Source organism: Anolis carolinensis, chromosome 1 (assembly GCF_035594765.1).
Source record: "Anolis carolinensis isolate JA03-04 chromosome 1, rAnoCar3.1.pri, whole genome shotgun sequence".
Taxonomy (NCBI): Eukaryota; Metazoa; Chordata; class Lepidosauria; order Squamata; family Dactyloidae; genus Anolis; species Anolis carolinensis.
The window spans coordinates 87,986,555-88,099,499 of record NC_085841.1 but is presented as its reverse complement, the minus strand read 5'-3'; the positions used below and the strand labels follow the sequence as shown (position 1 = coordinate 88,099,499).

The 112,945-nt window shown below is 39.6% G+C and overlaps 1 protein-coding gene and 1 long non-coding RNA gene across 4 annotated transcripts; one reads left to right on the top strand and one right to left on the bottom strand.

Annotated features, from left to right (window-relative positions):
• Positions 1 to 1,854: 1,854 nt before the first annotated feature.
• Positions 1,855 to 70,333, top strand: tmem200a (transmembrane protein 200A). Of its 3 annotated transcripts, XM_008118103.3 has the most exons (4): positions 1,855 to 2,356; positions 48,690 to 48,753; positions 51,890 to 51,948; positions 66,422 to 70,333. In XM_008118103.3, the coding sequence occupies exon 4, from the start codon at positions 66,438 to 66,440 to the stop codon at positions 67,911 to 67,913; it is 1,476 nt and encodes a 491-aa protein (XP_008116310.2). In that variant the 5' UTR covers positions 1,855 to 2,356; positions 48,690 to 48,753; positions 51,890 to 51,948; positions 66,422 to 66,437; the 3' UTR covers positions 67,914 to 70,333. The 3 variants fall into 3 exon arrangements, with proteins under 3 accessions (XP_008116310.2, XP_062834831.1, XP_008116308.2); XM_062978761.1 differs by lacking the exon at positions 48,690 to 48,753; XM_008118101.3 differs by lacking the exons at positions 48,690 to 48,753; positions 51,890 to 51,948 and having other exon boundaries at positions 1,856 to 2,356.
• Positions 70,334 to 75,839: 5,506 nt separating this feature from the next.
• Positions 75,840 to 99,054, bottom strand: LOC134298446 (uncharacterized). The gene is made up of 3 exons (XR_010005544.1): positions 98,963 to 99,054; positions 94,729 to 95,936; positions 75,840 to 79,925 (listed from the first exon to the last, which is right to left on the bottom strand). It is a non-coding gene; the product is annotated as an uncharacterized LOC134298446 (long non-coding RNA).
• Between the last annotated feature and the right edge of the window lie 13,891 nt (positions 99,055 to 112,945).

Below are 112,945 nucleotides of genomic sequence, written 5' to 3'. Positions count from 1 at the left end.
GGAAGAAAGGGAAGCCTCGGTGCACCATGGATGAAATTATTCAAACAGTTAAGGACAGACCAGAAGGAAAAGGAAAAGGACAGAAACAGTCATATCCTTCATGTCTTAACTCAGATTGTGAGCCTGGGGGCTGGGAATTGTCAACAATGTGTAAGATTGTGTTGCTGTGAGCTTTCTGGGCTGTATGGCCATGTTCCAAAAGCATTCTCTCCTGATGATTCTCATGCATCTATGGCAGCAGGCATCCTCAGAGGTTGTGAAGTCTGTTGGAAACTAGCCAAGTGGGGTTTCTATATCTGTGGAAAGTCCAGGGTGGGAGAAAGAACTCTTGTCGTGGCAGCTGTGGATGTTTCAACTGGCCACCTTGATAAGCATTGAATTTCCTTTCAGCTTCAAGGTCTGGCAGCTTCCTGCCTGGGGAAATCCTTTGTTGGGAGATGTTAGCTGGCTCTGATTGATTCATGTCTGGGTTTCCTCTGTTTTCTGAGTAGTGTTCTTTATTTACTGCTCTGATTTTAGAGTTTTTTAAATACGGGTAGTCAGATTTTGATCATTTTCACGGTTTCCTCCTTTCTGTTGAAATTGTTCACATGCATGTGGATTCCAGCCTCTGATGATGCCTGCCATAGATGTAGGTGAAACGCCAGGAAAGAATGCTTCTGGAACATGGCCATACCGCCCGGAAAACTCACAGCAACCCAGTGATTCCGACCATGAAAGCCTTCAACAACACAATGTGTAAGATGTTCTGGGAGCCTCTGTGGTTGACAGTATGGGGGGGGGGGGGGGTAAATATTTTCAACAAACAAACTTTGCGCCCCTTGAGACCCAGTGGGGCGTTTTCGGCGGCCTCTGCAGGGGCGAGGTGGGGTGGGTGTCCTCATTCCCATCGTGGCCCCTTGGGGAGGGCTGCTCTTCCTTTACAAAGCGGTGAAGAACCCAGCGGTTCCCTTTTCCCCTTCGGTGGTGATTCCTACCTCCACACATTTACCTGAGGCGGGTTTGAAAGGACCTGGAGCTGCTCAAAGGGAAAGTTCTCCTTGAAACGTATGAATCAGAGAAGCTGGCCGGGTGCAGCGCCCAGGGCTGTAGGCAATGACGGGGGGGGGGGGGGGGTTAGGGGTTCAAACCACCCTGGTTTACTCAAGAACTTTATTGTTGAGTTTTATATTGCTTGTTGCCTGGGCTTGGCCCCATGTAAGCCGCCCTGGGGTATAAAATAAAATTATATTATTATTATTATTATTATAACTTTAACTGGTTAACCAAATCTCCATGAGTGTCCACTGAAGTTTATCTGTCTTGAGTGTCCACTGAAGTTTATCGAGGGAGCCTGATTTCTAAATTATTTTGCGTTATGGAACTACTTTTCATAATTCGCTTTAAAAAGTTTCAACCCCCTCCCTCGAATTTTTTTTCTGGCTATGGTCCTGGCAGCGCCCCTCGCCTTCTTCAGGAAACCACTGCGTCTCAAGAGGCGCTTCCACGTCACTGGAGATCCCTGAGAGAGAGAGAGGGAGAGGCGCGCCTTTCCTTCTCCGAAGCCTGAGGGAAGGAGGGGCGGGGGGAAGCTTGGCGAGTGAGAAGACTTCTGTGGGTGACACCGTCTGTATTTTAGGAGGTTCTGACCTTCTTGGGTCACTTTAACCTGCCTGGGAAATGTCTCTGCCTCGAGGACACTTTGGGCAAGTTAGACCACGCACGAAGGAAACGGGTCGCGGCTGAGCGTGGAAGGCGGCCAAAAAGGGCGGGCTGCCTTTCACTCCCCCTGTGCGACCCCCCCCCCCCCTCGGCCAATGGTCTTGTAATGGTTCCGCCCTCGGCCAATGGTCTTGTAACCAAGCGGGAGGGTACATATTTCTCACAAGGGTTGGGGGAGCTCTGAAGGCTGCTCTCCGGGATCCCCGGGCAAACTTTCCCGGGAGCGAGCGTGTCGGAGGCGCCTCCCTGAAGGCAGTGGCGAGGAGGGGCCCGTGTCCCCGCCCCTGGGGAGGGGGCGGGCGGAGAGGGAGAGGCTCCCCCGCCCCAATGGCACCGCTGTCTTGGAGAAGAGCCCGCTGGGGGCGGCAACATCTGGCGGAGGGGGCGGCGCGGCAGGACTTCGGCTGAAGCCAGGAAGCCCGACCCTCTTCCCCACCTTCCCTCTTTCCTTCCTTCCCCGTGGTTCTGCCCAGGCGCTGTGGCTGGGCTTCTGCCTCCTCCCTTCCTCCCTTCTTCCCCCTCATGGCTCTTTCTCCTGCCAGAGCCCCGCTCCGAAGGAGGAGGGCGAAGGAGAAACGCGGCTGAGCGAGAGCAGAGAGCGAGAGGGAGACGCTCCAGAGGCGGAGGAGGAGGAGGAGGGCATCACCTGCTCCAGGTAATTCGGAGAGAGAGAGAGAGAGAGAAGCCCACTTGCACTAGCCTTTCTTTGTCGTCGCCTCCCCCCCCCCCCCCCCCCCTTTCCCTCAAGGAAATAAATGCATGTTGCCTTCCTTCACCGCCGCGCTCTTTGGGAATCCCAGCAGCTGAGAAACGCAACTCTTTGTTCTTCAGTGTCTATATAGGGAGGCATAGCACATACTAGGACTTGTCACGAAAAGGGTCACGAAAAGGATCGTTGCCATGGGTTTCAGTTAGAAAAAGGCTGTCTTTCCCCCAAATCAGGCACCCCTTGCCCCCCCCCCCCCAAAAAGAGGACCCCTGGCCTCTCTGCGGCTGCTACACCCTCTTTTGTTCCATTCTTCAGCCTTCCTGCTTCAGACATGGAAATGGGGATGGTTGTGGCTATTTTGAAAGGAACTCCGCTCTGTCTATTTAGGTTTTACACTAGCTTACACACACAGAGAGAGAGAACAGTTGCTTTGCTGAATGTTTGTAGGGAAGAGCAGACAGATGGAAACTATCAAAGGGGAGAGGATACTCCCCCCCCCCCTTATCACAGGATTTGTGAGGAAAGCCAGTCATTAAATCACATTGGAATTACAGCCCGAGATTGTTAATTAATCCAACAGATGGCTGTGAGGAGAGTGGCATGCTCAGGTAACCTCTCAACGAAGAGTTCAGTAGTCTGTAATTAACATTTACAACGTCTGGCCACTTTATGCAGAATTCGGTCCATATGGTGAGTCAAAAGTGTGGAGTTTTTCCTGTTCAAGCATGGAGGGCGGGGGTTGTTTATTGACTTGCACCCCTACTGTGTTCATGTAAAATAATGATTTGTGTGTGTGTTTATGGAGGTTATAAATAAACTTTGTTGTGTGCCTTCAAGGCATTTCAGACTTGTGGTTGACACTAAGATGAAGTTTCCTGGCAAGATTTGTTTAACCCAAGGGAGTTTACCTTTGCCATCTTCTAAAGATGAACTTGTATCAGGTCTCCCAGTGGGTTTTCATGGCTGAGTTGGGATTTGACCCCTTTCTCCAGAGTTGTACCCAAACCATTACACCTTGCTAACTTTCTAAACATAACCTACCTGTTGTGAAATGGATTCTCAAGTGCCACTAAAGGTAGTAAAATTCTGGTGAAAATGAAGTTCTTGAAAGTTCTGCAAGTAAACAGAAGTGATGCAGGATTTGATCCACGTCCTTCAGTGTATCTCTTTCTGCACTTTTGCCTTTCTTTGAAAACCCCACAACCAAATATAGTAAAAAAAATGCAAGTCAGAAGCGACTTAAGAACATATTGCAAGTCACTTCTGCTGTGAGAGAATTAGCTGTCTACAGAGACATTGCCCAGGGGGTGCCTGGATATGTTACCATCCTGCTGGGAGGCTTCTCTCATGTCTCTGCAAACTAAAGCTGACAGATGAGAGCTCACCCTGTCTGGTAGATTTGAACTGGCAACCTTCAGGTCAGCAATCCAACCTTCAGGTCAGCAGTTCAGCTGGCACGAGGGTTTAACCCATTGTACCACCACAGCTCCTAATATAGCAATGAATTTATATGTTTTTGTCATGTAGGCTACAATATTGCACATGGGGAAACTGCTTTAGCTTCACAGTTAATGGCCATAGTCCATGTGTAGGGTTGCATTCTGGGACAGAAAAATGGAATTGATCCTCTTCAATAAACCTGTTTATCAAAAGTAATGTCATATTCTGTTACTTCAATAATGCAAGGTCGCTCGACGCAATGTACATAACACAAATTCAGATTCCCCAAAGGTGTATTGAAGGCTGAATGAAGGGAAGAGATTTCACCTTTTTTGCATTTTAACATTTGGCTAAGTCATTGCTATTCAAGAACATTCAAAGGGGAATATATTCTCATTAAATAGAAATATGAATAATTGAATCATTTGCAGTGGTGCCTCATCCTTGTCCTAAAATGGAGCACTTTTAACATCCACATTGTATTGCCAGTAACATTGCTTTGTTTCAGCAAAAAACAAAAAACCTGCTAAGAGGCAGTTGGGGTAATTTAGTGCTTGGTTAACGATTACTCTTTTATCCTGAACAGAAAGCTGTATTCATATGGAGAGAAGCTCAAGTAGAGATATTTAATAATTTGGAGGAGAAATCGTATGTATTTTGTATTGTGTTGGCATAGAAACATATTTTACACATTACACCTTTTTCAGCATCAGTGTGATTCAGAGGCAACTCTGAGAGAGGAGGGAAGAAGGGAAAATAACACTGTCACAAGAATCCATTCCTCTCACTTGGAAAGTCTAGACCAAATAAGGAATCCACTCATCTGCCCCTTGGAGTTATGAAGTGTGTCCAAAGTGTGCCTTTTCAAGTTTCAAGAGTACATGAATGTGGAGAGCTCTTCACACTAGAAAACCTGTTGCTACCAACAGTTTTTACTTTAAGCACATGTCTGTTTCAGCTTTGGCTAAAGGTGATGGGGTCCAATACAAGTGGAAAGCACCAAGTCAGACAAGATGAAGATTTTAAATTATGAGACACTTATATGTTGCCTCATTCATTTATTTAAGTACACTCTTATGTTTATTTCACAAATGTTCCCTTATAAGGCTAATGCAGGAGGAGGACCTGAATGTTAGAGAATACTTCACAAATTTATCTCATGTTGATTTTTCTTTTGGAAAATTCTTGCACAGTACTCCATAAAATGAAGTGTTTGGAAAAGGCACTTTTTGAATTCTGTTTTCCAGAAAGCTCCATTCACATGATCAGTTATAAGGTCCAAAAATAGCTCTACAGAGGTCACAGAGATATATGATGAATGCCTCCAGACGGGTACATGTGGTATGGGGAAGAATCCAACTTTTACATTAGAGCAGGAAATTATACCACTATTAAGGGCACATGACATAAAGAAAATATATCCATCAGGGACATTAAGAAGAACTGCTAATCTCGTCCACATTGAGAAACAGTGTCTTGGCAGACTGAAACACCTTAATAGGATGTTTGCCATGCATTTTGTTTTCATTTCATATCTTCTTTTAATAAATGTCATTGTGCGCAGAAAACAGTCTGGTTTGTGCAGAAAAATTGTAGCATCTACTGTTTAGTTTATACACGGACAGTAGTATAAAACTTTGAGGTTTTGCACAAACAGTTCAAGAAAGATTACTCAAAGTTTAAAAATTGTGTAACAATTCTGGTAATCTCACTCAGTGAGAAGGAAACTGTTCAATGTATTTGTTCTGACACATGAGGTCAAAATATTTTGAATCTGCATGTTTCACTTTTATGGATTATTTGCAAATTAGATTAAAACTGTATCTCTTGAAATCTCTAGGTCCTCTAGTAGAACTCTTAAGATCAACTTCCTTAAAACTTTTCTCAGCTGAAAAAAGTGTGTGTTTTTATTTGTGATTTGTCCACACACACACACACACACAAAAAGTGTAGAGGACTGATTGTATATACATTCTGCTTTCAGGACAGTTCCTCCTCTGGGATACTGAACTCCGTATTATAAATGTATAGGAAACTGCCTTACACTGAGTTAGATCACTTGCCCATTTAGCTAATTACTGTCAACATTGAGTGGAAGTGTCCTAGGATTTCATCGAGAAAAATATGTCCTAGATGATAGAGACTTTCTGCATTTATACTCTTTGCAAGGAAATGTATAAAGTGACATTATATGCTGACCGGTTCTTGCTGGTAATTGACATCGCTTTGTTTTACATTATATAAGACTTTTATTTAATATTCTTGGCATGTACGTGCATGGATGTGAGTACACACTCAGTGTGCGAAACATCGAAAAAGTAATCTTAAACTTGTTTTTATGCAGGTGGCAATCTCTCACCACTGACTATGATTTAGTGGTGGCTATAATACCTGGATAGGAACTCCAGACAGCTGTGAAGGCCATTCTTCTTGTGGATTGTATTATCCAATGATCTCTTGTCATTTTGATAGGAAGAGATCACCTAAAATATTGCCACAATCCTTTTGGAGTTTAAAGATGTTAGCACATTCAATGCCCATCCCAAAAGATACTCTTAAGGAAGCACTCTAAAGTTATTGTGCTAAACCTTGTTTAAAGCTTTTTCAGTGAGAAGGGGGAAGTGTTTCAGGATTCATAAGATACTAGCCTTGCTAGGGGGAAAGAGAGATAACTCCATGATTTTTGGATGCCCAAGGATTTTCTGATGATGATTTGTAACTTGGCTTGAAAAAATATTCCAAGTTGACACTAATCCCAGCAGCAAAAGAGGCGGAGGAAAAGGCAAAGATCATGTCATTTTGAAGTGCTGGAGAATCCAGTGCACAAAGGAAAAGTAATCCCGAGATTTGTAACCTTGTCTTTAAACATGGTCATTGGTGACTTTCAAAGCAGCATCCCTTTAATGTTGATACAAAGAAGCCACTGGCAGAAAATTGGCACATTTTCCAGGGGAGGAGGAGAAAGATGTGTTTAATCTTTAACAATAGTGCAAGTCATAGTTGTGGGACAACTTGCTCCTCAAGAACCCTTCTGTGTGAATCTTACTGATAAACTTGAATGGTGGTTGTTTTAAATCTAAGACCTTCTTGGGCATCTTTGCATAAATACAACTTTATCCTGTTCTTTCATCGCTCACTATGAAATGCTTTATGCAGGAAGGATTCCCAGACTTCAAGCATCGCACAAAAGACATGACTACATAAATGTATTGCAAAATTTCCAGTCTCTCATAAGAAGTAACATAAAATTGCAGAGTGTTTTGACCATTAATAAAGTTCTATGATTATTTAGAGGAGACTTGTCTTTCTTTGATGGTCAGCATTTTGAAAAAAAAACCCATATTTGAACAAATGCTTTTCTCACATGGTTCAGAGAAGTTGGGAAGCGGTAACTTTAATATCCTTTAATTATGGCATAATTTGTATCTTAATTAATTTTAGCAGAGATAATATTACATGATAAGAAAGTGTGATAATTTTTCAATGTGTTTCACGTGGCCCAGAACTTTTCAATTAAACTTTGCGGCTTCCTTAAACAAATTAATTTGAAATGATCGGAGTGGTAAAATAGCAACCACCCTATAAACTAATTAAATTTGTCACAAGTTAATGAGTTTCCAGAAAGAACTGCCGTCTGTTTGCACTTGTTGAAGAACTTTCATAAAAGAAGATTACTTTCCTTTGGAAAATCTATAATTTAAAGGCACAATTTCGTTATTAAGCCTACAGCTGGATATTGGACCTGGTCTCTTTAGTTTACATTGTTTCATGAAAAGATTGTAGCCAAGGAACAGTGGACTAGAACTCTAAGGAACTGGTTCAAATCCCTGCTCGACCATGGAAACCTGTTTTGTGACCTTGGGGAAATCTCTCTCTCTCAGCCTCAGGTGAGGGTAAAGGAAAAAGCCCCCTTAGCAAGAAAACCCTAGCCTTAGAGTTGTCATCAGTCAGACATGATTTGTAGGTACATAGCAACAACAATTTTATCTATGCAGAAAAATGAATATGACAAATGGTCTGGCAGTCATGCCCTGTGAAAAATGACTTAGGAAACTAGGGGCATTTATCTAGGTAAAGATATAATTGAGTGGTGATCTAATAGCCATATTTGAATATGTGAAGTGATGTTCAGTAGAAGATGAAGAAAGCTTGTTTTCTGCTGTGCCAGAGACTAAAACACAAACCAATGAATTTGAATGACAAAATTCCACCTAAACATAATACAAAACTTTGTAACTCAAAGAACAACTTCAATGGTGAAATAGCGTTTCTAAGAGGGTGGTAGACTCTCCTTCTTTGGAGATCTTTAAGCAGGTTGGATGACCATCTTTCAGTAGTACTTTAGTCGTTAGTTATATTTTTAGTCATGTATATTGTTCTCATTTTCAACTCTGTGGTTCTATGATTCCAGTGACCATTCTGATACATGGAACAATCTAAGACATATATATGACCTTTATAGAAACCTGTTGTTTCTATAGCCCTGTTCTACCATGTTGGCATAATAACACTGAATTTTTCTTCCACCAGTCATTTTAAACTTTAATTATTATAAGTGCATATTAAATGTGTTACACTTCTGTTAATTTGTTTTGTTGTTGTGTGCCTTTAAGTCATTCCCAATTTCTGATGACCCTAAGGTAAAGTGAACACAAGGTTTTCTTGTCAGGATCGGTTAAGAGAGGATTTGCTTTTGGCTTCCTCTGAGGCTAAGAGCAATTGATTTGTCTCCATGACTGAGAAGTAATTTGAATCCTGGTTTCCGGAGTTGCTATCTAACTTTCAAACAACTACACCACACTTGCTCTTGTTGAATTGATTACTTTTCTATATTCTATAAAAAAACAAATTATGATTTGGAGTGTGGTGTGGTTTCCAGGCTGTATGTCCTTTTTCTAACAGCATTTTCTCCTGACGTTTCGCCTGCATTCGTGGTTGGCATCTTCAGAGGAAGATGCCAGCAACAGATGCAGGCAAAACATCAGGAGGAAATGCTGCTAGAACACGGCCATACAATCCAGAAGCCACACAACACTCCAGTAATTCCAGTCATGAAAGCCTTCAACAATAAATTATGATTTCCTGTTTTTCCCTTTGGTTCTTCTCTTTTGCTTTTGTTATCTCTTAACATTTCCTTGTCAAAAAAACACACAGCAAGAGAAGTTTCATCTGTTTAATTTTTGCATTTCACATGGCTTTTTAAAGCACAAAGTTGTATGAAGAAAGACATAGAAATGCTGCTGAAATTATGTCTGTGGGGGAAGCTAGTAGGTGGGATATAAGTGGAAAATTAAATGTTTGGTGACCATTTAAAGAACCCGAGCTCTTAAATAATCCTACAGGTCTATAGGGCTAAATTGTTAGAATTAACTTCTGTTTCTTATTTTCTTGATGGATTGGTTTTTAACAAGCAATCTAATATACTATCAAAATTATGTATGTTTAAAGAAGATGAAAGAAAAGAAAGAAAAAAGCAAACCAGGAAGACAAAAAGGAAAACAAACATACAACTGAAACACAGATGGGGTCACACTCCCTCTGAAGACACAAGTCTGCCATTTGGGGGTCCTCCTGGTCTCAGAGCTGAACCTGGAGACCTAGGTATCAGTTTAAACTTGTGCACCAACTGTGCCTGTACCTTGAGAAGCCAGATCTGGCCACAGTGCCTTAGTTACATCCCGCCTGGATTACTCTAACACGCTCTATGTGGGGCTGCCTCTGAAGAGTGCTCAAAAGCTTCAGCTGGTTCAAAGAGCTACAGCTAGGTTGCTCACTGGGACTGGCTGCAGGGAGTGGACAACTCCCTTGTTGAAGCAGCTCCACTGGCTGCCAGTCTGTTACTGGGCACAATTCAAAGTGCTTGTTATGACCTTTAAGGCCCTAGACAGTTCAGGTCCAGGCTATTTGACTGATCTGTACAAACCTGCCCAGGCACTGAGATCTTCAGGAGAGGCCCTTCTCTCAGTCTCACCTACATCTCAAGCTCGGTTGGTGGGAATGAGAGAACAGGCTTTCTCAGTGGACTCCCTTCTTCCCAGGGAAGCCAGAATGGCCCCCTCCCTTTTGTCCTTCCAGCGACAGGCTAAAATCTTTTTATTCAGACAGGCTCTTCAAGAAGAGGGAAGATGACAGTGTCTAAGATCTAGTCAGGAGGTGCTGTGGTTTTTAACAGTTTAGCTAGATTTTACCTGAATTTTTTATTGCTGCTTGTGTTTAATTCTATTTTAACGTTTGCATTTTTATATATTTTAAATTATATATTATTTATTTTATGTCAAGCCGCTTGTATAAATAAATATATTTACTTTCTGAGTCTCCTTCAGGGTAGAGAAAGGCGGGATGGAAATGTTGTAAATAAATAAATAATATTAGTAATAATAGATAACTTCTGACTTTTGGCAGAAGTTGACCATATAGTCACCCCAGAGGACCTAGAGATTTCTCAAAAAAGCATTTTAATCAAATCTGCAAAAATCAAACCTGCAAATTTAGAGGGATGACTATAAAACCCTTTTCAAAATATTTGGTTTTATTGCTGCAATTCTATCTACAACTGATAAATTTAGCTTTCTACATTATTCAAAGTCCTTTAATTTCTTCCCAGACTTTTTCAGACTTATTTTGAAATAATAAACTGTTGTTTTTCAGAATTGTAACTTCAAAATATTTAATCTCCTTTTTTCCACTTTACATTCTTTCTTTTAAAATAAAGTGGATACATTAGAAAGCTGCAATTTGAAATTATGAGTCAGCTATATTCACACTTTTACTGCCAGTAACTTATACTTAACATAAGTTGAAAATAACTCCTAGCAAGTAAGGAATGAAAACTGTCCTTTAAAATTTAAAGCAACGATGATACAAGCTTGGTATTTATGTTTGGTTCTACAGCACCCTAAGATTTTGTAAATGATTAAAATCTGAAGGAACTTTTTTGCCCTAAACACCAATAGGTATAAGCAAAACTGATACTCACATATTTGCGTCTGTAGTTGTTTAAACATATCTACCTACTGAAATAGCACTGATGTACCTGTGAAATAAATAAAACATCATAAAATGCAAAGCTAATGTTACTTTGTGACAAATTCCATTAAAATTAACAGAATATAATTGTAAAAATGAATTTAAGGATTAGATGTGAGTCCTAAACCTTAGTTTTCTGTTAGCAGTAAAATCTATTTATAGTGATTCATAATTTATTCAAGAAACAGGTGTCAATTATTTTTGAAAACTATGATGGCCAGCTCTGGGAAATGGCAAAATTTTAAATCAACTTGAAACTGTGATTAAAGTCCTGGCTTGTTCTAAAGCTAGTCATTGCCAATGGTTACTCCTTTCTTACATAGTCAACCCATGCTGTGGAACTCCTTGCCACAGGCGGTTTGGTTGGCCCCTTGATGTTGGATAGCAAAACCTTTTGACTCTTAACTCAAGTTTAGTTATATTTTAAATGTATTTCAGACTGATTTAACTGTGTATCTTTAATCACATAATCACAGAGTTAGAAGGGGCCCCATAGGCCTTAGAGTCCAACTCTCATATCCTTTGCTACAGTCAGCAAGTGATTTCAGAGTTAGTAGATTGCAAAGAAAAGAGTTGTAGAATAGAAATGCCATGCCAGGCCATTTACAGAATATCCAGCAAGATGAAGAAAGGAACAACCATCCCTTGATTCCTCAATTCTGATTAACTATCGACCAATCTCAAACCTTCCCTTTTGGGGCAAGGTTCTGGGGCGGGTGGTTGCTTCTCAGCTCCAGGGATTCTTGGATGAAACCAATTATCTGGACCCATTTCAGCTAGGCCTGGTCACGTTGCCGAGACGGCTTTGGTTGCCTTGGTAGATGACCTCCGCAGGGAACTTGACAAGGGGAGTGTGTCCTTGTTGGTTCTCCTGGACAGCTCAGCGGCTTTCAATACCATTAATCATGGTATCCCTCTGGGGTGACTCTCTGGAATGGGGGAGGTTCACCCAGTTGGTGAAGCTGGGGGACACCTGCTTGGACCCCTGGCCTTTTACCTGTGGAGTCATCTACATCTAACATCTACAGGAAACAGCTGGGAGAGGTCATCCTGAGTTTTGGAGTTCGGTGCCATCTTTATGCAGATGACACGCAACTCTACTACTCCTTTCCACCTATCTCCAATGAAGCCCCTCAGATCCTGGACCAGTGCCTGGCTGCTGTGATAGGTTGAATGAGGACCTACAAGCTGAAGCTTAATCCTGACAAGACAGAGGTCCTCCATGTCAGTCGCTCGGCCGATCAGGGGATAGGGTGGCAACCTGTGCTTGATGGGGGTCACACTCCCCCTGAAAACACAGGTCTGCAGTCTGGGAGTCCTCCTGGACTTGTTGCTGACACTTGATACTCAGGTATTGGCGGTGGCCGAGAGGGCGTTCGCACAGTTAAAACTGGTGAGCCAACTGCGACTGTGCCTCAAGAAATCTGACTTGACTATGGTGATCCACGCCTTAATTACCTCAAGGTAATGCACTCTACATGTGGCTGCCCTTGAAGACGGCCCGGAAACTGCAGCTGGTACAAGGTCGGTGGCTAGGTTACTAACTGGAGCAACTTACAGGGAGCGGTCGACCCCCCCCCTCCCTGTTTAAGCAGCTCCACTGACTGGTGATAACTTTCTGATCCCAATTCAAGGTGCAGATCATTACCTATAGAGCTCTAAACAGTTCAGGGACCTGCCTATCTTTGTGACCCTATGAACCTGCACGATCACTAAGATCTTCTGCGGAGGCCCTACTCTCGCTTCCACCTTCATCCCAGGTACGATTGGTAGGGATGAGAGAGAGGGCCTTCTCAGCCATGGCCCCCCAACTCTGAAACTCCCTCCCCAGGGAGATTAGGCTAGCACCCTCCCTGTCCACTTTCTGGAAAGAATTAAAGACAAGGATGTTCCGTTGTGCCTTTGAATAGACAGCCCTTCAGATAATCAGCCCCAAATGGGACCAAAAAAAATCTATCCTTTAACTTTATCATTGCCCTTATCTGCTACCATATGATTATGCACTTTATCAGCCTATCCTTTATTGCTGCAAGTAGTCCACACGCCCACGAATGCAACAGAGACTGCAATTGGTTGCTGGTTGATGCTTTTATTGTTGTTGTGATATTATTGTTTTATTCTGTTTACATGGTGAATTGCATTTGCAATTGCATTTTTATGTAATTACTTTTTAACTGTGTTGTCGGGCTTTGCCCCATGTAAGCCGCCCCGAGTCCCTCCAGGGAGATGGAGGTGGGATACAAAAATAAAGTTATTATTATATTATTATAACAGCAAGGTTTTCTGCCAGCTCCAAAGTTGTTACACCATTAGACTGAGCTCTACAAAACTCCTCCTTGTCTTTTCTTTACTCTTCAAAAGAAGGAGGCCCCTTGGCCTCTGTTATGTCCTACTGGAGAGAGGTCTTCTCCATCTCATCTAATTGGCAGGTCTATATGGCTCTCCCATGCTGTGCTGTATATATTGTGGTGACATCAAGGATGGAAAAAAACATGTTTTCTTTTACAGGCTAGTGGCTCACAGCAACCATACTTAAAAAAAAAGTGTTCAGTAGGTTTGAGAAATAGAAGCTAGTGGATTACTTTAAAAAATGCAAGTCTAACAGCAACTAAGTGTTTTTGGTCTCTGGAACTATATTTATGTGTGATTGTTTTTTAAAGCTAATTATTCATGACCAGGTATGATATGGATTAATAAACAAGTTAACAATGATGAACCACCCTGTATTTCATCACATCACTTCTGTTAAAGGCATATGTAACAGAACAAATTACATAAAACAACCACATACACATTGCTTCCTTTTAGGGAAGGTAATAATCATAATATTGTTGTTTGCTTGTTTGAACTTTGAACACAGATATTGTAACCCAAAGCTCAAATTCAAAACTTGATTCAACTTAAGGGCTTGGGACTGGTTGTAATTTCAAATAGAAAATAAAAAAATACAGCACCTAGTGACTTTCTCTTTCTCTAATGCTATAATTGGGAAAGAATATTGGGAGGTTGAGATTTGTAGACAGACTTGTGACTTTATCAAACGGATAAAATTGCCCATCATACAATGGCCCCTCTTCACTTTTGCCACTGAGCCCACCGGCTTCCATCCCATGACATAGATCTACTTCCAGCAGGGCCCCATGGTAAAAGTGAGAAGGGACCACCATACGCCGCCATGGCATAGGCAACAGTGGGGGGGGGGAGGTGGTGGTGGGCACTTACCCCCGTGGGATGGGGTAAGGGGCAAGTCAGGTGATGCAGGGCGTGGGACAACAGGTTCCCATACCCCATGTCAGGCCCTGCCAGATTCGCCACTTTGCACACCAAATCCAAAATTTAACATAATTAGGTCCGTAATACTAGCTACTCCTGATCTTAAAATATATATATTCTTAACAACGGTCCATTTATTTTATTTTTTGATGTTTGCTTAAAAGGTTATGATGATTTAAACTAAATAAGCTAAAGTGTGAATCAGAGGATCAATCCTACCACATGAACACAACTAAGAAGAAATACTATAACACAGAGCATGTATTACAGGCCATAAAAGATATAAACATTCTAATTCAGAATATGTGGTTCATATCTTTCGGAGTTCATTTTGTGTTATTTCCACTTTGAAGGACATGTTATATATTATTCTAACAGCCTTATCTGGGCCTGTATTCTACTTCATGTAGAATACTAAGGCTTAAAGTAGGCCAGTTCTTTCACAGAATAGTTATCTGCAAATTATTTTTTACACTGTAAGGTGTAACTTCATAGACGTCCTTTAAATTTTTGGAAAACTTCTTCTGGTCTGTGAAGATAATACAGCTCCCAATGAATAGGTTTCCTTTCTGGGAAGAGGAACAGGGAGTTTTGTGTAGAGCCTGGTAATTTTACCTTTTTTGGATTTAAACTCCTGATATTGCCCAGAAGAGATTCTGACAGTTGTCATCCAAGAAAATTAACTTTTCCAAGTTCTACTCATGGGACAACCGTAGCTGTGGGCAGGGCTGTAGCCCGGGGGGGGGAGGAGTTAGGGGTTCAAACACCCCCTGAAAAAATTCTGAAAAGCTTTTTTCAGGTTTTATTTTTTTTTTAAAGAACTGGTTTACTCATGAATTTTAACTGATTAACCAAATCCCCATGAGTGTCCACTGAAGTGTATCTGTCTTGAGTGACCACTGAAGTTTATCAACGGAGCCAGGTTGCTAAACTATTTTGCGTTATGGAACTACTCTTCATGATTCGCAAAAAAAGTTTCAAATTCCCCCTCCACAAATTTTGTTCTGGCTATGGCCCTGGCTGTGGGACATATTCTTTGCAAGTGTGAAAGACTTCATGATGCCTGTTAGACTGGCATCTGTAGAGGGCTGGACCTTCTTTTATTTGGAAAACGGATTGGACAGCCTTACTCATCTGTAAAGTAAACCCATGGCTAACTGTAGAGAGGTAAAGCCTGGTGAACACTAAAGCTTGCAGTACAAAATAACACTTTAGGTGAAAATAAATCCTAAGTTGATGATTCTCCCAAAAGCTTCTCAGTGAAAATAGAGAATGCTCAGCAGCCATAGAATAGTGACTGTTGCAATGTATGGGAACAGCAAATGACAGAGAGAGCATGGGATGGAATATTGTAGAAATTGGCATGACTTACTGGTTGCCTAGAACAGTGAAGAAGAACCCAGAGGAAGCAGTAATAAGAACTATTATATTAATTCAGAAAAGGGCATGTGATAGATCAGGTTTCACCCCCTTATTCATTTATGGGGTATTCATTTGATTTAGAAACCCCTCAAGTTTTTGAATACAGCTTAATTATAGCATGTGCTCCATCAGGGTAGTCTTGCCATAAGGTAGAATGAGTCACTGACATGGGTGAGGAAGATGGCAAGGTGTTGTGAAATAGAGCATTGTGTATCTTGCACTCCTAAAATAACCTGCTGTCATCAAATACAGTCTCAAATTACCACTCTGCCAGTTTTGATGTTTCTATGGCCAGTTCAATTAGCTCCTGTACATGGATTAAGAATGTCATATTTCCTTTGCCTCAGACAGAAGAATATCTTGGTATGGTTCTGGATTTAGCTACCACATAGAAACCATGTCATTTCAGAAGTAAGTCCTATAGAGTTTTACTAAGTTATACTTTCAAGCAAAAAGGCTTAAGACTGTGTAGTTTAAACCACTCACTTGCATGGCTTTATCTGCAACAGGCATGAAGAACAAGTGGTCAGAAATAATGAGAATCTCAGTCACACAATAAATGGAAGACTACATAATTCCTATCCCTGATACAAAGCTCACTTAGTGTGGATGAGTGGATGTGTGCGTGCACACATATGCATCCATGCATATCCACACATTTAACTGAAAAATGAGGGGAGAAGGTTCTGACGGACTGAGTGTGTGTATTTTATTCTTCTCTTTACTAGCATGCAAGAAACACTTTACTTGTGCTTCTTGGGTCTTGTGCTGAAGCAGGGTTTCCCTTTCTCACCCACTCAGCATTTTACTTTATAAAAGCAGCAATTATTACTTGGCAACTCTGTGAATGCAAAGACTGTCACTCTTTAGGGAGCAGTTGAACTTTTCCTGTGTTTGATCTCATTCAAAAGAAATGAAAGAAGTACATAGAACTTGTTCATCATGTTGAGTAATGAGCAGAATAGATGCCATTCTTGTTTATTTCTGGAACCAGAGTCCTTAGGTAAAGAGAGGTACAAGTACAGAACAAGTACAGTAACTAAGGTGGACTTTTTACACCATGTTGACCAACTGAAAACAACACATACATCATTTTTTCAAAAAAAAAAAGACAAGTACTATATCCATTTCCACAGGGGATACCTGATGTTTCAGATACTATATTGAACCCTATATTTTGACAATCCTTGGGCCAGAAATGTATTATAGAATTGAACGGGAAGATGCACAAACTCTTTGGGGAGGGATGGATATTTTGTGGAGCATGGGTAAATGAAACCACAAATATCGAGTCTGCAGTAAGCCTGTGTGATCAATGAAAAAAATGTTTCAATATTCATTATGAAATTAGGGGGTAGGGGAAAAATGCTTCTAAATTGAACGGGGTCTGTATCATAACTATAATGATTTAACTACTTATTCCTTACTTTTTGTTAAGTAATTAATTGCGCCAATGGAGAAACTTAGGGGTGCCTTTCTCCCTCATTGTTAGAGCTATTTGTATGAAACTTGCTACAATTATAGAACACATTTGCCACCATTAGCCCATCAAGATTCAGAACATTTCACTCATCCATGGTTTTTGAGGGAATTTTCAAAGTTTTTACAAACAACATTTAAAAAAATCTACAAGAGCTATCTTCTTGAATAAGATAAGTTTCAGAAATATTCAATTGTCTACTGATTTCTCAGATTTTTAAAAGTTTTAACAAAAACTTTTTTTAAAAAGCCACAACACCTATCTCATTGAATGTCTCTCATATTAACCAATAGATCAATTTAGAGAGACCAAGTTTAAGTCCCTGTTTAGCAATGAAAACCCACTGATTGGATGACTTTGGGGAAATCATGTTCTTTCAGCTCAAGAGTTTTGGAAAAGCATGACCTTTTTAGAGATCATAACCTTTTGGAAAACCAGAATCTCCATAACCTTTTGGAGAAAAATTGCATTCACAACCATTTGAAAATCATAACCTTTTGTAAAAGTATGATCTTCTAGACCAGTTTGTTAGTTCTCCTGTTAATGCAGAATCATGAATAGTATTTTTAATATGTTATTTTTTGCACTGCAAGTAACAAATTACTGACATTATTTTAAAAGGTTTTTTTAAAGCAATATATACTTAGAAAGAGAAAAATTGGGAAAGTCCCCAAGTAATTGCTCCCAAACCAATATTATAGAAGATGTGAGCAAATGTTACTTATTACCCTAAAAAGTGACATTATAGCATGATACATTATTTCACACAAAAAACATTGTTAAGCCATTTCATCCCCCAAAGTAGCTAAAGATCTTACTTTTAATGCATTACTTCCAATCCCTGCCAAAAAGCTATTCATTTTCTGGTTTATAATCAAGACCAGCAATTCTCAGAGTTCCTGGGAGCTATGAAGCTGATGGAGAGGTCACTAGGGAGTCTGTGAGAGATTGCAGTTTTTAAGGAATAAAAGGAGGTGGGGTGTATAGTAATTTTTATGTAGGGGTTCCTTAAGACTGGAAAATTATTCAAAGGATTCCTTCCAGAGTAAAAAAAAGACTGAGAAATGCTGATCAATTCAAGAATAACCTCTGCCTTTTCTCCTCGCCCGTGTGAAGCTGCAGGCATGGAGTTTATTAAGCAAGGATCACTCTGCTGATAACTATTTTTACTCCCTGTCCCCACATCAAAATGCAACTGTGCTGTTTTTTTTGTTTTTGTTTTTGTTTTGTTTTTTACTGTACTGGCCGTTTGAGGGATAGATTGTCATTTTGTGAATGAAATTGGTTATTTCTAAACAAAGTCACCCTGATCAAACTTCTGATAAATTGTAGTATTTGGTGAGTGTGATGTGTTTGGCTTAATTGAGCTGGGATTGGGAATCATATTGTTCTTCAAATGTTTCTGAATTTGAATCCATTAACAGGTTAATAGCAAACACTTAAAAGCTTTCACAGATATTTAGCTCAGTTAACTATTTATAGGAGCCTCCCCCCCCCCCCCAATGGCGCAGCAGGTTAAACCACTGAGCTGCTGAACTTGCTGACCGAAAGGTCAGTGGTTTGAATCCAGGGAGTGGAGTGAGCTCCCGTTGTTAGCCCCAGCTTCTGCCAACCTAGCAGTTCGAAAACGTGCAAATCTGTGTAGATCAATAGGTACCAATCTGGTGGGAAGGTAACGGCTCTCCATGCAATCATGGCAGCAACATGACATTGAAGGTGTTTACAGACAACACCAGCTCCTCAACTTAGAAATGGAGATAAGTACCAACCCCCAGAGTCAGACATGACTGGACTTAACGTCAGGGGAAACTTTTACCTTTAACTTATAGCAAGGGTTTCACTGTTTCCCTGTGACATATCCAGGAAAGAGATTCTTAAAAACAATTCCCAAATATTTGAATAGATGGGTTTGTGCTATGTTGGTCTAAACACCATTTTTACCTGGAGTAGTGGTTGCCGAGAACCATAACCTTGGTCTTGGAGTAATTTGTTGACAGATATTCTTTTTGGTAGAGCCCCGGTGGCGAAGTGTGTTAAAGCACTGAGCTGCTGAACTTGCAGACCGAAAGGTCCCAGGTTCAAATCCCAGGAGCGGAGTGAGCGCCCGCTGTTGCTCCAGCTTCTGCCAACCTAGCAGTTCGAAAACATGCCAATGTGAGTAGATCAATAGGTACCGCTCCAGCGGGAAGGTAACGGCGCTCCATGCAGTCATGCCGGCCACATGACCTTGGAGGTGTCTACGGACAACGCTGGCTCTTCGGCTTAGAAATGGATATGAGCACCAACCCCCAGAGTCAGACATGACTGGACTTAATGTCAGGGGAAACCTTTACCTTTACTATTCTTTTTGGCAATAGGTACTGAAAGCCTTCAAAAGGTTTTAAAGACCCAACTGAGAGAGGAGGATGAGCACAAGATCATCTGCATACATCAGGATGAAAATATTTCTGTTCTTGATTACTGGTGAAGGAGAGTATCCATCTTAATAGTCTGTGATCAATATCAGAATTCTGTAGCTGTGAAATCAATTCCTCCCGAACTAGGTCCAAGATGGATGATAAAAGCCTCCTTAGATGAGCTTGCCGAACTCATCCAGAAAACTGCATTTTGGACTACAATTTGCAGAATCTGCAAACAACTTGGCCATAGTCATAGAATCATAGAGTTGGAAGGGACTGTCTTAGCCATCTAGTCCAACCTCCTGCCATACAAGAAAAGCACATTCAAAGTACCCCTGACAGATGGCCATCCAGTCTCTGTATAAAAGCTTTCAAAGAAGGAGCCTCCACTACACTCCGAGGCAGAGTGTTCCACTGCAGAACAGCTCGTATAGTCAGGGTATTCATTGAGCATTGTAGGACCTGAAGTCGTAAACAACTCCCCCAGGTCTGTGAGATCATACGTAATACTTAGGATTCTGAAGCAAATATCTTTGTGGAATTACACTATATTTTTCAGTATACCTTCATAACTAAAGTTCAGTCCTATTGGCCTGGAATTCACGTAATTAATTTTTTAAACAAACAAATGATTTTATATTGTGCCAAGGAAAGCCATACATTAGGTTGTAAACTGGAATAATTGTGAATTTTCCTTGCATTTTTAACTGGCTTACATTTCTTTGGCCTTAATTCCATTAAGTCTGGGATGTTTGTCTAGCACAAGATCAAACAGAATTTCTGTTGTGATCCATCTGACTTATAATGTTGCAAGTTATTATAACATCAGACATGGAGGTTGAGAACAAGCAGCTCTTTATGAAACAACATCAACATCAAGGTTGTTGTGTTCTTTTTTGTGTTCATTTTGTGTTCTGTTTATATTATTTGAGTTAATTAGTAATGTGGCTTGTATAAATAGCGAATACCACAGCTCAGATGAGTTCTGAACTGAAAGAAACCGAATAATTTCATGCTAATAAGGTTCCAATTAAACATTATACCAACCCCATGAGGGGCAACATCAAAGAGCCCCTGACATAGTGCTTCCTCATACCAGACTAAATGTTACAGTATTCAAATATTAGTTATTGTTTTTGCATGTCTTCAAGTTGTTTCTGACTTATTGTGACCCTACATGGAGTTTTCTTGGCAGGATTGTTCAGATGGGATGCCAGGTGCACCTCAATACCTTCTATGGTTGCAGGGACTGCATGGGTCCTTCAAGCCACTGGAGAAAGATTATAGTCTACTCCTGTCTTTGGTCAAAGAGTTTCCCCTAACCTCACTAAGGGTACACACTGACCACCTTCATTCATTAGTCAAAAGGAACAGTTTATTGCTTGGTTGTCACAAATTTATAAGTTCACATTGTAATGAACTAATGGCAAGGACAGCACATATATGGATAAAGATCAGTTTAGTTACAGTGTCATCAAAGTACAATGGTTCGGTTACACAGCAATGCAAGATGTTTCTACTCTGTCCTTGAGTGGCTATATTGTATTTGTAAAGATGGATGAGAACTGAGTTAGGCACATTCCCTCTTTTTGTACTTTATCTGAAAAAGGTAGGGATAAAAATGAGAGTTGTCCAATAAAATTGAGGCATTTTTTGTTCTAAAGCAAAAAAAGGTATTTTAAACTCTGTACCCCATAGGACACAATTCTCAGCTAAAATCTGTGTTACTTCTCAAAAGTAAAGTTAGTTAAGAACTGGATACTTATTTGTGGTATTTCAACCAGTATTGGTGAAGTTATTCTCCAAAGTGTCCTTTACCCCTTACAGAGTTACATCATCTTATAGACCGAAGTTCACCAGCCTTATTTCATGAAGTCACATGACTGTTGTTTTTTTCCTGCTGCAACAGACTAACACAGTAAATCCTCTGGAAAATGATACCAAGGAGATAGTGATCCATGTTGCTGAGATGCAGTACTTCCTATTTGCCATTGTTAGTAGGGACCTCTTCACATGGCCGTTTTTTGGCTCTGTTCTTCCATTTGTCGACGGGGCATACCGAGAGTCATTAGATTACACTGGCTTGGGCCCACCCACATTCCTCCCAAAGTGGAGGGGAATTGTCGCAAGACGCTTCCTCCTCCACGACGCAGAGGAAAGTGTTTTTCAGCTAGCTCCAGTGGAGCTACCTGCACTTTCCTCTCAGTTTCTCCATATGATGGGGGAAAGTGTGCTGGGGCAATGCATGTTGTCACTTTTTTTTGAACATTTGATGCGGACAGGGCACCAATGCACCTTGTCCCATCCTCCCCATATGATGGGGGAAGTAGGGGGCACAAGGGGTGCCACGAGACACCCCACACAGCTTCCCTTTTGATGGCAACTGCGAGTGAAATTGCACAATCCTAGGGGCCGCATGAAGAGATCCTAACTCCGAATATTAGGTGTTACATTAGACTTCCCACCTTATCACATTGAGAAATTTCCCCATCATAGGACACTTCAGCCTCTTTTCAAGCATGGAGAGACACGGAGTTCTTCACATGAATTAAACTACTTCAAGCTATCATGCATAGCCCTCCTTGGCTGAAAAGAGGCAGAAATGTTCTGAAAGGGGGGAACTCTGGCAGTCGACCTTATCACATTGAGAAATTTCCCAGTGGTAGGGCACTTCAGCTTCTTTTCAAGCACTGAGAGGCATGGAGCTTATCACATGTTCTAGGGTTGAAAAGAGGCAGAAATGTCCTGAAAGGAGGGAACTCTGAATATGAGCCAGTAATCAAGTTTAGAGCTCCTACCTCTTATCAAGCTTTACTGAAAAACAGGTGGGATGGGAACCATCAAAGTTTCCTGTCCTGTTTCATTGCCCAACCATCAGCAATCTCTTGTATGCTGGGGTTTGGGGCAGAACAATATTATCCCATGGAAATAAATGGTTTTCATCTGTAGCACTGTCTTGTATCATATGGGGATTGGATTGTCACCTTGCCGTGGTGAGGGGGCTTGCGTGTTCCGATGAACCTGTGGGCACAACCACTGGAGTGATGCATTCCCAGGAGTGGCCGCAGGGGAGGTTCCAGACCAAGCACAATCCGAAGACCCAAAGACCTCAACGGCGGATCAGGCGGAGGATAACATGGTACATGTTACAACGGCTGTGAGGGCGGAAGAAGGCTGCAACAGACTGAGAAGCCACTTTCGTTGTGTTAACCACACCACTGCTGGAACCTCACTCTGTGAAGACTGTGTGTTGACCGGCCGTGCACCGATCTCCACACATTAAAAAAAATCACGCAAAGGCGTCTTCCAACAAAAATAAAAACAAACCTACAAAAGTCCCATGGCGATGAGCGAGTGGCGACGGGGGCAGGACTGTGAAATCTGGAAGCCCCTAGTCACAGACTGGCACATGGGCGGTGGATATGGACTCAGTCGTTCTACCTCAAGGACCGAGGCAGTTGAGTAGTCCGGCAGCTGTATCCATGACTGAGCAGCCCTTTTTAGGATCCGCTCTGCTCACCCCACACGGGGAAGGGGCTAGAAAAGGTGCCCTAAACATAGTCTGCCTCTCCTACCCTGACTGGACTGCCGCGTCCAGAGGGGTCACCACTCTGCGGCCAAAAAAGAAAAATGAACTTTGGAACATGGAACGTACGGACATCGTTAGATAACACTGACAGCGAATGCCCCAAACGCAGGACTGCTATCATTGCAAGGGAGCTGGGACACTTTAAGATTGACATAGCAGCCCTTCAGGAGTCCCGGAGAGCAGGAGAGGGACAGCTGAAGGCAGAAAAGGGAGGCTACACCTTCTTCTGGAAGGGACTGCCTGAAGAAGAGCGAAGAATACACGGAGTTGGCTTTGCAATCAGAAACGACCTGGTGAAGCACCTGACTGAAGCACCCACTGGCATCAACGAACGACTTTCAACCCTCCGAATTAACCTTGCCAAAAACCAACAGGCAACCATCATATGCGCCTATGCGCCAACTCTAGATGCTGACAAAGACATCAAGGAAAATTTTTACTGTCAGCTGGACACCATCCTATTGGAGATACCTAAGGAGGACAAAATCATCCTCCTGGGGGACTTTAATGCAAGAGTCGGAAAGGACTCTGACCTGTGGCCAGGGATCATAGGAAAAGACGGGGTCGGAAACAGCAACTCGAATGGCATCTTGCTTCTCACCAAATGTGGAGAGTACAACCTTGTCATCACCAACACGCTCTTCCGCCAGAAAAACAAGCTCAAGACATCATGGAAGCACCCTCCGTCAAAGCATTGGCACCTCTTGGACTATGTTATTACACGTGCCAGAGACCGCAGCGATGTGCTTCTCACAAGAGCCATGACAGGTACTGATGACTACTGGACAGACCACAGGTTAATCCGATCCACGATGGCTATCAAGATCGTCCCCAAACGCAGACTCCAAGGAAGAAAAACAAGGCGCAAAATAAACACCCAAGCCCTTCAGGAGCCCTCCAAACGAGCCCTTCTCCAAACAACACTCAAAGATCATCTACCCACAGAGCACCCCGAAAATGTTGAGGAACATTGGAACAAACTGAAGACCTCCATCATCACAGCCTGCGAAGAAAGCATTGGATACCTAACTAAAAAACATCAAGACTGGTTTGATGATAACGACAAAGAGATCCAACAGCTGATTGATAACAAAAGGAAAGCCTTCCAAACATGGCAGAGAGACACCAACTGTGCTACCAAGAAAAAGATCTATGCCAGTGCAAAAGCTGAGGTCCAAAGAAGGACCAGAGAACTCAAGAACATCTGGTGGACAAAGAAGGCTGAAGAAATCCAACACCTTGCAGATACCCATGACGCTCAGGGATTTTTCAAAGCCACAAAGATCATTTACGGACCAAGAAACCATGGCATACAGCCCCTATGCTCATCAGATGGAACCAAAATTCTGAAGGACAAAACATCAATTGCACTACGTTGGAAAGAGCACTACCAGAACCTGCTGAATCGCAGCTCCAATGTAGCCGAAGAGACCCTCTCACAAATCCCGCAAAAACAAACCAGGGATGAGCTTGCAGCACTGCCTAGTTTGGAAGAAGTCAGCAATGCCATCAGCCAACAAAAAACAACAAAGCCAGCGGACCTGATGGGATTCCTGCTGAAATCTTTAAAGAGGGTGGGCCTGAGCTGATACAACAACTCCACCAGCTCTTTGAAAAGGTGTGGATGACCGAGAAAATCCCGGCAGACTTCAAGGATGCCACCATCATCACCCTTTTCAAGAAAGGGGACAGAACAGACTGTGGGAACTATCGTGGTATCTCCCTTCTAACCTCCGCCAGGAAAATCCTTGCAAGAATCCTTGCAAACCGCCTTCTCCCTGTCTCAGAAGACACCCTCTGTGATGACCCATGGGCAATGTAGTCCCATTCCTGGCACTGTGGTGCCAGATGAAGAGGAAAACTTGGGTTTTTCGCCGTTTCAGTCAGAATTGGAACTTTCCCAGCCAGATTTGGAAACCTTGCACCTGCAAGAGATTTGTCTTCCAGAAGTCTGTCAAACAAGCCCTGAGCCTAAATCTCCTACGTTTTCTCGCCATGATTTTTGTAAACAACAGAGAGGAGTCGATCAGGCGTCTCGCAGGAGTGCTAGGATAGCTGCTAAGCATTCAGCTGATTAAGCCTGCTTCCCATGGGAAACTTTAGGGAGTCATGCATCTGGACTCAGAAAATAGCTTTCGTTTCTGGTTCTCCAGAGAACTGCTCTTGGGCGGGAAAACGGGACCCTATTTAGGTGTTTTACCCACAAAGGGATCTTGCGGAGTCAATTCGTCAGCAACTGGAGTAGCGTGTGTGGACAGCTACTCCGCTTCCAAGCCTCCGTTCCTGTCGCCAAGCCTTCGTTCCCAGCTTTGTTTACTCCACGAATCCTGCCTTGCTTTCTAAGACTCAGCCTCGTCTTGTTTCCCGGATTTTGCCAAGAAATTACCACGGATCTTGTTCTTGTTCCTTGTTTCCTTGTTGCCTTGAATCAAGCCTCGTTTTCCCAAGAATCAAGTTACTTCCTAGCCTCGCTCAAGTTTCACGGACTAAAAGACCTTGTCATCTCCCCTCACTTTGCCTGGCAAAGTGAGTGTTTCGGTTATTGGATTACAACTTTGGACCTTAATATTTCATATTGGACATTGTTTCTTTGGACTAATTTTGACCTTTCCTGAAAGGTCTATTTCTGGACTATTTCATACACTTGCTTTTATTAACTTTATATATTCCTTCAATAAAGATATTAGTTAGATTCTGGCCTCTGTGTATGGTTATTGGTGCTCTGCAGCCTGGGTCGTGACACCCTCCCAGAATCCCAGAATGGCTTCCACCCCTCCAGAGGAACAGTGGACATGATCTTCACTGCTCGACAGCTCCAAGAAAAATGCAGGGAACAAAACCAACCTCTGTACATGGCATTCATTGACCTTGCGAAGGCATTCGACACAGTGAATCGCAGCGCTCTCTGGACCATCCTCCAAAAAATCGGGTGCCCTGACAAATTTGTGAGCATCCTGCGGCTCCTCCATGATGACATGATGGCAACAGTCTTGGACAGCAACGGCTCCCAAAGTGACCCATTTAAGGTGGAATCAGGTGACAAGCAGGGATGTGTTATTGCCCCTACCTTATTTTCCATCTTCATCGCTATGATACTTCACCTTGTTGATGGGAAGCTTCCCACCGGAGTGGAAATCATCTATCGGACAGATGGCAAGCTATTTAACCTCAGCAGACTGAGAGCCAAAACCAAGGTCACCACAACATCTGTTATAGAACTCCAATATGCTGATGACAACGTAGTCTGTGCGCATTCAGAAGAAGACCTACAAGCCACTCTAAACACCTTCGCAGAAGCATACGAGAAGCTCGACCTCTCAGTGAACATCGAGAAAACCAAAGTGCTCTTCCAACAGGCACCAGCTAATCCCTCTGCAAAGCCAGGAATACAGCTTAATGGTGTAACATTAGAAAATGTTGACCATTTCCGCTACCTTGGCAGCCATCTCTCCACAAAAGTCAACATCAACACTGAAATACAACACTGCCTGAGCTCTGCGAGTGCAGCATTTTTCCGTATGAAGCAGAGAGTGTTTGATGACCGGGACATCCATAGAGATACCAAGGTGCTTGTTTATAAAGCCATTGTCCTCCCAACCCTGCTCTACGCCTGCGAAACATGGACTGTGTACAGACGTCACACCAAACTCCTGGAGCGTTTCCATCAGCGTTGCCTCAGGAAAATCCTGCAAATCTCTTGGGAAGACAGGCGGACAAATGTCAGCGTGCTTGAGGAAGCAAAGACCACCAGCATTGAAGCGATGCTCCTATGCCATCAACTCCGCTGGACTGGCCACGTTGTCCGAATGCCCGATCACCGTCTACCAAAGCAGCTCCTCTACTCCGAACTCAAGAATGGGAAACGGAATGTTGGTGGGCAGGAAAAGAGATTTAAAGATGGGCTCAGAGCCAACCTTAAAAACTGTGGCATAGACACTGAGAACTGGGAAGCCCTGGCCCTTGAGCCAATTGGAGGTCAGCTGTAACCTGCAGTGCAGCGGAGTTCGAAGAGGCACGAACTGAGGGCTTAAGGGAGAAACGTGCCAAGAGGAAGGAGCGTCAAGCTAACCCTGACCGGGACCGCCTTCCACCTGGAAACCGATGTCCTCACTGCGGGAGAATATGCGGGTCAAGAATAGGTCTCTTCAGCCACCTAAGAACCCACCCCCAAGATACCAAGGATGGAAGACTATCGTCCTCGAACTACGAGGGATCGCCTAAGTAAGTAAGTAAGTAAGTAAGTAAGTAAGTATGGGGATTGGAGCAGAACAATTTTATCCCATAAAAAGAAGTGGTTTAAAACTGGTGTCAATCTCCTTTAATGTAAGGGGCTTTGGGCAGAGCAAGGGATCTCTTGACTTTTGGGTGGGGGTAAGTAATACTGACCATGTGATGAATGTAAGATGAATGTGTCACCAGCTCTTAGGTTTTCACATGTGAGTGTGATGCGGAGGCAGAACTCGAAACGGGACTGCTGACGATATAAGATTATTTACACACTAAAAGGATGGTCACCTGTGCTTTCCTATCTAAATGTGATGAGGTTGTTTGGGGTAATAGGCATTATGACCAGATATGATAGTAGTTAAGTTTACATTAGACTACAACAATGCAAGTTTGAAAGTGAATTAAGAAATCAAAGATCAGAAAAAATGCAGCTGACAAAACAGCAAGAAGCAGCTCTACTTACGTAAGTATCAAGTAATTTCATTCAGAGAGATCTAAGAGTTGTTCAGCTCACCTTTTATAAACGTTTCTCACTGAAATCACTGGAATGCACTTAACTGTGGCTGAACTGTTCCTATGGGATCTTCCTGACTGCTTATTTCAGGTACAGAAACTCATCTCACTTATCATAACATTTTTCCCATCTTGTGTTTTTATAGGCCATTCTTTTGGATGACACAGATTTAGTAAGCATTCTATGAACCTTTCTCCTTGTGTGAGTGTTTAATAATGCAAAATAACTACATTAGTCCAGAAAGACCACATAGTATAAAAATTAAGAAATCTTTTGCGCTCCAATACTTACTCTTTTTTAAAGTGGCAGCTGAACATATCTATATAAAGAGGAAATGGATTCTTCCCGTTTTTATTCACATTATTGTAAAATGTGTGTTCTGTGTTCATGTTTGCAAAGCTGATGATCTGATCTAACATTATATTAATAATGTGCATCAAAACCATTATTGTCTGTAAGGGAATTTTCAAACAAACAAACAGTTGGGTGACTATAATAATGGGTAATAAGGAGACAGAATGTACTACTTCATCAAATTTCCCAAGAGAATATTTAATTAAATTTTCATCAAAACTCTCTAAGAGTGTGTCTGCTGGTGAAATTGTCATAAATAACTTATTTGTACTTTTTAGCATTAATAAAGTAATACATATTATTAACACCGCTGAATATCTTTAAAATAATCCTTTAAATATTATTATTCATTAAAGAGTTAATAGACAAACACTAGGCCACTCTTAATTGGGGCACTGTTTATCACCTGCACAAAGTAATAGACAAAGTCTGGCAAATACACATCAAGCAGGGTAGGAGCCCACCAAATTTTCACAAAGCAGAATAGCTTTCCCATTGAAACTAATTGGGCAGAACGCTAAAGAATGCTCCAAGTTTCATACAGTGGCACTTATTTCACATGCTAGTAAGGTAATGCTCAAGATCTTGCAAAACGGACTCCAGCAATACATGGAGCAAGAGTTGCCAGATGTACAAGCTGGATTTAGAAAAGGCAGAGGAACGAGAGATCAAATTGCCAATATCCTCTGGATAATGGAGAAAGGTAGGGAGTTTTAAAAAAACCCATCTATTTCTGTTTTATTGACTATTCTAAAGCTTTCAACTGTGTGGAGCATTATACATTGTGGCAAGTTCTTGGTGGTATGGGGATACCAAGTCACCTTATTTGTCTCCTGAGAAATCTGTATAACGACCAAGTAGCCACAGTAAGAACAGACTATGGAACAACGGACTGGTTCAAGATTGGGAAAGGAGTATGGCAGGGCTGTATACTTTCACCCTACCTATTCAACTTGTTTGCAGAACACAACATGTGACATGCAGGGCTTGATGAATCCAAGGCTGGAGTTAAAATTGCTGGAAGAAACATTAACAACTTTAGATATACAGATGATACCACTTTGATGGCTGAAAGTGAGGAGGAGCTGAGGAGCCTTATCACCAAGGTGAAAGAAGAAAGTGCAAAAGCTGGGTTCCAGTTAAACATCAAGAAAACCAGGATTATGGCAACTAGACTGATTGATAACTAGCAAATAGAGGGAGAAAACGTGGAGGCAGTGACAGACATTATATTTTTAGTCGTGAAGCTTACTGCAGATGTAGATGCAGCCAGGAAATCAGAAGATGTTTACTTCTTGGGAGGAGAGCAATGACCAACCTTGATAAAATAGTGTAGATTAGAAACATCACACTGGCAACGAACGTCCGCATAGTTAAAACAATTGTATTCCCTATAGTAACCTATGGATGCGAGAGCTGGACCATAAGGAAGGCTGAGCAAAGGAAGATAGACACTTTTGAACTTTGGTGCTGGAGGAAAATTCTGAGAGTGCCTTGGACCACAAGAAGATCCAACCACTCCATACTCCAGAAAATAATGCCCGGCTGGTCACTGGGGGGAAAGATATTAGAGGCAAAGATGGAGCACTTTGGCCACGTCATGAGATAACAGGAAAGCTTAGAGAAGATAATGATGCTGGGGAAAATGGAAGGAAAAAGGAAGAGAAGCCGACCAAGGGCACGATGGATGGATGTTATCCTTGAAGTGACTGGCTTGACCTTGAATGAGCTGCAGGTGGTGATGGCCGACAGGAAGCTCTGGCATGGGCAGGTCCATGAGGTCACAAAGAGTCGGAAGCAACATGGTTGTTTGAGCAACTAAATTTTTTTGTTCTATACAATTTTCTACACAGAGGAACAGATAGATGGACCACACTGGAAGAAATAAATAAATAAGGACTACAAATCATCCCTGCAATAATCTGTATGCAATTTAATTTAGGCCTAATGGTTCCTACTTGTATTGCCCTAAACACAAGCCCTATTGAAACAAAAAATATGTAGGAGTTCTGTTTTTTGGTATAGATGTAGGCTCAAATTTTTTTATTTGCTAACTGTACATTATTATTAATTTATAAAACACCCGCTCTATATTAACTCATAATGAACATATCCATCTGTCTATGGGTATTTCACAAGTTACAGTAGTCATGTTGATGGCTACTGTAATCACACCATATGGTGGCTTCTACCATATGCTAAGTTGCTTGTGTTGTTTGTTAAAGCCAATTACTACATGAATTTGGCAGGCATTTTAACACACCACTAAAAGTCTTTTAAGTCCGTGAGTAGGCAACTTATGCACAGGACAGGGCCAATTTCCCACCCTCAGACACACCACAGGCTGCCATCACCTTATCCTACTGGAACCAGATGTGCCCATATACCCACTTACAGCAGGCTTGAACAAAGTGCAGCTGATAAGATGTTGCAGGAGTTTAATTCTAACCAGCCCAAGCAGACATAACCAATAGTAAGGAACACTAAGAGATGTAGCCTAATGACTGACTTATTGGAGCCCACCAAGGAGGAGGCCACATACAATGTACAGACCATGCACTGCTCACATTTGCTTCAGAAATAATTGATCAGAGACAAATTGCCTGAGCTACACAATGAACTGGCACACAAGTTGCTTTGCTCACTTCTTGTTATGACCACAAAACGAAGCTGCTACCAAGGACCAAATATGGTGTAGTGATATATGTTGAGTATCCCTTATCCTGAATTCTGAAATCAGAATGACTGAAGTAGTTGCACCTTTCCTTTCTGGTGGTTCAATGTGCACAAGCTTTGGTTCATGCACATTTTTTTTAAAGTATAAAGTTATATTCAAGTATTGTGTACATGGAACATAAATGAATTTTGTGTTTAGTCTTGAGTCCCATCTCCAAGATATTTCATTATGTACATATATGCAAATAAAGATATTCCAACATCAAAAAAAATCCCAAATTCTGAAACACTTCTGGTCCAAAGCATTTCAGATAAGCAATATTAAACCTGCATTATTTAATAGCACTCCTATACAATTAAACAAAAAAATGAGCAAAAATAGAAAAAGTCAAAGTTGCTATGATGTTGCCAACTAGTGTAGGAGAAATGGTTGGGGTTCGTGACAAAAAGACTGAGGTTTAGAAAATGTGTTGTGGCTTGTCACTGTGAGGCTGTTTCTGTGTAGATATTATTGCCACTTTTATGTATGCATGTGTGTGCAGGAGAACATCTTCAGCAAAGCATGAGAGAAGTGTAATATAGTGATACCTTGACTTAAGAGTTTAATTCACCCCATGACTAAATTCTTAACTCAAAACTCTCTATCTCAAAGTGAATTTTCCCATTGAAATGCTATTGTTTTGTTACATGTTTTAAATGAGAAAATGTACTTTATAAATAATAAATAATGTATGAATGCATATTCAAACGGAGCAATAAAAAAGGAAAATCCGCTTTAAAATGGGAGAAGCACAAAGTTAGAATCATAGAATAGTAGAGTTGGAAGAGACCTCATGGGCCATCCAGTCCAACCCCCTGCCAAGAAGCAGGAAATTGCATTCAAAGCACCCCCGACAGATCCAGCCTCTGCTTAAAAGCTTCCAAAGAAGTTGGGACAAGGAAGCTCATTTGAGGCAACAAAATGTGTGGTGTTTGCTCTTATATCAAATGAAAACAGAGCTGAGAAATAGCTCTTAACTGAAAACACTCTTAAGTTGGGACACACTTAAATAGAGGTTCCAATGTACTTCAGTATCATTGGAAATGTGCAAAAAGACCTTTCTGCAATATTGCAAGTCACACACCCTACCAGCTAAAAGAGGAACACAGCTTCTGACATGAGATTTGTCCTTAATACCCCATCCCTTCCTTACTTACAAGATCTCAAGCAGGTAATCAATAGGTGAATCCCATCTGTGGGGGAAAGCCTTGCGAGAAAGAAAGAGATAAAAGGAAAAGTGGAGATATGATAGTGAATTAAAAATGGAAGCTAGCTCAGAAGAATATATTCAGGAAATCTCAGTAGGAAGCATTTGAGCTTGGAGAGAAAATGACACATTGTGGTGACTATTGCCTCCATTATGCCAGACATAAAAGCACAAAATGCATGCTGTCTGCTTTCTGTTAGGGAAATGACAGGGATTTTGTTTCTTTTTCTCCCTTGTTCAAACAGTGCACAAGGTCCCTAAGTAGAGCACATCTCTCTTTCTGGCAAAGTGTTAGTAATGGTTATATTCTCTTAAAATGCTTAAGGCAAATTTTATGAAGCAGGACAATATGTATCCTTGATCTGATATCTTCTGGAAAATTCACCAGTTTTCTTAATGGTTGAAATACCTTTAGTAGAATTGTTATAAAAATAGCAGAAAACTTAAGAGACAGCTGTTCTGGAATGCCTTTTTAAAGAGCATATCTTATGTGTATGACAGCTGGTCAAAAACAAATAAAGCTTTAGAACTACTGTTCTTACAAACATGTTCATTTATTTGCTCAGTTACTTAGCTAATTAATAATCCTTCTATAGTGGTCAGATTTACTCATCATAGTTTAGCATGATGTGAACAAGTTGTGACCCTATCAGGCTTCCCCTACCTTCAGGTTTATAGTGTGTAGGCAGTGATAAAACATTGTAAGACATATAGTTCAGCAACATTTGGGAAGGTTACAGTCTTCCATCCCTGTTTTATGCCTTAAATGAAGATGGCCATTTAAAACAAGCATTGAAAATGAGCAGCCATCAATGTATCCTGTTGCAGGGAGTTCCTGTTGTGATGTAGTGTGTCAAATAGATAATCGCCAATTTAAGTTTTATGTGGTGGGAGGAGAGATGTCTTTATTCATAGAACAAAGATTACAAATTTTGGGATGAAAAGTCTGTCTTACCAAACTTTTGGAGTGCATCGAGACTATGCCAAAAAATGAGGATGGCATGATATTGGCTTATTTCAAATATCATGCTAAGAAAAAGTGTGGATAACTGTGGTGCTCCAAGGACCAATTTGTGGCCCCAGGAAACTTGGTGCTGCACAAGGCACAAAAAATGCCAACAAAGAAACAAACAAGCGATTAGAAATACACTTCTGGGTTTTTTAAAAATAGGGCAGCACAACCATTAAAAAACCTTGAAGGCATGATTTGAAATGACAAATAATATGGATTTGAGGCTGAAGTCCACAAAAAAAGTATTATGAGGCTGCATGATGCACTTTGTTTACCTGTGCCAATTACTGTTGTGTGCTGTGGTCAATATTAACTGTGACTTATTTCAAATCATAGTAAACTATGGTTATTATTAAGCCCTATGCCAAATCACAATTGTTGACTATGGTTAATTTTAGCAGTAGTAGGTTTCAAACCACAATTGGTTTTAAGAAAAGAAGAAGCCATAAGCTAACTCTAGTTTTTCAGGGTAGAAAAAAAAGAGATAACCCCACAATTCTGTAAAAACTGAAACAAAGACATTAAAACTCCTTCTCAAAGCAATGCTTGAAGAGAAGGGAGTATTTCGGCTCTAACTTCTTTGCAATTTGTTCTGTCTGTTTCAAATCATGCTAAACTATGGTTTAACAAATAAGCCATTGTGTACTTGGTGTTCTCAACAGCTTCTGACAGTCATTCACCAAAAGCCTCTCAGCAATTTAATCATCACACAGTATGAAACAGCATGGCATCTGGCATTTCACAGATGAAAACTGGAACATCTGAGTCCAAGTAACACCAGAGTGTCATCAAAATGGCAAAAGGTATTAATGAAGAAGAACAGACAAGCAAGTAGAGGCTGTGGCAGATTGCTTTTGCCTGATCCCATAACGAAGGGCAAGGGTCCATGTGTTTCTCTGCTTGACCCTGTATTGTGTTAACTGACTGCATACAACATTTGCACTTTGAATTCAGTTTGTAAGAATTCAAACTGGGATGTTTTAAAAGCTGCTGAAAAAGTAGAATGACAGTGGATGAATTGGGACTTTCTCTTGCCAAATCAGGATGATTGGAGGATATGGAACAGATCCTTTTATGGCCTACAACTGGCTAAATAATAGAATATGTCACTAGTAATGAAATAAGGGCTTTCATGATATGTGGATCCCTAATCTTCCTACTATTATACCATTTTGTATTCACAGGAATATGGTATATAAGTTTTTTTCCCATTTATAGGAACAGAGCTTTACTTATTAACATTAGCAACAGGTAGTACCTTACTAAATTCTTGCTCTCACTACTGGGTTTGATCCTTTACCTTAAAAAAAAAACGTACATAAATTCTGTTTACACAATCAACAATGGGGTTATTTTGACTGGTTTGGAGACTGACAAGAATGAGACAGATTCATCCAGAGTGAACAGAGAGAGTTAACAATCAACTATTCCCAACCTGGTATGCTGCAAATGTTTTGATTGACAACTCCAGTTCATCTTTATGTGGTGGTCCCATTGGCTGAGGCAGGTGGGATAGAAGTCCAAGACTTCAAGAGGGCTTCAGGTTGGAGAAAGACACTGCAAGAGCATGCACATGGTAATTTTTAAGCAGCGAATTTCTTTCATTAATAAAATAGTAAGATTTAAATGAGGTACTTTTGAGGTACTATGAAATACAAAATTGCTTTGGATTGCTTTTTGTTTTCTTTGGAAACATTTTCTTCTTAAGTGTGGTCTGGCTGTTTGTTCAGCTTTGGCAGAGACTCTGGAAAAATACAATAGTTAACTTGGATATTTTTTTCCAAGGGGACTAAAAGTTCCCTTTGTTTTTCTCTTCAGTGGAGATCAGTGTTCGCTGCAAACAAAGGACAAGTTCATTTTCAAAGGTATCTGCCTAGCATCCAAACAGAGATATCAGTTTTTTCAGGCTTGATTCTTTTGCAAATAAACTCAACATAGACTAAAAATTTAACACATTTATATGAGGTAAATAGTGAAAATATGGAAAATATGTCCTGAATGTATCAAAATAGATGAAGAGTTTTAAACCAAAAATACCCTCTTTAAATATATGAGAGTGCAACCTCCCCCCCCCACACACACACACACATCTAACAGCTCTCACTCACCTGACTCAACTCTCTAGCTGTCACCAATAGTATATAAGAGTGACATATAATGAAGCTCGTCATTCCAGTAGACATAGTGGCCAACTGCAACAATAGATTTTGTGCGTCTTGAAAGGCCAGCAGACTATTTATTGTTTGATTTAGTTTCATTGTATTTTATTAGCAAGCCAGCATTGTGTGGTGGTTTGAGTGTTGGATTATGACTCTGGAGACCAGAATCTGAATCCCTGCTCAGCCATGGAAACCCCACTGGGTGACCTTGGGCAAGTCGTACTCTTACAGCTGCTGAAAAAATCTTGCTAATAAAACCCTGTGATAAGTCAGAAAAATACTTGTTGCAATGCTAGAAATTTAGAGACTAAAGAAAAATTTCATAGGAAACACAGAAATTTTATTGGAGGGACTGTTACTTCATTTCCCCAACCCTAATTAGTATTATTTAGGTACCTTCTTACTGGAAAAAGGAGAGTACTCATTTTTGTGGGATCATTAAGACTCAATGCAAACTAGTTTCCAGGATATTTTTCCGGTAAAGGCAGGTGCAGTAAAGCAAACAGCTAATTAACCTTCACTTCACTTTAATTCACTTTAATTACTTTCCTCATGACAGCCGTAGGGTAAAGATGAAGTAAGCAGAAGGATGCTGACACTTCTCTGAAAAAGAAAAATCAGACATATAGAAGGAAGACAAACATCTTACCACCACAGTCATTACCTTAATTTACTAAGTATTCATCTGTTGGAGATGAAATAGCAGAGAACTTTCAAAACAAATCAGTTAGTTCTCATGTACCATAAACAAATGGCTTGTCATTAAGGATTGTGGGAATTGTCATCCAAAACATTAGGAGAGCACCACTTTGTTTACTCCTAGGCTAGTTACATGTTGAGCAATTAGCACAAAATCAGGGACTTTGAACTTAGAAAAATTTCAACCTGCCCCTTCCTCCAACTAGTGGATACCAATATAGAAGACAATTCTGGAAATGTGGTTAACTTTCCCATCCTCTAGTTTTTCAGGTATCCCTATGGGTGTTTTCTGCTCACCTGTGGTAATCAGGTAACTGGTGAGAACCCTTAAGTGACAGCTCTACACTAAAGGCAAATAGATGCTGTATCTACACCAGGAGTAGTCTGCTCTGGGGAATCCATACATACTGGTGAGCAAATAACCCAAAGGCATTTTGTAGTCAAAATGAAAAACTAAAATGGACAGCACATCAGCACTGGCACTGAACAAAACATGTAGAATAATCACAGGATGTCTCTGACCTATACCTGTTGATAGACTCTATAAGCTAGCTGGCACTGCCTACCCTGATGTGTGATGGGAAGTTGCTGCCAACTGTGTGAGAAATAAGGTTGAATACTGTGAAAGCCACCCACTGCATGGCTCTCAGCCTCCTCCCTCAAATTAATGGAAAGTTTCATTAGAACCACCACTCCTCTTAATGTTCCTCCAGCAACAGCAAGAATATGCCTCTGGGCAGGTAAACCAAGCAATTCTAACTGCATGGCCCCCCACAAGGGTCTGCCTCTAGGGGCAAACCAAGAATTGGCAACTTGGAAGTCCCTGAACAGACTCAGAAGTGGAGTTGGCAGATCAAAAGACAACCTGGCAAAATGGCACTACCTAAAAGAATCCTCCACTTTGTGCGACTGTGGAGCAGAACAAACAACTCAGCATCTGTATGCTTGCCTACAATGCCCAGCCTCATGCACAGAGGATGAACTGTTTAGCTACAGACAATGTGGTTGCTGTTATCCATTTATGGTCTAAAATTATTTAGCTGCTTGTGTTCCCTCTATTTTATCAGTTTTATACTTGTTTATTTATGTAATGCTTTTGACACTAAATAAATAAATAAAGCACTGGTCCCCTGCATCCAATATAAACACTCAAATAATTTTCCCCTTAGGAAATTTCTTCCAGAATTATTTTCCATTCATCGTTGTTGTTTCAAAATCAGTCATCTCTCTCCCAAAAAGTATCTCAGTTTATCTTTGTATCCAAAATATTTTGTATCCAAAATTATATTTTTCTTAATTTATGCTACCAATCCATCCCTCCTATCCCCTCAGCTCTTAGGTGTCCTTCGGAATCAAAGGGGCAGAAAATCAGAACAGAGATATTTTTAAAATGCATAGGTGTTTTCTAATCAGCAGCAACCCACCATATTGAACCATCTGGTTTCCACCCATCTCCCACCTCTATAATCCACGATACAGTTTTCCAATTGCTGGTGTATTGTTGGGGCACCATTGATAAGGCACAAATGGGGACTCAATCCATATATATTCCCTAGCACCAAGACTGCTCTTATGAATATCAGGGTCTCAAACAAATGGTGTTTCATATTTCAGAAGCAAATTTTAATTATTTAGTTTCTGTGTGTGCACTGAGTTTATTTTAAAATCAGCATAGTATGCAATCTATGTAAGTTGACACTTAACAGAAAGAAAATCTAGTTTGCTGAATCCCAGAGGACCAGAAATAGTAGTTGTTTATCTGCTTGTTTATGAACAAGCAATTAATGATCATGGGCAACTGTAGCCATATGATGGACAGAATACTTTCTGTGCAGAATGGAAAGCCCAGTGCGAGGAAAATGATGAGCAGTTATGGCTTGTTGTGCAAATCCTTCAGAGCAAAAATTGCCTCTCCATTTCCACAAGATTGCCTACAGCAAACTAGATGCTGTCTATTTTAATGAAGGATTGTCTATGACAGTCATTCCAGAAAATAAGAGACAGAAGACACTTATCCTGAAAACGATGGGTCTCAAAGGTGACTATTTCTTTACTTCTGAGTTCATAGTTCCATAAAATGATCAGGGCTTCAGAGTAGAACCACCTTTCAAGCACATTTAGTTGCAAGATGGTGTGTATGTCGAGAGAAGATAGCACCTGGGACCATTGGGGCACCTGGTCTTCTTGACACTTATCAAACTACCATCAGATGCTTCTGGGAGAGCCTATTCCTGTTACAAAGGCAGGAGGGATACTCTGACTGAGTCTAATTATTCTAACAGGCTGAAAGCACCAATCTTCTGTACAGACAGGTAGCTGCGTGTGCATGCTTTTCTTCCCTAGAAGAAGGCATATGCACAGTACATGATTTTGTACAAACTGTTCATGGTGGACAGGTCTAAAATATTAGCAATATTCTCTGTATCCCCCATTTTCCTGTTTCCATGCACGCGCACACACACAGAGAGAGAGAGAGAGAGAGAGAGAATTTCTGTACACTTCTTTCCCCCGCGTACTTTACTTTCCAAGGAAAGTTAAGGACTCAATTTAATCTTGTTTTCTTGTAGCTGATAGATTTCTAAGGTGTAAAGATTCACACTAAAACTAATGGAAAATTTCACATTCACAGGGACATTTTTAAAAAACAAAATTATGAGGGGCAACCCCATCATGTTCAACGGTACAGAGTTGATATTACAGGAAACAGTATGCAGTGTGTGGAATTGGTTTCAAAAGTATGCACTCAGCTCCAGCACATTAATTTCCTTTATGGGGGTGCTCCCCTAACACTGCTTTGGAAACATCTCTTGACACAAAACTGCGTCCTTTCTTCTGATGGGGTTAGCTGTCAAGAGCGCCAGCTTACAGTCTTTGCTCCTTGCATTCAAAATTCAATTTAAGATACTGTTGATACTTTTAAATACCAAGATTACCTCAGAGAAGTTTATACCACTGTATTTTTATATGAATTCAGAAATTAGTCTCAAACTCATTCTCAGGTATTCTAGTTTTGTCTTAGTTCTGGCACAGAAGTTCAAAGACTGGCATTCTGAAGTTTCCTCCTTCCATTTTTTAATTCTGTTCCTTTGAACTCAGATAAAAACAAAGGTTTCAGATGCTTCTAGAAGCAATTAGATTTGTTTTTATTTAAAGCTGGCTTTGATGGCCAGAAAGGGCTAGGACCATATTACTACTGTACATGGTTACTCACATTTGGGATGATGCATGCCAGGGGAGGAGGGCATGGGCCAATATCCCAATTGCATAGCAAGATATATTTTAAAATGTGGAGTTGGAACTAAACCAAGCAGAGCTTCTGATTCCATAGAACACTTGCTGTGCATCTTTTCCTTTTTCAATGCAGAGGAAATACAGAATTGGTCCTTGGTGTAGATTCGTTTAGCATTCCCTGAAAACATAGTGCCAATTGTTCTTTGACAATTGTTGCAAAAAATGTCCTACCCAAAACACAAAAGAAGCTTTGCAACTGCCCATATTATTAATGTCTTATCTGTTTTTAAAATCTGTATGATGGTAAGTAGTTTGAAAGAGAGCATTTGGTCCCTTGTTTGGTTTGCTATTGTTTCCCCATTTGGAGCAGATGTTCAGACAGAATGGATATGGTCTGTAACGAGGAAGGAGATTTCATACCAAATGATTTGCAGATGTGCTCAATTTAAATTCATCCTTGAATGTTATCACTTTGATAAGGATAAATAACTTTTAGTTGTTAGGTGTGGGCGAATTATCATGCTGTGTTAGTGTTCCCCCCACATACTTTGCTGATTACCTGTCCTGAATATATAAAAGTGTTGAAAGTAATAGTTGTGTTATGTTTTAATCACCAATATAAATAAGCCTAATTTGCATATGGCAACATTAACTGTTGCCCCTTGAAAAATATATATAAATCAGCTGACAGTTTAGAAGCATAACATGTTCTCTAATAGTTGAGTAAGGCCTGCAATTGCAATGACGATTACAAAATTCTGTCATGCGTGCAACAGAAAACTCTATTTTCCTGATGTAATGAAAGGTTGTACAAACTGAGTTTGCTATGACAGCTTTAAGAAGGCTTTTCTTGAACTATTCACCCTTTCCAGAGTTCTGTACAGCTCTATCACATATGCAGAAACATACACACTTTGTCACAGGTCTACTCAGTTCCAATAATAATAATAATAATAATAATAATAATAATAATAATAATAATAATAATAATAATGCAATTTTATTTGTTAGCTGCCTTTTCTACTGCCTCAAGGTAGGTCACAACATAGTTAAAATATATGGATAAAACAAAGGACCATTAAAAGTACACACATTAAAAAAACATAAAACAACAATCAAAACACCAATACTAATAAAATGTAAATTTAAAATTCATAATTTAAAATTGACTGGGCAGGTCTGCTGAAAGAGATAGGTCTTTAATTGTGTTTTAAATTCTGACAGCTCATTTAGCAGGTCATTCCACAGACTCAGGGCAGCTGATGAAAAGGTCCTGCGGATCACTGTTGCAATTCGGTTTCTGACTAATTGAAGTAAGTACTCCCCAGAAGACCTAAGTGCACTAAGGGGTGGACTGTATGGGATAAGGCAATCCTGCAAATAACTGGGACCCAAACCGTGTAGGACAGTGGTTCTCAACCTGTGGGTCTCCAAGTGTTTTGGCTTACAACTCCCAGAAATCCCAGCCAGTTTATCAGCTGTTAGGATTTCTGGGATTTGAAAGCCAAATCGCCCCACCGCCCCATATCAATGTGATGAGGTTGTAGCACATGCACTACCATCTGTATGTCTTCCAATTCCAGAAAGAGTCACAGCTCGATGTATCAGCCAAAGCTGGTAGTAAGCACTCTTGACCATTGCATCTACCTGGGCTGACATTTGGAGAGATTGATCCAGGAGCACTCTTGAGCTATGAACACAGTCTTTCGGGGGGGGGGGGGGGGTATTAACCCCCCTGCCCCCAGAACTGGTTGATGTACCTCCAACTCCAGGTTAAGACCTTTAATAGTAAGGAACTCTGTCTTATCTGGATCCAGTTTCAATTTTTTTCTTCTTCATTCAGCCCACTACCTCCTCCAAGCTCTTTTCTTCTGTATGGTGGCCCATGCCACATGCTCAATTGGGGTATGTGTAACAAAAGTTATTGCATTAGGTGACCCTAACCATTGTGATGCCACTGCAATTATTCACATGTGTCTGTTGTTATTAGCAGATTTGGCATACAGCATTTTTTCCAAAAAGTCCTTGGCACTCCTCTTCACAATTGTGAAGTTAATCAAATAATGATTGCAAACATAACATTTATGTAGAATCATGGAGTCGGAAGAGACCTCCAGTCCAACCCCCAGCCAAGAAACAGGAAGATGACATCCAGAGTACCCCTGACAGATGGCCATTCAGCCTCTGCTTAAAAGCATCCAAAGAAGGAGCCTCAACCGGAGCAGAGAGCTCCAGTGCCGAACAGCTCTCACAGTGAGGAAGTTCTTCCTGATGTTCAGGTGGAATCTCCTTTCCTGTAGTTTAAAGCCATTGTTCCGCATCCTAGTCTGCAGGGCAGCAGAAAACAAGCTTGCTCCCTCCTCCCTATGACTTCCCCTCACATATTTATACATGGCCATCATGTCTCCTCTCAGCCTTCTCTTCTGCAGGCTAAACATGCCCAGCTCTTTAAGCCGTTCCTCATACAGCTTGTTCTCCAGACCCTTGATCATTTTAGTTGCCCGCATCTGGACACTTTCCACCTTGTCAACATCTTCCTTCAACTGCAGTGCCCAGAATTGGACACAGTATTCCAGATGTGGTCTGACCAAGGCAGAATAGAGGGGTAGCATGACTTCCCTGGATCTAGACACTATACTCCTATTGATGCAGGTCAAAATCCCATTGACTTTTTTTGACACCGCATCACATTGTAGGCTCATTTTTAACTTGTTGTCCACGAGGACTCCAAGATCTTTTTCATACTTACTGCTGTCGAGCCAGGCGTCCCCCATTCTGTATCTTTGCATTTCATTTTCCTGCCTAAGTGGAGTATCTTGCATTTGTCTCTGTTGAACTTCACTTTGTTAGTTTTGGCCCATCTCTCTAATCTGTTCAGATCATTTTGGATTCTGTTCCTGTCTTCTGGAGTGTTAGCTATCTCTCGCAGTTTGGTGTCATCTGCAAACTTGATGATCATGCCTTCTAGCCCTTCATGTGCATGAAAATAGTACAATGTAGTACTCAGAAAGTACAATTCTCAGAAAGTACAATGAGAATGGGGAAAGAAACAAATTAATCTAAGTTAGACTCAGCACTACTTTGCAGAAAACACTCAGCCTATGTGTATGTGTCTGTCTGTGCATGTGCATCCATGGCATCATCTGTTTTTGAAACATCAATCTCTGACCTGATGGTTTGCAGGTTAAGCGATTGTACTCAAAGTTGTCCTAATATCTCCTCCCCAAACAGGAACAAATTTGAGTTGATTCATTATTTCTTTCATAGCAGATGCCAGAGCCAGTATAAATAGTTGTCTGATGTAATGTAATTAACTTATAAGTGGTGCAGCCCTGAACTATGCATGTTTACTTGGAAGACAGTCCCATTGTGTTATTATATTCAAGTATGCAGCCTTATTATTAATGTGGCAATATAACTCAATTTTAAAGGTTGTCTTGGATCTGATGCAGGCTGTTTGACTTGAAATGACTGGTAAATCCTTTCTCATTCATGGATGTGTTGAATGGAGTGGCCTTGGGGAAATTGCTCACTTTCAGCCTTGTCGCCAGCTATAAAATATGAGCAACAGTGACCAACATCATTGAGATTTTTCATGGGGATACTTTAAAACACACACATTCAGGAAATGAAGAAATATAACTCACTATAAGCCTGAACAATACCAATCAATCTAGAACTTTCTTTTTGAAATGATTGCTATACCAAGGTATTTCAGTTTTTTAACCAAAGGTACTTTTTATTAGGTTTTGGATAAGTTTATTAATGTTAACTGTATTTATCATACAATCCTTTCCTATCTGTATTCAGCCAGACAGAATAACAGCCAAATAAATTTTTGGTTGTGAATAAATGTAAACCTGCAAAGATCCCTGCGTCTGGAATTCACATTGTAATAGAGCGATGCTAAAGTAGGACTTAGCAGAGTGCCAGCCATCCTGTTTGAACAATGGTATCAGATGATGAAACCTAAGAGCATTTAACAGTTTTGACCTCTTCAGTTTTAACATTGTTGGTTTTCTTCATCCAAAGCTCCACATATCCACAAGTGTGTTACTGAGTATTTATCTTGCCTTATTCCACTATTTACTATACAAACCACAAATATGAGGCAGTGAAAAATGCAAGATTGCTTGCTTGGAATTTAGAAAGGGAAAACATTTTAAAGTGACACACACAGGACAAGGTGTTTAGCAGCCTTAAATGTATTGAAGCCCTGCTGAGAATACAGATTATTTTCTAATCATTTGGTTTATTTTAAGAGCAATCGATTTTCTGAGCAAAACAAAAGGAACATCATTGTCATTCTTTTTGTTTTATTCCTAGTGGGACTTCTTGTTCTGCAATTACTGGCTTTGCTAATTGCCCCCATCATTTTCAAAGTTTAAAACATGGCCAGGATTATACAATTTGTGCCTAAGCCTCCTACTACCGGTAGAAATCACACTAGTAGCTGTCAGGACCCAGGCTGCAGAGCACCAATAACCATACACAGAGGCCAGAATCTATCTAATATCTTTATTGTAGGAGTATATAAGGTTAATAAAAACAAGTGTAGAAAATAGTCCAGAAGTAGACCTTTCAGGAAAGGTCAAAATTAGTCCAAAGAAACAATGTCCAATATGAAATATTAAGGTCCAAAGTTGTAATCCAGTAACCGAAACACTCACTTTGCCAAGCAAAGTGAGGGGAGATGACAAGGTCCTTTAGTCCATGAAACTTAAGCAAGGCTAGGAAGTAAACTTGATTCTTGGAACACTAGGCTTAATTCAAGGCAACAAGAAACGAGGAGCAAGAACAGGATCCGTGGTAAATTCGTGGCGAGGTCCGGGAAGCAAGGCAAGGTCCGTGGAGCAAGACAAGGTCCTGGGAAGCAAGGCAAGGCTGGAAACGGGAACAAAGGGCTTGGACGCGGGAGTAGCGTAGTCCACACACAACCTACTCCCGAAGCTGACGAATTGACTCCGCAAGATTCCTACGTGGGCAAAACACCTAAATAGGGTCTCGTTTTCCCGCCAAAGAACAATTCTCTGGGGAACCAGAACCGAAAGCCATTCTCTGTGTCCAGATGCATGACTCCCTAAAGTTTCCCATGGGAAGCAGGCTTAATCAGCTGAATGCCTGGCAGCAATCCTAGCGCTCCTGCGAGACGCCTCCTGAGCGCCTTTCTGTTGTTTATAATAATCACGGCGAGAAAATGGGGGAGATTTCGGCTCAAGGCTTGTTTGGCAGACTTCTGGAAGGCAAATCTCCTGCAGGTGCAGGGGCTCCAATTCTGGCTGAAAAAGCTCCAATTCTGGCTGAAACGGTGGGAAACCTAAGTTTTCCTCTTCATCTGTCACAACATTGCTAGGAACGGGACTACATGGCCCATGAGTCATCACAGTAGCAATGAAGCATTATTAATTTTCTCCCTTCTATCTTGCTACTTTGCAGGTACTCTGTTCCTTTTCCCACTCAGAGTGATTCATTTCCATTCCTGTCTGCTCCTGTCAAGTCCTTTCTTCTGAATTTCCCTTATATAGAAACATTCCTGTTTTCTGGAGCTGAATGGGGCAGACAGTGCAGCTTTGACAAATTGACTACTGGGTTTCTTAAAAAGAAGTTTCCCCTGCGGGTGAAAAACTGAATGAAATAGTAAAATCGTATCCCCTCCTTTTAGTAAATAAACTTTTAGCAAAAAAAAGCAAAAAAAAAAAAAACAACAACAGTAACTTGTATAAACTGATACAGGAGTCATACAGAATAATATTTGAATGTATTTTGTAGGCAATTGATTAGGCCCATGGATCTTCTTATGGCCTCAATCTTGCTCTCAGATTTGGATGAAGATGGGTCATCTAAATCCACAGCAGCTGCACCATCATCTGAGGACTTATTCTTTCTCTGGAGTCTTCCTCTCCAGCAAGCCTATTCCTGTGTTTTGAAATTAAAGGGAAAGAGGATGAGCTAGCTAAATTCTCAGTTGTTTGTACCACCACTTGAGGATCTATATTGGGTTCCTAGCACTGAAATTGATAGTCAGGTGTCTCTGGAAGCCTAGCCAGGACTCTTGCAGATGTGTTCCCTACATTTGATTCACCTGAGGAGTCATGTGCCTCCCGCTCTTCTGCTTCCAGTTAGTTGTGCAGGGAACATACCAGGTGGAAGTCCACTGAAAGGAGGAGAAGCACTCTCTAGTTTTGTCTTGCTTAAGAATTCATATTCCTCAGGTGGGAGGGAAATAGAGGGCTTAGATGAGACATACTGGTTGAAAAGAGTGAATTTACCTTGAGACTTGGGTGGAGCTTGTTACTTACTTAGAACTTTTCATGTATTGTAACCAATGAAACCTTACCTCATGAGTAACTGCTATGGGGGGTTCTTGTGGTTCAATGTATGTGCTGGATGGTCAGCTGTAACCATCATACAGAGTACTGAACAGTGAGAGATCCACAAGAAGTAAAAATTAAGCCATTCTTCACATAGAGCAGTGGTTCTCAACCTATGGGTCCCCAGGTGTTTTGGCCTACAACTCCCAGAAATCACAGTCAGTTTACCAGCTGTTAGGATTTCTGGGAGTTGAAGGCCAAAACATCTGGGGACCCACAGGTTGAGAACCACTGACATGTTTAATGGACTTTGCTACCTCAAGATGTAGGGATGAATGTCAACTTGGGCATGTTTAAAATGAGATTAGATCAACAATAAGTGTAGGACTAATGGCTACTATTCATGATAGCTAAATATTCCCAAGCATAATATCAGGTATTTATGCTTAGGAATCCCGATCGGAAGGGAAGATATGGGAGGATGCTGTTGTTTTCATGTAACATATACACCTAGTTGGTAATTGTGGAAACAAAATGTTGATCGTCACGGTTTCTCTTAGGTTGTTATGATTTGGACAAGTACATATCATGTTTAATAATACCAGAAAGAATGTGAAAGCATCAGGAGGTAGAGGATGTTGCTTTGCTCCAGCACTGAACGTTTATCTTTGCTGCATTTGAAGCCTAGGAGAATTTACATTCTTCACAAAATTGTCTTCCAGACTTACAGGAGAGATGCCAGCTCTGTTTTCAAGACCAGACAAACCACATTTTCTTTAAATCATTTAAAGCTTTTAAGGCTTATAGTTTAAAGGGAAATTCTGTGTGCAATCTCATATAGAGCATGATATGTTTTGTTCAAGAAAATAATTTCCAAATGCCTCTTAAAAACATCACTCAGTATGTGTGTTGGCAATTAATATAGGAAAGAAAAATACTTACTCTAGGGAGCCTCCCTCCCCTATCATGTCACTAATTTTCTTGCCTCTTTTCAGTCTACGTGGGGATAAACTATGTAAGTGTATTTTCATTTCACTTGGCCCAGGAAGCAGACAAAGTCTGTGCCTTGTCATTATGAAGTGCCCATAAGATTCATCTTGACTTTAGTTTATTCCACAAAAGTAGAAACAGTGGGTTGGATCCAGAAAAGTATGGTTGGAAGCTTGCAGTCCTGCCTCTTCCGCTCCCTTTCAGGCCCCTCTTAAGTGGGATAATCTGTGACACATGGAGCTGAGAATTTGTCTTCATCCTGTAGACTCCCTTTTCCCATGGGAAGTGTATTTGTTTCTCTCAGTGACTGTTTTAAAGCAACCATGGGGTACTTGGTCATTCTAACATACATCAAACTGAATAAGGATAGTTAATTATACAGTAGTCTCCCTTATCCAACATAAACGGGCCGGTAGAATGTTGGATAAGTGAATATGTTGGATAATAAGGAGGCAGTGAGGAAAAGCCTATTAAACATCAAATTAGGTTATGATTTTACAAATTAAGCACCAAAACATGTTATACAACAAATTTGACAGAAAAAGTAGTTCAATATGCAGTAATGCTATATAGTAATTACTGTATTTATGAATTTAGCACCAAAATATCACGATGCATTGAAAACATTGACTACAAAAATGTGTTGGATAATCCAGAACGTTGGATAAGCGAGTGTTGGATAAGTTTGACTCTACTGTATAAATATTTAATGTTCCATGTGGATGTCATGTTATGTTATTATTGTGTTTTTTTAAAAAAAACAATGATTTTGAGCCTAAAAGGCAGAATACAAATACATAAATAATATTAAATAGTGCAAGGGCATCTTATTTCCTACTCACAGAAGATGGTTCTGTCCATTTCCCCATGGTGTTACTCCTTGTCTACCATGCCAAAGTCCACCACATTTAACAATCCTTCCAGCTTTATTGTTGGGGGTGGGAGTATTTCCAGGGTATCCAGTGGATGGCAAGAACAAGAGTAAAGAGCACAGTAATGGTCCGCTCACACTTTCTGTGAGTAGGTCTCCAGATTCAATTCAGTATCTCATGGGTCCATATGAAAGAGGGACTGTGAGCAACCCCTCAACCATTTTTGCAGCCCTTTATTCCTTCTGCTACTGCCAGACATGCTGCTACATATATATTGCTTATCCAACCATCGCTTATCCAACATTCTGTATTATCCAATGTAGTCTGCCTCCCACCCGGATCCACAGCTGTTTCTCTAGGCAGCACGCCCAACAAGAAAAGTGGAGCCACGCTCTCGAATAAGTGGCAGACTTGCTGTAAAACATGTTTTAGTGCTTTATTTGTAAATCATATCGTAATTTGACATTTAATAGGCTTTTCCTTAATCCCTCCTTATTGTCCAACATTATTTATTTATTTATTTATTTATTACAATATTTATATCCCGCCCTTCTCACCCAACAGGGGACTCAGGGCGGCTTACAATAAAACACACATATAAAAACTGTACAATACACTATAAATCAGTTAAAAAATTAACTTACATAAGACATTCATAAAACACATTATAAAATACAAATAGGCGTGTTCAAATTTAAAAGACTGGGTCTGTCAATTGAGTTCCAGCATACATCATAGTAATTAATGCTACTGATTCTTATTCGAAAGCCTGGCCCCACAACCAAGTTTTAACCTTCCTACGGGATAGGAGGGAGGGAGCCTGCCTGCTTATCCAACTTTTGCCGGCCTGTTTATGTTGGATAAGCAAAACTCTACTGTAGCTGAAATGTAGGCCCCTTCTACACTGCCATATAAAATCCAGATTATCTGCTTTGAACTAGATTGTATGGCAGTGTAGACTCATATAATCCAGTTAAAAGCATATAATGTGGATTATTGGATTTGATAATCTGGATTATATGGCAGTGTAGAACGGGCCTTGGTGGCCTGGCAGTGGGGGCAAAAGGGCAGTTCCCTTTTCAAAGTGTTCACTGTTTCAAGATCAAGGCGGCTTCTGTGAATATTGATGAGTTTGAAAAAAAGATGCATGCTTATTATATGCTTTATTTAAGAGGCTTTTGCTGATCATTTTTATTTGTTTCACTGATGCAGGTGTGGGGATCTGTGGGTTCAAAGTCTCATTGCCCATTTGCTAAAATTGCTTATTGATATGCTATTTAGTGCATTCCTGTTTTTTACTGATTACCAGACAAATTTCCCTATGACACTACTACAAAATCTTCCTTTATTTAAACTAGATTGCATGAAGAGAGACTGAATGGATATAATGAACTTAAGAGCACTGCAGCTAATTCTCATCTAGTAAGTTAAAACTCTAAACGTATTTCATTTTTGCAGCACTCTTTTTACACAGCTGAATGTGAGAGCAGATGAAAGGTTATGAGACATTTTCAAGATGATCATGGAATGACAACAGCCCCCCCCCCAGTGTCCCTACATTGATCATTTGCACTTACTCTTGATTACAGACTTCACTGGAAACCCCTGTCTTTTTTTAACTGTGTGCAGTAGCTAAAGTAGTCCCCTTCTATTATTTTGATATTCCATCAATCTCCCCCCATCTAGCAGAATAGCTCAGATCTATATCATAGAGGTAGGTCATTGCAGGTCTTTGGTAACAATATACAAATAGGTCAGTGTACAAGTAGGAGTTAAAATATGTTCCTTCAACTTGCCTGAGCCTGATGACTCATGGTATACCCTTGAATTTGATAGTACTCAAAGAAAGTTTGCCATTGCCTTTCTCTGAATACGGCCTATGGTATTTTCTGGCAGTCTTTCTTACAAGCAGTAAGCAAACCTGATCTTGCCTGGTGTCCAAGATCACACAGATCAGATACCTTTAGGTTTATTATAATTTTCACAATTGTTACTACAAGCAGCAGCAAGAACAAAGAAAGTGCAGTTATCATCTACAATTACATTAGTGCAGACCATTAAAAAGGACTTACCATTCCAGTCATACTGTTTTGGTCATTCTGTATGAAGACTATTCTGTCATAATGGGTTAACATGAGATGGGCATTTTATGATTTAATTATTTATCTGTTTATCTGAGAGATCTATGTCCAACTCTTGAATTAAATTTCCAGGATAGTTCATAAGTTTTTTGAAACAATAAAATGCATGGAAAACATACATGAAAAGCTTTAAGAGCAACATAAAGTAAACCAGTCAAGATTAACAAGTGTACATGAAATTTAAATGCCCAGATTTAACTTGCTAGTGAAATGATTTTAAAGAATGTGTCCTGGGGGGGGGGGGGGGGGTCATTGCATAATTAGGGTGATACATCCATTCTACATACATGAATGTTCACACACAGAGAGACATATCATGTCTGGGGGTCTTAGTTCCCAAAAGTCAGATGTGGACAGATGTGTGGAGATGACAATCTCTCAGTAATTCCAATAAATATCAAGACTTACTTTAGTGAAACACAAGGATAATATACAAGCTCAATTAATTGCCTTGAGTGCCTGTTTTAGACTGTTAGCAAGGAAGGGCATTATATCAGTTACTTTATTCATTTCCATTTATTCAACACAGCAAGAGTAAGGAATATTTTTCTTATGGAGTGTTTACCAATAGGAAAAGTCCACCAGGAGCAATATCTAATGATGTGGGCAAGCAGAGGAGTGTGGCGAAGATTGCAGGACTCCATGAGTTGTTCACTCTGTAACACCACTCATCAAACTTAGGCCACTGAGTGAATACAGGCCACAGCTTCCCTTGTCCAAGTCTATAGATTATATAAATGAGGGAGGTAGTAAAAGTGTTTCTCAAATCAGGCCTTCTGCATATCTCCATCTCTGTGGTACTGCGAGTGTCCCAAAATAAGAACAGCCATGCAAAGTAGGACATTATTCCAAGTGAAGCATTTTTCAAAACTTTCTGAGAGAACTTTGGGTTTTTATTTTTGAGAATTTTTAGGTTTTGTGTATCAAATGATTCTCATTGCATTTTGAGGACTGGATCTACACATGGAAAGAAATAAAGAAAGAAATAAAGGTGGTAAAACAGATTGGCTCAGCTTGGTTTGCAAACTGGATGCATCATCCCCAAGCAAGAGTAGGTCCATCCTCAGGTATTTCACAAAAAGCAGAGTTACTACCTCAACCCCTTGTGGTAATAAATGAAAGGAAATTATACATCTGGGCATCAGGTGGTACCTTGCAAACTGCCTTATTAGGCATGGGTACCACAGTGAAGCAATTGTATTAAAAAGGCTGGTGAGTTAATAAATTGTTTTCTGTGTCTCATTTGTTACAAACACAAAATAGTGTGGCTCTGTATCAGCCAGAGGCCACATTATGATTTTGATGTTAATGGTGATCTGTTAGTCAGCATGCATTTACTATAACACTTCATATTCTTTAGAAATTTATACTGTATTGTATTCATTGGTAGTATCTTTGCAGCTATTTGAATAATGGCTGCAATAGCAAATAAGTAACTATCTGTCATTGTAAAACCACAAGTATGCTATTTTCTACTTATATTACATCAGGTTAAAAAAAACCTGATTTTGGATCAAAAGGAGAGGCCACAAATACCACAATAAATGCATTAGGGAGAAATCTCATTCATGATTCTTACACTCATGCATCTTCTGGAACTATAGGAGCCCTTTATGAACATTGCATGTCTGTGCTACCAGGACCTGCTTGTGAAATCAACCACTGAAGTGGCATTTGTTCTCTCTTTCAATTCAGAGTTTACAAACATCCTCATTTCAGCACTGGATGAGATACCATGCCTTTTAACAACAACAAATTAGTCAATAGTCACCCTGCCCAAGTTTTGCTTCTGCCCCATTATCTTTTGGTGTAAGATTCATTGTATCCCTTGTGAAATTTAGCCCAGTGAAATTTATGTGGTTGCCAGATGACTTCAGTTGAAGACTTCCTGCAATGGCCAAGGAGAAATAAAAGGCCTGGGTAAACCAAAAGGACAAAGGAAAGAGCAGAGGGGAGTCATCCGAAATGCCCCAAATGCCTGGAAAGGGCCCCCCACCACTACCGCCAGCAAAGGTGTTTTGGACCTTTTTGGTGGGTCCAAAAAACAGCCCTTCCATGAAAACCTTAAGTATGCCAACAAGATAGAAAAAGTCCAAAATAAAACTTAAGATTCCAAGATAAGAACCGTCTTTCAGTACCACCATCAACACAGTTGCATCTTGGACTTCGTTGTTGGTGGTGTTCTTTCACCTAAATCACCCAATCATCAAAAGCCCTGTTCATTTCTTGTAGACTCAGGGTTGTGGCTTCCCCAATTACCATAAGTCTATCCATCTGGAATGTGATCTCCCTCTTTTCTTACTATCTTCTACCTCACCAAATATTGTCTTTTCTAGTGAGACATGTGTTCTCATAATATCTAAAGCAAATGCGACCATCCTTACTTTAGTATTTAGTGATGTATCTTTGTACTTTAGGATATTCCTTCATAGATGCCCTTCCAAGTTCTAATCTTCTGATTCATGACTGAGCCAAGGTATGGAAAATCTTGAACTATTTCAGTATCTTTAATTGTCTACTTTAAAGTTATGTAAATCATCTACAGTCATTATTTTTGTTTTTTCGGTATTCAGCTTTAAATGTACCTTTGCATTATGTCCTTGACCTTCAATAATCTCGAACTTAGAAAGCTTAAAACAGTTCAGAGATAGAGAATAAACTCAGTCAAGAAATAGGAGAAGTGATAAAGGTACAGAAGTTTGAAGATGATAATTTTATTCATTTTATATGCAATAGAAAGGAAATGCCTTGAAGAAATGTGGAAAATAAGTTAACATTGCTTTATCAAATATGTTGGCTATGAAATTTCTTATTATGACTAAAATGCATTTCTGTTGTAAAAAAACAACTCTGCTTTACACAGAAACTCTGTAAGCATCTGTGATCAAACAGAATGGATAAGATTGAAATTCCTTCAGGCAGCACCTGTCATTTATTGAGTTATTTATAGAATACTACTTTTTGCCAGAATATATCTGCTTTTGCAGTGAGGCCTAGCAGGTAATGTCCTCAGTGCTTTAAAACACTTGTGAAATGGAGTAAAGCAAGGTGAAAGAAGACACAAGAGAATTCATTTACTGTCAGTCTCCAGAAAAGTAGTAATTTAAGACCACATCAACACCTACCGGATAAATCTGTTACAGCCAGGGAGTATCCTTTCTCAAACAGCACAGAATCATCATGATGTGACCCATGGTGTCTGCAGCAAAAACCTTCTGTGCTATTATCAGCACGGATGTAGGTTAAGTGTCTTGCAGCCAATTATTAGAGGTCTTTTGTTTAAATTTCTTCAATTGGTTAGTTTTTTTCAATGTGGAAAAAGAGTCCTGAGATTTCATAAATGGTACCTAGGATGTTAGGGGATTTTTCCTATTCATTACATTTTTAATCTACCTTTCATCCAGAAATCTTTGGGCAATTATGTGTGCATGTGTGCCCACACCGTACTCCCCATGTATGAAATTTTAATCAAAACAGAACATTTGTTTTGCTTCGTGGTGTGGATTCATGTATTTTAAATAGCTGACTTGCCTTCTGTGGGTTTGGTTCTGCAAATGATCTTTTTAAGGAATTAAATACTGAGCCAAAGCTGTCCCTTACACACACACACAAAATAGAGCACAACAAGAAGAAGAAATCTCTACATCCTAGATACCATTTTGAAAGGGGAATCAGGCACAACATCTCTTGGAATACAGAATGAACATTCAGTCACTTTTTGAGGTCCTAGAGTTCACCTAAACTTCAGTTACACTACAGCACTTTAACTGTTGTAGAATTCTGGGATTTGTAGTTCAATAAGGTACTTCAATAAGGTACTTCTCTGCTAGAACCCCTCTGGTTAAGGCATTAAATCTTTTTATCAGAGAATTCCAGTGCAACATCCAATTAAATTCACCAACTACAAATCCCAGTAGCATATAATCATGAAACTTAAAGCAGTACCAGACTGCTCTAATTGTAGTGAGGATGCACTTCTAGGGTTTTTGGTCTAAATGATGAGGCTCCTAAAAGCAGGCATAGAATGTTTTCTAGTTACACCCAAAGAGAAAAGCAGATGTTTGTAAACACTGTGTCAATGACATAGCAAAGGATCTACTCCTTCATCTTACAACACATGTAATAATAGCACTTTTCTAGGGAAGTGTGAGTTGACAGGGTTTAATGTAGTTAACTTACATGACAAACATTCAGCTTATCCTGGATTGATATGGGCAAAAGTATGCTCTTTTTCATTTCTTTTAACTTGTGTAGCAGATCCTCACAGAAAGACTATCAATTCGAATTTCAATAGGTCCTGTTGTGGTTCATGTCACCCAATACTATCACTTGAAGGAAATTGTAGATTTCATTTGCAACTGAATACCATCTGAAGTTTTGTACTTTTGAAACTGAATAAGACACACTCACAGATATAAGTTACTTGGAAAAGCAAAATAATTTGCACAATGAAGATTGTTTAATGCAGTCAGGGAAAAGTGCCGTAAGACTGCAGGTATAGTGAGCTAACATATTATTCTTTATGTAAGTCTACCTTATAAGGCGACTGTATAATGGATTTTTGAAAGGGCCATCTGAGTTTTTGAAAAAGAATTTGGACATGTTAAAATTGCAGTGCAGACATACTTTAGTTAGAAAAGTAAATGCATTCCTGGCAATTACTTTAAAAAATGGTAAGGGGTAGCAATAACATGAAAATAATAGGTCGTATTATCCCTGTACTAGAAAAAGGAAGATTGTTCAATGTGTAACAATATGCACATATGAAATGAAACGAGGAGAAATAAACCTTATATAAGGAAAAATATTTTGAGACTTTAATAGACACGAAAGTTGCTTCTAAAATGCATGCTATTAACATGTTTTCCTTTGCTTGTTAACTGTCATCAAGTCAACTTCAACATTTAGCAACCCTAAGAATGACAAACCTTCAAGTCACTATGACATCAACAGTTCAGTTCAGGTCTTGCACACTCAGGCCCATTCACTGTTCCTACTGCCATCTACCTTACCAAGCATTGTTGTCTTCTGTAACGAGGCATGTCTTCTCATGTTAACCAAGGGACAACAGTCTCTTTCCTCAGCTTGGCTTCTTGAGCAAAGTTTTGGCTTGATTTGTTCTAGGACTCTTTTTTTTTTTTTACTTTTTACCTGTTTGTAGTAGCCTTAGAACTTCCAACAACAAAGAGAGAAGAATCTTGCCCTCTCCAGTGGGCTCAGGCAAAAGGAATAGCACTGCAGCCTCTCCTAGCATGAGTACTCTTCCTCTTTACTAACTTTTGCCATTTTGACCACACTCTGATGCTGCTTGGCCACACATGTCCAAGTTTTCATCTATGAAATTTTGGAGGGTATGGAGGAGGAATCCCACCTCTTCCCGGTAGGTCTCACTGACTGGCACCCCAGAGGTAATGACCTTCCTTATCCAATGCTTGTAACACCAATATTGCAACACCAATAGATATCACACTCTTGTTATTTCCACCTCTTGTTCTTTATCTCAATTTATGTTTCTATTTGCAAAGCAATACGTCATCCAAGTGTTCTTGTTAGGAGAGCTAGGATTAAGTGAAAGGTATAATCAATGAGTAAGTGTGGTGTAGTGGTTTCCACATTGGAGTACAACTCTGAAGACCAGAATTTCAATCTGTGCTCGGTCATGAAACTCACTGGTTGATCCTTGGCAACTCAATTCTCTCCACCTCGGAGGAAAGCAACGGCAAACCTGTTCTGAACAAATCTTGCCAAGAAACTCGCGATATGTTTGCCTTAAGATCACCATAGAGATACCTTGAAGGGACACCAGCAAGAGTATGAAAGGCTCCACTCTTTCTTTGCTCCATCTTCAGTGGCTGTTCTGGTAAAAATACCCCCAGCAGGCTTGATGTGCTTGCATTTTGGCTCCTTCTGTTTCCCATCTATATTGCAACACCTGTCTGTGCAGCAGCCGTTAAGTCTTCTTGAATAGCTGTTTATAGCTTGCACCTGTCTTCTTGCCTTCTTTGAAGACGAAATCAGGCATCTACCCAAAACCTACCCATTTGTGTGTTTATTACTATAAAGCTGCAGTTATTAATTTAGTTGCTTTTGCAAATGTGTTCTTAAAAGGAATTGGAAAAGGAAAATCTCAGGGGCAGGTTAAATAACAGGAAAATGGAGAGAACACTAGTACTATTATTGCCAAGTTACAGTCTGTGATTGAGCCAGTTCTCTTTTATTCTCTCACAATATTTGTATCCACATTACTGAGAAAGTTAATAATATGAACTTTATGTCCTCTGGCATGACTGCTTCTTAGGAAAACTCATTATCATTGCCCTTTGTGCCATTGTATTCTTCTGCCTTTCGTCGTCTCTTCTTTGCCGATTTGCTGAAAATGTAGCTCTTGAGTTTTGAAGCATGTCGTGAGTTTCCATTTTGAAATAAGAATAAAGAGTTCATCTCATGGCAATTTTCTTCCCAGCAAAAAAACAAACCGAACCAAAATAATCAAGTTCTATCCCACTATCCCAACTTTTCAGGTGCTTCTTCTGTGACAAAGGGAAATGTTTTGTTATAAATCTAAATGACTTCTATAAAATCATAACTGATGACAAGGGAATTTTAACTCTGGGAAATGGTTCCTCTACTACCATTGCACACAATAACTTCTTCTGATGTTTAGAGACAAACACAAACTCTTGGATGGATTAGGATGTGAAAATCTGGGTTGAAAAACTGAAGATTATGTCCCAAAATAGAAGTACAGTGGTTTAAAGAGCTTAGGGCAACCCACAGCAGAGCATGTATTTCTTATGAAATTGTGTTTCTTTGTTTTTATCTCTCTCTCTCATCTTCAGAGAGTGGCTGGATAATTTTTTTTTTTGAAATCAACATTTTATAAGTGACAAGATGTGATGAAAGCTACAGATGTAACTGAAGATTGGCTTTGATTGAATGAACAGATTTCATAGTTACTGTATATGAGTAGGAAAATCAATAACAGAGAAAAACATTATAAAGAAGGGTTAATGCATGTAGTTAATCATTAATAAGGTAAAAAACTAATTCAATTCTATTGACATTGGAAAGGGGAAATGTTAACTAGGACATTAATGTTAAATTGCCATCTAATTTTAAATTAAATGTCAGTGCCAGCACTAAAAGCCTCACCAGAATGAAGTTGAAAAATGTCATCCATTATTTTATTGTTCCACTCACCCGTTCTATCCCTTGAGAGAGCAAGAAACAGTTGTATGAATTTTCCATCCACTTGACAGCTGCTTGGTTTTCTCTATTTACCATAATAGGTACTTCTGTGTGTTCATTGGAAGAAAAAGATCTTGTCAATGTGACAGTCAGTATATTGGTAGAACTCCATTCTCAGAACAGCATACTCTAAAAACTGCATGACCAGTTACTGTGTGACAGCAGTTCTTTGTAATTATAAAACATTCATATGTTTGTGGAATTGAATGTTACTGGCACGGGATGCACACATTTCTACAAATGTGTGCAGCATTACAGATTTTGTAGATATAAATGTCTGGATTCAGTAACATGGATCTTTTATTATTTTGCAAACTGGGTAGGGCGACCAGTTACTGTGATCACTCATTTCAAAAGCTCTCAACAAACTTATTCCTTACTCTTGAATGAATGCTTTGACTCTTATGACCTAAATATTATAATTCAACTCTTAAGGGATTAAAAAAAAGCAAAAAGTAGTTATATAAAAAGAATTAGGCTTTGGTGAAGAAGCAGCTGGGAATGTAAAATTCATTGACTCTTTAGCACTGTCTCTCATTTAATTAATTAATAATTTTGGAGAGGAGCATGTCTGCATGCTCTGCCAGTGTTGAGAGGTGGCCTAAGTAAGGCAGGGGGAGGGTGATCCTCTACTTGCTTACTCATGAGTAAACTGCTTATTCCTGAATAAACCACTAAAAATAATGCTGATTTGAATGTTGGATATGGACAATGATACAGTTTCAATGCAGTGTATTACAAATGGTTGTGAAGCTAATGGGGTGAATCCAGGGCAGCACTGAATAATTTGAATTCCAGCTGGTATTTGGGGGTGATGTAGACAAAGCATTTGAAATCTCTTATTTGTGGAATCATCATAAATTGAAGTTGACAGCAATAAACAACAAGAAAACCTCTTGTCAAATTAAAATGGCAATATAACTAGAGCAACATTTTAGATTACTTCTCTTGGAATTCTTTAGCCAGCACAATCAGTTATAACCCAAGTTTTAGATATACAGTAGAATCTCACTTATCCAGCATAAACAGGCCAGCAGAACATTGGATAAGCAAAAATGTTGGATAATAAGGAGGGATTAAGAAAAAGCCTATTAAATGTCAAATTACATTATAATTTTACAATTTAAGCACCAAAACATCATGTTTTACAACAAATCGACAGAAAAAGCAGTTCAATACACAGTGACATTGTGTAGTTAGTAACTACTGTATTTACGAATTTAGCACCAAAACATCGCAATGTATTGAAAACATTGACTAAAAAAAATTGGCTACTAACAAATTGACTACAAATAAAGATAGAATTGCATAAAATGAACTTACAGTAACAACATTTTTGGAAATTAAATCCCTAAAAAGTTCAATCCTTGCTGCCTAGAGAAAAAACTGTGGATTCAGGCAGAAGGCAAAATGTGTTGGATAATCCAGAACGTTGGATAAGCGAATGTTGGATAAGTGAGACTCTACTGTACTTTAATTATGTTGCAGTTTGTAAAAAAGAACTAACTTCAAGTAACATCTTATTGGTACAATGTTACTTCCAAAATATGTGTTGAGTAACATGCGCTGATTCTCTGGAAGACAGGATTTTTTTACCTAAATATCTTGTTTGCTTTATTTTGTGACCAGTCATTGAAAGGCTTCATTTGCAACCCAGAGTGCAGTGGAACATCCCTCAAAATAAATTCTATTTAAGCAGAGAAAATGCAGGAAAACATACTGTTTTGTACTTTGATACATAGTGTGGTTCAGAAGAAAGCTACCTGAGACAATTACTTAGCGGCAAAACACAAGCTGGCTGTGGAGAGCCATTTGAAAGAGGGAAGAAAGTGGTGCCTGAAAAACTGTTGGAGTGTGATTACAACTGTTCTCTTGTTGTCTAGCACTTCGTTATGAAACATCTAGTATTAGAGAGCAACAGGTGGATCAGTTCAGTCCTCATAAGTGTCTTGGGATCACATAGTCAATTTCTCAACAACCAAACACCCACTCAATTTTTCTGCCATAGTTTTGATGGATTTTAACTGAATTTTTAATGCCGTTTGTGTTTGATTCTGTTTTAATGTTTGTATATTTGTCTATTTTAAATTGTATACTAATGCTTTTATGTCTAGCCACTTTGAGTCCCCTTTGGGAAGATAAAGCGGGATATAAATAAATATAATAATCATCATCATCATCATCTGCCTCAGGTCCCTTCTACACTTCCATATAAAATCCAGATTGTCTGCTTTGAACTGGATTATATGGCAATGTAGACTCATATAATCTAGTTCAAAGCAGATAATGTGGGTTTTATATGGGTCATATGGGGCCTGAGAGAATGTGATTCGCCCAAGGTCAGTGGATATTTGAACACTATCCTACAACATTCAAACTGCTACACCCTGGCACACTGGCTCTTTTTGTAGTGCCTATATATACTCCTAAAATTCTTGCATGGCTGATGTTATCATGACTTAATGTTATCAGGGGCCTTTATTTCATTATTTTATTTTTACATCCTGCCTTTCTCCCAGAAAGTGTTTTTGGGTGAGAAAATGTAACTAATATAATGCCGAAAAAAACACCCCTGATGCATGAGATTAAAAAAAAATTACTGCCCAAAATTCTCCTTCCACAGTGGCCGATAAGGTGGCTTTGGCAAGATCATGGCAAATACATGATCACAGTAGCATATAGCTTTTAATATGTCTGTCTTCAGGCATAGGGTGGCATAGCATAGTTTTGTTTAAAATAGGAATGAGAATTAATAGTATAACACCAAAGGTATGTGTCTATACCTGAAAATAGCAGCCCTTCTCTCTTCTCTTCTTCCTTTTTTCCTTTGGTAACATTGCATAACACAAAATAATATAATACAGTATTTTGAAAAATGGCATTCATAACCTTTTTGGAGAACACCTTTTGGGGATCATAACTTTTAAAGAAAAGCATGACTTTTCAGAAAAGAGCCAATAATAATACAACAACAACAACAACAACAACAACAACAGGAAAAACTCAGCTGCTATCAGGACCTCAAGATCAAACTTCAAAGACTCTGGCAGAAACCAGTACCAGTGGTGATCGGCACATTAGGTGCTGTGCCAAAAGATCTCAGCCGGCATTTGGAAACAATAGACATTGACAAAATTATGATCTGCCAACTGCAAAAGGCCACCCTACTGGGATCTGCGCGCATCATCTGAAAATACATCACACAGTCCTAAACACTTGGGAAGTGTTCGACTTGTGATTTTGTGATACAAAATCCAGGATATCTATCTTGTTTGCTGTGTCATACTATGTCATTGTGTCAATTGTTATTATTATTATTATTATTATTATTATTATTATTATTATTATTATTATTATCTGAAAATACATCACACAGTCCTAGACACTTGGGAAGTGTTCGACTTGTGATTTTGTGCTATGAAATCCAGCATATCTATCTTGTTTGCTGTGTCATAATAAAATAATAATAATAATAATAATAATAATAATAATAATTAATAATAATAATAATGGAACATTGAAGAAGGGGACAGAAGACCTGATTCTTGCAACCCAGGAACAAGCAATCAGAACAAATGCAATTAAGGCCAAGATCGAAAAATCAGCCAGTGACCCAAAATGCAGAGTGTGCAAGGAAGCTGACAAAACTATTGATCATATCCTCAGCTGCTGTTAGAAAATTGCACAGACAGACCACAAACAGAGGTACAACTATGTGGCCCAAATGATTCATTGGAATTTATGTCAGAAGTACCACCTGCCAGCAGTAAAGAACTGGTGGGATCACAAACCTACAAAGGTAGTGGAAAATGAGCACGCAAAGATACTGTGGGACTTTTGAATCCAGACTGACAAAGTTTTGGAACGCAACACACCAGACCTCACAGTTGTGGAAAATAAAAAAATTATTATAAAAAATATAATTATGTTAGGCAATGGTTTCAGGTGTTAGACTGAATAACCTGTTATCTCTAAACTGTTAGAAAAACAGAGATTTTGCCAGTGCATAAAAAACAACAGTGCTTCAGAAGTTTTTTTAGTGCCCAAAATATATATACTCTCCCATAAAACAACTTGTTTTATATTATGCATTCAAGAGACAAAAATGGAGTAGACTTTGATAAAGAAATAACATTTTAGGTTTACTCACAACCTTCATGTGTTCAGCATTCACAGGTACAAAAACCTATCAGTCCAGTTTCATATATGTTTGAGATAATTCTCTGTGCCAGGACATCTCTCACAGCAGAAACCGCAAGCAAGTGTGTGATCTGAGGTCTGTAGTCATTAAAAGTCTGTCTATCTGAACTAGTCAGTCCATATGTGATCATGTGATCTGCAGCCCCTTTTATAACTTCTCAAGAACCATTGAGTAAAGGAAGCTGCATACCAGAACATAATACAGGAAACAGTAAGCAACAGGATCATAGACAAACATTACTAGAGAAAGCATGAAAAAGGTTGTCATTTCCAACACAGCATCATTCCATTCCAAATTTTCCTTGCTGTACACCATCTCATTGGCAGCTGCTTGTGATACCTTACTTTCTTGTGTTTCTAACCTTTGGTGGAAGAGGGGGAAAAAACAGGCATTCAGATTTCATTGGTAGCAGATGTAACATTACCTCTAACATCTTCTTAGGGCAGAAGGGTTTAAGCTAAGTTACTACAGAGCTGCAGTCTCCATATGGCTTTGAGACATGTACGGTGGGCCCAGGGTATCTACCGGGTTTCTTTCCAGCCCACCCCTATGGATGCTGATATCCCATTATATACAATGGCATAGGAAAAGAGTGCCCCTTATATAAAATGGCAAACTCAAGCTCAGTTTGTTGGAACTTTCTTGAATAAGTTTAAGCCACGAATGGCTGAATCCGTGGATACAGACTCAATGGATATGGATTCTATATCTATAATATATCCAGAGTTTTCAGGAACACACCTCTTCCCCCACATATTGTACAACCCCACTTTACTGTGATGCTCCATAACAGTGGAAATCCCCTAATACATGGAGTACTGGGCATATCTGTGGCAGCCTTGTTTTAGCTTTATTTTTAGTCTCACAGTAAATACGCAACAGATATACCAAGTGTTGATTCTGTGCATTGCTACTAGGCTAGCAGTGCAGCAGTATACTAATTCTTATGCTACGGCTGTCATAGCAACTTGCGGCACCACTACTCCTACTGAGAGGTCTGTAGGCTCGATGTTGGAGCTTTCTCGTTGCTAAGCATCTGTGGTACTTGCTCCAGTTGGGAATAGCTGCTTCTGGCAAGTATATGAGGAGCAGCAGAGTATTCACGTCATAGAAACCTTTCCTTTTTATAAGTACACAAACATACTTTCTTCAGTGTGGGGGTGTGGGTCTCTCCCAGTATATTTTATAGTGTGTGTGCAGGAGAGGGATATAACAGGCTAGCCTATATTTTTGTATTTATGAATGTCAAGAAGAAGTAGGTTTTATAAAAGTTGCCTCAGTTAAGGAATAGGTTTAAGACTATAAAACTGTCCTCTTTTATAAATTGGAATGTTTCTATTTTTATATTTCAGCATAAAACATGAAAACATCATTTTAATGGAATCTACCAGGTCAACTCCTCACCACAATTTACTCATGACATTTTATGGCTAAAATTCCTCTATAGTTCTAAATGACTGTATTTGGGTTTAGGCTACAGTTTCTTTCTCATTACGCATTTCATCCAGAACTGGATCAAGTGGTTCATTAGCTTTTGCAGCAAATGTAGACATCAGTTGTATTTGCACTGTAGAATGAATGCAGTTTGACCCCATAATGCATAATGCTATAGAATCCTGAAAGTGGTAGTTTAGTGAGGCACCAGCACTCGTTGGAAGAAAAGGCTAAAAGTGCTTGTAGTTTTACAAGGTTTTCAGCCTTCTCTGCCAAAGAGTGTTCGTGAACTCCCAGATTTCATAACTTTGAGCCATGGCACTTAAAGTGGTGTCAACTTGTCAAGCTACATTAATTCTACAGTATAGATCAGTGGTTCCCTACCAGTGGGCCGTGAGACCTAAAATAAGGTCAGTGGCTATAGTTTATTAAGTAAGGTTTTCTGTGGGTGAGCAGATGGCGACTACTGGATGACATGTGTTCTGTATCAGAAACTAGAGATGATGTGGTCTATCCTATGTAATTTTCAGAATCAGCAACCCAAATAACCAAACCGAATCTAAAGTTGACCAAAAACTGATTCATAACCCTTTTGGTACTAATGTTGGAGAGTGGTCCCTGGTCAAAGTGGTCCATTGTCCAGGTCGTCCTTGGTCAAGTGGTCCCTGGTCAAAAAAAGGTTGGGAACCACTGGCATAGATGCAGCCATCATCACTGCCAACTCATTGCACACCCATCAATCATGTCTCTTTTTTATACTGCATCTTAGGTATAGACATCAGAAATGTTACATTTTATGGATTACAACATGCAGAATCCCCCAAATTACCTGCCCATGCTAATTTGGAGACTGTGATTCTTGTGTTCCAGAAGAGATGGTCCAACTTCTCTTTAAAATGTAGTTGTGGTGCCACTATAATCAAGGCATTTTAGCTTCTCCTTACAACTGTCCTTTTAATTAGAGAATTCCTTCTTGCTACTTCTTTTCAGGAAGCTTCTAACTTTTGGCTTCTGACATCTAATTAGCAAATGTTCCTTTTTGAATGACTTTGAGTTACTGAACTGGCCCTGTTCCTTGCTGTAGGTGAAAGATAAATTACTAGATATTGCTTTGCAACTTTTGTGCAGTTGTCTCTTAAAAATAAAAGGATAGGTGAGTGCTTTGACCCCCCACCCAAAAAAAGGACAGAAATTAAAGACAACTACCACTATTATATATTAGAGAAGAGGTGTCTGGTTTTTCTCTGGACTCTGTATTGTTTATCCTTATAGCTAAACCCCAAGAATGAAGTGTAAACTATTCTTAAGTAAGGAAGAATCATTTTAACCCTTTAACTGCACCATTCACCAGTACAATTCCTTTCAATAATGTTTTATATATCAATCTACTTCAGGCCTGAATTCAGAAATGATACAATGAAAAGCAGTGGTCTAGCATAGGGATGCAGGTGTGGGAATTTTGGAGGCCATGGAAACAGCCTTGGAAGCTGCAGTACACAGGCTGAACTTTCCCCACCCCTGATCTTGAAACACCCAAATCCTCTTGTGAGATATAGTACCTTGCAAAACAGTGGGTAAGATGGCAGTAATGGTTACCTGGAGAGGATAACATGGTTAGAATTTGCTCCAGAAATGCTATTGTTGGTGGAAGCAAACTCAGTATCCAGTATACCAAGTATGATAGTACCGGTCTTATTACTAATCAGTTGCACAAATTGCCCATTTACTTCAAATGCTGAATCACTTTTCATTGCCACTTTGTATCTATGGAAAAAAGAATGCAAAAATATTAATGTTAAATACAGTGAAATTCTGTAGTATTACCACAGTCCTATTCCTTGAAATCTTATGTGCTGTACTTAGGTAGGAGGTGAGAGATAATAAAACATACTTTAAATCAGTGGTCCCAAACTTATTGGGCTTACCGCCCCCTTTCCAGAAAAAATATTACTCAGCGCCCTGGAAATTATTTTTTTTTTAAATTTTAATAGCAATTAAACAGAAAGATATATATACCTGTGGCCATCACCACTCCCCTGGATTGCTGCAGCGCCCACCAGGGGGCAGTAGCACCCACTTTGGGAATCATTGTTTAAACAAATAGAAATACAGTAGAGTCTCACTTATCCAACATAAACGGGCCGGCAGAACATTGGATAAGCGAATATGTTGGTTAATAAAGAAGGATTAAGGAAAAGCCTATTAAACATCAAATTAGGTTATGAATTTACAAATTAAGCACCAAAACATCATGTTTAACATCAAATTTGGCAGAAAAAGCAGTGCAATACACAGCAATGTTATGTAGTAATTACTGTTTTTACAAATTCAGCACCAAAACATCACAATGTATTGAAAACGTTGACTATAAAAGCATTGACTACTAAAAGGCCGACTGTGTTGGATAATCCAGAACATTGGATAAGAGAATGTTGGATAAGTGAGACTCTACTGTAATAATTGTTTAGAAATCAAACAAAAATTACAGCAAGTCAACAGAACAGTCAAATATTTTGCTCCAGCAAGTGCAACTGTGTGTGAAGCAAGATGCTATAGGTATAACACATGTAAATCTAAGTTGCCATCTCAAACCTGTATGTGTCCATGTATGTATGAATGTGTACAGTATATGTCTAGATGGCCATCCATATCTCTTATCTACTTAAATGAGGGCTGCAAAGTTCTAAGTCAGATCTTAGTTTACACTTAGTTATTAGTTATTGCCTGCAAATATCTATTTTGTTCATGTAGAAAAAAATCTCCTGTTTTTCTGTTTATGATTTTTCCATATTAAACTTTTTTATAGGCGAAAAGCAAAGAAATGACAAACTGGTATAAATATAGACACATTTCCTTCCATCATAAGTCAGTTTTTAAATCATAATAAAGTTATCAACGATAACATCACTGGTGATGGGAAGAATAGGCACTTCACAGAGTTTTCTGACATTTCTTAAAAATAGACATGTGCACAATACAGCACCTGATAGAGTTGATAGCTGTAAAATTGATTCATCAAATTACTACAGACTGATTCCCCCACCCACCCACCCCCAGTCAGACAGACAGACAGACAGACAGACATCTCATCAATAAAATTATGGATAAGTCAGAGAGATCTGGCATGAACACTTATGAATCAGAATACATACATTTCTAGATAAAACAATGCCGTCTTTCTACAGAAACATATGTTATAGAGGGGCACTGGGTTTACGATATGACAACTGATGTATAGGACCTGGTTTGGATGCAGTGACTGAATCATAATTTGGGGTGCAGTTCCTGAATCTAGAGTTACTGAATTATAGTTTAGGGTGCAGCTGTTGAATCCATAGTTACGGAGTCATAGTTTGAGATGCCATTACTGAATTTGGATATCCCATTTCCTCCTTCACACGTTTGGAGGAAATTCTTGTGTAAAATAGTATACCAGGGTTTTGGGATCATGTTGTTCAGTTCTTATGGCCTGGTAAGCAATGAAGAAAGAACTGACTTCACATTACCTTTGAATAATTGCAATATCAAAGGATGCAGATCAAATGATACTAATTCATAGGATTCATACTTCTTGGTTCTTGCATATTGTGAGGAGCTTTGCTTGTATTTGACTTCTGTGGTTTGTACAAGCACAGTGAGGTTGATATGTATATTGTCATCAGTTGAAACTTGATTCTGAGCTAGTGATTACCATCGTCACAGCTTTCCCTTTCATGCGGTTCCATGAAGGGAAGTCAGCCTGCCATCATTTCTGTTTTATTGTGTTTTAACTGGTATGTCATTTTTCAACACTGTTTTGGATTCTTGGGAAATTTAAGAGCTTTATAAATATGTTAAATGAATAAATGAGCAAATAAGAGACAGGCTACAAATATATTTAGATAAATTCAACAGTCACAGAAATGTTGACTGGACAAATTGAGTTTACTCTCATTAGAAGTAACAATTTAATGGGCATCAAGTGCATGCAGTTGCTCTTAAATTACAATTTTTTAAAAAAAAGTAATACTGATGTTTCATAGTATGTATTTATTATAATTTTGTTCTGTCTTGTTTACAAATCTAGGTGGAAGTGAGAAATTATGATTGCAACTGGGGGAGTCATAACAGGACTGGCTGCATTGAAGCGGCAAGACTCTGCTAGATCCCAGCAGCATCTAAATCTCACAACATCACCAGCTAATGAAGAGCAGAAGCCAGTCAAGCGCCGACCTCGGGCAGATGTTGTTGTGGTTCGAGGCAAAATTCGACTTTATTCCCCATCAGGATTTTTCCTTGTTCTGGGAGTGCTTGTTTCATTCCTGGGTATTGGTATGGCCATTCTTGGATACTGGCCCCACAAGGATCTTTATGCAGAGTCTGAAGACATTTTGTCACTCAATGAGACTCAAGGCATAGGAAAAGAAAGTGGCATTATAATTCGTTTCCTTGAACAGCATTTACATTCTGATAAAATGAAAATGTTGGGACCTTTCACGATGGGCATTGGAATCTTTATCTTTATTTGTGCAAATGCGATGCTCCATGAAAACCGTGACAAAGAGACAAAGATCATACACATGAGAGACATCTATTCCACTGTCATTGATGTACATACCCTGAGGATCAATGAACAAAAGCTACTGAATGGTGCCTACGCTGGCTTAGTGGGAGATAATGAAGTCAAGCACAATGGAAGCTCTTGTGCATCGCGGCTGACTGCAAATACAATTGCACCCTTCTCAGGCTTTGCAAGCAACTTCCAAGTGGAATGCAATGTTGAAGAGGATGACATTTCTGTGAGCGATAGCAAAAATACCACCAGTCTTTTGCCACCTTTGCTGATTGAGCGCTCCAGTTCAGTCTTTGGCCTTTACCCTCACTCTGGGAAAGCAAAGGATGACAGAAGTAGCAGTTCTCTAAAATGTGAAACAAAATCCATCGTCTCATCCTCCATTAATGCTTTCACATTACCTGTAATTAAACTAAATAACTGTGTTATTGATGAGCCAAGTATAGACAACATTACAGAGGATTCTGCAAGCTCTAGAGGCAGACCTAAAAATTTGTCCATGGACTCTTTAGCTGTCCCATTAACTGATGCCAATGACAGCTACAAACCCACTGGTGGATTGATACCAAGAAACACTTTATATGGAGATTCTACATTAAATCATTTCAAATCATCTATGACTCTTGGACCCAGTGCTGGAAAGCTTTTGTCACCTGGTGCAGCCAGAAAACAGTTTGGGTCGAACACCTCTTTGCATCTTTTGTCTGCACATTCAAAATCCCTAGATTTAGATCGGGGCCCTTCCACTCTCACTGTACAAGTTGAACAAAGGAAACATCCAAGTTGGCCAAGACTGGACCGTAGCAACAGTAAAGGTTATATGAAACTAGAAAACAAAGAAGACCCGATGGACAGGCTCCTTGTGCCATCGGCCACAGTCAGGAAGGACTTTACTAATAAAGAAAAGCTTCTTATGATTTCCAGATCTCATAACAATTTGAGCTTTGAACATGATGAGTTTTTGAGTAACAATCTAAAACGGGGCACCTCTGAAACAAGGTTTTAACAATTATATGACTGCAGTTTCATGTCAGTATTTTTTTAACGACAAAAATCAGACTATTTTGACATGATTATAGCCAGATGTTCCTTGTTTCTGTTTCTTGTTTGTTTCTAGTACAAGTCTGTTTTTAAAAAAGAAAAACCAAATTGGATGAAAATTGCCTTGTGTTAGCAATGGTTATTTTTCACCTCTGCCAACTGTTTAATGTCAAGAAGCTTGTTCATCAAGATGTGGTACTGGCAGAATGCCGATGAGATGATGTTTGTGTTAGATGGTAACAGGATGGTGGATTGAGAATTGACATCCTCTTAATTTACAACTGCAATACTGTACATTATCATTGCTTGATGTATTGGGTGCTTCAGATCTATTTTTTCCCAGCCATTGCTCTTTTGTTTCTATATAAGCATGCTATCTGTCATTGCTGTGAATCAACACTATGAGCTGACTTAATAAGTATCAAAATTCAGATCCATCAGTACTGGCAACATTTGAAGAATGCTGCTTTTAGCTAAAGATGAAGATGAATGCAAGGTTTGCAGAAGAGCCAAACTTAGTACCTAGTCCAGAGTGATACTTGAAACACACCCAATGAAAACGTGGGCTGTTTTTCATTTTGAAAGGCAGATCCACTATTCTATGTTCTTCTGTTTTTAAAAGAAAACTGTTTTCAAACCACTAATTAGTTTCAAAATAAAATGTCCTTGTGGTCTGGGTGTTGCTGTTTAACCAATGTAAGTCCAAATCTATCTTGGACATGGCTCTATCTGCATGGCTCTCCACAGGGAGTATCCATCTATTCATGCAGTAGATCCTCCAGTTATTTGATTAAGAGGTACTCCCAGTAGCTTGTGTCCATTTATTTTACTTACAATGGTCATTTTAAAACTAATTGAACAATATTTAGTAAATCTGTTACCATACTAGATAGGTTTTAGGAGCAAAAAAAATATGTGCAGACTGAAAATCATTTTTGTCAACTTGCTATAATCAACCTGATATCACAGTTATGTCTAAAAGCTGATCCATCATAATGACACAAGAACAAGGGAATGCAGTAAGACAGACTTCCAAGGACAGGATTCTCAGCCTTGGATTCTCAGATGTTGTTGGACTACAGTTACCACCCTGACTATTAACCATTCTAGATGGGTGGAAGTTGTAGATTGTGATAAAACAAGATGACTATCTGATTAATAAGACCAGCGCTAGCCAACAAAACTCGCCTCTTAAATTGGCATTGTCTTTATATAGCATCTAGGTAGTCTTTTTAAAGATGACTAGTGTTATTCCTGGCATCACAAGATAGTTGGAGTGCTAATTATATGGGATATATATGAAACCCTGCCTGACAAGAATGGGATGACAGTGAATTCAAATAGGATATTTAAATAGCTGATGTGTGGAGAACAGGTGTTTCTCTGTACGGCTTAACTTCTTTCCTGGCTTGGTGTGAATTAAAATACAAATGCTGCAGTTCAGAAATCATGCCAACATTAAATATGAAACTTCTGTTGACCATATGTTCAAAGATCCTGTTTAGGTAAAGATAATAAATGTGTGCCATCCCAGTTCACATTATCTGATGCGAGGAGCCTCCTCTATCTGTGAGTTCAGAAAATAAGTATTATGATTCATGCAGACAAGCTGCATGGATAAAGGAGAATGTCTTCTTTAGAAAGCCCATCTCTACATGAGACCAACAGAAGCCAACTACATGAGACCAACTATGGAGTAGATGGGACTAGCAGATTTCTTTATTGTGTATTATCCACACTTACCAAATACCTGAACTGGGGTTAGAAATAAACATCACTCAGTACAGTGATGAACTGCACTGTAAACTGGTAAAAGGACAGCATTTTTTTCTGGCAAGTATTTTATCTCTTCCAGCTGGGTCACCATTGATGCTGAATGTTAGTGCTAAAGGAATCAGTGATGTGAATGGCTTTACCAGAAAGACTCCCTTTGTTACACTGAGGGGAATACGATCTTGATCTTGGCAACTGGTCTTTTATACTCCAGTCTGCCCATGAGGTTTGGCCAACAAAATCACAAAGTTAAATGGTCATTTTAGCAGGTGTTTCGTATTTTCACTTAGTCTAAATAACTCAGGAATTATTATTATAGCTGCTCCTGAAACAACTAGTTACTTCAAAATGTTGTGCTTCAGTTGATTGCAAAAGACAAAAGAGAGAAGTTTTTCTATTATTGTCCAGCTCCATATTCTAACAATATGCTGTTTCTGTGACAAAAGCATTACTTGCCCAGTGAATTGAGGCAGAGCGTCAACTTGTTAGAATCTCAAGCCTATATATTGTAACAGAGTTGGCTAAATATTTTGCTATAAAGCTTTTAATAACTTTCTGGTCAGTGTTCTTAATACATTTGCTATTTTTTAAGTAAAAAAAGAAAGATATGTATGTGTGTGTGTGTGTGTGTAGTAAATACCTGTTTTCTTGGTGTTTTTTATTCTGCTGTTATAATGAAAGAAGGCAAGCTCTCCTTTCCCACCAATATAGCCTCTAGTCTTTTTCATTGGCGCTTGACATTTTTTGGACAGTAACTCCCAGAATCTCCTGGCCAGTATGGCTACTGGCTTGGAATTGTGATCCAAAGATTATCTTTCCTGGTGATTTTGTGAAAGATCTATGTGGGGTGTGCTTAGAGAGCCCTGCTTCATTCTTCATGTATTCCTTGTATTCTCCACTATAATGAAGAAAGTAATCAGCCTACGTTCTGAGGAGATATTACAAGTAAAATTATATGTTGGGGTTTATCTTGTTTTGCTATTTCCTTTCTCTGATCATGCAAGAGCATTTTTGTTGCTTGTTTTTGAACCACTTCCAGCACACTTTTGAATTATGGTGCCCTGTACCTTTATTTTCTTTTTATGTCAGTCATTATTTATTTATTTATTTATTTATTTCCATCATTTCTATCCCACCTTTCTCACCCGAAGGGACTCAGGGCAGCTCACAGTCTGGCAAAATTCAATGCCAATATTCAATACAAGAAGATAAAACATAAGCAATTAAAACTATTAGATAATTTAACAAAGTACAATAAATAGATTTAAAACAATACAATATAAAATACTTGAGCCATTCATCCACAAGACCTTGTGCATGAACCTTAATCCAGACCAAGTAGAAGCCAACAGAATTCACTCATCAAACACTTGCTCACAAAGCCAAGTCTTTATTTTTTTTCCCTGAAACTCAGAAGAGATGGAGCTTGCCGGATATCACTGGGGAGGGAGTTCCACAGCCGAGGAGCCACCACTGAGAAGGCCCTGTCTCTCATCTCCACCAGCCACGCTTGTGGGGCAGGTGGGACCGAGAGCAGGGCCTCCCCTACTCAGCCATTCATCCATTCATTGATTCCATTTTTTTACTGCCCCAAGAGCAACAGCATACTGGGCAATTCACAAAATATGCTTAAAACAAAACAAAACAAACAAACAATAAAACATTACCAAAAGTAAAATGCTATAACAAGATAGTTCTTTTTTTAAAAAAAGGAAGTGGTAGAGAGGCAAGGAAAATCAAACATGTTTTAGAAATAGCATATGTTCACCATCATGTGCTCTTTCCAAGTTTGTTGACTTCTGCATAATATTGTCAAATGTTTTTGGAGTATTTCAGCAACTGAGTCAATGTGTATCAGAGAAGAATATTGTGTACATTTTGGATACCAATTGATCCTGAGAGAGGAATGCAATGAGAAAATGCATGCTCCTGCCAAGTTTTCATCATCATTTAAATAGAGAGATCAGAATGATATATTTCAAGAGACCTATGTTCTCAGCAGTCATTGTAGCATCTTTATATGAGTATGAGAGGGTCTTAGAGGGAATTGTTCCAAGGGAGGCCGCCATGGACCAAAGAGTACAAGTGGAACTGCTCTCATTCAACCTTGCATGAATTGATCATTACATTAAACTTTAATTTGGTATCGGAAGTTAAGCTGGCTAACACAGCTTAACTAATAACTATCTTATTTAGCAAATACAAAGGTTTTTTTGTTAGTTTTTAATATTAAAAAAATCAACCAACTTTATATACAAAAGTGTACAGTTTAGTTATAGGTTGTTAATGAAACCCAGCTATTGAAAGTGCAAAGTTAATAGCCCTTCAGGTCATGGACTCCCTTACTTTCCCTTGAAGCCTTCCCTATTTTTCACACGATCTGGCCATCTGTCGGGGGTGCTTTGAATGCAATTTCCTGCTTCTTGGCAGGGGGTTGGACTGGATAGCCCATGAGGTCTCTTCCAACTCTACTATTCTATGATTCTACGATAGCCTATTTCATTTCACTTATGTCACTTTATCTTTCTTTTTCCTCAGATACTGACATAGCAGAAGATCAGTGTCATGCTTTAGGCTACAAAATATTCCACCTTAGGGAAGAAGACAATGTGAAACATTAAAAAAAAAAGATTGCTCAATGTAGTATGTATGAAAATGTCTCTTATCACCAAATTTCCAAGAAAACTCTTTTCGGTGTACACGTTTTAGGGAAGGGATGTTACATAGAGTTTTAAATCAGAGATGGACAATTACTGGAATTGAGTGGGCACATTGCACAAATTGCACTGGAGATCTAGAAGGACCTCAAAATTCCCACCACTCCCTTGGTGGTATATGGGACATTTTCACCAAGTTTCACCCCTCTTTGAGGCACGTTGTTCAGCATGAAATAACCTGAATGAGGCAACATTATCCACACTATGGGGTGAGGGGGCAGTAGTGGAAAATTTAAAAAATAAGGATAAAGGAACCATAAAATGGCCTTGGTATGGCCACATGCAATTTAAAAGGCCATGGTTTCTCTGCTGCAGCCTTAAAATATGTTGCTTTGAGAAGGGGGATTGGAAGAGACATATTTGATTAGGGGTGGAATATTTTGGAGGCCATTTTTGTTGACATCTCATGGATGGTTGCCAGATCTGCCTGTACAAAGCTCTTTTAGTGCAGAAAAAAGTAGGGCTGCCAGTCTGTGTGACTCTCCACTGCTTGCCTCCCTTTCTTCTGGATCTTTGAACTACAGCCAGGTTCTTCTATGACCTCTACATGCCAGGCTGTTTTGCTCTTCTCTCCATCTTGTGCGAAGAGTACACAGGGGGATGTCTGAGATGCTAATCAGATACAGAATTATTCACTCTCAGCATTTCCAATCCAAATGACTCGGGACATGAACCAGATAATTAGCTGGGTAGTTCAAATAAATGAATAATAATGCCTCATTTACTGCAGTAAAAGGGCAGATAGCTTTCTCCTCAGGATCCAGGTTTATTTGCATGCTTTTGCTGTGTTTTCCCCTCTGTACTTAGCCCATTTGTTGCTAAATAACTCCTTTTCTTTCTATAGATTTTTGTAAAGTCAGTTTTTTTTTACTTGGGATCATAATTTCTTTGAGGTATATTCTCTTTTCTTTCTTTCTTTCTCTTTTTGCAATCACATACATATATACAAAGCTTTCTGCGTAATCATAACACCTTTGGAAAATCCTGATAATATGCTGCCTTCAGGCTCTGGCTGTGTACTAAGACAATACACCATGTTGCCATTGAGGGGTTGGAGCAGATCTTATGATATGTAAAAACAGAGGACACAGAACAAAATGCTGATCAGATGGTGCGGGGGAGGACATTTGACTTCTCTTCCCACTGCCCTTAGAACACAGTGCACATCACTAAAATAGATCTGGACATTTCCAAGTCAGCATATTGGTTACGCAGTCCACAAAGAATGGAATTCTACCTCCTTGCCATTTCATTTAGGAGGGAAATATCATCATATGAGTCAAACTGTGAGTTTCTTCACCAAGGATGTTGTCAAGTGTCAGTGGGAAACCTTCCTTTTTATATAGTGTCAATGTTGTACTAAGTGTTGTCAGAATTGCTTTAAAAATATGGCTAGGAAGCCAACTCACTGAGAGATTGAGGCCCCCATAGAAAATGCAACATCACTATCTCATCTCTAAGACTGAAGTATATATGGACATATGTAAAGAAAAGCCATATTCTATTTAAAACTAAAGCAATAATAATTTTATTGTGATGGGGCACTAGCATTCCTTGGCAGAATAGGTAAAGACTTGCATAACTACAGCTCCCATGATTTCACATCATTGAGCCATGGCAGTTAAAGTGGTGTCAAATTGCATTCATTCTATGGCAGTAGTTCCTAACCTTTGGTCCTCCAGGTGTTTTGGACTTCAGCTCTCACAATTCCTAACAGCTGGTAAACCGGCTGGGATTTCTGGGAGTTTAAGTCCAAAACACCTGGAGGAACAAAGGTTGGGAACCACTGTTTTATAGCATAGAGGCACCTCAAGAGATAATATAGGTTCATATAGATTTTGTCTGGAAATGTTTTATCTCAAAAGAGGATCATCAGCTTATATGGGCTTTTTGTAAATGGGTCAAAAGGACTGGGAAATTAATCAAGGCTCAACTACATTTCCCTCTTCATTCTAAGCTCCACAAGAAAACCAATGGGCAACAAAATGTGTTAGAGTTAATGCTATGAAAATCGATCTTATGCTTAACTTTTCTATGCTTGTAGATAAACCATATATTATTAGAAACCACAAATGCATGATCTGATTTCAGAGAAACCAATCCAGGATGAATGGAATTGCACCCCTGATGTTTCATTTGGAGAAACAGAGTGCTGAAAGACTTAACACAAAGTACCTTTATGTCAGGAGTGGACAGTGTACAGCTCTCTGATGTTGTTGGACTACAGCTTCCAGCAAACAGCATAATCAAAGGTTCAAATGCTAGGAATTATAATTCATCAACACCTGAAGGGCCAACCCTGACCATCTCTAACCCACATTCTAAATCAGTGTATTTAGCACAGTGGTTCTCAACCTGGGGTCCCCAGATGTTTTTGACCCACAACTCCCAGGAACCCCAATCAGTTTACCAACCGTTAGGATTTCTGGGAGTTGAAAGCCACAAACATCTGGGGACCCCAGGTTGAGAACCACTGTGCTAAATACAAAGTAGTCCCAGATTCAGGACTTGCTTTCCACATGCAGTTATTATCCTGGAGAACAATATATAGCTAGTTGTGAGGCCACCATAAGATATCAAGAAAAAGATTGTGCTTCAGTCTACATAATTCGTGCCACCCATCCTGTTGTTTGTATCTTACTTCACCAAAGATGACAGGATAGTATCTTGCACACAACCAGAAGGAAGCAGCTTAGCTAAGGAGGCCCGTGCAGCTCTGTGTCCTTCAGCACCTTGCCATTTTTGTATACAGTGTTCCCTCACTTATCGCAGGGGTTACATTCCAGGACCTTCCGCAATAAGTAGAAATCAGTGAAGTAGGGACGCTATTTTAATTTTAATATTTATACATTATTTTATTTACCCCATTGCTGCTGCTTCTCCTCCTCAGGGCTGCCCCCTTGCTTTATCCCTGCCATGTGGCTCTGGCTGCCTCTGCCAGGGAAGAAGGAACGCCGCTCTGCTTGGTGAGTGAGCAAGAGAGGGCGGGCGGCCGCAGCGGCAGAAGAGCCTGGAAGAGGCAGCCAGACTCCTCTTCTGCCGCCGCTCCAGCTGGCCATTCCGAGAAACATGGAGGACTCGGAAGAGGGGACAGGACTCGTGGAGGACTCCGGCCCCTCTTCCGAGTCCTCCACCTTTCCCAGCATGGCCAGCTGGAGCGGCGGCAGAAGAGGAATCATAGAATTGTAGAGTTGGAAGAGACCTCATGGGCCATCCAGTCCAACCCCCTGCAAGAAGCAGGAAAATCTCATTCAAAGCACCCCCAACAGATGGCCATCCAGCCTCTGCTTAAAAGTCTCCAAAGAAGGAGCCTCCACCACACAGTCTGACCGCCTTTTCCAGGCTCTTCTGCCGCTGCTGCCGCCCTCCCTTCCTTGCTCACTCACGGAGTAGAGCAGCATTCCTTCTTCCCTGGCAGAGGCAGCCAGAGCCACATGGCAGGGCCGAAGCTAGGAGGCAGCCCTGAGGAGGAGAAGCAGTAGTAATGGGGTAAATAAATAATTTTCCCATGAAACAGCGAGTCCACAATAAGTGAACCGCAAAGTAGCAGGGGAACACTGTATCCTCCAGTGCCAGCCCGACAGTTGTCTCACTCTGGTAGGGCCAGCACTGGTTAGTTGCCCAAGACTGGATATACTCACAGTTAGGCTACTGCATTCACATGATTGTGCATTTATTCAGTCATTCAGTTCATTCACTTTGGATGAGAAAAACTATACTGAAAACTAAATTTGTTGTGGCATGCAGAGCTACATCTGAAAAAAAATCATATTAAATGGCCCAAAAAGAGCACTTGCCATCAGGGTCCTCTTTCGCAACATGTTATTTTTTGTTACATACTTTTAATGACAACTTATGTCTTGATGTTAGAACACTTCATATCCTTTCTTTATCTTGGCTTAGAGTTGCCATGTTAAAAACCAGGTTGGGTTCCTGTATCTTTAATGGTTTTACAAGAAAGGGAGTTTCTGCAATGGTTGCTTGTCATGCAACCAGGTAACTAGCAGTGCCTCTGGAAATCCTGTCTTCTACCCAGCCATTAAAGTACAGAAGCCCTCTCCACTTTTCATTCCGGATCTAATGATCAAACACGTAACACCACAGCCAGAAAACACAGCAAATGTTAGGGAGAATATATAGTCTTTGCAATAAATCTGCTTCACCTCCACAATGGGATTTTTCAAACATATATGCCTTGACAATCACATTTGAAAATTAAATTCTTGTTCACCTTGCAGTGACCAATTACAAAATAAAGCATGCACAATTCAAAATATGTACATGAAGGTAATAATGTGCAATGATAGTCAGTTGACTTTCTTAAAATATTCTGGGCTGTCATCTAGTTTGAGTCTAAGTTGTTCTGGATGCCATAAAAAGTGAGGTGAAATGAACTGAGCAGCTGTTCTTTCAGTAGCATCTTTCCAAACAGTGTTGCTCCAGCAAATGGAAATACTTCCTTCATTCTAAGAGCCACAATAATTTATGAGGTATAAGTTTAGAGCACTGGAGGGATCATGGTAATTGTATATTGGAAGGCCTCACTTTAAAATGCATTATACTGTTTGTAATGACTCAGAATTAAAACAGTGTGGGTTGTGTTTTTCATTCATGTAATTGGCTCCCCCCAAAAAACATTTTGTTGTTTACAAATAATTGTTCTCCTAAAATGTACAGAAAAAACTTTTCTTTTTCTTGCTAGAGACCAGATATTAGATTCACGTGAACTTCCAGATGTTGTTGGACTTCCAGATGTTGTTGGACTTGACTAGAGTAGTCAGTAGGGAGGAATACTGGATGTTGTAATCCACCATCTTGAGGTATCCTTCTATGTACAGCCAGGAAAATCATCTGTATTCTACCATGACAGTAAGCGAAGCTTGAAGCTATGGCACTGTGCATACACCAATGTGACCTCAAGTACATCCAAAGGAAAATATTTTGCATTTTCCTAACATGTGCAACCACTCACTGTTAAAATATCAAATCCAGTGCTGCATTTTTGCCAGCAGCAAATAAACAGCAGATTTTGTGCCACTTTCTGGACAGTTGCACCCAAAAAGCTGAACACCGTATTTTTATGATGAATGTGCAAAAGTGTAAGGCTTTGAAAAGGCACTGGAAAATCAGTGTTAAGGGACCTGTTTTTGATTTGTAGGCAGAACTGATCATTTGTATCAGCAGGATACTACGACTCAGAGGAATTTCTCTTCCCCATCATTAACACACAACATATTCTCCCAAAGGTCCTTGGAGGAGACAGTGTGGGTTGTGCTAACCTCCCTTTGGGAATGAGGGAACATGCACTGAAAATGAAGGTCACGGAGCCACTGCAAAAAGAATCTTGGGAATTTCCAGAGGGACAAGTGAGCTGATGTTTTCCCCATTTCCTGTTTCTAGAAAAGAAATACAGGAAGAAATTTGGTTACAATGAGGTTTTGCTTACATAGCATCATGCACAACACATGTAAAAATAAGAGATCCTAATTTTCTTGGGCCAGGGTGAGCACAGTTCAGGCTATGGAACCTCAAACCATTTTCAGACCACAATGGGATCCCTTGAAACTAAAGTTCAGAGACAATTTTGCTGTTGTGCCTATGTGAACAGTTTCTTTCATTTCTAACACCAGTCTGTGCAATCACTTTTCTCATGAACAGAATTTGCTTTTAACCAAAACCAGATTTCAAATGAGGGTGAACCTGTACTCTGTGGACCACTTTTTATGTTACTAGACTCTTGGTGGACTTCCCTGATGGTGGTGGATAGACCAACAAAGCCCAGATTGCTACCAGGGACCCTTTCACATTGCACAGTGTCGATACAATATGATCTCTGTATCCACGGGATTCATTCTCAGACTTTGTATAGATACATAAAAATGCAGATACAGTAGAGTCTCACTTATCCAACATTCTGGATTATCCAACACATTTTTGTAGTCAATGTTTTCAATACATCGTGATATTTTGGTGCTAAATTCATAAATACAATAATTACTACATAGCATTACTGCGTATTGAACAACTTTTTCTGTCAAATTTGTTGTATAACATGATGTTTTGGTGCTTAATTTGTAAAATTATAACCTAATTTGATGTTTAATAGCTTTTCCTTAATCCCTCCTTATTATCCAACATATTCGCTTATCCAACGTTCTGCTGGCCCGTTTATGTTGGATAAGTGAGACTCTACTGGAATAGCAAACCCAATTGAAATTGAGGACTTCTGGCCCATATGAATTGAGGACCTAGAAAATGCCTAGAGAGGGCATTTTGTTGGGTGTGGATAAATTAATTCGAATTCTAATTGAACATCAGCCAAACCTTATCTTTTGTTGCCCTCTTCTGTTCCAAGGGCCTAGGGAATGGGAATAATTTTTGACAGTTACATCTATGTTCCCATTCCAAGTGAAGAGATGCAGTCACAAAATGGTTCCTAATTCTTTTCTAACAAGTAGGAAAATAAGATTTTCAAAAGGGAAGAGCCACCTGACTACTTGGAAAGCCATTTTCAGGAATGTGTGAGGTAATTTGTTGCTGTAGAGATACTCATGTCTGCTAACTTAACAAAATTATGTGTTCCATGTAGGGTGGCCAGATGCAAAACTATTTGCATTTCTCCTGTGCCTGTATATATCTAGTTGGAAGAGGGAATTGCAGCAAGTATTCCACATGTCCGACTATATAGTTATTCTAAATCATATCTTTTTCCCACAGTACAAAAGATGAACTTGAACCCTTTGTGACCCTGATACTAAAGAAAGAATTCAAAAGCTCAGACTCACAACAAATATGTTTCATCAGATTTTTGGACTACCTACTTATCATTTCAAGTTTGCATTGCTTCTTCATATTTCTCTTGTGGCTCTTGCCTAATCCAATATGATTATAAGAAATGAAAGCTTGGTCTAATAGAGTAGAACTCTATCCTTTCAGAAAGAAAGGCAATCCATGAAAAACAAAGAAAACTCGTCTCTAACATTCCCCCCCCCCCTCTCTTTCTCTCTCATTTTCCTTCTTTTCACTACAAAAAAATAATTGTGCCCACAAAGCAGGGTATAAATTAAATAAGCTAAATTTTTATCCTGTATCAATGGATTCAGCCATCCATGGCTTGAAATAATTTTTTTAAACCCAAAAGTAAACCTTGGACTTCATCACACAGAAAATGGGAAAGTGAGGGAAATCATTTTCTTTGTGCGTAGAATCGTCTTCTTTGTGTGGGATTCCATCTTTAAAGAAAACAGAAATCATTTACCCCATCACACAGGGTTGCCTCCTCTACCTCTAGCTCAACCATTTGTAGAGGAGACAGATGGCATCCTTATTAAGGCAGGCACCACTTTTCTGGGCTCCTCTCCTTTCCCACCCAATCGCCTTACTGTCAAGAAGACAGGTGAAATCGTTCTTAAGGCAAACAGAACTTCTCCGGGCTCCTTTTCCTCCCAATCTCCTTAGTCTCATTCAGGAGAAGACTCTACAACTTTCTGTAGTTGGTAAAAAAAAAGAGAAGGCAAAGTAAAAACGCTAGCAGTAGTACAAATTCAAAAGTCAAGATTATCACAAAGAAGAAAAGACAGGAAAAAGAAAGCAGTTATATCTTGAATCTGTGGTATTCCTAATAATTAATTAATTTTTTTTAAATTACCATGCCAGACTCATGAAGCAGGATTTTAGGAGATAAATATCAATTCTCGGCAGGAGGCTGCCTCTAGGAATGCCCAGTACTCCATGTCATTGAAGCAATTCAACACAGGCAAATTTGACGGATCCCACGTGTTTCCACACACACACACACACACACACACCTTTGACCGTTTCCACACACATTGGGAGCTCAGAAGACAATTTTAACCAGCCCCAGTTCTTTCCGTTTCTCTACAGTTCACAGACAAAGCAGCATGGGTGAGAGGTCCCCTTGCGTCATATGAACTATTTTAGACATGTGTGGACATGAGGGAGATGGATGGACTTATGTGATTATATACTTATGTATATAATTGACACACTTTGAATACACAGATGCATATAATGGGACTTGAGTATTCACAGATATTGGTATCCACAGGGTGTCCTGGAACCAAATCGTAGCAGATGCCAAGGGCCCACAATCTTCAAAAAGAATGTGAAGGTAAACAATATATCTATACTGAGTAATAATAGGGATATTGTTAGAATACAGCACAACGTATTTCAGGGTAAAACTAGATATCATCAGGAATATACATGCCTGCAATAAACACAGGATTTCCTAACAGATCATTCCAAATAAATAGTGCTATTTACCTTTTAATAACCAATAATGAAGCAAAGCACATGTTGAGGAAGACAGTAAATTGGTTGTGACAAGTAACTGGCTTCCACTATCTGGGGGAGAGCTTCATTTTATAACATGTTAAATGTATGATCAAGTTCAGTCCACTCCCCCATCCTTTTATTATTTTGGAATGTTTGGGAATCATGTTGCATAGTTTTGGGTTCCTCCTTTAGCTCTGGTTGACAAGGATGTATACTAGCCATCTTCCACACTAATACCAGTATCCAAGGTTGAATGTAATCAAGGTTGTTATTTTATTTTATTTTACTTATCTTTTAGGTGCCTCTAATTCTGTCTCTTCCATTTTTCAAATATAAACAGTAGGACCAAGAACTGTAGGATCAGTTGTTTATTAGTTTCTTAAAATGTAGCACTTGGAATCATTATTTCAAGACCAGCTTCAAGTTATATAGTGTTATTTCATAATAATTAACTCCACAACACATTTTAAATAACAAAGTTTAGAATCAGATCTTTTTGTCAGTCTTTAAAATGTTCATCTGCAAAACAATTTCTAGGAGTTACTTTACAGCTCCGTTCTCTTTTTCCCCCCCTCACAAAACCATGTAGGGGGGGAAATTGTGGTTTTCTTAAGAATAGACAAATTGCCACTATGTTCTAACTCACATTATGAGTCATCTATAAATGTGTGTCATGGCTACATCCTGAGCTCCACACTGTCATAATAACAACTGTCTATTCAGTGAACAACAAAAAGCTTAATGTTGCCATTAGAACCATTCTGAAGCAGACATTGCATAAGGCTGTTGATGTCAGTGCACTATTTCTATTTTGTTTGGTGGTATGACCAACATGTCTAATTCTAAATGTATTTCTTTCTGGATTTGAAGACACCAGATTTAGGTGCAATGGGGAAATCCTAAACAAGAGGGAAGCAAGGACTAGTTCCTTGAAGTTTCTATCTACAACAAAGTTTAAACTTTATTTTGAACAGTAATTGGCTGATTTTACAAAACAGTACCTAAAGCTTTTCTCAGATGAAACAATACAGAGACTTCTTGAGAAATCCAGTCTTTTCTTGTAATTTGGTGAGACACTAACATTATTTGGCAGACAAGGCTAAAGAACTTTCAAAAACTACAACTCCCATGATTCCATAGCATTGAGCCATGGCTGCTAAAATGTTAGACTGCATTAATTCTACTATGTGGATGTACCCAATGTTTCCATCATTACCCCAACCATTCAATGAGGCTGTAACAAAGGGTGCGTCTATAATACTATGGAATCTTGAAGGTTGAAGTTTGGTGGAGCACTAGTACTTCTTGGTAGAGAAGACTAAAGACCCTGTAAAACTACAACTGTGAATCCATTGCATTGAGTCATGGCAGTTGAAGTGGTGTCAAACTGCAATAATTCCATAGTATAGATGCATTCCCCCTCCCTCATGCTTCTTCAAGCTCCTTCAGAAATGGGCTAGGCCTGGCTTTTAAATAAATCCCACCACGCAAGCTGACCTTTCAAGTAATTTATCCTAAACTATCTAGCCTTGCACAGTTCTTAAAGGAGCAGGGACTGATTCACATTTCATCATTATTCATGTGCTGCACCTTTTTATTATTTATGAGGAAGGATATCCTCTTAAATGAGTCTTGAAAATCTCAGACAATCTTCCTGAATACCAGCTCTATATAAAGCATAGCTAAGTGATTATAGGGAGCAACCCAAATTTTTCCTTGTTAATGCATGACATTTTTGTACAACGTCCTGATAATGAGTTTCTCCTCTTTTGAATTTTTTACTTTGATTTATGGCATGTTCAGTGTGACAAAGAATGGTAATTAAGCCTGACTTGAGCGTATCAATGTGAGGGACTCGCATATAGCGCTCACATTTTCAAGCTCCTCCAATCCCACTGCGAGACTCACTTTCAAAATGCACTGGAGTAAACCTTTGACATTCCTTTGATGTACACAATCATAATGCAGTTGAACCAGGGCTGAAATGTTCATTTGATTTTTTTAAAAAAATATGCTGAATAGGCCTTAAATCAAGCATTTTGAAAAGCTATTCAAAATGTGTACCTTTCAACTCACTTATTACTCTCATGAAACTGGACTGATTTAACAGAAGAAACAAAACAGAGACAACAAAAAAGCCAAGGCATTGTCCTGCTGTGTCTAAATTGTAGTGCTATTTTGAAAGTGTTGACAAACAACATGAGTGGAAATTGCAAATTAATGGCATAGGAACACAGTCTTCCAGTCAGTTACAAACGGCACAGTAAACGGTTTTAATCAGTGTCAGTCTGCAGATAATGTTCTTCATTCTTTCTGAAAAACACATCAGTTGGTCACTTTTATTATGAAGGAAAATAGATATATTGGTCCCTGTCCTCCAGAATGTCCCCAGATTTAGGGTCCATGATCTTTATTGTGGAAAATTCCCTTTCCTGCATCTTTGACTATGCAGATGTTTGTTGCACACACAACCATTAAGGACAATTATATGTGTAAGGGAACTTTTCAGTAGAAAACCTACAAGTCCCCAAAGAAGATTGGGTGATTTTTTTAAGACTAGAGCCCCATATGATGATTTCCACAGAAACCACAGCTTGCAGTGACAAAATGCCTGGACTTAATGGACTTAATGGTTCAGAGAAGTTCTACATGCAGAACTCTGCTACAACTCATCTGTCACTATCCTCAGAACTTGCCATTAAGCTGTGATATTTCATAGGTGGTGAATATCTCCATGGCCAGATGCACATCTAGGATTTCCACTGAACTCTATTGAGATCATCCGAGGTTTCAGTGGATGATGTCAAAAACTGAATGGGAGGGGGTTATCACAGTGCAGTGGGGAGGTGGGCTTTGGGCATTGTGAAAGAATAAAGAGAATCCCAATTTCTGCTAGGAGTGCTCCTCATAAGCATAAGGACTACATTTGCCTACGTAGATGATGCTAGCCACTGATTGCTTGGCATAAGGGTATCATTTGCCAATTTCAATTCAAGCACCACTGTTTCCTCTGGACTTAGCTACAGTTCCCATAGTAGATTGAAAAGCATGGAATAGGAGAGAGTTCAGCTATTTTTTCTAAAAGAATAGTGTTTTAAGCTGTTCCTACTAAAATACCAACTATTTGAGGAAGGTCTGGCTTTTGAATAGCTTCTCCCATATTTATATGTGTGTTTATACTTTGTCTAATCTTTAGAAAAGGCCTGCTTCTAGCACAGATTAAAAAGCCAGTATTGCATTGCTGACATGGATCAATAGCTGCCTGCAGTTTTGAAATTCATAGCACAGCTATAGGCAATGTTATGATGAGTGTCTGCAATTTACTTCTACTCCACTGGTTGCTTCCTCTTCTCAGCTGAATTGCTTAGCTTAAACATGCTTTAATTATTTTCTTTCAACATGAGGCCCAAAGTAGCAGTTATGGATTTAAAAAAACTAGAGTTATGTGTGTGTAACTGATTCATGTTCACTAAGACTATATAATTGTACTGTTAGTCAACATAAATGCTAACACATTCCACCTTAAGAACCAGGCAACTGATTAAACAGAGGTCTGTTCACCTGGCAATCAGAGCATAAAGGACATGATACTAATCCAAGCAGCAAGTGGGCTATTGCCATCAGAAGAAGGATTGTTGCTTGTATTTGTTGCAGCTCCACCAACTGGTAGATACAGGGTGAAAACATCTTCGAGACTCAATTGTCAGCTCAATGGACCTCCAATGGAATGGTGTACAACAGGCAAATTGGCCCGTGTAAACAGTCAGGGACAAAAATATGTAGTGTTTATTCTTTATTTTTAAAAAAGCACCACAAAAATATTACAGTCCAAAATCTTGTGCAATTTTTTTTAAAAGGTTGCAACAAAAAGAGACACCTCATTTTGTTGTACAAGATTGCTGGATTTTAGCAGAACAAAAACATAGAAAGAAAAGAGGCAAGTGGCTGTCTAGAAACAGTGGGGAAGAGTTGCACAGAACCCACAATTCTCATACAAAAGTCTACATATTTTTCTGTGCAGAATAATTTCCCCATGTGTATAGCTGGTGAGACATATTTCTTTTCACCTCAGCAGGAGAAAAATGGAAATCATACATTCTCAATTGCAAGGATGAAATAGTAAAATATTAACAACTCTACTTTACATATATATTACATATAGTTCAAGTGTTAAATCTGCCGCAATCAGCAGGTATTTGACTATATGAAGGGTTTTAAATGTCATGTACTTCACAAATATCAAAAAGGTAAAATAGCATTAACATTTCTTGAAGCCATGGAAGTGTTCAGTCATATAAACAGGAAATACCTAATAAAACTCTTTCAAAATCTACTCTACTCTCGGACTTCAACTGATTTTCTCCATCTTACCCTTTCCTGTTCAGTTTAGCTATAACTTTTTCAAGAAATCAAAGAGCTCAAAAGTGCTGTCCCAGACTATCCACTCCCATTTTGAAAAAGTTTGTTCACCCCAAATAATCAACCTGTAAATAAATGCAAAAATTACAGAATACCAATAAACCTCACTAATCTTCCACCAAGCCTGCATATGAACCACAACACTAGAATTTTGTCACCTGCAAAACTGGGACACTTGCATTGCAAGTGTCCTTTTCCAGGTGTCAATCATTAGGTAAAGGTAAAGGTTTACCCTGACGTTAAGTCCAGTCGTGACCGACTCTGGGGGTTGGTGCTCATCTCCATTTCTAAGCCAAAGAACCGGCGTTGTCCGTAGACACCTCCAAGGTCATGTGGTCGGCATGACTGCATGGGGCACCGTTACCTTCCTACTGAAGCGGTACCTATTGATCTACTCACATTGGCATGTTTTCTAACTGCTAGGTTGGCAGAAATCATTATGTCAATCATTATGTCTCTCCAAATATGAAAGGAAGCCTTGGGATGCATGAATCCTTTTTTTGTGTGTGTTATTTTGTTGTGTGGAAAGTGGAGGTCATCCTATTTGCTTGGAGGCCAGCCCCATGAGCAAGACCCCTGGAAAATCACAGATCATGCTTGTGCAAAAAGCTTCCATATAATGAAGATCCTGTTTCCTATTCATGCATGATACTTTCCAAAAGAAGAGAAAGGCGAGAGGGTCCCTGCCTCCTTTGTTGAGCTTGTCTTAAAAATTAACACCTCTCTTTGGATTTCTACTAGATTGGTCCTGCTGTTTAATTATGTCTGTAAAACTAATGTCTCCAAGCCCACTTTAAGAGCATAGGTGCTGAATCTGGCAAAGGAGGTCTAACTAGCTTCTGATCAGGGCTCAAAGAAGGAGAGGGCATCCATACTGAAGAATGTAATAAATATAATAAATTTAATTTGACCCCACTTTAACTGTCTTGACTCAACATTATAGAATCCCGAGAGTTGTAGTTTGGTGAAACACCAACTCTATTTGACAGAGAAGGCCTTGCAAAACTATAACACCCATGATTTCATAGCATCAAGCCATGGCAGTTAAAAAGTGTCAAACTGCCTTAATTCTACAATATAGAGGCACTCAGTGCGGGAGAGGCTGGAAACAGCATCTTCTTTACACGTTCATTGGAAACTGAACAGACCTTCTTTGTCCGATATAGTGGCTGGCTCTCAAATTGGGCTGAGGTAGCAGTTTTATACTGTAGTTTTACAGTAAAGTGATGTAATCTTACTGAATACCGAGCAGTTACAGATCCATAACTCAAGATTACAGATCCTCATTTCGACGTGACAATGCTGAATGCCAGCAAACAACAACAGTATGCTGAAATACTAGAATAACCTTAGTGACAAGAGGATAAGATAAATATTTGGTACTGTTCCATTATCCAAGTGGAAGCTACTAGGGGGTCCTTCTACCTCCACCTTATACCCAGCCTCTGCACTTTATTACTAGCCCATCTTACTAGTGGCCTTGCAATATATTGCATATGTATCATTATGGCCCTGCCTCCAATTCTGAACATGCCCATTGAGCTCAGATAGTGGTTATTGGCTGTTGTTGAGTTTATGTTTTTATGATATTTTATATGTTTTTATGTATTAATTCATTGTAATTGAAATGTATTTTATGTTGATATATTTTATTGCTGTATTACTGGGCTTGGTCCCCATGTAAACCCCCCCAAGTCCCTCAGGGAGATGGGGTGGGATATAAGAATCAAGTTATTATTATTATTATTATTATTATTAGTAGTAGTAGTAGTAGTAGTAGTAGTAGTAGTATTACTGAGTGATAGAGAATGATAGTCCATTTTACAGTAGGGGAGTTGAAGGAGGAAAACAATTTCCCCCATTTTCTCTGGTTATTCCCCCTCCCCACTTCCCATGTCATAAGCGAGGGTTGTTTCCACAACAGGGACATGAGTGGGGAAAATAATGGGAAAACAGGGGTAAAGGGTTTACTCCTTTTACCCACCCTCCGCCCCCATAAAATGGATTATCCTTCTCTCTCGCTAGTGCCCCCAAGTGGCCTCCACCTGGATAATGGAGCAGTACAACATATTTTTACCTTTCCTTTTTTTCACACAGAATCAGACTTATTTGATAATTCTAATTAAATGATAAACCTGATGGATGTAATGAAAAATTGATGGTGGAGACTCAACATTTTAATCAGTTGGATTACTTTCTTAAGACTCTGAACTTTGAAAACCAGATGGCACACAGTATACAAACAAACATATACATCACTATGGAAACAGATCATCTTGGAGATCAATCATATCACTGGTGGCTGGGAGTTAAGGAATCTGCAGAGTTGCTATATAATCACGATTCAATATAATGGAACTTAACAGTTTGGGGCAAAGATATCAGAGGATTTGCCAGAAGGAGAAAAATGTTCTCTGATTTTGTTTTGGCTTGTGTAAATACAAGAAAATGAAGTAGAATACTGATTTACTATAATCCTCTGCATCATGAAAAAAAACACAGATAAGTGAACAGCAGGGATTATACATTTAGATGTTATCTTTGTTCATGAAATGTATCACAAGCTTTACAAACCATGTGTTGTTGTTGTTGTTGTTGTTGATGATGATGATGATGATGATGATGATATAGTGACATCTGTGTATTTCATAGAATCATACAATAATAGATTTGGAAGAGATCACATGGGCCATGTAGTCCAACCCTCTGCAATGCAGGAAAGCACAATCAAAGTATCCCTGACAGATGGCAATCTAGCCTCTGTTTAAAAGTTTCCAAGGAAGGAGCTTCCACCACACTTCGAGGCAGAGAGTTCCACTGTTGAACAACTCATACAGTCAGCAAGTTCTTCCTAATGTTCAGGTAGAATCTTCTTTCCTGTAATTTGAACCCATTGCTCTGAGTCCTAATTTCAGGGGCAGCAGAGAACAAGCCTGAGTCAAATGGAGGGTGTATTCTCTTCTGACGGGTCTCAGCATGATGCAGCTGTGCCTGACTCTTCTCTTTCTCCGAGGCCAGGGCAGTGGCAGTTGGGATGGAGGGAGGGCCTTTCATCAACCCTTGGGCCTAGGCCTGAAGGAGCTGTGCCTGCCTCTTCTTCTCTCATTATAAAACATACATTTGCACTGTTACACTGCACACAATTTGTTGTCTTGCTAATATGCATTGGTGCAGAGCAACATAAGACCAACTGAAGCAGGATTTGAACAGAAGCTCTGATGCAGCTCTCATTTATTTCAGAGTATTTCAATCAAGGGAACTTATCAGTCAGTTGTGGACATATTGAAAATTATCTATCTGACAAACACAAAAAGAACAACAATATAAGCAGTCCCCAGGTTATAAACAAGATAGGTTCTGTAGGTTTGTTCTTAAGTTCAATTTGTATGTAAATTGGAACATGTACATTTTTAAGTGTAACCCCATATGTGTGTGCGTGTACACACACACACACACACACACAAAACTTGGGATAGCATAAGGAAGGGTTAATACCCCTTTTGCTGTCTGCCCCTGTTCAGAAGATTTCACTTCACTTTCTGTCCCTGTGAGAATTGGATTTGGAAAAAAAATGGGTTGTTGTAGAAACAAGGATTGTGATAAAGCTTCAGTGGAGACACCTTCTCCCCATGATAACTCTTTCATGAGTGAGGGACAGATTTCCCTCAATTCCTATTGCCTCACCTCCATTCTTAACTATGTCATTTGTAAGTCGAATGTTGAAACTGTCAGACCCCTGGCAGCTGGGCACCAAGAACCATACATGGAGGCCAATCTCTATCTAATATCTTTATTAAGGAAATATATAAAAGCAATAAAATCAAGTGAAGAATATAGTTCAGAAGCAGACCTTTCAAATGAGGTCAAATATAGTCCAAAAATGTATTGTCCAATAAATGATATTAGAGTTCAAAGTTCTTTATCCAATACCGAAACACACACTATTGCCAAGCAATAGTGTGGGGAAATGTCCGAGTCTTAGAAGTCCAAGGAAGCTTGACAACAAGGCTGGAAATAGACTTGGTTCTTTGACGAGGTCCGTGACTGGAAACAAGGCAAACAGTGAATCTTGGAACAAGGTCCGTGGATAACAGCAAAGCAAGGCAGTACTTGAATTCTTGATCCGGGAAGCAAGGAACTGGGGTTACGAAGTCCACACACGATCTCACTCTGTTGACTCCGCAAAGAATCTCCCACGTCAAACACCTATATTGGGTCCCGTTTTCCCGCCAACAATCTCTTTCCCTAGAGAACGAGAAGCGAAACCCAACTCTGCCCAGATGCAAGACTCCTTAGAATTTCCCAAGGGAAGCAGGCCTAATCAGCCTGTTGTTTGGCAGCGATCCGTAAACTCCTGCGATTTGCTTGTCTGACTCCTCTGTCTCTAGAGTAAAATTCCCTCCTGGGAAACGGAGGCGAGGAATGCCCAAGGTCTGTTTTACTGAATTCTTGAGGACAAACATCAACATCCGGCAGGTGAAAGGACTCCGGTTCTTGTTGAACCGGCGAAAACCCCATGTTTTCATCTTCATCTGCCACGATAGCACTAGGAACAGGACTACAAGGCCCATGAGGCATCACAGAAACTTAGGGATTGCCTGTACTTTTTTTTTAAAGAAAGCAAAAACAGTTTACATCAAGGTTTTATAAATCTTGTGTTGGAGTTGTATTGAAAGACCTAGTGTGTTCTAGAGAGAACCTCTAGGTCTTTCAGAGCAACTCTATGGTCAACTTCTAGCAGAAGTCGACCACAGAGTTGCACTGGGGGACATAAAGATTATTAGAGCTGTGTTTTTTTCAGATACGAAATGCATTTTTAAATTTTGCGGTTTTTTTCCACTTTCACACTGATTCTGCATCCTAACCCGCATGCAACTGGAGGGCCTATTGTAAAAGTATGAAATACTGAAAGGAAAGATATATCTATTTTTTCAGTTAAATGCAGCATATTATGATTGTTGAGGCCCAGTTTGGTGTAGTAGGCAGTCTGCCAGATTAGGATCAGAAAGACCTGGATTCCAATGCCTACTCAACCAGGAAATGTGCTGGCAATATTGGATGATTTCAGGCTAATTTATCTTGCAGGGTTGTTGTGTAGATGAAAGAAGGGGAAGAAAACTGTGTATATGAGCATAAGTTGTTTCGAGAAACATGAATGAATGAATGGGCTCACAGTTCAAGCATCATTCCAACCCATACATAATCAAGTCAAACATTCTGATCAAGCTTTCTGTCTTTTACATTAACCTAGCATGTAAAAATCGAAAGCGCTGGAATTTCTTAATTCACAGGAAAGTTGATATGTCTCCTGTGGGATATTCAATTTTCTTATAGATTATTTATAATAAAGTATCTGAAATAGAAAGGAACAGATATTCATCTGTAGTTTCTTGACAGTGCTTGAAGGATAATGAGACAGCACCCTGCTGACAGTAATCCATATTGTAATATAAATGTGATACGTACTGCAATAATTTATTTTAAGAGGAAGGTTTCCTAATTTTTTTAAAACCATTTAATTAGTTCTTTAAGTTTCTCAGTCAGTTTTGGAGCCCAGGCCCCATCTACACTGACGACTTAGATCAGTGGAGATTTGGATCAGCCTTGCAGCAGCTCCACACCACACAGGGCTTATTTGCGGTAATGTGTAGCAAGGCCACTTTAACACAGCCTTGCCCTGCATTACCAAAAGTTGGGGGGAAATCCAAATTCTGGCCCAGAATTCATGTTTTCCCCAACTGTGGGGTGGTTCCTAACTGGAACTGACCACAACTGTCCTGATTGCCACCCCTCTTTCCCCAGGTTCAGGCCCCTTCCACACAGCTGAATAAAATCCCACATTTTCTGCTTTGAACTGGTATATATGGCAGTGTGGATTCAGATAACCCAGCTCAAAGCAGATATTGTGGGATTTTCTGCCTTGATATTCTGGGTTATATGGCTGTGTGGAAGGGCCCCCTGTGTGCTGTGGACTCCTTCCGACCTCTGCAGTAGTTGAGGGAGTCTCTGTGAGGACTATTCTTTGGCCTGATCCAACATCTGGATCAGACCAAACTTAAGGGTCAGTGTAGGTGTGTCCGCAGACCTTTAAACAAAACGGATAAAGGAATAATGATCATGAATGTGAGGTGTTTTAAAAATCTGCTTTAGAAGGCAACTTCTGGAAAATTAGTGAAGAACAGGCAATCAGACATTGAACAAAAGAAGAAGAAAAGAATCATAGGCTTCTGTGATCTCATGAAGGAAAAGGAAAGTAGATGACTTATAGTGGGTCACATTGAGCTATCTAGTTCATTATTCTTTCCATTGACAGGAAGCCATTTATCAGCTTTTCACCCAGGAGACTTTAGCCTTACCTGGAGATGTCAGGAATTGACGAACTAGTAGCCGTGAAATGGGTAAGATGGAAATAAAGTAGGAAGGATGACCCTTAGAGAGTGAAGTACCATCTCAGGTAGATTTAGGATGTCATTGAATCACAGAATTCAAAGGAACCCTAAGGGCTATCTAGTCTAACCTACAGGAAGCCCCAGGAAAAGGCTAGAAAAATGGACCAGGGGATTCACAGGGAGGGGATTTGAAGACCCCCCCCCACACACACACACACCTCAGAAAAAGAAATAGAAAGTGGATTAGTAATTGTTGTTTAGATTGATGAATAAAATATTTAAGACATCCTGTTGACTTAATGTACGTAATTCCAATGTATGCTACTTTACTTGACTTTTTGGTTATTGCAGAGACCAACTGCAAGACCAAAATCCCCCACCATTTCAGTATGGTGGCCAAATCCTGCTATTTCTAGGTTGTGGAAAATTCTATTCTATTGATTCTATTTTTTACAAGCATTTTGAAGATTTGAACCATAGCCCTGAGTCACTTCAGGTCCAGATTCTAGAAGTTGTTACTCCTTCTAAGGGTATTGATTTTCAGACAAAATTATTATAATGTGAATCATTTTGGATTTTCACTCTCCAGACAGAATTCCCTAAAGGTTTGAATGATACCAACTCTTATGACTGTTTTTTTATATATCTGGTGTATTTCTTTAAATGCAACTTATGATTTCAATGCTACACACTGCTTTGTAGAATACCTGTGTGAGATTCTTTGCTATTTAAACAACAGGTTGAGCCATTTAGGCTCATACTCGCAGTAGAATAAAACCTGAATGCAGAATATCATTGATTTGAAACAGAACGTTTTGTAAGTATAGACATAATATCTTTTCATTTTATTTTTATTCATTCTGTGTTTAATGTATCAAGAGAACAACTTGTAAGCCACTGTATCTTCCCAATAGGTTCCACAGTATCTATGAAAGACTTTATGGTCCATTGAGTACATTCTTGAATTGTTTGAACTAAATAACAAAAGTAGTATATATTAATAGTTGTTAATTTTACTAAGCCAGAAAACACTTTGTACAATTGTATTAATATTACCCAATACTTGCAGACTATAGGTAGCTGAAACCAGTTGTGGATCAGGGGTCTACCCTTCTTTTACGAAGAAACAAGAAAATAAACAAGAAAGTTTATTCCATTGTGAATGTAACTACCAATCATCATACTGTGAATGCAACAGTTTGATTATCATTTGTAACCATTTATCTGAAATTTATATTCATTTATTGTATATAATGCAATGTTTAATGATATTTAATACATTGTTATTATTCCATTAGTGGATTCTTGTTAGTTCAAGTCCTTGAGAACCCATTTTTTCCTTATTTACTGCATTTGTACCATATATTCCATTGTCTATTCTTACTCCATTGCATATCAAGCAAGATAACATTTCAGCGATCCCTTAAGGCATCATTGTAGTTTGTTTATATACCAATTCCAAATGCTGTTACAGACTGAAAGTATAAAATATATCATGCATATGACTTCTAGACTATGGAATAGAAAACATTAATTCCACAGAGCAGCATGAATATTACAGAACTGCAAGCTATAAATAAGTCTACAACAAATAGAGATAAATGACTGGTGCATTACAAACTCTGAATGCAAAACCCCCAAGGGTCTTCCATTTCCACCACCTCCACAAACACTCAGTATGGTACGATCTTCATATCGGGAGAGAAACCACAGATAATATGGAACCTTATTGAAATGAATACCAAGAATTCCACAGAATTGCACTGAAAGACTTAGAACAGCCATTTTTGTCAGAAGTCGATAAATGAAACTGGGCTACTGATCCTGCAAATATGGAAGCTGTTTAGTACTCTGTAGTCACTCAGAATTATCAGTTCTTATTGCCCCTTCATGCAAACAGTGAGATCTTACAAACACAGGAATGGGAAACCTCTGGTGGTCTCTGGGGCAATTTCCTACCCCTTCTATCCATTAGAAGACACACTGAAAAGATTGATAGTTTAAAAAACACCTGGTTTTGCAAGAATGATCAAAATTTAATCTATTTTTAGAAGCCACTAGAAACAGTAATTTTCTTTTCTTTCATTAAACTTGGAGGCCACTTGGGGAAGAATGGGGGGGGGGGGAGGAGGAGGACTAGGAGATCTGCTGAAAGGGTTTTGTAAGCTGCATATGGACTATGAGCTACATGATTCTCTTTCAACCCCTCTGTGGAAAATGCCAGACTGAAAACACATAGACTGGAATCCTTTTAGTATCACACACATGTTGAAGTTCTCTTACACATGCACACAAATACTTTATTGCAGTCAACATCTTTTAATGCAGATCCAAATTATACCCAGTCATTGTTTCCTGAAACTAAATACCAGATATTAATTTGAGTCAATTTTCACATTCTCTACTGACCATGAGAAATACGTCTTCTTCTCATCAAATATCAAACCTTTTGATTTTGAGTAGTTAATTCTTAAAATACTATTGGTGCACTATTTGCTGAAGCCCCTTCAGAATCTCTTAAGACCCAAATGAGTCTATGAAATTAGATTGCATCATCAACATAAAAAGGATGAAAAGTTTTATGGAGTTAATCTGTCACGAGTTATATGGTAAAAGCAGCAGAGTTTGGGAAAGATCTGCCAAATATAAATTGAAGTGTGGCCAAGAACATGTCCCTATCTTATACCTAAGGTGGATATTTGTAAGATGCCCATGGCTACTACAGTGAACCTAGAGTTATGCATTGTAGTGTTGTAGAACAAGGAACTAAATTAAAAATAAAAATTGCCTATCAATGGAGTTTTGTTCTGATTTGCTCCAGAGACAGCCATGTGGAATTACATCAGGTGTTGATTTGACATCAATAAATACAACAAAAACTTATCTACTTTTGGTGCAATGTATCTAAGTGCAAGATGGTTCAGGGAACGGTTAACAGTGGAGTGGCCCACTTTGGGCCCTTCCACACAGCCATATAACCCAGGATATTAAAGCAGATAACCTACTATATAACTGGATTACCTGAGTTCACACTGCCATATAATCCAATTCAATGTGGATTTTTATAGCTGTGTGGAAGGAACCCCAAAAATCAATCTAATCTTCTTCCAGAATGTAATTACCATTGATCAACACTTTTAATTTAAGCCCAAGATAACTGATAAACTAATGGGTCAGTACTTACTTTGTTTTTACTTACTTAGGCAATCCCTCCTAAGTAAGCTCAAGGATGATGGTCCTCCAAGTTTAGCATCTTGGTAAATGCGTAGGTGGCTGTGATGACCTATTCTTGACCTGCATGTTCTTTCACAGTGAAGACATCGGTTTCCAGATGTAAGGAGGTCCCGGTCAGGGTTGGCTTGATGTGCCTTCCTCTTGGCATATTTCTCTCTTAAGCCCTCAATTTGTGCCTCTTTGAATTCTGCAGCACTGCTGGTAACAGCTGACATCCAGTTAGAACGCTCAATGGATCAGTAATTATGACTGTCATCTTTAGGACCCTTCTTGTAAATAGGAATATTTTACCAAAATGCAGGGATTATATCAGATTTGTTAACTGGGGAGGGGAGAGAAGCTAGAATAAGTGCCCAACAAATGATGCTGCATTTCAGCAGTTCCAGGGTAATCCTATCAAATCCAATGGCTAAGTTGACCTAATTGTTCCTTCACTATGGCTCCTTCCACACAGCTGTATAAAATCCACACTGAACTGGATTATATGGCAGTGTGGACTCAGATAACTCAGTTCAAAGCAGATATTGTGGATTATCTGCCTTGATATTCTGGGTAATATCGCTGTGTGGAAGGGCCAGGGCCAGTCCAACAATGCGGCGAATTAAGCGGTCGCTTCGGGCGCAAAACATACAGGGGTGCAGTTGAGACTGCTTTTTTTTGTTGATTTCTTGTAAAACATGATGTTTTGGTGCTTAATTTGTAAAATCTTAATGTAATTTGATGTTTAATAGGCTTTTCCTTAATCCCTCCTTATTATCCAACATTTTTGCTTATCCAACGCTTGTATTATTCAGTGATTGGTTTGGGGGGGAGGGATTCTGTTTGCCTACATTTGAAAAATACCTAGGGCCGGCTCTGGGAAGGGCCCTATATCTGCATTCACACCAGGGCATTCTAGAACACATAGAGGTAAAAATTATCAGGGTCTTCAAAATGAGTAATAGAGGGGAACAAAATAGCATTGAGTTGTGCCAGGGTACAGACATCAAGTCAAACACCACTTGGCCTTATGTGCATGATAGATGAATTGGTTGCTCTGCCTTAGTTCAACACAATTTCCTAGTTCTGAATTTGATAACAACCCTCAGTAAAAAGTCTTTAAGCTGTCCTTCTTTTTAATCGTTCCTTTTTCATTTCTGCAACCTTCATAATAAAGTCCTGAAAGAAGAAAGAAGAATTGCATTGACCTGGAGTCACTCATTTTCAGTAGAAATGCTTGAAAAACCACGCTCCTGAATTCTCCATTCAATTCCAAGCAATGTGCTTTGAGGCTCTTGAGATGCAAATGCTGTTCAAATGTCATTTAAAAAGAGAAAGACACACAGAGATTTTGAAAAGGAGAGAGACCTTAGTATTCATGGAAATTGGGTGCTTCTGGCACATATTATTTCTGGCATGCTGCATGAAGACCAGTCTATGTCTAATATTTTATGACATTTTTCCCCATCCCTCAAAAGCTTTCAGCCATCTTCCCATTTGCAGAAGAGTAGCATTTCACATTCTGTGCTCTGCAGGGTGGAAATTCCATATATCCTGTTTTTTTTACACAAGGGAGTGAATATTTCTATCACTAAAAGTTTCATATGTGTTCCTGTGTTTCATATGTGTTCCTGTGTTTGTGTCATTTTAACATCACTCGGCAGTTTGGAAAATGGTGGCTCAGATGGCACAAGAAAGTTTCTTCCCATCCTTGTCTCTCCACCAAAAGAAGAAGACAAAAGAGGGGATAATTTCTTCATAATAGAAATACACAGTCCCAGTACCCTGCTCTTCTAGAGTCCCTGCGTCAGTATATCCGCCAAACACAAGCCCTTATCATAACTGGAACTAATTGGTAGCTTAGCTGGAAGCTGCAGTGAGAGACCAAAAACTAGGCAGAGAATAGAAACACCCACTCATCCCAGAGGGGGTCCTTTTGCAGGGCAGAACAGAGGCAATTTGTCACAGTTATTGAGGGGTGTTTGCATTGCGGCATGGGGATAATTAGAAAATGTCAATCTCCAGCATGGTTATTCAGAAACCTTCAATAGATTCTTAAGTCAATACAGTATTTTAAAAGGAAGAGCACCACTATACTTATGAGAAGCAATTGTTATATTCTGGGATCATGTTTTTACACCAGCATGACTTACAGGCTTGTTGCTATATTTTCTAGGTCATGCAAGAGGTGTAATTTTTTACAACATCAACTGGAAAAAAATCTTTAATTTATTCTTCAAAACTCAGAATTGGCAAGCCCTTCTCTTCTTCCTGCAAATATTGGATAAAAGGTTTCCAGTCTTTTAAAAAAGTTTTCAATGTCCGTTCTTTTAGTAGACATTTTAATTTGTCCATTTCAGCCAAGTCCATCATTTTTATCATCCATTCTTCCATTGTTGGTATTGTTGTACTCTTCCATTTCTGCACCTATAGTAGTCTGGCTGCTGTGGTCATATATTGCCATAGTCTATCCTGGTTATTTTTATCAGTCAGACCAAATAGAAAAGTCTCTGGTTTTAGCTGGATGCTTCCCTCTAAAATTTTCTGGATCACTGTGTGTATTTGAATCCAATATTTCTTGGCACATTTACATGTCCACCACATATGATAGAAGGACCCCGCTGGTTGTTTACATTTCCAGCAAATATTGGACCTCTTTTTATATATCTTAGAGAGTTTTTCATGAGTCATATACCACCGGTACATCATTTTATAGACATTTTTTCAAGTTATGACATAAAGTGAATTGCAACCCTTTTTTCCACATTTTCTCCCATTAATCCAACATTATACTGTGCCCCATATTTTGAGCCCACTTTATCATGCATTCTTTAACTTGCTCATCCACAATTTCCCATTTCAATAACCTTTTATACATTTTAGCAATTAAATGTTCATCATTTGTACATGATATTAACTTAAATTCTGATTTGCTTATTTCAAAACCAATTGACTGTTTGTCTTGTCTGAATCTCTCCATTAACTGTAAATAAGAAAACCACTGGAAACCAAAACCCTCTGTAATTAATTGTTCTCTTGTTTTAATTCTATATTCTCCATGTACAAGAAGTGTATTTTTTTCTTGACCTTTTGGTATTTATTTTTCCTTCTGACTTCTTCCAGAAAAAGAAGTATTCTGTTTTATTTTGCTGTGCCATTTGCTCTGATGCACATGACCTTCCGTTCGTGTGTTTGATCGATTAAAACATTAATCAATTTTCTATTAGTTTTAACAATTGCAAAAAAGGAGGGAAGTAGCAGTCTTTAAAAATACCATTCAAAGTCTTGACATTTTTCAACATCAAAAAGCAAGTGAAACCCTGGCTGGAAGGAGGAGGCAGGGGTGCGCGTGTGCGCATGCACACGCACAGGCACCTCTGGCGCCCCTGGGACAACAGCGCCACCTGCGGCTGCGTAGTTGCGTATAGCCTTGAACCGGCCCTGGCAAGTAGGCCAGCAAACAAGAACATGCCCACTCAGAAAGTACCTAAATGTTACTGCATGGTTCTTGTAATTCCCCACATCTAAACACTGGAATATTCTGTAATTAAAAAGGTAAAGGTTTCCCCTGATGTTAAGTCCAGTCATGTCTGACTCTGGGGGTTGGTGCTCATCTCCATTTCTAAGCCGAAGAGCCGGCGTTGTCCGTAGACACCTCCAAGGTCATATGGCCGGCATGACTGCATAGAGTACCGTTACTTTCCTGCCGGAGCGGTACCTATTGATCTACTCACATTGGCATGTTTTCGTACTGCTAGCTGGAGCTAACAGCAGCCGCTCATGCCACTCCCGGGGTTTGAACCTGGGACCTTTCGGTCTCCAGCTCAGTGCTTTAACCACTTCGCCACCGGGGCTCCGTAATTCTTTAATTACTGTTATTCAAATAGACACTTGTGTTCCACTTGTGCATTGAAATAGTATGTTACGTACTAAAATATGACTAATCGGCAAAAGAGACTGAAATAAAAGCAAGCTGCGGGCTCATCCAGAATGGTAACTAATGCTGAACTGATCAGCTCCGTTTCATGCCGACTTTTGGCTGCTTTTACTGTCTCCACATCCACGCACCCTTTAAAAGAAAATCAAAATCCTGGGTTTCACTTCCTTACTAATTACTATTTTTACAAAATCACTCCCTGCACAAGCATACACAACAAGAGAGTCTTAAACTGAACACTGAATCCTGATTATCAATTTTCCCTCACCTTGCTTCATCTTTTGCACAACCTTTCTCTTCCCTGCACGCAGCAGTTTTGCAAAACATGGGAAGAGAGCAGAACGGTCTCTTTTACTATCCTCTTTTCCTCCCTCCTCTGGTTGTACGTATGTGGCTGCATGCACATCCACCCACCTGCAGCATTTCAGATCCAGCTTAAAGGATGAAGAGGAGGAATGCAGAGGAAAATGGTAGATAAAAGTATTTATAAAAAATACACCTTACTGGCAAGAACAGACTTGGGGGGAAAAAGGAGAAGCCCCCCTGAAGTTATCAGAGTAACTTCTGGATCTTGGAAAAAGAAGGAACAATTGCAGGAGGAAAACTGTGAGACCCCTATATCGTTACCTCATCAGGATGAACCCTTACTGTCTCTTTTTAGCAAGGGACAGCAGCTAGTATTATCTACTGGTATTCTTAAAATTATATTCTTTTGATTTTATATTATATGTGTTACAGGGGTTGTTGTAATAATTTTATGTGACTTGTTTATACTTATGTACCATTTTTTTTTACTTGCTGTATGTTATATGTGCACCTTAGAATGCCTTTGTGAGCTGCCCCAAATCCCTTCAGGGAGATGGTGGCAGGATATAAATAAAGTTTATGTATGTATGTATGTATGTATGTATGTATGTATGTATGTATGTATTACTATTACAGATAAATGTAGTGTGGATGTCAAAAATTCCAAATTACTTTAGACACTCAACTTTACTTGAAGTATTTAATCTTTATCATTGGTGGGGCTGCCACAGAATATAGGCACTTCTGACAATTACTTTGTCTTCATTACGTCCACACATAACCACATAAAGTGCTGTATTAGTAGCTCACAATCTATGTTGGAGTTGTGTTGATGGAATCATGATGTGAATTAAGAGTGATGTAAATGGGAGGAGACAATTCAGTCATTGGATTGGGTTCAGGATTCCATTGCATTCCAAACAATTTATCTCAATTTCTTTTCAAAATTTTTTGCTTTCTATCGTTGACCAAATTAGTGACCACTGGGGCAGCAAACAACAGAATATATATTGGATAATGACTATGATAAACTGAGACAGCTAGTGAATATTTGGAAGGATTTTTTTAAAAACATCGGCAACCTTTCCAAGAGCATAGTGGAACATGCGGCAAAGACAAATACAGCCCAATGAACTGAAAATAGGTAGAGCCAAAACAGTGGCAGGAAGATCCATGTAATCAGTCGCATGGCAGAAACTGCTCACAATCTTTCCTGTCCCATGTACTCCTATGGGTTAGATGAGGAATTCTGGAGACATTATGTGTGTAATCTGTGGAACCATGAGACAAGTGTTTCCAACAGCAGACCAGAGCACCAAATTCCTTAAGGAGGATCAGATGAATTTGTCAGAGAGATTTCACCAGCTGAACTACTAGTAATGCATTTTCATGTAACACCCTTCCCCCTTGTGCTGTGTCACAGAATCCCAATACTTGAACAGCTGGCAGAATGAAACAAAAGTACTTTCTCCTTGAGTGAGCTGTCATTTTATTATCATATTTCTTTATATGACAATGTTTAATGTTTAATGTTAACTCTTAACAGGCTTGGCTAACTGATGCTCTGGGGCAGGCATGTAGCCGAGGGGGGGGGGGGAGGCTTGAGGGGCTTCAGCCCCCCTCCCCCCGAAATTCTCAGATTGGTCCGCGAAAAGGCCTTACATTCATTATTTAAACTGTTATGTTTATTCATATCATGATCTGATCACCATGTTCAATATATCCCATATGCATGGGGGTATTGGGATAACAATACAAAAGCTTTGCTAGAATAGACCCTCTCCCGCTCAGACTCAGCCCCCTCCCAACCAAAATCCCAGCCCCTCCCGAAACAAAATCCTGGCTACGGGCCTGCTCTGGGGGAAAGTTCCAGTTCTTCAGAAGCAGCATAATTGCCAAGAAAGAGCAGTGAATAACTGTTTATAAAGATTTGGGTCATTTTAAATACAATGGTAAATGTTGATGGTACCTAGCACTTAAAAACAAATAAACCTGGAGTTTCCTATTTTAAATTTGGTTAGGTTAATTCCATCTTTAGGGACAATCACCAAACTTTATTGTGGGACAGGGGGGATAAATTATAGTCCTTTCTCTTCTCTTAATGCAAGTCAGTAAGGGAGAATTGGTGATGCAGATTCCTGAATATCAGTTTGGATTAGGATCCAGATTCAAATCACCAAATCAGAATCCAAACTGAACTGGGCCCCTAAAGACCAGCTCTAGTTTTACTTTTTGTGGAGAAGCTAGAATGGTCATTCTTGATATAGCTATTGCCATAAAAGGCAAAAGTACCACTACTGTACAGTGTAAAGATAAAAGCAAAACTGATAAAGCGGACCAGTTACCCACTGCAGATTACTATCCTCAAAGTCATTTTCCACCCTCACATACAGTTCAACTTAAACTCCCCCACACCCACTGTCTTTTGATCTATTTTCCCCAACATAAATTTATTTGGTTTCTAGCTACATTCCCTTCATTGATGCTTTCATGTTGAAAATCCCCATGGAGACCAAATGGAATGGAGACCAAAGAAAACACAACCCATACTCCAGTAATTTAGAAAGATTTCTTTGCTGCAACTTTGGTTTCATTTCAAATATGTGCTCCCTTTGACTGATGTGCTGAATTGAGGTTTGGACCAGGGCCAAATGTTGCATGCCTGGCTGATTCTGATGTGGGATGGGAAACTTAATAATACTATAGCATGCCTTTCTAAATGTTAAGAAGAAAGAGCAATGTATAGTTTAATGACACATCCAAGGAATAAGTACAGTTAATAACTACAATGCATTTTAATTGTGATTCAGTACAGTTTTAACTGGAAGATTAGGTGGTGGTGATATGATGCTGCTGCTGATAATATTTTTTATGAAATAAAGGCTAAAGTGGGCTTCAAAAAGTGGTTTATGCATTTTGTAAGAAATCAATATATAGCATATCTCTTTGTCAAATTCCTTAATCACATTTGGAGGTTAGGCTGACTCAAACAGGAAAACAGATAATTTTGGGCTCAGAAAGTGTACTCTGCAAGGCCTAGTTTTAATGCCTGAGCAATTTCATAACAGTTCAGCACGTTATAAGGACTGGGCCAAGGTATTTTGCTGTTCGAAAGAAAGGACAAGATAGTGCCTCTCCATCTGACATAGAGAAGCAAACTCAACTGACAATTGACTCTTACAACATTGATAACATCCTCCAGCCATCCTTTGCATACAGTAAGCTAGTACAGGAGGCACAGTGCAAACCTAGGGGCTAAACACAACACTGTTGCCCTTCATCACTCATTGCTCTGTCCTGGCCCTGCTACACCAAGAACTGTCTCCTGAGTCGGCTACCTCATTTTGATAATGGTAGAATGAAGATGATATCACATTGGCGAGTGCTCCCGTTTCCCTATCATGTATCTGCCTCCTACAGAATTTTTGGGAAAGGTAGTTTAGGGAAGCCAAGGACCTCTGTATCTGAGATTTCCAAAGGTCCCTGCTCATTGTGTTCACACTGGAGTTAGGATTGGCTGGCTCCTATCATAAGATCTCAATTTCCAAATAAATAACATTCTTTTTTGCTCCCATCTTTTTGTTTGCCTAATTGTGATAACATAAATTTTGCAAAAATTCCTCTCCCCTCAAATGAATGCTCTTTTTTTAAAAAAAAAATGCTATCTGGCCAAATTTGACTTCTTAGAAGAGTGCACCATCTAGTTAATGAGAAAAATCACACAGTCTTTCTTCCTATTTGGAAATTCTGCAGAGAACAGGCACAGAACCCATCAAAAGCTTCCTTTGAGTGAACAAATGGAAGCCACTGACATCCTAGTGAAGATCTAGTTGCCCCTTCAGACTAGTGACCTTGAATTGTACAGAAGGCCATATGTTGGGCAAAGATAACATGGTACCTGCCTCAGACAAGGAGCCTGAAATCCTTTCTGTCCATGGAAACAACGCAATATGAAGTCACTTGCTTGGTTCAGACCTCCCAGAAGGCTGTAATAATAGTTTCTCCTCATTATCCGACCAGAAATATAGTCTGAGAGATATTGTCTCCCCATCCAGGTAACCAAATGGGGATTTTGTTAAGTTACATTTAATACTGGGGTTAGCATGACAGGGAAGTCAAAGAGACCACAAGAAATAATTGTCCAGTGAATATGACCAATTGAAAATCTTCCAGACACTTCCAGGGAAGCAATTATTTAAAATGTTGGGGTACGAAGAGATAGGCCCACAATGAGAGACAAAAAATTGGGGTGCCTGTCCCTTCCAGGGAGTTGAGTTGAGACTGGGTGATATTGTTTAGACTCCACAGCTTCCCCAATGAACATCCAATCCCAACTCCACCTATATTGCATTTGTAGAATAGGAAAGTTTCAGTTAGACACATTAGGGGATTATGTTTCTTTTAACCTTGGTCTAGTTTTGTGAGTTTGTAACTTTGCCTAAATGTGCCTGAAGGAAGGTCCCTTCAAGTATGAGATACCTTTTTCTATTATAAATTGCTTGCTTATAATAAACAGATTTCTTTTAAAGATCACCTTCTCTTGCACATCTTTGTCAGGCGCCTTTTGCTCTGTGTCCCAGTTCCCAGAGGTAAGGGAGAAGAAAAGTTCAAATTAAGTTCTCAGTAGCTTCCCACTGAGTCAAGGGGCACAATCAATGGATGGTGTCAGCTTAGATGATTTCAAGGGATTCCATCTCTTGCTCAGGAGCAGAACCAAAGCCCTAACACTTGGCTACAGATGATAATTCCTCAGGAGGAGATGATTCCTGAGAGTAAGAGGTCTTCTCAAGTGTACGGCCATCTTCCAAGCAAATAAGCACTGATGTGATTTAGGAAACCCAGCCATAAATCTCAGATTTGAATCAGCCATGTTGTTGAGAACAATGCTGTTCCTGAGCTCCTAGCCTTTGCATGCCTTGTGACTGATGTGCTGGTGCAGGTTTCACCTGTTAGAATGTCATGGGCAGTAAAGCAACCGGGGATAGGGGCATTTTTCTGTTCCTAGAAGTACATGGATTGACAACCCCATCCCCATGATGTGGTTGGAAGTCTATATCTGGTTTTGAGGGGGGAAACGGGTAATTTTTTAAACAATGGAAGGGCAATCACCTGGCTCTGGAAGTCAGTCTGGAAGTGTTAAGGACATGAAGACGACACTGAAAACAATATGTGGGTCTAGGGCTCTGTTTAGACCATCTTTGGTTAGATCATGGGCTGTTATTTAACTCTGATTATGAAATTTTCAAGCCCCTAGTGGTGCAACAGATTAAACCACTGAGTTTCTGAACTTGCTGACCAAAAGCTTGGCAGTTCAAATCCGGGGAGCAGGGTGAACTCCCAATGTTAGCCCTAGCTTCTGCCAACCTAGCAGTTTGAAAACATGCAAATGTGAGTAGACCAATAGATACCATTTCGGCAGGAAGGTAATGATGCTCCAAGAAGTGATGCCAGCCACATGACCTTGGAGGTGTCTACAGACAACACTGGCTCTTCGGATTAAAAATGGAGATGAACACCAATCCCCAAAGTCGGTCACAACTAGACTTAATGTCAGGGGAAAATCTTTACCTTTACTATGGAACATTCTCATTTGATTTACCTTGCACTCTAAAGGGCTTCTGTTTGGTCGGTTTTAGAAATATCTCTGGGAGCTTACTTTGGATAGCTCTTTTAATAATAATAATAATAATAATAATAATAATAATAATAATAATAATAATAATAATAAAAAACTTTATTTGTATTCCACCCTATCTCCCCAAGGGGACTCAGGGCGGATTCCAACATAAAATGGCAAACATTCAATGCCTCCATAAACAAACAAATACTGACATAAAAATCCCAGAGAAACCCCACATAAAAAAATAACACTAAAACCTCACATCAATTTAAAGTCTAACATCAATACATTAAACTTAACATCAAGCAAATTAAACTACGTGTAGTCAAACAAAATTATATAAAATTATATAGAAATCCAAACAAGCATCCACATTAGTTTACAACAGCCAACTAGAGTTCACAGTGTGGGTCAAACACTGACCATTGGGCTGGCGTGGACTAGGAAAGTCCAAATACAATACAGTCCACAGTCAGGGCCGGTAGTGATCTCTCTTTTTCTAATCCTCCTCCTCTCCATATGCTAGTGAGCATAAATAGGTCTTGAGTTGTTTTTTGAAGGAGAGGAGGGAGGGGCCAGCTTTATTTCCTTAGGGAGGGAGTTCCAGAGGTGGGGGGCAACCACGGAGAAGGCCCTCTCTCTCGTTCCCACCAGCCGTACTTGAGATGAGGGTGGGCCTGAGAGCAGGGCCTCCTCCGCTGACCGCAGTGCTCGGGCTGGTTTGTAAGAGGAGATGCGTTCAGACAAATAGCCTGGACCAGAGCCGTTTAGGGCTTTTTGTTTTGTCTGCTATCTAGTGTGGAGTTACTGTCTCTGGTTCCAGACAGCTTCGCCCTGCTCCAAGAAGCTGCCTAACAGGGAAAAGGACAGTGTACAGATAGCGGCTTTCTTTGCTGAGCTACTTTGTGTGAATTACCATCTTGGAGTGGACTACCAGAATGTTCATCTTGAACAGATGGGTTGACTTTGGGCCCAAAGTAAACAACAGTTGGAGTTGTGCATTTATTAGTGAGCTCTGAATTGCCTTAGAAATAAAATCAGGAACAACAGTCTGTGGCAGAACTAATGATGAGATGTGCTATTTTTAACCAGTCAAGGAAAACAAAAGACAATGCACACAGACTGGAACATTCGTACCAGTCAGCTATCCTTTCTCCTGTTAGGTGCTCCTTGCTTTCTCAAACAATGAATAATCTAGTAGACACCATAGGCTCAGTTTCTTTGGGTAAATAATCATTAAAATAATCTCAATGTCTCTTTAATGGATGGATTCATTGTCATCATAGTATCTTTTAAACTCAGAGCTCAGGAGTTACATATTATGAGTAGTAATGTTACACATGTAACTAATTTTGTTGCACCAGTGTCTTTTCTGTCAGATTACTAAACAGAACCGATATGGCTCAAATCCAAGGCTTCTGGTCAAAGTCCTATCTAGTCAAGTATTCTGTTCCCACAGAGAGTAAGCCAACACTAATGGAAAGGCATACCATATGTGAATCCATAGGGATATTAATAACCACCATGACTAATAACCATTGAAAGTGCCATCCACCATTGTTCCTCTAATGAATGATAAACAATCAAAGTAATGATAATTATTCTAATCAGAAAAGTTAGATGGGATTTATTTCAATAACGACAATACAACTTCCTTTTTCTTCATGACTGTGACACAATCCTCTCTAAAAGAAGCTTTAGCCCCCACACCAATCTGGATTTTCAAACCTCACTAGAAAGATTTTAGAAGATGACCAGCATGGATCAAGCAAATAGGTAGTTATCTGCATTGCTTGAAGGTCCCTGTCCACATTTTTTATGTGAAAGCTCCCAGCAAAAACAGACAGAATCATGGCATGCTTCAGGACTGCTGTTGGGGGGTGGAGGGGGGGGAGTTGAAATCAGAGCTTCTCTGAGTGACTTTATCTGCAAGTGCTTCACAAATTGGCCACAATGGATTTCAGGCACTCTCCTATTTCTGTCGAAGGTAAAAAATCATCTTTAATAGATAGCAGCTCCTCTGTTGAGCAAATGCAACAGCAGCTGAAAAGCAAGATTTCTTTAGCAATATCACGACTACGGAATAGGCTAATAAATAGGCTCTGATTTGCCTCTGACTTGGGTGTTCCCTTTTGCACTCTCTGGCCTGCATGCAACTGGAATCTTGTTGCCTATCATTCTCCAGTTTATTCTAGCAGATGGCTGGGGTGAGGGTCTCCACCTGTTGATAGTTGGGTTGTCTGATGCTTGGAGCCATTGGTAGAGATTAATAGGTTTTAGGGCTTAGTGCTGAGTCTCCAGATTTCATGGATCATCTTCAGATAGAAGATGAGAACGCAGATTCTCCAGTTTTGAAGGTTTTGGCTCCAGGCAGGAAGAAAGGGCAGTATATACTCCCATACTGCCCTTGCTGTTGTGTTAGCGCAGCTAAGACAACAGCAGCTTGCCACAATTTGTTTGTGTTTATCGGGTCTTCAATGATGCACATCATATCGTCTGCAAAAACCCTGCATTTATATTTTTGTCCTTGAATTTCCGCCCCCTTTAAGTTTTCGTCTTCCCTGATATGGTTTAATAATATTTCCATGACCGATATAAAAAGAAGAGGTGACAGCGGGCATCCTTGTCTTGTCCCTCTCTGAATCTCTATTTTCTTCGACTCCAATCCGTTTATTATTATTTTGGCCTCCTGAGAGTTGTAAATTGTTTCTATTGTGTTTTGCATTTGTGTTCCAATATCCAATCTTCTTAGTAATTTTTTGAAAAAGAGCCAATTTACACTATCGAATGCTTTTTCTATATCCAATGACAAGAATAGTATTTCTTTCTGTTTTTCCTCTTCATAATATTCGATTAGATCTAAAATTGTTCTGATGTTTTCACTTATTTTTTGTTGGGGTAGAAATCCTGATTGTTCCTCTTTTATCCAGGTTTTCAAAAAATCTTTTAATCTGTTTGTTAATATGCTTGCAAATAGTTTGTAGTCCACATTCAACAATGAGATAGGTCTATAGCTTTTCAAATCAGTTTCTGGCGAATTCTCTTTATGGATCATTGTTATCGTTGCTTGCTTCCAGGTCTGTGGGATTTTGCATTCTGACATTGCTTGGTTCATGATAATTTTTAAATGTGGAGTAAGAATTTCCTCAAATGTTTTATAATATGCGGCAGTCAGTCCATCTTTTATTTATATTTTATTATTGGTTTTTGTTTTTGTTTTTTAATGTTTCATATTTTATCATTGCTTTGTATTTGATTTTGCTGTAAGCCGCCCTGAGTCCCCTTCGGGGGAGATGGAGGCGGGATATAAATAAACTTATTATTATTATTATTATTATTATTATTATTATTATTATTATTATTAGAATTGTAGAGTTGGGAGGCATCCACTTCAAGTAGCTAGGTGACAGGGAAATGTTGGAATAAAGGGTTGTTGTGAAACTTATAAGCTACCCTGTTGAAATAGAAAAAGTAGAAGAGCTCAGAAACGACTATGCGGCCAATGAATTTCTGTGTATGGAATGTGAGGGAGGCTTAGGCAGTAAACTGTCTGAAGCCTGCCCAAGATGTTTTCAGCAAATCTCTAATCCATACAACTCATGGAGTTTCAATACTGTTGAAACCAACAATATTTATCAGCATCATGAAAAATACCCCCCAAATAGAAATAAATAGTACCTATGATCTTTAACGAAAGATTGAAAGGATATAGCCAGCTAAAAAGCAGGATGTAGCCAGCTAAAAGCCAAGAAGCAGGAAATCGCATTCAAAGCACCCCCGACAGATGGTCATCCAGCCTCTGCTTAAAAGCATCCAAAGAAGGACTCTCCACCACAGTCCCGGGGCAGAGAGTTCTACTGCCGAACAGCTCTCACAGTGAGGAAATTCTTCCTGAAGTTCAGGTGGAATCTCCTTTCCTGCAGTTTGAAGCCATTGTTCCGCTTCCTAGTCTGCAGGGCAGCAGAAAACAAGCTTGCTCCCTCCTCCCTATGACTTCCCCTCACGTATTTGTACACGGCTATCATGTCTCCTCTCAGCCTTCTCTTCTGCAGGCTAAACATGCCCAGCTCTTTAAGCCGCTCCTAATAGGGCTTGTTCTCCAGACCCGTGATCATTTTAATTGCCCTCCTCTGGATGCTTTCCAGCTTGTCAACATCTCCCTTCAACTGTGGTGCCCAAAATTGGACACAGTATTCCAGGTGTGGTCTGACCAAGGCAGAATAGAGGGGGAGCATGACTTCCCTGGATCTAGATGCTATACCCCTATTTATGCAAGCCAGAATCCTGTTGGCTTTTTTAGCAGCCGCATCACATTGTAGGCTCATATTTAACTTGTTGTCCACGAGGACTCCAAGACCTTTTTCACACATACTGCTGTCGAGCCAGGCGTCCCCCATTCTGTATCTTTGCATTCCATTTTTTCTGCCGAAGTGAAGTATCTTGCATTTGTCCCTGTTGAACTTCATTTTGTTAGTTTCAGCCCATCTCTCTAGTCTGTCAAGATCGTTTTGAATTCTGCTCCTTTCTTCTGGAGTGTTAGCTATCCCTCCCAGTTTGGTGTCATCTGCAAACTTGATGATCGTGCCTTCTAACCCTTCATCTAAGTCGTTAATAAAGATGTTGAACAGAACCGGGCCCAGGACGGAGCCCTGCGGCACTCCACTCGTCACTTCTTTCCAAGATGAAGAAAACGCATTGGTGAGCACCCTTTGGGTTTGTTCACTTAACCAATTACAGATCCACCTAACCATAGTTTTGTCTAGCCCACATTTTACTAGGGTTTTTTTTGCCAGAAGGTCGTGGGGGACTTTGTCGAAGGCCTTACTGAAATCCAGGTAGGCTACCCTTACAATGTATCTTTCTACTACCTATGATCTGTTGTTCTTTCCCATCCTTTTGAAAGACAGGATTGGATTTGTTCCATACTTTGTATCAAGGGCTAGACACATTTTACGAAGTGCTGTTCTTATCTTTAAATCCCTAAACAGCTCGGGTCCAGACTATTTGATGAACCACATCTCCCGCTATAGACCAACTCAGACACTGTGGTCATTGGAGAAGACCCTGCTCTCGGTCCCACCCCCATCCCAAGAGCAGCTGGTGGGAATGAGAGAAAGGGCCTTCTCCATGGCTGCCCTCATCTCTGGAACTCTCTTCCTAAGGAATTAAAGATGGCCCCCTCCCTCCCCACCTTCAAGAAACAGCTGCAGACATATCTTTGCTCACTGGCTTGTGAGGAGGAGGAATACATGGTAATACTACCATTATACCTCTAATTAACAGCTACCATCCATATCTGTGCCCTGTTTGCCCCACCAGCTCAATAGACATCTTGAGCAATGATCAGTCTATTTGCCCCCAAGAAACTGCAAATGCTTCTGTTCGATGTTTGATGTTTTGTTTTATGTTTGCTATAACAGGTTGCGTTTTTAATTTATTTTTAGTTGTAAAGTCATAATTTGTTTTTATATGTTGGGTTGTCAATTTTCGTTATTATGGGTGTATTGTTGTTGTGTTGAGCCATTGAATGTTTGGTTTTTATGTTTGGAATCTGCCCTGATTCCAAACATAAAAAGAATCTCCCATCTGGGGAGATAGGGCAGACTAAAAATAAAGATGATGATGATGATGATGATGATGCTTTACAATGAATGCTTGGAATTCAGGGCAGATTAAGGTCCAAATGGGTGCCATGCCTAGAATTTGATTAAAGCCTTATTTAGGGCAAGTATAACTATTTGCATCTTTCTGGGGCCCATTACATTCTAGCCCACTCCCAAAACTATAAAAATAGATTTTATGCCTGAGGTCTTAATACCATTTGGTACTGTATCCAAAGAAGTAGGTTTATATCCATAAAAGCTCATGCGAAAATAAAAAAAGTCTTAAAGATGCTGTAACATTTGTTTCTTTCCCTTCCTTTCTCCATTATAAACTACCATAAGACCCCTCTGAAAATGGAAGCAGCTATGTATCCTACTTTCACAGAATATCTCAGAAGAGTATTGCTCATTAGAAATACATTCTTTTCTCTTTTATGCTTTACATTTCAAATTATTCTTACAAATGAATATTTGATTTGATTTTTGTACTAATTGGTTCTAAATCTGAAGTTTATGCTTATAATATATGGGAGGGGGGAGATAGAGACAGATACACATCTTGAACCAATGAATTTAAATTACAAGAATTACTAAAACCTTTGGAATGGTAGAAACACTTCACCGATGAAAGAGACTGCCATGGAAGGTAGTGAATTATGCTTTGTTGGGGGACTAACAAAGACTAACAGTGGTTAGATGACAACCTTTTGGTAAAGCTTTAAGGATAGATTCATACAATGGCAGGTGACTAGACTAGATGGCCCTTGAGATGACTTTGAGCTCTACGATTCTGTATGTTACTGGGATGGTAAAATAAGTTCTTTATTAGCTCTGCTGCTGATGCTTTTAGTTCAAGAGTAACAACAATTGAAAATTGATGCATTTGGCAATTCTTGTTCAAAGTGCATTTGATTTGGTCTGCAAAGTCTCGCTTCATGAATTAAAATTTGAGGGATTATAAATGTAATAAAATCAATGTACATTTCGGAGATTGCCTCTCCAGGCCTTTTCACAATCCAAGGCTAAAGGGAGGAAAGGAAAGCAACTAATTTCTTCACAGTGGCATTCTAAACCATGCACTCCAATCACACATATATGCCTAGTATAAGGGCTTTTTGAAACCATTACATTTTAATGGCTCTTTTTGAACATTGCTTTCAGTTTAACAGTCCCTTAGGGTTTATTCTTAAATTTCGCTAAATTCCATCCTCCCAATGTAATTCATTCTGAGCCTGAATTAATTCATAAAACGCTAAGATATCGTGCTTCATATTTCTTGATTTTAACTGGGTTCATTGGGTACCTATTTCCAAACTCTCTTTTGATTTAACTAAAAGTGGTTCTGTCATCGAAAACCAGATACCGAGATAATGAACCCAATAGTCTGCAGCTCCAAAGGGATGGGTTAGGAAGCCCATGTGGACTTCATTTCTATTTCATGAATTATTTTCATTAAACCCCTTGGAATAGTCTGTGCACACACACCTTACACACCTCAGATGTCAGGAGATAGTGATACCTTAGTTAACATAATCCTCTCACAATGACCCAGGAAAACACAAGGGATACCCAATAGGTTTACACAAGAGCCTCTGGGTCTTTTTTCTGTTTTTCTCTGATATGATCTGATTTATTCCTGGGAATATTTCCTCATCCCCATCACGAAGTTGGACCCCTTTCTGAGGCTTCCATTGATAAGATCAACACCCTGAGCTCCCCTTTGTACTGGCACCCATTGCATTAACTGGAGCTGAAATATCAAAACCCATTTCAGCCCATTATCCATTGCCCCACCACATTCCTTTCCAATCTCATATCTCGCCTGTGCAAATCAATGAATAGATATGAATCTTCAAAATAATCCAATGCCAGTTTATTAAAGTCTCCCGCCATGGCAGAGTCCAACCAGCAATGATGGCAAAGACCAACAAGGGAGTGGGTCCTAGCCAGCCACTTTTTGGACTAATCACAAGCCACTGTGGTATTCTTGAATCATTGTCAAAGTACAATAAATATGCCTAACCTATATATTCACAATTGTGATCTGTCAGTTTTTTGGAGTGCTGTCTCTGCTGATATCATATTTAGCCATTGAGAATAAAGCCTCTGATTTTGCCTTCAACCCATCTGTGTCTTATCTGACCTTCAGGAAAACTTGACATGCTGGGCTCCAAACCTGTGACGTGTGCAGAAGCTGAAATCACATAACAGTTTGTAGACTGAAAAATAATAATTTTCCCCGCTAAACAAAATTAATGACAGTATAATCCTCTTATACATGCACTTGATACCCATGGTTTCACTTATCCACACTTCAAAAACCTACTATATCTCCTTAGAAATGTTTTTGGGCTTCTCTAGGTCTTCTACTGTGATTCTATGGAAGTTAAAATATAAGGTTCACTATTAGCTATGATTTAAGATATTCAGTGGGGGTCTTGAAATGGATCATCCTTGAATATGAGGCTATGATCTTATAACTCCAGTACTAGTGAGATTGTGTGATGGACAGTGTAGGGCTCTGTGGGTCAACAGGGCAGAAGTATGCTAGGATGCAGAATATCCATTATGTGATAAAGTTGTTAGGCAGACTACCCCTGAACCTTAGAGTGCACCAAAAGTGATTGGCATCACTTCCACTTTCCATTTTGGCTGATCTGCACCCCTCCCCCACAAGGTTTTACCAGGGATTGAATTTGTGAGCATGAGGAAATACTAATTG

What these genes read in the sequence shown, in the direction of transcription:
- tmem200a (XM_062978761.1), top strand. Translation starts at nt 66,438, where the DNA reads ATGATTGCAACTGGGGGAGTCATAACAGGACTGGCTGCATTGAAGCGG.